The sequence below is a fragment of the Silurus meridionalis genome, chromosome 7, assembly GCF_014805685.1.
Source record: "Silurus meridionalis isolate SWU-2019-XX chromosome 7, ASM1480568v1, whole genome shotgun sequence".
In the NCBI taxonomy this organism is placed as follows: domain Eukaryota; kingdom Metazoa; phylum Chordata; class Actinopteri; order Siluriformes; family Siluridae; genus Silurus; species Silurus meridionalis.
In genome coordinates, this window is record NC_060890.1 from 7293903 (window position 1) to 7406104 (window position 112202).

The 112202-nt window shown below is 39.2% G+C and overlaps 1 protein-coding gene across 1 annotated transcript; it reads right to left on the reverse strand.

Moving 5' to 3' along the window:
- Nucleotides 1-4707: 4707 nt before the first annotated feature.
- On the reverse strand, nt 4708-103241 carry arid5b (AT-rich interaction domain 5B). The gene is made up of 10 exons (XM_046853367.1): nt 102501-103241; nt 101675-101929; nt 90660-90894; nt 67896-68126; nt 36751-36872; nt 33393-33591; nt 29219-29271; nt 27295-27392; nt 13985-14180; nt 4708-8328 (listed from the first exon to the last, which is right to left on the reverse strand). Exons 1-10 carry the CDS (start codon nt 102519-102521, stop codon nt 6193-6195), a joined length of 3546 nt encoding a protein of 1181 aa, XP_046709323.1. The 5' UTR covers nt 102522-103241; the 3' UTR covers nt 4708-6192.
- Between the last annotated feature and the right edge of the window lie 8961 nt (nt 103242-112202).

Genomic DNA, 112202 nt, shown 5'->3' on the forward strand with positions numbered 1-112202 from the left:
ACTCAATATCTCCGGCTAATTTGGTTTCAAATTGCCTACAGCGGTGTTGGACTAATTTTTATATTCAGCTTTCAAAATCCACAATTCTTATATTGATTAATAAGTAAAAATAGATTAAGCATTCACAGTATTTGCTATCCCTATAATACAATGACAACAACAACAACAATTATTAATATTATGATAATAATAATGATGATGATGATGATGATAATGATGATGATTATTATTATTATTATTATTATTATTATATAAAAATAATTAATTTTCAATTCAGTGGGTCTAAAAAATATCTAGTACTGTTCACAACAACTTTACTGCATATTTTTTATAATTTCCATTATTCTCTATTATTTCAATTGCTTTGAGATTTGAATGATTCATATAAAATGTTGTCCGTCCAAACCAACCTATATGTAATATATGACCTAATATAGTGAAGCTCTGAATATCTTATCCAAATGTGGAAAACTGATCTTCAAACTGTTGCCACAACGCTGAAACACAATCGTTTTTTATTAGCATTACAATTTAAGAGCATTACAATTTCCCCTTACTTAAACAAAAAAGCTCAAACATGTTACAGCATGACAATGCTCCTGTATGCAAAATGGGCCTCAGGAAGACAGAGTTTGCCCTGACATCAACCCCACACCTGTGCGATGAACTGGATCACCAACTGAACTATCAGCACCTGGCCTCACTAATGCTCTAATAGCCACACTCCAAAATCTAATGAATAACTTTAATGTTAAGTGGAGCTTATTATAACAGCAATAAAGAACTAATTCTGGAATGGGATGTTCAATAAACACATAAATGAATCAAGTGTCCACATATGTTTGACTATAAAGAACAGCAATGTGTTTGCATTGCAAAGTATCAACCGCAGTGCTACAGGGTGAACAGTTCTCTTAGAAAATATTTCAATTATGACAAGAGATACAGGTATAGGGAGAGAAAATGTGCTCAGCGATTGTCTAAAAGACCTACACCAAGTGCTTACAAAATGTATATTACAAGTAGGCCCTAGTGTGAGACAGAGATGTAAGCTGACCATGGCAACCTTGTTTCCACACAAACACAAACTGTGTCTCTTTTCTAATGCTTGAACTCTGCATACACACTCAAGCAAACACCTTCTCCTTTTTTCAAATTTTCTTCTTTGCACAGTTAGTTTGTGTTTGTGTGTGTGTGTGTGTGTGTGTGTGTGTGCATGCGCAGGCTTATGTCTGTGTAAGAGATATGCCTAGTGCAGTGGTTTGGAGAACAAGGACATTAATTTTTCTACATAAATGCATATAAGTGCATATGGTAAAGGACGAGTCCTCCCTGACTCTCATATTAAACTTCATAATTAACCAACTTTTGATATCTCTCTCTCTCTCTCTCTCTCTCTCTCTCTCTCTCTCTCTCTCTATATATATATATATATATATATATATATATATATATACACACACACACACATACATATACACACACACACACACACACACATATATATATATATATATATATATATATATATATATATATATATATATATATATATATATATATATATATATATATATATATATATATATATATATATATATATATATATATATATATATGTATACACAGTGCTTTAGTGCATTAGATTGGGTGTCTCTGCTGTGGCTTAGGGCACAAATTTATCATTCAAAATTCAGATTTTTGAAGTATGAATGTATTGAAAGTTTTTTCAGGCCATCTGGAAACCATTTATAAATTGTGTTCGTTTTATGTTTGTGTGCAAACGAAACAAATTCAGGGTATTGTTCATCAGTGTCTAGTTGACTATGAGTTAGCATGATTGATGGTTGACAATGCTAAGCCAGTTAGCTATCATTTCAGATTTCATGGTGGTTGGAAGTGTGGGTCAGCTGTAACAGTGCTTTCTAGTTATATAAAACACAAAAGTGATTCCACTTATTTGAAAAATGGCTTCCTTCCTGGAAATTCTTTGTGGCTCGAGCACGAGCTGCTATTCAAGGGAATGACATATTTGTGTGTCATGTGGTGCCTATTTATGTGCCTATTTAGAAGAAGCTTTAGCAAAGAAATTGCTTTCATCTGTCCTCAAACATATTGTTTCTTGGTACATTCTTTTGATTTAATTACATTTAATATATCTTCTGATATTAGCATGAAAATTGTACTGGATTTGAATGACTATTTAACAGGCAAATAAAACCTTTGTGTAAAATAAATAAATGTAATGCTAGCTCTTTGGAAATATTTCAGTTGGAGTTGAAGATCTTAAGTGGCCTGCTATAGAGCTCTGACCTCAACCCTACTAAACATCTTTCAGATGAATGGGAATGTTGACTGCCAGGCCTCCTCAGACTACATCAGTATCTGACTTTACTAACACCCTTGTGGCTGAATGAGCACAAATCTCCACAAGCACACTCCAAAATCTAGTAGAATATGACTGTTCCTCATATTTTATTTGGGGGATGTATATATAGTTTTTTGTTTTTCAAAAGATGCCAAAAAAAAGTGAAAAATGTGCCCACTCCCCCTCCTCATGATGCTTGGAGAAGATTTATAAAATCAACAGTATGATCGCTGATTTCAGTTTGTTTTTGCTTTGGCTGCTAATCGGTTTCTGTCAGCTAACTCAACACGTTATGGTCACATTTAGCCTAATTCTGAAACAAAGAAGCAGGGCCTCACACAGCACACAGACAGGCAAGCCTGTAATTAAGCATTTGAACCTTTGACTAAAATAATGCCAGCCACTAGGGGGTGCATTGAAAGCTAGAGAAACATTATTGTAGAGTGTTTTGCATTTTAATGAAGTGTCTCTGTTTCAAGGTTGGCATGCTCTCAAAATATTAAATGCATTATTAAGAGACCTTTACACTTAATTTGGCCACAAGCCTCTTATTAAAACATGCTGCATGTGACATTGTGAACCAGTTTGCCATGGTGTGATATAAACAAAATGCAATAAACAAAAATAGAAATAAAAACAAAAATAATAAAAAAAATAATAAAAGGCAGAAAAAATAACACTCAGCAAGACTATTACAATATTTACTGACCTGTGGTAACAAAGGTAAAAAATTGTGAACACAGTTAATATCTAGTAGTTAATCATTTACTCCTGGAATGAGCATTTCATAAGCGATAATAGGGACACTTTAGATAAGCATACTGTTTACCCAGTGTAGTGCACTAACACTGTACAAGCCCTGTAGCAATCAGGCAAACATTTATATAAAAGCACGGAGAAGCAGTTCACAAGGGAGGAGTTATTAGCAGCGCGTTTAGAAGAGTTCGAACCTGAACAAGCCAAGGTCTGAAGATGTCGACCCTCCAAAGTGCAGCTGGTTGTGACAATTTAACACTGAAAAGAGACACTTTAAGTGCTCCTGACAAACATTCTAATTACGGGGGCCTCGAAATTCCCAGCGCTCATTACAGTTATAATGAACATGGTAAACTAGAGCAGATGTGCTCTGGTACAGGGTTCTTCCAGTGTGTGGGTGAATATTCTGTAATAGAAAGCCAGAGGTGACTTTCTTTTTCAGTGAATGCTGCTAAAATAATACACTTTTAAACAGTCTTCCATGATTATGCCAAGGCTCTGACTTAAAAAGAAATCATGTGTAAAAAAAGAAAAAACAACACACTGATTTGTTACGACTCCTGTCTTCATTTGTTTTGCATGTTTGCCTTAATAAACGTGAAATTCATCGCATAGCTAAGGTGGTGTACACACAAATGGACTCATAGATGAATGTGTGCAAATGATTTCAACCAAAGAGCAGCTATTATATCTGCAGTGCCAACTTCAATTTCTCCAGTTTGAATAAAACAAATTATACATTATATATTCAATATTATATTATATATTACATTCAAAAGTATAGTAGAATAATCATGTAGTATAATAGTGTACAACAAAAGTATAATATAGTATAATAGTATAGAATAATTGTATTATATAAAATAAAAAAATATTTTATAATAGTATAGAATAATGTTATTCTTAATAGTTTATATAGTATAATGGTATTGTATATGTGGTATAGTATAATAGTATAGTATGATAGTATAATGAAGTATAACAGTATTGTAGTTTGGTATAATAGTATATTATAAAACTTTTTTATAAATTTTTGAGGTAAAAAAAAAATTTCACAATACAGTATATCAAAATGTTCAGAATGTATCTTACAGTTCTGGGTTTGAATATTATTGCAGCAAAGTGAATGGATTCATTTCAGTACATTTTAAATCACACCTTAGAAAACAAATTCAATCACATCTTGTCCAGAGTACATCCAATATTTTGAAACTGTTTTTGAAACTCCGCAAATCTTCCAGCTTTTGATTTGAGTTATGCTGAACACGCAATTATGTCGCGCCACAGGTTTAACTTTATTCCTCTGAGAAATCCTGCAAACAAACTATTATACCGATTGATTTGCAATTGTTCATTGTACCAAAGCAACAAGCCCACTTTTCGAGCGCTTTTATCCTGTCGCACACCCAAAATTAGAGTGCTTTATTTGGGATTGTAGTAAATCAGGCCATAGGTACTGATAAAAAGCAAGCTGTGGAAGGCAAAACAATCCCGGGTTGTTTTTTTAGACGTTTTGATTGCAACCGTGCTTGTAACAAGCACACCTTGTTCATTACACATAATTAGATAAAAGTGTAGACATCTTCAACTTATAAAATGGTTTATTTCTCATTAAAAATGTTACATAGCAACCTTGAGTGCTACTCCAAACAGCTGGAGTAAATACATTTCTTGAACATTTAAGTTTAATTTTCCCTACTAATACAGAAAGAAACAAAAACCCTAAGAAGATTGTGTCACTTTCAAATTGTATTGGTTCTTTTCCAAAATTCTTTGTGCAATTGTAATGTTTTTTTTTTTAAATGACAACCATTTTTGGTGTTACATGTTTTACACAGCTTTGAAGAACTTATCATTGCCATAACACGTCTTTGCAGAATATTTTAAGCAAATTTTGACATCCACTGCTATACATCTTTCAGCAGGGGCCTTTTGTGTGTGCTTCAGTAAGTGCTCCTAAAACTCCCCCACACCACCCCCACATCCCCGAGTGTAGCCTCGTATATCTCTGGTAAAACTCTTAAAAAGAATTGCTCTGAGTAAACTGTGATCACAAATGTGTGTCCGCAAAGACAAAAGCCACTTTCTGACACCAAAGTAGTCCTGAAGCTTCATCCCATCTTGAGCAAAGTGATCCGATCCCATTTTTCGAACATGTGGTTCAGCGCAGTCAGAAATTACTGTAGCCAGTGAACATAATACAAAGTGTTTTCAGTTAGCTAAGGTTATGTACAAGCACCTCGGTCCTACATTTGACAAACACATTCCACTTTGCCCTGGCAAATGGGTGGGAACTTTGCTAAATGTGAGAAAAACTCAAGGGGATGCCAGCAGATGGGTGGTCAGAAAAGCGTGTGAAACCTAACTCACATTTTATTGTTCAAGGTTAAGATTCTTTCAAGGAAAGCTTAGTTAATTTTATTTACATGTAGCTGTGTAATACAACCAACTGCAATGTTCAGATCATTTTGTGGTTCTTGTAAATGGAGCAATATTTAGATCTTAGTAGTTTAACCCCTGCAGGCTTGAAACACTAAGCTACCACACGGATACATAAAATAAAATAAAAAAAGATGCACAGTAAGGATTAATATGCAAACATACAATAGTTCACCAGGCAGCTTCTCCTGTAAATTTTCTGTCATCAATAGTGTTTCACATCAGAGTTCTACAGATTGATTGAAATAGCATTACTGTGATTGCACTGATTTGTCACTTGTTTAGATCCACTGGACGCTCAGATCTTTAGTGAGAGTTCCTGCTCTTCCATCCGGTACATACCTTTGCCAAAGCGACATTATTCAAACGAGACAACTGATACCAGCAAACAGCGCTTTGAGAACAAGACACAATCAGCTCAGCTGGCCCATGTTCAAAGAAATGTGCAAATCATAAACTTAAGTGGCAAAAAGACAAATAACAGAAACACTGCTCCTAAAATAAAAGCATCTAATGCCGCTAGCTGTGTAGTCGATGGCATAGCCATGCTTATTGGGAATAGGGACCATTTGGGTTTGAGTCAGGAGTGTGGGCAAGGCCACTCCAGCTAGCGGAATGTCTAGTTCTTTCTAAGAGAGTTTGGTACTAGGATGAACTGAGGAGAGCTGTGGGGGACTGAAAGCTGGCTGAGGATTGAGGGCTGTCATGGGGTAAAGGCCATGATGTAGAATGTCTCCATATGAAGTCCCCATTGGGTGCCTGTACAGGTGGGCTGGATTGGCCGCCTGGGCCAAGAACTGTCTCTGCATCATTATGGAATGAATAGCAAACTGGGGCATGAGTGGTGAAATGACAGCCTGGTTCTTCAAGTACTGCAGTGGATGTGAATAACTAGGGGGAGCATGAGGGCCCAGGCTGTCACACATTTCCTGAACCTGAGATACAAATGCCCCAGGATACAGTCCTGGAAAAATTGAGGAGTGCATTGGGAACTTGTGTCCCTCGGCAGCATAGCTGTTGATGTGCACCGCGTGTGCCGGCTCAGCCGGCTTCATGGATTCATTGTCAGGCTCTGGGGTCCGCACTTTCACTGGAATATCTCTAGGCGTGGAGCAGTGCATGGGGGTCACAGCTCGGATCTTCTTTTCTGTGGCTCCATTCTCCAACTCCTCTAGATTCCGTTTAAGTGGCCGTGCTGCACCAACATTTTGTGGGCTACATTTGGTGCTTAGAATAGGCCGAGCCAGTTCATCTATCTTGTAACTAACTGTCTCTTCTCCTCGACCACTGTGTGCTTTGAGCTGGGGTTCAACCACCTTTTTTGGAGTAGACACAGTCATAGGAGGAACACGGCAGGCTCTGGGGTGATAGTCCAGGCTTGAGCTTTGACTGTTACCTGCCTGAAAAAGAGGAGTGTTTTTAATGTCCTGCTGCATCATGGAATGTGAGAGGTTGCACAGAGATGAGGTGGAGTGGGGCAATTTATGTAAAGAGGGTTTTGGGAGGCTCAAATCTGTCGGTTGCTCCTCTGGCACCTTTTCACAAGAAGTACCTTTTTCTTTCTGATTCAGATGGGGTGAGTAAGTTAGACTTCCACTGTCTGGATGCTGACTCTGAGGAAACCCATGTGCAGTTTCACAGTCCCGTGGGTAAGCCTCTCTGTTTAGGTACTTGCTTAGCTGTTCCTTGCTTAGATGGTGCTCTGTCTGTCGGTAGAGGCTGTGCAGGTGCGGGGAGGAGCAGAAATCACCATGGAAATTTGGTGCCTGGCCGGGACGAGGTACCTCGCTGGATTTCTCCACACTGGAATGAAGATTGGTTCGCACAATGTAGGGCTCTCCTGTAGGACTGAGCTGTGGCTGGTGTAGAGTCTGACGCTGGGCTTGTTCAGAAGGATATATCTCCCTCTCACCACACACCTCTCTATGTGAGGTCTCACTAGCAGGTCTTCTGTCCTCACTGCTGCGAGGTTTAAAACTCTGTGCATGCTGGATGACAGATGGACGCTTGATAACTGCACTTGCCTCACCTATAGAGGGAGGGATCTGAGTGCCGGGTTGTTCAGAAGCTGTTTCTTCTGTACTACTGCTCGATGCCTTTTTGTTAACTAATGGGGGTGGTGGACCATAAGGGTAATTGTTGCCCAAACCAGTACCACTAACTTGTGAAAGCATCTTCTTCTTAGCTAGGGGAGACATAATGCCAGGGTTGCATCTAGGATACAAGAGTGGGTTGTGACAGAAGCTCTCCTCCTTGGTGGGGAGTTCAGCCCTCTCTGTTGGGATCCCTGGTACTGATAGAGGGTGTAGAGGTCTTTGCTTCAAGGTGGGTAATACCATTCCCACATGGTTCTGGCTGTCCTTTACACCAGCCTGTTCTGTCTTTCCAAGGGTGTATGGAGGTGCCTTGTATTCTGTTGTCCCATGCTGACATTGGTCCTGTATGTAACAGTTGGGAAGGGGGTGGGAGTGCCGTAGTGGCATAGACGCAGTGATGGGAAACACCTCAGAATCCTCAGACTTGAGTGGCATGCCATCCTGTGGAATCGAGGTGTGTTTGATAGCTTCATGTGGACCACCGTCCCAGGATTTCTTGAGCAATGGTTTCTTCTCCTCCTCCTTAAGAACCAACTGTATGTCTACATCCTCTGTGGTGGGAGTTCTTGCCTCGGCATCTATCTGGGATGAAACCTGGGACTGCTGTGCCTCTTGCTTCACCATCACCTCTTCCTGAAGCAGCTCTTTGTCCTTTACGTCCTCTGTACCCTACAGACACAAATGTAGATAGAGACAAAAGTAACAATTAATTACTAATTTGGGTATTACAGTAGCACATGCTCCAGCTACACTGTGCCCTTAATGCAAATGCCACTCAGACAAAGTCAGACAAACAATCTATTGAAAGCCCGCTATCAGGGGAACTTAAGTTCGACACATTTAACTTCTGTGTGCAGTGCCAAAAATAATGTACCAAGTTACAAATGGAGTGCATCAAATGCTTCTCAATAATATGAGTTGTATGAATTATTGAACGCTACTTGATGGTCTAATATAATCTACAACAGAACCGAAGCTTAATAACATTGACAATGCTTTACTAGCCCCTAAAGGATTCCCTTTCGAAATGGGGCAAATGAGTCAAGAGAACAAAGCAATCACCCACAAAAGGGTTTCACATTTAAACCAAATCAATCACAAAATCCTCTTATAAGAAGAGAAAATAAGAAGTCAACTCAGGGCTTTAAAAGCGACATATATGCAGCTAACTTTTAGATCCAATGGCAGTGTTACAACATCAGCTGTATTCCCCAGGCTAACATTTCTAATAAAGCCTGGGGAATACACACGATAAAGCACAAGCCCCACCCTTCCATTTCTTTCCGGTGTCAGTGGGGGAAAAGTCATAAATGCTTGAATTGAGTCAGGTAAAATCTTTGCTTATGCAATCATGCAACCAAGATAGATCATGTCAGATCTTTTCCACCTTATTGTGATACAGCAACCAACTAAATTCAAGTGTAAAACAAACAGAAATGCTTTAAGGGAAAAAACAAAACAAAAAACAAACTTACAATAGCCTGGTTGCATAAATTCGAACACACCTTAAGTAAGCTATAGCAGTAGCGATAAAGCATCTTTTGTTTGTAATGCAGCACTCAATAATTTGGGTAAAAGTTCACCATTCTTCACAATCACAATTTTTACACAATCAAGATGATTGTGTAAAAATCCCAAGAGAGCAGCAGTTTCTGAAACAGCAGTGCCACATAATATGTAGAGTATCCCACAAAAGTGAGTACACCCCTCACATTGCAACAACCATACCATATCTTAGCAAGGGACAATACTATCGAAATAAAACTTGTATATAGAGTAGTCAATGTGCAGTTTGTATAGCAGTGCAGATTTACTGTCCTCTGAAAATAACTCAACATAGAGCCATTATTCTCAAAATGGCTGGCAACAAAATTAAGTACACCCTAAGTGATATCACCTGTAAGTCGAGCAACCATGCAAAGACACATGTCCTATTCATCATGTTTATGTATTTGTCTGCCTGACAGGACCTTACAAATTTGTGTATCTTGTATTAGAGCAGGTAAAATTTGGTGCTTTAAGTACAGTTCTTTAATACTGACTACTGGATGTTCAACATGGCATCTCAAGAACTTTCTAATTTGAATATTAGAATTGTTGCTCTCCACAAAGATGGCCTAGGCCATGGGTGCACACACTTTTTCCTCAGAAGGAAGCCTCTTTTGATGCTGGCTCACAAGAAACCCCGCAAAAGGTTTGCTGGAGACAACTAGTCCATGAGCATGAATTAAAGAAATCATGTCCTGTGGTCTGATGAGACTAAGATAAACTTGTTTGGCTCAGATGGTGTCCAGCATGTGTGGCAACGACCTGGTGAGGAGTACCTAAAAAATTGTGTCTACAAAATTGCCTACAGCGGATGCATGGTGGTGCATTTCTGCTGGTACTGGGAAGCTGCTGTCCATTGAGGGAAACATGAATTCCAACATGTACTGTGACAATTTGAAGCAGAACATGATGCCCTCCCATCAGAAACTGGGCCGAAACGCTTTTCAAACATAAAAACAAGATGACAATGCTGAAGGTGAATGTGATGGAGGGGCCAAGTATGTCTCTAGACCTGAACCCTTTTAAGCACCTATGGGGCTCCCCAATAGGAAGGTGGAGAAGCACCATGTGCCTAACATCCAGCAGTTTGTGATGTCATTATGAGGAAGTGGAAGAGGATTCCAGCCACAACCTGTGTAGCTCTTTAGAATTCAATGCCAAGGAGGATTAAGGCAGTGCTAGATACATAAAATATTGACACTTTGGACACAGTTTTGACATGATATCACTTAGGGTATAACCAATAATAGCTGTATGTTGATTATTTTCAGAGGACAGTAAATCTATACTGCTATTTAAGTTGCACATTGACTACTCTAGTGCTTTATTGTAAGGGGTGTATTTACTTGTGAAATACTATATATATATATATATATATATATATATATATATATATATATATATATATATATATATATACAGTGATGAAAATAAGTATTTGAACACCCTGCTATTTTGCAAGTTCTCCCACTTAGAAATCATGGAGGGGTCTGAAAGGGGTCTGAAGTAGGTGCATGTCCACTGTGAGAGACATAATCTAAAAAAAGAAAATCCAGAAATCACAATGTATGATTTTTTAACTATTTATTTGTATGATACAGCTGCAAATAAGTATTTGAACACCTGAGAAAGTCAATGTTAATATTTGGTACAGTAGCCTTTGTTTGCAATTACAGAGGTCAAACGTTTCCGGTAGTTTTTCACCACGTTTGCACACACTGCAGGAGGGATTCTGGCCCACTCCTCCAGAAACACGGAGTTTGAGCTCCCTCCAAAGATTCTCTATTGGGATTAGGTCTGGAGACTGGCTAGGCCACGCCAGAACCTTGATATGCTTCTTACAGAGCCACTCCTTGGTTATCCTGGCTGTGTGCTTCGGGTCATTGTCATGTTGGAAGACCCAGCCTCGACCCATCTTCAATGCTCTAACTGAGGGAAGGAGGTTGTTCCCCAAAATCTCGCATTACATGGCCCCAGTCATCCTCTCCCTAATACAGTGCAGTCGCCCTGTCCCATGTGCAGAAAAACCCCCCCAAAGCATGATGCTACCACCCCCATGCTTCACAGTAGGGATGGTGTTCTTGGGATGGTACTCATCATTCTTCTTCCTCCAAACACGTTTAGTGGAATTATGACCCAAAAGTTATATTTTGGTCTCATCTGACCACACGACTTTCTCCCATGACTCCTCTGGATCATCCAAATGGTCATTGGCAAACTTAAGACGTGCCTGGACATGTGCTGGTTTAAGCAGGGGAACCTTCCGTGCCATGCATGATTTCAAACCATGACATCTTAGTGTATTACCAACAGTAACCTTGGAAACGGTGGTCCCAGCTCTTTTCAGGTCATTGACCAGCTCCTCCCGTGTAGTTCTGGGCTGATTTCTCACCTTCCTTAGGATCATTGAGACCCCACGAGGTGAGATCTTGCATGGAGCCCCAGTCCGAGGCTGATTGACAGTCATGTTTAGCTTCTTGCATTTTCTAAAGATTGCTTCAACAGTGGACCTTTTTTGACCAAGCTGCTTGGCAATTTCCCCGTAGCCCTTTCCAGCCTTGTGGAGGAGTACAATTTTGTCTCTAGTGTCTTTGGACAGCTCTTTGGTCTTGGCGATGTTAGTAATTGGATTCTTACTGATTGTATGGGGTGGACAGGTGTCTTTATGCAGCTAACGACCTCAAACAGGTGCATCTAATTTGGGATAATAAATGTAGTGGAGGTGGACATTTTAAAGGCAGACTAACAGGTCTTTGAGGGTCAGAATTCTATCTGATAGACAGGTGTTCAAATACTTATTTGCAGCTGTATCATACAAATAAATAGTTTAAAAATCATATATTGTGATTTCCGGATTTTCTTTTTTAGATTATGTCTCTCACAGTGGACATGCACCTACGATGACAATTTCAGACCCCTCCATGATTTCTAAGTGGGAGAACTTGCAAAATAGCAGGGTGTTCAAATACTTATTTTCCTCAATATATATATATATATATATATATATATATATATATATATATATATATATATATATATATATATATATATATATATAAGATGTTACGAAATAAGGATTACGCCATTTTGGTTGCTTAATAACTGATTTCACAGAGAACTACCGGTTTTCTCCCAATAGGTTCTTATACAACGCACAATGATAATGTTGTAAATAAAAATGTGAAAAGAAAGATGTTTTTAATACATTTTTTAAATTAAATTCTCGGGAGCAGGGATTAAAATATTTAACAATATATTCTGTTTTAATTCAATTCTATAATTCAATTTTTAATTGTTTTTCAGTACATCGATGCACTGTACTTAGAGTGATGAGTGAAGAGTGAACTTATGCTCTGCTGCCACATGATTGGACAGGTGTACCAGTGCTCCTTATAAAGCAGACACTGAGTGTATTGAGCATTTTAATGCTGAGGAACCGTGACCTGCAGGATCGTTGAGTCTCTTGCCCTGGAGGCTATGTTCTGACATGCACTTAATACAATGTCGAATGGGGGTCTTAGAGGCTAGTGACTAACAGCCAAGATTACACAGTCCTAATGGGGTGTGACTCCCTTTTGGCAGGGTATGTTTCAATCAAAAGCCCTGATTGTCTTTGGTGATGGTGGAAGTGCTGACTAACAGACTATGTTTGAATCGTACCAAAGCAGCATGCCTATATTTGTATTCAAATCAAATATGTGACAAGAAACAAATCCCAGCATCTGCCTCTGGAAATTTCTGCAACATTTTAGATGTGTAACTTTGGTGGGAAATATTAAAAATACTTCCACACCCCTCCTTGTGCTTTTTGAGCTGGCTTTGCCTCAAACATGGAATTCCATTTCATCTTCTCCCTTGTACAATGCACAATCAATTATCTGGAGAGGGCTTTTAAATTACACAACATTCCAGACAGATGAGCTAGGCATGCCACTGGAAAAGCAGTCAGCCCCTACAACAGCTCCCTTTGTTTCCACACCACAGCCGATTACTCATTTCATGCGCAGCAGAAATGAATATGTGGCGTGTAGCAGCTCTGAAATGTGTCGAAATATGACACTTCAAGAGAAAATTTCAAACAGCTCTTTCATCCCCTCTGTAATCATTTTGTTATCCGTGTGAAAATAGCAACACAATTTTTATTCTCCTTAGTGTTTCTTTCACTCCCCCACATTTTTCACTATTTTTTTTATTTTTTTATTCAGCAGGCATTTGCAAATGACCATGGATATTTTGGTTTCCAGGGATAAATATAAGCCTGCAGCTTATAAACGCACTCAAATATGGCATCTATTCACTTGGCAAGTAGGAGCCAATCAGGTCTGTTTAGGAGGCCGTCTCTTGTTTTAGTGCTGCTCTGAGCACAATAGGTCTTGTCAATAACAACATTATGGACGTGATCTTTTCTCCTTCATTTGATTTGTGATCCTGAGAGCAGGCGAGAGAGAAAGTCCAGTGTTCTTCAGCCCAGCAAACAGAGAATATAACCGAATCATAAAAATTGGCCTGTAGTCTGTGAGGCAGGGAAATACCATTTTCATTGACCATGTTGTAGCATAGTACTCAGTGCCTCTAATTCAGCTTAAATAATTATGTTTAAAGCAGATGCCCCTGGCAGAGCCATTCTTACAGGCCATTGACAACTTGTTTGTTAATGAGACATAGGGCAGTTAGCCAGAAATGCCTGGTCGTGTTTTCCCTCTAATTCTTCCTTTGTATAAAGGAAAGTGTTACTTTCAAGAAGCTCGGGGGTTAAATAAGAGAATTGGAGACTGACCGGCTCGGGGACTTTCGCCGAGGCTTCCTTTTCATTCCAGCCCTTTGGACTTTGTTCGTCTTTGTGGCGCTTTGTGGATGGCACCTTTGCCTTAGTGCCCCCCTCCTGGGTGCTGGCTTCTTGCTTTCGGGGCTTGATGGGGGGTAGTGGCTTGTCCTCCTCTCCTTTCGTATATCTTTCATAGGGCAAGATTAGCCTGCAGAGGGGGAAAGTGACACAGATCAGTACTCCATTCCTAATATTCCACTGAATGCTCGTTACAAAGGTATATTTCAAAGGTACTAACGTGGTTCATATATAATTCGAAAGTAACTTTGGATCGTGTTTTGCATAGCTGAGTATAAGCATGACGAACTTGCGTACTACAAAAATCTACGATATCATATAAAAAGTTTCGTTTCAGGAATGAGCTTGAAATTTCATACATGCTTTTCAGACGGATGAATTCCAAAGGAACTTTCACTATTAGAAAATCACTTAATGGATGCTAATAATCTGCTGACTTCACCCTGTAGTTAAAAAAGAAAATCGCATATTCATTACGGTAAACTCCTGACAAAGTGTGAGTGTATTTAGCTGATAGTGCAGGGCCAACACAATTCATTGCGCACTTCCTATTAGCAAATAAGCTGCCTATGATGTTGTTGATGTAATGTGAGCATACTGTGCTGATCCTGGCTAGATATATGTGTTTGTGCTATTTGAGCTCTTTTAGATACTTTTAAAAAAAGTATGCTGATCAAACAGAAGATAACACACACACACACACACACAACCCTAATTAAAAAACCTTTTTCGGTTGCAGGTGATGTTACATGGCCTGCTTGATCTGACCAAAACCCAAACATACACGACACAAGCATGATTAATGTTGCATGTGTAGCAGAATGACTTATTGCACTTTGTCTAAACATGAGTGTAACACATGGAGTTTTGCTGACTGATGAGGAAGCTTGATAAAGGGTCTGCAAATTGGATAGGGGGTATATACAGTAGGGCTGCAATCTGGCTCTCTGAAGATACAGCATTACACTTATTCACCCTGAACACGCCATCATAAATGCATGTTGTGAGCTAGAAATGCCTAAGGAAAGCCAGCAAATCCAATAATCTGGACGCTCTCCATATTAATAATTTCAAGTCTTTTCTCCTCCCCTCACCCGCCCTCTGTGATCACTCGCCCATTTTCTTTATCTCGTACTCTTTTCGCAGTTTAATAAAATCTGCAAGGCAACTCCGGAGGAATTTGTTTCCGCTATTTTGCTCGGCCGGGTGTTTACTCAACAGCGGGCTGTCCAGGCCTTTCAGAGCTGGAGCAGGGCCATACTGAGCATGCTCAGGCAGGGTCTGTATAGGGGAGGCATGCAGAAGAACTATGCAGGCTGGGGGTTTGGCTGCTGGCCAGCGGCAGAGCTAAGCAGGAGCCCAGAGGGAACATTAATCTTCAGATCCCATTACCAAAAGAGTTTAAACATGTTACAGCTGCTAAAACTGGAAAACGGCTCGCTCCACGTGGTCAAATCAAAATAGCGAGCAGCTGCCAAATACCTGATTCCCACTGTAATGTTTCGGTTCATGTTTATATAATAAGGGTATAATAATGCGCACAATGACTTATCTTGTTTGCAGCTAATCCTCTGAAATCTTCCATACCCCCTCCCATGCCCCCTAGCTCCCTGCGTGCTCTCTCCGAGCTGTAAGCAGGTCTTGTAATGGCCCATTTTAGTTTGTGTAAAACGGCTAAAATTAGGTTTGTGTTGAACTCATATTCCCCTGTTTTAAGGGTCCAGGGAATAATTGATATCAGATGTCACTGCTTCATTTGTGTATTTATATATGGTTGCTTTTTATGGTTGCCTGGTGAGATAAGAATGAAAAGGCCCCTGCTGTGAAGTCAGAAAAAAAAAATTTCGAATAAATTTCCTCACCGCAAAATCCTCCACTTGGCCATATATGGCTATTCCATGTTACTGTACCCTTCCTTTTTCATGTTGCCCAAAATAAAGAAGAAAGAAAGATCTTTCACTTTCAAGTTAAGCCGTGGTGTACTTCCCTTAGAGAAAGAAAAATGTTTTTAAGATGTCGACATGGTTTAATTGTTCTTTTATTTTCTTCACTGAGCTTTTATTGGCAGCTCGACAGCTACTTTTGATACAGTTAGTAACTTGTATCGTGCCAAAAACAGGAAATCTGCAATTAAATCGTCCTTTATAAGAATGAAGCGACGAGAAAAGCAAAGAAAAACAAAGAACATGGAGCACAGCGAACGGAAGGGGATTTACTAGAAAAAAAATGCAAACCCTTTATTGAAACGTTAAAAAAAAATTGAAATCATTTGTTCACTGTCAGAAAACGTCTCCTTTCTATCACAAAGCGTTCTACTGGAATGCTTTATACTGAGAACTTATGGAAATTGTTGTTCTTCTTAGGCGACATAAAAATATCTTGGGAAAAAAAAGTATTTAACTTACTTTCCTGAGAAACAGCAAAAGCAATAGTTCTTCCTCCTCCTCTTTCTCCTCCCCTAAGCTTTCAACAACCTCCACCATAACCGGAGTGACTGATTACATCTCCGAGCATGAGCTTAACCTAATGGGGATGCCAGAGCCCGCTAGCAGTGTTTGGACAGGGGAAGACATGCTGAGTGAGTCTTTTACATCAGCCTACGCTTGTCTGTCCATTACTATTAGCCTGCTACTTCAAAAAAAGGCCCTCTGATGCTGCAGAACTCCTTTCTGTATCGAAACAGGGCCTTGAAATTTCTTTTACTTTCCTATTCTCTACCCCTTTAATCAAATTATCCACTAGGAATGCACATGACAATTGAATAATTCTTAGTATAGTGTAGGGAATGGCTTTAGTAAAAAATGGTAACAGAAGATGAAGGTCAGCTGCAGCCGAGAAACCATCTGTAATCACACTGCGCAAAGTTATTTTAGAGCCTTCAATTTGGACACTCCGTCTGGCCAGGTTCATCTTCGGGCCAGATATACGTGCAGCGCTGCCTCGGGCCAGACTCAGGTGTTCCTGCAACCTGGGCCAAACAGCCACTCCTGTACTGCGATGCTTATTTAAGCAAGACTGCCTTTCTAATGTGCTCTGGCTTATCTGGGTTTCTCAATCTCCTCCTCTGTGAAATGAATACACTCAGGTGAAGCGAAAGAGAGGTTTTTTTTTTAGCTTGAAAACTGAGTTAGTGCTGATTAAATATGGCTTTAATAAGGTCAGCATGAGCAAAGCTTAGCAGTCCGTGGTAATGGTCAGCGGGCAGGGACGTGGCCATTCGTTTAAATAATTTGCTCCTTCACTTGGGTAAATGTACGAGCATTATCACACGAAAAATATCTCATCTGAAAATATAGACTACTGTACACCATATACACAGTCCTATTCTGCAATCAATGCATTAGCATAATAGAGAAATACACGCTTAAGCATAGAGATTATTTATTAGGCGGTGAAAGCAGCCATAAGGGTAAATAAATCAGTGTGAACAGAAGAGCATTTCGAGTCTGTTTGTGAATACATTTTATTTAGACAAGCAAATCGGCTGCATGCGCATATTTTAAAAACAAATAAATATATTCATGGTCCTTGAATGAATAGTTTGACGGCGTGAATTTGTCTAAATTTATTTCATTCTGCAAAGCGAACGATTTGCACAAAACAGCTCTCCGTCATTAATTCGACATGTAATTACTGTAGGAATCGTGGAGAGAATAAAGGCCTGTTCATAACACTGACAGATGAGGGCATTGCCACAGAGATGGCAGAAAACCATGAACAAGTGTGTGTGTGTGTGTGTGTGTGTGTGTGTGTGTGTGTGTGTGTGTGTGTGTGTGCCTATCTCTACTGGGAGTGCTGCCGAGTGAGTAATAAGATTCTGTTGCAGCATATCTCCTAGTGGCCTTTAATCTAGCCTCTTACATAACTCCCATTTCCATAGCAAGCAATCCAGGCTTTATTTTATTTTATTTTTTTTTTAATAATCATGCTTAAGGAACACAATAATTACACAAAGTGGCACATTTACCCTCACTGTCTCTGCTGCTGTTTACAGCCCCTGCTTTTTTGTCCCTGAGCCCAGCCATCCCCGAAAGCCTCCAAAGGCCTGTCTGAAACAAGGAGGCCATTGAGAATGTGCGACTTTAAGCAGAGATATGTTCAGTATGACTTCGGGTCCATTCAACAAATCCTTTGGTTTAGATTTTTTTGGACAATTTGCCATTTTTGCTATAGTTGTGTAGTTTGCTCATTTGCTTATTTGATTTATTTCCAATATCTTCTCCAAAGGAGAACGCAATCCAGCTCATTCTTAACTGTAAATACATCTGCAACTGTATTTCATGAGCACCTTCTGAACCACTGATTAAATATCCAGGTGCATCTCAATAAATTAGAATATCATTAAAAGTTGATTTATTTTAGTAATTCAATACAGAAAGTGAAACTCGTACATTATATAGATTCATCACACACTTGCTGATATATTTCAAGTATTTATTTCTTTTAATTATGGCTTACAGCTAATGAAAACCCAAAATTTAGTATCTCAGAAAATTAGAATCTTGTAAAAAAGTTAATATTGGGGACTTGTGGTGTCACACTCTAATCAGCTAATTAAGTCCAAACACCTGCAAAGGTTTCCTGAGCCTTCAAATGGTGTCTCAGTCTGGTTCAGGCTACACAATCATGGGGGAAGACTGCTGACTTGACAGTTGTCCAGAAGACGATCATTGACACCCTGCACATGGAGGGTTAAACACAAAAGGTCACCGCTAAAGAAGCTGCTGTTCACAGAGTGCTGTATCAAAGCACATTAATGGAAAGTTAAATAGAAGGAAAAAGGTGAAACAAAGCCCATTCAAGAATTTGGAGGAGATTCACAAAGAGTGGACTGCAGCTGGAGTCAGTGCTTCAAGAGCCACCACACACAGACGCATCCAGGGGCTACAACTGACCTGGGCAAAGGACAAAAAGGACTGGACTGTTGCTCAGTAGGCCAAAGTCATCTTTTCAGATGAAAGATGATTTCATTTGGAAATCAAGGTCCCAGAGTCTGGCAGAAGAGAGGAGAGGCACAGAATTCAAGTTGCTTAAGGTCTATTGTCAAGTTTGCACAGTCATTGGTGGTTTGGGGGGTCATGTCTTCTGCTGGTGTTGGTCCACTGTGTTTTATCAGGTCCAAGGTCAGCACAGTCGTCTACCAGGACGTCTTAGAGCACTTCATGCTTCCCTCTGCTGACCAGCTTTATGGAGATGCTGATTTCATTTTCCAGCAGGATTTGGCACCTGCCCACACTGCCAGAAGCACCAAAAGTTGGTTCAATGACAATGGTGTTGGTCTGCTTGACTAGCCAGCAAGTTCACCAGACCTGAACCCCATAGAGAATCTATGGGGTATTGTCAAGAGGGAAATGACAAACAAGAGACCAAAAAATGAGCTGAAGGCCACTGTCAAATGAACCTGGGCTTCCATACCACCTCAGCAGTGCCACAGACTGATCACCTTCATGCCATGCCCAATATTGGGGCAGTAATTTAAGCAAAAGGAGCCTCTACCATGTATTGAGTACAGTAAATGAACATACTTTCGAGAAGGCCAACAATTCACAATATATCAGTCTGTGTGTGATGAATCTATATAATTTACAGGTTTCACTTTTTTATATTGAATTACTAACATAAATCAACTTTTTAATGATATTCTAATGTATTGAGATGCACCTGTATTAGCAAAACACAACTAAACTACTTGTCATACTGTCTATTACTGCATGAATCTACAGTTTGGGCTGAAAGGAACCAGTACCACTATTCTGATACCAATCTGTGTTTTATTACTAAAAACTATTAGGGTGTTGTTTTGTTCTAGAAAAAATTTTAAAAAAAGGTCTAGCAAGTATAGAAATGGAAACTGAGTGCTCATGTATACCAGCATACAGTGACTTACAGTATGTGGTTAATGTTTTTTTTTATCTGTATAACTATACACTGCTTGTAATAAATAATACACAACAACCGCTATGCAATACGTAACAAAGACAATACTGATAAAACACTGTAGAAATATAGCCTTTTTCCAACACAGCGGTACTTATTAATAACTATGGCTACTAAAACTGGCAGGTGACCTCTGTGTTTTACTGGGTGCAAAAGCAGAGTTGAGTTTAGTTCAGTGTCCTCCTTCAGTGTTCCTGTACTTATTTATGAGCACCAGCCAACAGCACATGAGGCACTCAGGCAGAAGTGAAAAACCTCAACAGTGCCAGTTACCAGACACTGATAGTACACTTGAGGTCAGATTAAAAAAGAGGAAGCCCACGCCTGACCAAATTCAGTCTGAGAAATTCAGCCCGCATCAAAAACGCCATTGTTCAAAAATCCAAATAGATAATAATACAAAAAAGACTGCATCCTTTAATGTGTGGATGGGTGGCCTTTTTTTGGATTTACTCTATGCCTATATGTGGAATTGTAATGGGCGGTGAAGTCATTCAGGCCACGAGCCGTGTTTCACTTCTCCGCATTACAGCAAAGTGGCGCAGACTAAAGTTAAAAGCAATTCACAACATTATTGGAAACAACTTCTTTGCTGTTAGTGCAATCAATACTGCACAATGGCTGTATCTGAACCATTATGTAATCATATCTAGGGATATATATATATATATATATATATATATATATATATATATATATATATATATATATATATATATAAATGTTAAATACACTCACTTCATATACCCAAACAATTGAATGAATAGATTGTAATTAAAAATATGACTGATTCAGAACATCTCTAACTGAACTGCTAGCATTTCCTCTGAATTCTTTCTTTCTTTCTGTGCACTAATGGATATAAAAAAAAAAGAGCAAATATGATCAATACAAAATGCCAGCCTTTCTTATTCTTACTGCAATGCCTTGCTCATCCTGATGCTGTGATTCCGAGCCACGGGCACAAGATGGCACACTTTCCAGCTCCTTTAGCGCCTCGGAAATAAAAATTAAATATTACAACCTCTTATCCCGAGCTAATCAAACCTATTTTCAGCATCTCTATCTTTCATACTCGCACGGCGGCAGCGAGAGAGCACGTGAAAGAACCTCTTTGCGCTCTTCCTGCTGCGCTCGAAGTCCCGCTACAATAATATCTGAGACAAATGGATGTGACACCGACAATTTTATTTTCCCATCCATCTCACTGCGGGCCTTTTCAGCTCGGAAAGAGGGGGAAATGTGCTCGCGATCGGATGTAACTGCATAACAAAAGATGTCGTCGGATCAAGCCGAAAGTTCCATGCTGTAATGAGCGGCTACTAAAATGCCACAGCTTGTAAATCATGCAGCGAAGGAGGGACGGCGGTGCAGCAGGTTTGACTCGGATGCTAAATGAAAGTTAAACAAACAGCTGGAAGGCTGTAATTAAATGTAATGGAGAGAAGGGTTGAGTGCCAAGCCTGGGGTGATGCAGAGAAGTTTGGGGACGCTTTGTTATTGAGAGAGATCCCAAAGGCGGTGTTTCGGATCGAATCAGGCTGTCAAATTTCTCACTCATTCAAAATGAGTGTGAGAAGCGAGAAAAAAAGAAGAGGAGCGTGTTTCAATTAATAGCACAGAGAGATGAGAGAAAATGCTGCACTCTGTGCATACATGTGTGCGAAAACAGACATTGTTCAATCATTTCTGCTTGAAGCCTAAAAGGTTTTGTGAGAAAGTTGACCCTTGCACTAATCTACACCCACACAGTGGAACAGGCTGATGAAGGAATTGCCAAGACTGGCTTTTTTCTTATACCTGGTTTTAAACCAAAAATGAACTTATGAATCTCTCCCTTAAGGTCCAAAGTAATTACCTTCCAAAAAAAAGTCAACTTCTAGACAAATATTTCGCAACGCGCACTGACTTCTTATTCTGTACGCCCTGCATTTTCAGAAATTCTCAGCAGTGAAATATTTGCTTGGACAGCGTCCAAATGAGAGCCGGATTCTTCAGCGATGATTTGCAGGATAAAGTTTTTGTTTTACTTCGCTTCTTTTAAACGTATCGCTTCCACTCAGCCCAAAACAAACATGGGGCCTCTCTCCTGCTGTCTTGCTCCCTTTGTGTATCTCTGAGGACAATCCAAAGTGATAAATACGCATAAATAAGATGTGGGATGAATATGAAACTACATCAAGAGCACAGCTGCTGATGAAGGAGAGAAAAAAAAAACTCAAAAAAGCTTTGAAAGAAAAAAAAAAAAGCCAAGCTTTCTCATCTCATGCGCTTTATAAATAGCCGAGGAACCTGAGTGCGAGGCAGAGCACCTATGAAAGCAAAGGCTAACCTTTGTAAATGTTTAATATGGGTCAGTCACACATCCTTGGGCAGAGTGAACAAGGAAATCCATTACAGCTGCTACACAAACCTAGACGACACCTTGATGGAGCTCGCGGCCTGCAAACAGCTGAGTCTACAGATTTATGCCGATGATTGGCACGGATGTAACTCGTCTCCACACTGAGGGACGACATACAGCGCGACGTTATCTATGTTGAGAACCTGACGTAATTACTCAAACTCGAGCTGCTGCTATAAATCAGACACTTTTGTCTGGTGAAACAATAAACGTGATGGCATCTTACTAGGGCAAATGAGCCTGTAAATCTCCGTGCAAACTGCAACGTGAAAATAATTAGATCAATCAGGGATTTAATTAGGATTTGTCAGCTTCAAACACCCAGCGTGTCAACCAGACTCCTTTCCATTAGGTACATTTCATCAAGGGTGTAAATACAGATACAGAGATGAACGCAAACAGATGACTATTAATAGCCGTCGGCGCAAATCCTGTGGATTTCGACTACGAGGTGGGGGGATTATGCGCAGAAGATGTACGCTCCTCGCGACGACCGCGTCGGATAATCCGTTCAATATTGCGATTGTTTACTGCAGGCCCGCGGTCTCGAACAAAACGCCGACCTCTTCAGGGACACAAACAGCTGACGTAATGCCCGGAGGGAGATGGCGCTATTCCGAAGACACACCATTAAAATTTACTTAAAGGGCTTGCATTAAAAAACTGTCATCCTGCCTATAGTTTCAAGGAAGCGATCCGTGAAGCGTGGCTCATTCGAGCTGAGAGCAAACATTAATTCCAAAGAGGAAAGGAAAATCAATAAAGCGCTAGGAGGAACTGATGTGTTTCTTTTTGCACACCCCCTTCATACCCAATACCCCCTATTCCCCCTCCTGAGAAAGCCACACTGCACTTTAGCACGCACTTTAGCACACAACTTTTGTTTTTTTTTTTTTTCCCTGGTTGATCTTTCGAAACGAACAGCCAAATAATGTAACATCGTTATGTAAAGCTGTAATATTGATGCAAAGCGAAGAAGCAATCCTTCGCAGGCTAATTAGAAAACAGAGGATGCAAATACACAGCCTTTTAACAAGGGATTTACATGGTACAATATAAGCATCAAAGCCTCGAGATAAGGAGCAGGAGAATGCGGTTTATCTGCAGAGTGGAAGTCACGGGCGGCCCGATTCTGGAGCAGCGTTCTCCCTGGGAGGAGGAAGAGGATTAAATAAATAAGCGCGGCCTGATTGATCAGTGCCACTGACCTATATAATTAAAAAGCAGCAGGAAGGGAGGGAGGAATGCCGCAGTCTCTCTCAAGGTTATTCATGTCATTTTTATGACCTAATTTGCAATCTATGTTTCTTTCTTCCTCTTTAATCCTGCACTCCTCTTTTCTTCATTTGCCAAACAGTTAAAGAGATGATAGAGCTAAATAAATACCATTAGGACTAGTTCTGTACTCTGACTGAACAGGACATTATATATTGATCTGCAGCTTCCGTGCTTCGTTTTTTTCTTTTCTTTTTTTTCTTTTTGCACACGCTTTCATGGAAAATAGAAAAGCCTTCAACCAGGATCATGTGTGAAAAGACCAAACTTAATGTACCCTAGATTACATATAAACACACAGATCTCTTCTCCCCCTGACTTAGTTACTGTGTAACGTAACATAACGTAACGCAAGCTAAATACTGGACAACAGAACTTTCTGAACGAGATGGGAGTCAAAAATTTATATCCGACATCAAGGCCGACATCATTGTAATATCAGTGCCACATTAATATTAACGTGTTTTTTGGTATAAAGCAATTTTTTTTCATTTAGATTTGAATTAATCGCGGATACAAACATTTAAAAGCCACTTGCGTCACTTCTTTGCCAAACATTGCACTGTAAATGGACTAAAACGGCAGAAACGTCCGTTGTCCCTGAAACCTGTGTTTGTGGTGATAAACCAGGATATACACCTACGACTGCTATTAGTAAGCTTTAGAAATAGCTTTGGGGGCGTAATAATGATTATAGACATAGTCAGAAGAGGAGAAAAAAATAAAAAGCCATTTTCAGCAGAAATAAAAATAATATTCAGGCTATTTTATTTATTCGTTTTCCTGCTTTAGTCATGGCCAGTTCCCATCCATTGGGCATCTCTACTATAACACACCACAGCTAACAAGGAGATAAAGGCTGCAGCTCATGCAATATCAGGGGACGGCATAAGACACTCATAGGAATGGTCTATTCACAAATGAGCACACAGATGTCTGTGATTGGCGATTAGCAAGTGTCACTGCGATTTACACACCAGATTCTGCACTCTTGGACTCATAGAGACTCAACCAAGTAATCTCAAATGCCTTTGTTACTCTGCTTATGAGCGGTTGGGGTAATAAAAAAATTAAAATAAACATGATAAGGTGTGCAATCACAGGAACAAAAAATAAAATAGCTCCCTGTTGTGATTTTTATATATATATATATATATATATATATATATATATATATATATATATATATATAGTATTGTGTGATGTTGCACAGCACAACAGGGAACTGTAACATGCAATGTTTTATTCATATTAGACCACAGAAACTTTCCCACTGTTAGCTGTAACTGAAAAACCACGTCATACATTTTCTCATTTATTGTTCAATTCTGCGAGACTATCTGGTTCCTGTTATCATTATTCCTATTAACACATCATCCTCTCTTTCTTTTTTTTCTGTCAGTAAGTTTTACCAATGATTACCCACATTTTTTATCCAGTCAAGCTGAACTACATCTCAATGAGAGCATTAATATAAATCTGTGATAAATTTCGGACCAATCAGAACGGAGAATTCAACAATGCAGGGCTGATATCGCTGTTCAAAATGAATATAAATCATATTGTTATTTCACGAACAAATTCAATCTCTAATAATGCCTTCTGAATGAAATGAAACAGCGCCAGACAGTAAAGAACTAAATGAGCATAACAGCCTAAGAGCTGCTTTAGTTCGGCTGAAAAGCAGAGAGCATTCTGCAGAACAATGCACTCAGCCCACAATGAGAATCTGAAAACTTTCCTTAGGCGGAACGGCGTTTCAGTCTGCTACTACAGGATAGCACTGCTTAACAGCTGGGCAAATTAATCCGGTTAATTACACTCGCTCACAAGTGGACATATGAGCATGATGCCACGCATTTGGTCAAGGATGTTCCATAAGCTTTCGGCAGCCTGTTATTCACTCAGCATTATGATATTATACACACGTATTGATTGAGCACTAGGGTTGTGAGCGATGGGCCCGAGGTGAGAACCCACTCGTCTGACCTCGACTCTCAGCTCCCTCAAAGCACCAGCAGCAAACACAGACTTCTCACAAACATTAAAGGTCGCATTGGATTGCTTTTCAAATAAACTGAGAGAAGGCATTTTTTTCCCGTAGCTTGTGCAGTGATCCGTGCCAAAAGTGATTGCGAGTGTAGTACATGATACAAGTAAACAAAATATATGACACAACTCTGGGGAGTTACAAACACTCCTTTCTATATAATTAAAAGGGTTTATGTCTTCTTGCATCAACTTTTCTTAACCAATGTGTTTCTTCGATAATGTCTCCGATCTCCATTAAATCATTAACATAACATAACATAATTAAGGGTTTGTACTGACAAGCTAATGGCAAGACTGATTATCAGCTTTAAACAAGGCTATAATAATATCTTAGGTAAGTGAATCTATACTGAATAACAAATTTTTTTCTAATCTATTGGCATACCCTCTTTACACCCAAATATATACTCTACGGACAAAGATATTGGAACACCTGTCTTTTCCACCTATATGTGGTTCTTCATCCATCTTTTACCCCAAAGTTGAAGGCACCCAATTGTATAGGATTTATTTTGGATGCGGTATGTGAATGCGATGTGGCTGATGGAACAAAATCTCGAGCACACTCCAAAATCTTCCCAGAAGAGTGGAGGTTATTATAATAAAAAATAGGGACTAAATATGGAATGGGATGTTCACAAAAGCGAATACGAATCTCATGGTCAGGTGTCCACAAACTTTTGCCAATATAGTGAATATGGATAGTGCATTATGGGGCATCTTCCCCAATTTATACAAAATATCTTCTAATACTGTAGCATCAATTTTCCGTCACTAAAAATGACAATTTTCCTCCACCGGAACAAAAGAGAACTAGAACTGGAACCAAAGCGAGCTCCTGGATTTGCAAAGGTTGGGGATGAACTCGAGTGTCCTGCACAGAGTCCTGACCTCAACCCAAATGAATACATTTGGGAGAAACTCGAACATTAAATGAACCCCAGACCCCCTCATCCAACTCCAGTACCTGACTACACTAATGCTCCTATGGCTGAATAAGAACAACTCTGTACAGTCAAACTGCAAGATCTAATGTAAAAAACCTTCCTAGAAGAGTGAAGGTTATTATCACAGCATTGGCGGGGGAGTTGCATAATACAGGTACGCAGCAACGAAATGCAGTTTCGCATCAACCAGGAGTGCAAATAGTAGCAACTGTGCAAACTGACAAGTGCAGATAGATGTGTAAATACATGTTCAGCAGTTAACCTTTTTTTTAGCATAAAAAACGCTAATAAAAAATGCATGTCCTGTTGTATAAAAAAAAAAAACAGCAAAAATGAAGTGTTATTGATTTCTCAAGACATGGAAACAAACACACTCCTTTCAGCAGTCTTTGCCAATAGAGTTTTTAAAGAGAATCTTTTCATTAGGCACATTGAATACTATTAGGAAAAGTGGAAAGATAACGCTGCGAATACCGAACCTGATTTTCAGGATCGTATATTGCAAATTAAACTAAAAAGCCAGTCTAGGGCATGCATTTCCATAAACGTGTTTTGCATTTCTGTTTGTCAGAGCCGAAGTGGATCTTGTTAAAACGGCGAAGAGCTGTAAGTATGAACGGCGGCCGTACCTCTCGTAGTGTCTCCGTGTACACGTCGCTGCGCTGGTGCTGCCTGGGTTTCCACCCAGCTCGTCGTATACATTTTTCCACTGTCGGCGGGCTGTGATCTGCCGGAGAAGGAGCGAGACGGTGAACGTGATTACTCTACAATAACATTAGCACAAGGTCAATATGCTACTTGAAAACTAATACTTGGCCCAGTGATGCTACTGAGGATATATCAAGGTCCATTAAGTAGGTAATAAAGCACAATGGTGCATGCTGTTATATTAGACTGATTGATCCATCACCCATTGATTATTTTCCGATAACAGCACGTCGATGTGGAGGCGGGTCATTCCTCTGTTTTTTTTTTATGTTGTGAAACATCTGCAAAACATTAGTCCTTCTTGAGTTTTACATTGTAACAGATATAAGCAGCTGTTTCGTCAAGAACACTTTGGACAGATGTTGATTTTTTATTATTAAGGTTCTGCGGCCTCAAGTTAGTGGAACAGCTGTTGGAGTATGGATCAGGAGAACCAGTGTCTTATTAGTACTTCTATATTAAATGAATCGACTTTTTATCAAGTATCAAGGATTTAACATAGTGCTGGTTGTGCATCAGTTAATACTTTCGTTAATAATAATCTCCTCCTTCAAGCAGGTACCTGCCCTGGCTGACATATACTAACATCTAACAGCATGGTTCTACATAATCGTTGAAACTGCATTGCTAATTTGAGTCCAAAAAACCCATCATACACATGCACATGGCACTGATATTCATGAGAGATCTTCACTGCAAAGGGATTTCCAGTTGCTAATGGAAGCCCTTTAAATACAAGTACATGCTTACTGAAAATCAAAGGCAAGCTATTCAACAAATGTTTGCTATATTACAAACAATTTCACATATTTTGGCAGCTGTATACTCATTATGGCTATTTGCATCCATAATGGAATAAATATCTGCCTAGTATTTCAAAACAAGTCACGCAATTACAACATTAATGGCTCTTCACTTTATGGGGTAAAGTAATATACTGTACAAGTAGCATGCCTTTCTTGTAACAAGTAGCTCACAGTTACTACAGCAGGAAAGATCACTAGGCTAATATTCCTGAGGTAATATTCTAGACCCGTTCTGACGCATGGACATCAGTGCACTTGAGTACACTAATAGACTTGTGTTCCAGCTCAGACAGTATTCCTCAAAACTGACTCCGAAACCTCTGAGTCTCTCAAAACAAGCGCTTCCTCAAATTTACAATAACTTCATTATGGAACCTACGCAACCTACGTGTTTCCTGTCCCTCAAAGACAGGCAGCCTGTAGTATTGATAAGCAAAATAAAAAGCCTCCTGAGAGAACGAGAAGGACAGAAAGAGGGGAAAAAAAGAGGCCTTGAGTGGCTTCCTGTTCACTCCTTGTCCAAACAACATGCCGCCTTTCTTGCTCCTCTTTCCTCCGCACAGACAAACAAACAAAACAAAAGCAACAAAAAAAAATGGTACTGGGCATCAATGAGAATGTTGCGGAAACCATTTCTGACTGAATGTAAAAATGTTCTGGCCACGTTATTGCTGCACAAATGTTAGATGCACTGCCAAACAAATTCAGCTTTTGCTGGTCTTGGAATAATAACCCCCTTAAAAGGCTCAATATGTGCACTGAACAGGCCTGACCAATTTCCTCTCCGCCAAAAAAGGGTTACACATGTTTTTTTACTTGTACGTTTTTTGTTTTTTAGTTTTAGAGAGGCTTTAGTGAGTCACTTGGGCTGAACATGAAGCAGAATTGAAAACGGGGCTCAAACTTAGTAAAACGTGTTTTGTGGCAGGCTGAGAAATTAGCAAAAAAAAAAAAAAGAAGTCCTTCTGCCTGCTTCTTCTGCTGAAACATTGCTGCCAATGGGACTATAAACCTCAGAGCGGATGGTGTACATGCTTACCAGCTCGTATCCTCCCAGCTTCTGAGCAGCTTGAAACATCGTCCAAAGGTTTACTGTGAGAAGGACAATAAGAAACAATGATCAATACCACAGGAGAAGAAAAGAGGCACAGTAACCCACTCTCACCATCAAGCACAATAAGGATGGAAACATTACTCAAAGCACTTGCCGACAATCCATCGTCTGTTATTACATTTTTTTTAGCCTAGAGAGTCCTAAGCAGGAGCCTCTCAGGAAAACAGATGAAATGAAATAAATACATAGCGCTCGTACAAATGAAGTCGAGCAAAAAAATTAGCGAGAATATTGCTGCTGGGAGAATTAATCAATCAAGATTCAATCTACACACACACACACACACACACACACACACACACACAAAATCCCATTGCGTTCGTCAGAGCAAAGTTCTCCTACGCCCATATCTGGCAATATTGATTTTCACCTCCTCCCAAGCAGCTATTTCAGATGGACTGCAGGATTACGCCGCCTGTTCTTTTTTAGCCCTGTGAATGACAAGCCCACAGCTTAGAGAGCTGTAAACTGAGGCTTTTATGCATCAACAATATATCTTTCTCTGTCTCTCACACACACACACACACACACACACACACACACACACACACACACACACACACACACACACACACTTTTGCTGTGAGCTTTTTAATATTTGATCTGAACATGCAAGATAAAGCTTGTGTTTATATGAAAGCAGGTATTCGGTACGGTTAGGGGGGAAGAAATGAAAAAAAAAAATTGCTTGTCGTTTGTTATTAACACAGTTTAGTATTATTGACATTTGCAAACATTAACGGTTTATATATAATATATATATAATATTATATTATTAGGGCTGTTAAAATTAATGCCAATTCATTATATACATATACATATATATATATATATATATATATATATATATATATATATATATATATATATTTATATATATATGAATAATTAAAACCTACCTCCTACCTCCAAATATTTATTCATGAGGTTCTTTCTTTACTCTGATAATAATGCACACATCCGGCATTTAAATCTGTCCGTGTGGAAACATAGCCAAACTTCCGTTTGGTATCCTGATGATTTACGTAATTTAAACCACCGTAATTACTTTCATACATTAACAACAATATTTTGTCTTCATGCTCTATGTTGAGCCTAGTTTCACTAATAATAAGCATACATTTTTAGAATGCATCCATATTTGCCAATGCCTATGTTATCTGGAGTATTAAAAACTTGAAAAGTATTAATTCAAGGTACAATAAGAACAGATAAAAATATGCGAATAAGTTGCGATTAATTGTGAGTTAACTCATGACAATTATGCCATTAATCACGATTTCACAGTTTAATAGAATGACAATCCTATACACTAAAATGTCCTTATGAAATAATTTACTCATAACTGCATGCCCACAAATATTTGATTATTCTTATACAACAATAGATAAATGAGAATTTTGTTTGATACTTTTGTAATAAAAGAACGTATGATTTTTTTTGTCTACACTCATACACATACGCCATAGATATAAACAGTTATAAACATTTAAAAACATTTATACACAGTTGCTTCCTCATCAGTTTCTCTTTATCCTCTATCTCGATGTAAATAAGACATAATAAAAAAAAAATACAGCTTGTCAGCTTGTTACCGAGATACAGAATAATCCTGTAGATTGTAAAAACCGCATCCATTATGGTTTCAGAAAGTCATTAATTTATTACTGTATGTTGCAGATTATGTGGAGGTCTATGTATTTGTTGTTGCCATGGACACGATAGTGAATTAGAACGAGCGCATTGATATAAACCTTGCAGCATGTTCTAGTGTAAGAGCTGCTTTTAGAAAAAATGTAACAGACTGATATAACAACATGGACTGCTAGAATGGCTCTCCCTGTACTACCTACTTGCATTCTTTCTCACTTAAATCCTCACTAATAATAGCTCTTGGCAATTCACATATTAATATTTGAAATGAATTTTGTACACATCCTATATAATATCCTCAGTGAAGATCTCATTTCAGTTCTTAAGCTCTATGGGTTTATAGTTTGGAAATGCACACTGTTTATATGCCATGTTTGCTTACTTGTGTTCCTTCCAGGCAAAAAAAAAAAGAGAGAATGAAATCTAATTATAATCCTCATATTGGTTTAGGAGTGATAAGCAATACTTCCTAGAGTACAGGACGCTAATACATCTTCAAATACTCCATGTTCTCTGCGTGCTGTAATTGAACCAATCCCCATCTGAGATGTGATTCATCTATCTGAGTGTTTTTTTTTTTCTGTCCTGTATTAGTAAAGAAAAAAAAAAAAAAAAAAAGGAACATCTTATTCTCAAGCTCGTTTTTTCTTGGCTGGGAGGTAGCTGACATCCGTGCACAGAGTAGAGGAAAACAAACTGGGGCTTTTTTAGACGTTGCACTCAGGTGGAATTGTTCTCCAAGCCCCAGAGGCGAGAGGTTTGTGTGAAAAGAGAGAAAGAGAGTAAATAAAATATTTATAAAAATGGTGATTTGTGTCATTGGATTCTAATTCAGCAACGTTAACAATAAAAGGTGCATGATTTGGCAACCTGGTACACTGTGAATGAGTTATTGATGGCCATTTACAGCCTATAGCTAACCAGCAGGAGATCACTGCACCTCTATTTATTTGTGCAGGAGATAAAAATAGGCATTTGGCTCTGGGCCTTTCTATAGGAACGACTTGAAAACTCTTTCGGATTCGAGTCGCGTGTGGTACGCGCTTATACATATTTATACGCTGGAGCGTGGTGGCACTGATGACTGCGCTGAAATCAAGAGGGAAATTGAAGAAGAATATTAGCATTTTTTACTTTCAGCATTTAGATAGCGAGGGGTGTGTTCGGTTGTTGTTTAGGGTTCGGATTTGACACTGAACTACTTGTCTATTCGTGGCATGCGCACTGATCAGGGGAGCTGAAGGTAGCAAATTAGAAAGGGCACAGCTGACTAACATTAATTGTCTCTGCACTTTCTTGAGTTACAACGACCTACTTTTTTTTTAGTGGATCACAACTTTTCTATTTCTTCAAAAAGTCTAGCATGCGGTCTCTGGTGAGGGAAGGGATGGCCTGGGAATACTGCATCTGAGTGGATGGACATTTATAGTGTCTATATAAATATACACACACTTATACAGTATATATATACACACACACACACACACACACACACACACACACACACACACACACACACATACATTTGTATAATCGCGATCGAAACATTTGCGATTGATTGTACTTGATCCACCAAGGATTTTCAGTTCATGTCACGTGTCTGTCTCCTGATTGTGTCCAGCTGTTGTGTGTTTCTCTTGTGATTAGTGTGTTTATTTAGAATGCCTTTTATCTATTAAAGTCGATGCTTGGTCTTTGTTTTGGCGTTTCCTGATTTGGACCCTACTTGTGTTTTTAAGTTTCCAGTGAAGGATTATCCTGTTCTGACTTTACCTGCATGTGTGTCAACTAGGGGTCATGCAGAATTTAAACACTTGCCTTCTTTTGCCTTGAATAACAACACAATGCTCACTTTTATTAGCTGGATTAATTATGAAGCACGACTGAAAGACGATGAAACGTGCAGTTATGTGTAAATATAGACAACAATCCAGGCACAAATCCTGTTACAGAATTCTCCTGATATAATATCTTCAATATATAATGTGAAGACAAAACACTAAATCTCATTGCCAAAATGCTGTCTTGCTGACTTTTTCATGATGGCACAGACACAACATGCTTCTTCACCAACGCCTGTGTTAAAGCTCTTACCTAGCTAGCTAACATGCTATATATTCCATTCTATTCTATTACTCAAGTTATGACAACTAGTTTTCTGCACATTAAGGCCCTAAAAAGCTGGCTAACGATTTTATGATTTGTCTGCTCCAGTTGTTTATTCCTTAAGAATTTAATTACAGTGTGACCTTTTCGCTTATAATAATGAGTGGCCTTTGAGTTGTTACAGGCTACTGAGAGCCATCTGTCTGGACCATGTGAGAAGAAAAAAACTGCCATCGCTCTTGCTGTGTAAGGATATTATATAAACTGTTCATAGAAACCTTATACACAAGGACCCTCTGGGAAAAAGTGAAAGAGAGAGTGTGGGCATTAGGCAACTTACTCTGTTTGAACCCTAGATAGGGTATTCGCTCAATAGGGGTCTTCCTCTCTTTCATGTACTTGTAGAGAGCCACTAGAAAGGCCTGCTCTTCGGCACGACATTCCTCCCCTGTCTCCTCCTTGCTCTTCTCTTCGGCCAATACCTTTTTGCAGCTGCTGCTCTTAGGTTTGGACACCACTGCCTTTGTTTCTGCTTTCACCTGGATGACGATGAGTAGTCAGAAGAGGAAGGAGAAGAGAATAGGATGAACAAAGTGCTTGTGGGTTTTTTTTTCTTGGAACGACGTGAGCACATTTGCTAATTGACTAGGCACTGATAACACGAAATTAAACTACTTCACATAAAGTGCTCGACTGAACTATGAAGAACTGTATACCCTAGCCAAAACAGTAGTAGAGTTATGATACACTATATGGACAAAAGTATTGGGACACCTGCCTTTTCCAGCCATATGTGGTTCTTCCCCAAACTTTTACTGCAATTGCACAGGAAGTAATTTGAAACAGTAACACTTCACTTAAACTAGGAGACCCAAACCTGTTCCAGCATGACCATGCTCCTGTGCACAAAGCCAGTTCCATAATGATAGTTTTACACTGCCCATAGCCCTAATATTTATACGTTGTACTTATTGAACAGTCCATGCACATTTTTCACAGCCTTAATATTATATGCTGTACATATATCTGCACATTTATCTGCAATTGTCTGTCTATCTATCTATCTATCTATCTATCTATCTATCTATCTATCTATCTATCTATCTATCTATCTATCTATCTATCTAGCTAGCTAGCTATCTATCTATCTAGCTAGCTAGCTAGCTAGCTATTATAACAGCAAATTGGGACTCAATGTACAATGAAATGCCAACAAGCAAATATGAATCTTATGGTTAGATGTCCACAAACTTTTGTTCATATATTGTATACAGGCTGTAATGTACATGAATATGTACTGCATGAGATGAAAATAGATGCGTTGAAATTGTTCACAACCAGCTTTTTGGTTTCCAAGCACCGGCGTGCTGGAGGTGGGTGTGTTGTGCATTGAGCCCACAGTCAGATCCCTGAGTGCCGGCTTCAGTCATGCAGTCACACTCGACAGTCAGCGATGGCCCACACATGTCTGCTTAGCCATCTGCTCCCGACAATCACACGTTTATTTTCCAAAAAAGAGCTATCAAGGCTAGCTGGTTATGTGAATGAACAAACAAAAAAATAAACACAACAAAACAGTAGAAACTAGATCACCAGTGATACTAAATAAACACGGCCTGGAAAGCAAGGCCAACTGGAAAACAAAGGATTTTAAATGATCTGCTAGTGGAACTAAAAACTCTTCGGGGTGAATTATTTCAGATGTAAACTAGCTCATTTTGCCTTGGCTTATCTTGATCCTTACTTAATTCAAACAAATTGGAAAATCCCCTGTCTGGGCTGAATACTATAAAGAAATCAATATATATCTCTGCTGATGTTCAACACAGAGCACAGAGAAAAAAAATGATAAAACGCCGCAACGGATAATAACTCGTGTTTATTTACGCTCTTAATTTCAGTACTGAAAGCATCCCTGACATTGTTAACAAATAATTACACCATAAAAATATATACATCGACTACACAGCTACAACCGACTTATAATTCGTTTCCTTTATTTCTGCAACTTTAATTATGCAGTGTGTCCCTGACACAGATTACATATGATGTATACACCATGTAGATACATTTCTTATGAGATTTTTAAACATCTCATTACACAGCTAGTCTCTATTTCCTGTTACAATAATCTCCACTCTTCTGGGAAGATGTTCCACTAGATTTTGTTTGTAATATGTGCTCATTCATCCACTTAGTAAAGTCAGGAACTAGTGTAGGTGAGATGAGGAGGCCTGAAGTGCAGTCAACGTTCCAATTCATCCCAGATGTGTTTAATAGGGTTGAGGTCATAGCTCTGTAACAGACCACTCAAGATCAGCCTGTGTAAACCATATCTTTATGAAGCATTGTCAATCTTGGAACAGGTTCGGGTCTCCTCAGCCAAGTAAAGGGAACATTTTATGCGTTGGAAAACATCCTACAATGATGTGCCTCCAACATCATGCAAACAGTTTAGATATAGATGTGTGTCCATATAGATGGAAAAGTCAGGTGTCCCAATACTTTTTACATCAAAGCTACAGTTGATCATTAGAGGAATGACAGAATGATGGCACATTACACACGAATCCCACAAGCCAATTTTGTGCATTGATTTATTCATTGTCAGTGATCATTTCTAACAACACTGTATCCTAAATCAAACACAATAGCAGCAATATTAAAACCATCACCTTTACCAAACAGTGACTAACTATAAGAGAATGAACTCGACAAATGCAGGTTTTTCTTGTTTGAGTTTCACGATGACATTCTGGCGTCACACATCCCATAGGAAACTTTCCAGCATGCTTTCTTCACATCTGAATTTATATCTATTTTCCGATATCCCTGGCATGCGCTAACATACACGCAGTATAAAACTGAATACGAAAACATTACTTTTATTGAACGGATGTATCCTTAACCAATATAAATACTCATATAAACAGTTAGTGGAGTATTATTTGTCTGTTTGTTTGTTTGTTCGTTCGGCGGATGCATTAGGACTGGCTATTTGTGGGGTATTAATTTGAATGTGAAGCTCTATTGGACATTTCACTGAAACCTGTGATTGCCAGGTTTTAGCAAAAGACTTGGATCTAGCCCAGGGAATTTTCAGAGTGCAGTAGTGTGCATTTAAGGTTTACAACATCTGCAAGACTCAGATATTTTGCAATGTTGCTAGCAACCTTGCTGGTGGGACAAAGTTGATTAACATGAGCACACTACTGCTTCAAAATAAAAACGCATTTGTATTTTACTTCCTCACAAGAAATGTACTTTCAAATACTGAGCTAGACCGGAGCTCTCTTGGTGAGAAAAAACCCCAGAAAACTCATTTACAGACCACGCCGACTTTAAAACCAGATACAAATATATTGAGCAAAGAACGGAAACAGATACAGGTAATAGCATTGTGTTACATCCTTAGTATATACATGGGCCAAAAAAAGAAGAATGAAGTGATGTCTCCTGTACTGGCAGAGGAAATGTACAGGAAAAGGCATGTGGGAACAAAAGTCAACGAAATAACGAGAGGAAAACAATCATGGCTGCTTTCTGAAGACTACACAGTGTGCTTTCATAAAATATTATAGAGTTCTGAGGAAACAGGAAACTATGGGATGCCAACTATAAGACATGAGGCTGAGGAGGCAGAAAGACTGACAGATAAGCATATGTTGGTGCTCCTTATTGTTTAATGAGAGTGGTACCTTGCTGGGTGCCTTGGCCTCTACACTGGCAGGCTCTTTGGTGTTTCCACTCTGGGCTGGCGAATCTCTGCGCTGGCATATGGAGACTTTCTTCTTCCGGGGCCGGCCCTTTAAATTGGGTGCTATGAAAAGAGAGAGAGAGATGCTCAAAGTCCAGCAGCTCATGACAGTGATTAGTACAATCACTACAGGCGTCTGACACACCAGCCCTATAGTTACTATACAATCCTGACCAAAATAAAAATGTGATAAGGGTCCGAACAGCGTGGTGCTCCTGGAAACGGGTTTATCAGGTTTGATTTTGTCTCCCAAGTATGAATTGAAAACCCATTTTCGATTTTTTTTTTTTTACCACTGCATGTTCTTCATAATCTGTTGAAGTGTTATTATCGTTTTTGTCCCATGTCTTATTTCACGTACAAATATTCTAGCAATGTAAGCTGTGAAAGCAATACTAAGTTGTGATACAATAACTCTTGTAAGGCAGGTGAGAAAAATTCTTAACATGCCAGTTCTTAAAATAACACTGCAGAGTAATGTGAGTGCATGTTCACACAATTGTGTGTGTGTGTGTGTGTGTGTGTGCATGTGCGTTAGGGTTTGACAGCGTCTCAGACTGGATCTATTAAAGGCTTTACTTGCTAAGTGTTTTAGTCTATAGCCGAGTCTATAGCCGAAAGGATGCAGGCTTGGGAAAAAAAAAAAGAAAAAGAAAAAAGTAACAGTATTTTTAACAGGAAAAAATAAATGGTTGACGATTTCGTTTTTCTGCAACGACATGAAGATGATGTCGGATATCAAACATGACAGATTTTATTTTTCTTTCTTAAACACAAGCTCATACTCTCTCCTGAGCACTTCAATTCAGCTCGATGCAGCATTTAACATCTGATGATGATCAAATCCCAGCCAAGGTGTACGCCATGCCTAAGGCTATAGCCCTTTTGCCATTACAGAGAGGAGAGCTAAACAAATATCAGTCTAGAGAGAGAAAAACCAACCGCACTCCAATCAGCAAAGGGCAACTCTGTGTCTTTCTCTGTTTTATTTTTCTGGCCCCCCTATTCAAATCTCCATTCTGCACTTTTCCTGTATAATTTCTCAGCAGTGAGCAGCAGGGGGTGGAGGGATGGAGGGGGAAGAAAAACAGCAGCTGAAATTAAACCTTTTCTTACAAGAATAAACATTTATATAAGGGGCTTTTATTGTCACCTTGGCAACAGGCGAGACTGTTTCGCTTCAAGCAGTCCATGTGACAAACACATTTGCTCAGGCATCAAGTCCAGCTCCTGCTGAGCTCTCCGCTGAGGTAATGGGGACGTTTGGGAAAGCGCAGTGATTCGTTCCCGAATATCAAATATCACCCAATGTACATACGTCGTTATCCTTTGAGGTTGGGGTATTCTCAAGAGTTCGCAATTATTCTCGCCATTATTCGAATGCCAGTCCTGTTAGTAATGCGGTGCATTAGTGTTTTCTTTTTTTTGGAGCATGTTTTGTCTTTGAGAGTTACTCAGTACCTGTGTATACTTGAAAAAATGGGACAAATTATAATATTGTCTTTACAGTAGATAAGGGGTGGGGTGGGGTGGGGGGGGGGGCAGAAGGAGTGCCGGGTGGTCACAGAAAAGAGGCATGGAGGCATCCCATGATTGACTACAAACATCTGTCCCCTTTCCTCACTGCCTTATATCTGACTGTGACTGAGTAATGCAGACTCAGATAGAAAGAGGGTGAGAGAGAGAGGAAGAAAGAAAGAAAGAAAGAAAGAAAGAAAGAAAGAAAGAAAGAAAGAAAGAAAGAAAGAAAGAAGGAAAGAAAGAGAATATGTCGTTTTACATTTCCTCCTCTCCCAATGTTTCATTATTTACACATCAAAACACCGCTGGCTTCCCCACAACTGTTGCGTTCGTAGATGTTCCCTCGTTTTATTGACTTTCCTCTGGACCGACAAAACAGCTGTCCTCCTATTTTACTCCCTTGGGCACCCAACACTGGCTCTGTAGAACTGTGTCAGTGGGCTGCATTGAGAATGCGGAGAACAGTGATGCTGGCGATGAGGAAGGCACGACCTCGACACTCTCGGTTACGTCATGCTCCTCTCCTACTTGACAGATGTCAGAAACGTCACAGGCTCATTACTATGACTAGATTACCTGCCTGTGGCATTCAGACTGGGTAATATTATCCATTTGGAAGACTGCACGTCTTTGTTGCTTTCCGTACACAGATAGACGGACCTAAATATAGATAGCAATGGGAACAGACAGACACGCTGTAAATATACAGTGATAATGAAAAGCAGTACATCTCAGCTCTCAGTTTATTCTACAAGGACAAGCATCTAAAGAATTGAATGCAAAATGGTCGAATGATAGGCATGCAAATGACTGAATTATTCAAACAGGCTGTAGACATGAGCAAATCAGCAGTCTAAAACAAGACTGTAGTGGAGTGGATATAGTCACCTCGCTATTGGTGATTTTCACTCATTCTGTCTTCATTGATGTTCGTCATGTAACTGCTTCATTCTGATCAGTGTTGCGATAAATCCAGAAAAAGTTGAACTATTATTAACAGGAATGTAAAGACACCAAGACCACCACTATTACTTTTACCACCACTACTACTATTAATACTAATAATAATACTACTACCACTGTCAGTACTACTACTGCTACTAATTCTAAGAATAATACTACACAATCGTACTTACTTCACACACCCATATGCATATTATATCACTTCATTACTACCGTACAAACTATTTACATGCTGTTTTTGCACATCGTTTTTTGACTGCTGCTATTGCTTTTTTGCACAAACCATTTGGTTTACATTTTGTTTGATCACAACGTTCACTCCCGTACTCGGTTCTCTTTTACACACCGCACTGTGTAACATACAGCAGGTTAACTGGCGGCGCTATTTTGTCCTACACTGTCTTGTGTTGTCTTGCGCTGTCTTGTGTTGTCTGTCTTGTACTGTTTGCACCAGGTTGCACTCGATGCACTTTATGTGGGGAGGACCCACATAAACCCTAGTCCCTAGTGTTTTCTGTTATGTAGCTTTAAGTTGTCTATGTAGCACCAGGGTTCACCACGTTGTTTCATTTCACTGTGTACTGCGTCAGCTATATATGGTTGAATTGACCAAAATGAAATATAATAAAATAAAATAAAATAAAATAGAAATGAATAAAAGCTTCTTGACTTGACTGGACCACTACCAGTACTACTACAACTGCTATTAATACTAATAATAATACTGATACTAATAATTCTACCCCTACTACCACCACCAATACTATTATAACTACTACTACTAAAAAAACAATAATAATACCACTATTACTACCAATAATGTCCTGTTAATAATAACACTGATACTGCATGACAATAACAACAATCAAGATCAAGTGTTAGTAATATTATGAGTTGTGGGAGTAGGAACAATACCAATACATCTGTCTATTTACTGTTGTAATTACGATCGTCATTATATTGCAGTTTTAGGTTAATTTATTATGTTATTAATATATGAATGATTCTAATAGTCACAATTATTATTACAGTAATCATAAAAAAATTATTATAATAAGTGTTTCTTGGTTTATTTATTATAATAATAAAAATAATAATATTAATAAATAACAATAATTAGTAATACTATTATTATTATTATTAGTAGTAGTAATAGTAGTAATAGTAGTGATAGTAGTAGTAATACCAATAAATGCATTTTCAAAATGATTCAGTATTAAATTCGAATGTGATATTAATAATAATAATAATGATAATAATAATATATTGTATAATATATAATAATAATAGTTATTGTTAGTAGTAATCCTTTATATTATTACTCATTTTTCTTCTTATAGTCAATAATAAAAAGCACCCACTCAGCAATAGGATGTATTTTCAGGCCCGGACCTATTCGCACTAGAGTAATATGTTCACGGAGGATGCACGAAGAACTTCTGCAAGTCTCTCAGGATACAGGCATTTGCCAAACACTGGAAATATAAATGTCAGTGTAAATGTGTATGTATAACACGCATGTAACGTACAAGATATATATCGCACGTTTCCCATAGACTGCGATCCTGCCGAAATGCTTAAACGCTCCATATCCATCTGTTGCTCATTAGTCACTGAGGATTTACGGGTTTAGTCTACGAAAGGTTGTTTGAACATTGTTGCTTCAACAGGTTGTTTGAACGGTGTGCTGGGGTCGAGGCTGTAATCAAGGGACCGCTCTGCCTTTTCCTCCGAAATCCACTGAGGAGCACTACAAGGCTTTCCGCGGATCAAATATCTGTGCGTGCATGCCTGTGGCCGTGTTTGTTCCTTGAAATATGTTCGAAACGCATCTGTGGATTCTCCTGCCAAATATTTGGGACGAGCCTTTTGAAGCTTGAGGGAAGTCGCAGAGGGAACCGAATTAAATGCATCGCCTTACAATGTTACTCAACTATCCACCCCCCCACCCCTTTAAACACATTACCACAGAGTGAAAAAAAAAACCCTGTCATCTCCCCTTACTATGAGTCTAAACTCATCTTAATCCTTCACATTCACTACAGCCTTCTTGAATAGCAACCTGACCCATAATATCTTCATCTCAATACAATGTATTGCAAAGAACTGCTTTATTACCAACTTCCTGTCTGGCTTGTATTTCCATTTGGGTCTGGGGGAACATCTCACAGATTCGTTCTTAAAACGCAAGTCGCATACGAAAACGCTGCGTCTACAATCGATGCACGCCCGCTCTGACAACTTCATTTATATTGCGGCGAAGCATCGCTGTGTTTTTATTTTTCTATCCGCCAATTTGTCCTCATTATTCTGGAGGACAATTAATTAAAGAGCGCTGCCAAATGGCAATGCAAAATAGCCGATATTTCATTTTAATAACGAGCTTGAGGAGTCGTGTCAGGGCTGCGTCTCATTTGTGATCGTACACACTGTTAGTAACGAGAGAGCTGCAGACAGGCGATCTGATTTGATGCATGTGATCTTAAATCCTTTAAAGCCAAACCAAATGTGATCAGCTTTCTGCCGGGATTCTATGCCATTTTAGATAACAAACAAACAAACAAACAAACAAAACCATTACAAATATGGCTTCAACCAGTTCCACTAAAGAGCTTATACAGGATCCTTAGACATATTTCAGCTGACATGATTACCATACTTGATCTCTACCTAAAATAATCCAGTGTGACACTGCTTCTCTCTTTCACATCTTTTTTCTGTTCTCACTTTAGCACGAGCCTTGAGAATTAAAACTCTGAGTCTGGTTTCTATTTTAAAATGGGAATTACGCCTTTATGCCAAATGACAATTTGGACATACGAACCATATTTGATTTGGAAACAAACAGCTCTAAGCCTTCGCCCAAATCATCAGCCTCATCATCCTCATCACAGCCCATTGATTCGACTCGTAATACGGTGACTACGTTCTCTCAATCCCACACCGAGCGAGACGCATTAAACGTATATAAACATGACAGAAACATTCATATCAATGTGCTCGGGAAAGCGAGGAGTGGTCCGTCACTTCAGATCTATCCACATATCACACGGCTCGCCATCTGTAAGCGAAACAGGAGGAAATTAATCTCCACCTATTCCCTCCTTCTATCTCCCCCCCACCCGATTTAATTCTATCGTCTTCTTTTTAGCTCCCTCCTCCCTTATCTCTCTCTCTTTTTCTCTGTCTGATTTAATACGAAGCTATACAGCAGATGGCGGTGTGAGGCACAGAAGGAGCAAAAACACACACGATTAATAAATGATATCGACCTCGCTAAATAATGCCGTGCGCTGATAAATCCCCATCTGAAACGGCAACTGTTCCACCTTTTAATCTCGGAGGACGTCGAGGGGAGTCAGCATGAGTCCACCTCGCAACGTCTACTGCTTTGCAATGCAAACGTGAGGGGACGAGCAATATCAGCGTGCCAATGATGTGCTCGCCAAGGTCAGATACTTAGATGCTAATTTGAGAGACTATATATCCCACACACACTGTCTCTGAAATATATACATATATTTATATTTGTGTGATTATATATACAGTATATATATATATATATATATATATATATATATATATATATATATATATATATATATATATATATATATACACACACACACACACACACACACACACACACACACACACACACACACACACACACACACACACTAGGGGTGTTGATCGATTAAATTACATAATTGCGATTAAACACACAATCGTCATGAGTTAACTCGTGATTAATCGCAACTTAATCGCACATTTTCATCTGTTCTAAATGTACCTTGAATTAAAACTCTTACTTTTAAATACACTGATAAACATTAGCACGGACAAATATGGATACTTTATGTTTGTATGTTTATTATTAGTGAAACCAGACTCAGCACAAAGCATGAAGACACAGTGTTCTTGTTAATGTTTTAAAGTAATTATGTCATTTTAAATTACGTCTCATCAGGACACCAAACGGAATGTTTGCTATGTTTCCACACGGACGGTTTTAATTGCCAGATGTGTGCATCAGGTCGGATTTTGGCGCTAGATTTGACACTTGGCGTGTCAGTTAAACAAATGTTTAGTGATTCTAAATTATTATTTGGTGTATTTTTACTTTTTTTATTATATAAAAATTTTTTTGTTGCGTTGCAGGTTGTAATTTCACCTGTTTTATCTTTATTTTTTCATATTTTCAATAAAAAGGGTGAAACAGAAATGCACAGTGCATTAATTAGTGCAGTTAAAATGAATTTATTTTACTGCGTTAATTTGGGCATTAATGCGATACAAGTTTGTATTATATTGTTTTAATTGGCACAAATTACATTGAATAAATAAATGGAAAAATGTAATTAAATAGTTTATATTTGTTGGACCCCATTTGCGTAATACAGATGTTTATTTATAAGTGTGTATTTATGTGTGTGTGTTTTACATTTAATATAAAATTTTCTAAAGACATGTTCTACTTAACTGCTACTTATTTCAGCATACTTTAACAAATGTCTTCATTCCTTCCATCCTTCATTCATTTACTCCCCCGATATGAGAAATTGTCAGGATTTTCACCTTTAAAGAGAAATTCTTAAAGCTAGACATAAAATGCTAAAGAATCCATATCGCTAGTGTTAGCCGGTAGCCACTTCCTGGTTAGCAGCTAACGCTAGTTCTATGGATTCTTTAGCGTTTCCATGCATGAGCAAAGCAAATCATATTTCCGGTAGCCACAGTGACACTGCGCTAACTCTAGTTTCTTTTTACACCCCTGGCATTGTTGTGAATGTTTTCAAATGTAATATTAATAATAAAAAAAATGTGTTCAAAGTGCAAGGCGGAGACTAAACAAACATGCGGTCCGCCGCGTAATACGTTTCTGAAGGAACTATGTTCCGCACGTAAAACAAGGATTGCACAAGTGCACCGAACTGAACGCCCTGTACCGAAAAACTTCGGTACGAATTTGTGTACTGTTACATGTAGCCCCGATATATACAATACATTACACAGGAAACAGAAGTGAGAAGTTCATCTCATGAGTCCTCTGGTCCAATTTGTTCGTTCGTTAATCCCAAATCAGTTTTCTGGTCCAAATCTTGACATTATTGTTACAATCACTATAGGAGTCATGTGACAAAAGAACTAATGACACGAACAAGAAGATGAGAAATGATCTACTCATTCTGTTTATCATAATTTGTCCTCAGCCGCATTGTCACATTTTCATTATTGGAACTACAGTCAGAGTTGGTGTGTGTAGACGTGTTGGAGAATCTGCTTATTGAAAATGTACCATTTCATTTGATTTCTGATCAAAACAACGAAATAAACAAAATGAAAAAAAGGATTTGTTGTATTTTTTTGGGGGAAAATGATGCGTCAGCTGTAACTCACGCTGCAGCCTGCCTCAAATGCTGGGTGACAGATATCGTTTCCAAAATGGATACAAAAAAAAATGAATGCAACATGACTAATCCAATTATCAATATGGCTTCATCCTGTTCCATAAAAGCAGTCGGATTTATAGCCCGGATTTCAGATGCTGTTTACTCGTGTGTGATTGAATGCTGTATGATCAAGATAACACAATCTTGTGTGACTCATGTTCTCGCCTTTTCACATGTCCACATTTATTCTAGAAATCTACACTAGTAATGAAAAGGATAATTGCACGTTATATTAGGAAAATCAAAAACGTGGCTCATTTCAGGATTTTTACGAGCCTCGGCTCTGATATTAGAAAGAGGAGACATGGGAATAAGCAGCAGCCTTGCTGCGGACTTGCCTTGAATTATTTATAGCTGTCATGTTACAGAAGTTATCTCTTTGACAGCCAGTTGCCCTCTAGCGCCACTCAGAGGTATTACTCTCAGCAATATTGCCCACACACACAGACTGTCTCCACTGTATGACAAATAACCCAATATTTTAATGCCTAATAACTTCTGTATTCCTATACAAAGATAATTTATTAAATTGTTGATAGATAATTAATTATTTATTTGCGTATTTATTTATTTTTTACACAAAACATATACACTCACAGCCTTCTAAAAGAGCCCCGTGTCATTTTATTTCCCTCATGCACTTTCTCGCTTTCCCCTGATCGATCTATATGTGCTTTGTGCTGTAGTGTTTATGGGAAGGGGGAGGAGCTGAGTGCTTCTGTATACAAAAAAAAAAGAGAGAAAAAAAAAGGTCTGCCTCAAAAGCATAATAAATTAAAAAAAAATCCATTCTATTGCAATATTGCAGATCCGAGTTTATCTAAGGCAGCTGCGAAACCCTTGTACGATATTTAAAACTGACATTTTCTGGTGTTTAAAAATAAAATACTTCCATAGACATAAATATAGGAAGTGAGCTTATAATTATGGCTATGTGTTTGTGTGTCGGGGATTTTGTTTTTATATCCTCGCAGGGACCAGATGTACTCACAAGGACATTTTATTGGCTCTCATAACAACTTTTTTAAAAACTGTTTCCTATTGTTTAGGGTAGCGTTTGGTCTAGACGTAGCTTAATTATAAGTGATTATGAATGTGTGTGTATATGTGTGTGTATGTTGGGGAGGAGGAGGGTTTTAAATGAAACAATTCACACACACAGAACACACTAAGACGAATCCCCCATGAATCAGCCCTCGTTCAATAAGAACTAAGAGGCCTATCTGTCTTATCTAAAAGGCCAATGAGACTGAAGCCTTTAAAGTGTGCATTAACGTGAGGCATTGCGCTTGCCCCTGGCACACTGCGGGCTCCTGTGCGTTGGCACGGTGCCCGAGCGTGGGTTGGGCGCAATTTACAGATTTACCGAGCGGCGGATTAAGAAAATTTGTCGCGGAAGCTACACCACCTGATCTCGACATCCCGAGTTTGCATCATCCATAGGTGAGCTCTTTTGCCTGCTGGGGGCGTGTTCAAGGAGTGAGTGTAATAAGAACCAGGCCAGGTCCGCATTAATCTCTTTTACCGTCTTCACCCTCTTCTATCCTCTCTCTCTCAGCTATAATTCCAAATAAAGATGCTAATACACATCTTGCCATCTGTGTTGATGTTAAATGTCTCGGATGTTTAACACACGCTCGAATGTACAGCAGCGACGGAACACAGGATACGGTAATTATCCGGAGAGAGCTATTTACATCGAAACAAAGCGAAACCAAACGAATCAATTCTGATTAATAAAGGAACAGATATTAAAAAAAGGTGAACGTACAATTCGTAAGACACGCTCAATTAAAATCGAAACGAGGACCTGTGAGATATAAAGTGCTCGGTGTGGAATAACCTGCGCCGAGAACAATTGCTGTGTACTGCTGTAAATTCATCCGAATAAACTGTGCAGTATATATATGGGAAACGCCAAGCGCACGCTTGCATCAGATTTGCTGATGCAACCGTGTTAGCAACGGCCCGCGCCGTGGAGAGAAACGACAGCATATGCCACAGACAGCTAAGTAAACCTCGAGAGCTTGTGTTTTCATCTAGGATAATGTGTGGGCGGAAATATACATGCGCTGTATTTAAAATTTTTTCACTCGGAACAAATCTTGTGGCTTTTACAGCAAATCACTGCAATCGTTGCCGTTTGTTCGTTTTTGATAGTAGCGCATTTTGTCATATTGTTAGATTGGGAAGTAACATAACACTAAAAAAAATAAAAAATCACATTCCAATGTGGAAACGAGTGCATAATGACTTCTTCATAGGATATCCGTCAAGACTGATATTTTCCAGAGCTGACATGGAATTCATGGTTCTACCACAAGCTCCGGAATAACGCTGAACCGTGGGATTTCTCATTTGGATTTTGCTGATGATGCAAACAACGTTGTCTCTTTTTTATTTTATTTTTTTATAAATTGTAAAAAAGCCTCTTACAACTGACAATTGATATTACAAAAGTTGTGTACATATAAATATATATTTACATTTATATTATTATTTTTTGCTTTGAGCAAACAGAATTTCTGAGATACTCCACAGTGACCGATTGTCCTCTTAGAGTGGGGGTGGATGTGGACAGGTTACAGATGACATATAGAAAACTGAGCTGATTTTCATACACACATACATACACACACACACACACACACACACACACACATATGCAAGTCTGAGATTGTGAGACGAGTTAAACAGATGTAAAGCGTTTTCCGAAAAAGTCAATGAATATGTTCACATGTAATTCTGGATTTCTGATGAGACGTAATCATCAGAGTCTAATACGATGCTTAATAAGAGTTCATTAATACGAGATTAGGACACTTCGGATTGCTCTAATGTGTGCTTTTGTTAGCGTAAAAAATAGCAGGAGCACAAACGAGGCTATAAATGCCTTAGGCACCCAGCAGAGTGACCATGCAGACTGCATAAAAGCCTGACTTCTTCCACATGGAAGGAGTTTTTTTTCTCCCCATTTAACCATGAATAAGAACCTAAAGCCATTAACTATTCTGTTTACATCCATCCAATTTGGGTTGTCACTCTTAGAAGAATGGCAGGAGCAAAAGTGTGGGGGGGTGGGGGGTACGGGTGGGAGAAAGCTCGTGCAAGAGGGAGAGACAGCGAGAGAGAGAGAGAGAGAGAGAGAGAGAGAGAGAGAGAGAGAGAGAGAGAGCGCAAAAGAGAGGCTGAATATAACTAGGGCTGTTTGTTCACTCCTGCTGACATAATGTGAATTCCACGGTGACTATGATTACCAGGGAGATATAAAAGATCTTCTGCCTGCCCCTCAAACTTTTGATTTCTGCTGAATATAATTACGCGTCTCAGCATGTGATCTTTGTCACATGCGGCACAAAAGCAGGGCGATTCACAAACCTTCGGTTCTGGAGCGCCGATCGTTTTCATCGAGCCGTAAACAAGGGCAGTCTCCCTGTATAAATGCGCCGCGGCCATACGGGTGCAGAACGTCTCCTGTTTACGCGTCGCGCCGCCTACTCTGTGGTGACACGAATGTGCTAATCCTGACCTTTAAACCTTTTAGGCACTTCAAAGCCAGATGAAGCCGGAGGAAAAGGAAAGAAGGAGGGGGAGAGTATAAAAAGAGGAGGAGCCTGCTCTTATCTGCATGTATGATATGAGACGGTTGGCCTGAGGCCAGGTTCTAATCAACACGTAGCCGGCTGCACGCTCCGTTCCGCAGGATCCCCATGACAACCGGGCTACCGGCGGCGTGTGCATATTTACCAGAAACTTAATATAACTTTGAAGTCAGCGCCCCCTGTTAAAGGAACGCTGCTTGAAAAGGCTGAATGGGATCGTTCGGACCTACGAAATCATTTGTTCTCTCTGTGTGAGCTCTTATGAATGTTCTTCTCAGGAATGAAGGCATACTGATTTTTATTTTTTATTTTTTTAAGCACCATCTAAACCATGAGATAATTCCATTCACTTTGACTCCTGACCTTTTCAGGAATGGCAACACAGCCGTATTTAAAGTCTGGGGAAGGCACTTAAAAGCCTTTGGTATATAACTATATAAATAAATATATATTCCTTAAAGTCGAGGGCTCACACGCGCTCTTTTGTACAATGTTAGCATAGCACTAAGGCCCAGGCAGGGAGCCATGGCTACAAATCCTGCCCTAGTTTCTCGACAAGGCTTGCTGGTTGGAATCGTGCCCACTAATGCCATTCCACATCCTGGCTGATAATAAGCCAAGCAGTTCTGAATGCCAGCTCCGGCCCCTCCTCTCCCTGAACTGCGAACTGAATGATTCATGATTCATGACTCCTTTTCTTCGACCCACCCCTTTTTTTCTCCTCGTCTCCGGCTCCCCTCCCTTTTCTGCTCCAGCGCTCGCGTACAGGATCGTTTGCATATCACTGGCGAAATCTGAATCAGCGACTTTCACTCTCTGGCTGGATCGCTGGGTCAACAGCGTGGACCTGCCGTGGGCTCGCGAGGCACGGGAGACTCCGTTCGCCTCATAGGCAAAGCGACTAGGAACGGGTGGGCTGTGGCGGACGACGGGCGTATTTGCATCGCTCAGGGTTGTTTTTTTTTGCAGGCACAGAAATTAAACGCACCGAATTTGTCTAATGGTCTGCGAACGAACAATTGCAGTCAACGTCGAATATCCTTCGACTTCAAACAAGGGCATCGTTCGAACGCAACCCACTTCTTTTATATTCCTGTACTCGGCCTCCATTCACACAGCAGAGCTGCATCTTTTATTAATACTTACAAAGAAGGGAAATATGCTGTTCCAGGAAGAAGTAATTAAACAACTCAAAGAACTATTGTTCGCTTGCTGCTCATTCATTCCATTGGGGAATGAGAGAGAGAGAACGCACTCCACATTCTCACAACAAAAAAACGTGCACCATCTCAGTGGGTAGCAACCCCTGCTATATTAAAGCCATACATCAAAAGAGCATAATATAGCAGCCTGCACTTTAAGTTCGACATAAACTGCAAAACTGGTTTCTGTCTTTAAATTCAGATTTGGGAAAAAAAATTAAAATAAAGATCGGTGTTTCTGCTAGGAGCTGCCCTCCAAAGCCTCTCCTTAAAAGCCTCCAGGGATATGAACTCATCACTTATAATTATATGATTATGTGTAACAATGCAGAGATACAATATACAGCCTGGCTCACAACCCGATGGTGTGGCTTCTACACGGCTGCTGGAGATGAGCAGAGAAAAGACTGAGCGAAGAGAAGTCAGTGACAGGGAGACAAATCATTGGTATTCAGCTCACAGAGAATAATGTAGTTACTTGGCAGTGATAAACCAACTTGTAAAGTGTATTCTTGTGGAAAAAGCCTGCCGGAGTCTCAGAGAGAGGGAGGGAGGGAGGGAGGGAGAGTGAGACAGAGAAAGAGAGAGAGAAAAAAATATGTCACAAGGTCTTGGAAGTGACCTTTAAAAATGACTAAAGTATGGAAAGCTGTTAAATAATAGTTTGTCACAAAAGGAAAAAAAAAAGGGAGAGTATTTAATCGACGGAGCGGCAATGACGCCACTGTCACGGAAGGGTATTATCCCGAGGGGGTTAGTGATGGGGGTGGGGTGGTTAAAAACATATGAACAAGTTGAATCTTTAAACCAAAGAAAAACTTAACTAGGCAGCTACCGAGCATAGCGTTGTTTTCCACCACCTTGAGCTTGCTGTTCAGAAAACACAGCAGTTGGTTGATTCGCTGCTGTCTCTGTTACTATAATTTCTCAATGCCGTTCCACCTCGTTCTATTCGGAAAGCATATAAGCGGCATACTAAGGGAAAAAAAATGCCGGGGGAGAAAAAAAATAGAACGGGACGCGATTCAAGCGCTAATCGCTTCCATCAACGCCGTCTCATTTGGACCGTTCTTTCTCCACGCGAGCTTCTTGTGTTTGTAATTATTCTGTACATGCTTTTCAAATGACCTTGTTGAAATGGCAAGAGAGTCCCTGCACGCTTACATCCACAGGATGATGTATGATTCTGGCTCCTGCTCCTGTGCGCGTGATGGCTGGGGAGACACAATGCGGCATAATTGTTTAACTGAAGCGGCGTCTATTAACGCTGTGATTGTACGGTTGTTCATAAAAAGCCATTCTTCACGTCATGAATGGCAATGCCCCGAGTGGATCCGCTGCTTCTAATACGTATCTTTCTGATTGATATCAAATGCATACAATATACAATAGAAATATAAACACGTGAGAGCAAATTGCAAGGTTGGAGCACTGCTATTCAGAATAAACCCCCCCTCCACCCTTTTTTTTAATTTCCCAAGCAGCCAGAAGTGCTTGGCATAATGGCAGTTAATTACAGTGAAACACAACACGGCCTGAACGTGTCTCTTGGGTGACTGAGATGTCAATGTGGTATGCAAAGCGAAGCTCGTATGAAACCTAAAGCCTGAGAGAACGGAGAGAAGCCAGGTCTTTGGCAACCGTATCTGCACCTGGCGCAGCGTTGGCATCGAGAGTTTTTTCCGGCAGGACCAAACATGGCGTCCATCGCTTAGTGCGTGCGTAACGCTGGAGGTGCTCTCTTGTTTCCTATACTGCACATCTGTATAAGGAACCATAATTACTTTTTTTAGGAGACATACATCATGTGGCAGAGGGCATTGTCTCTCGATAATAATGGAAGGAGAATACAAATTATGTGTTATTTGTAACTCCAGACATCGACCTTTTCTCTCTCGAAAAAAAAATGTCTTTATTTGGAGAATCAAATGGGAGAAAGACAGAATTTGTACGAAAGACGGAGTGTAATCAATGTGACATATGAACTCATATTGACTTGCAAAGTGTCTCGTTGTCGGCGTGAGCTCGGTATCAGTGAGAGCATTTGCATAATGGTAATGCGAGCTTTCAAGGAGAATGTGCACCCATATATTTTAAATAGCAGGAGGCTGATGCACATAAAAACAAAGAAAGCACCATTAGTCATTGAGTTATATAGGTCAAAGATTTGTAGGCACCTGACTATTAGATTTGTATCCTTTTTTATCTCATTCCACATTTAGTTAAACAAAAAAACTTCCACTCTTCTGGGAAGATGTTCCACTAGATTTTGGAGTGTGCTTGTGGTGTACGTGAGGTGTGGAGGCCTGGGGTGCAGTGAACGTTCACATTTATCTTTAAGGCGCTCAATAGGGTTGAGGTAAGAACTCTAAAGCAGGCCACTCGAGAACTTTCACTCCAACGATATCTTGATGGAGCTGGCTTTGTGCACCGGAGCAGTGTCATGCTAGAACAGGTTTGGGTCTCGTATGTTGAAACGAATGGAAAATGTTATGCTTTACATCCAAACACATCCTGTATAATTTTATGCTTCTTTATGGTGACAATTAGGAGAAGAACCACATATAGCTGAAGATGTCAGATGTCCTAATACTTTTGTCTATGTAGTGTATTAGTAATTGTCCTGAGAGAATGATATTTGATCAGGAAAGTTAAATATAGACTTAATTGAGTCATTTAAATTAGATTTTCATTTGAGTGGTCATGTTTTATCTGTTATAGCTCAGTCAGTGGCCTTCACTGATATCGACACCCATTGTGATAAATGACTAAGGGAATTTGGCCTATGTGTTACCTCATATTTTTACCCCTGTGAACCAGGAAGTCATGGTTAAACAACTGATTGTTCCAAGTCACCCAGTAATAAAGTAATAAGATACATAAATGTGTAGAGTAATAAAATATGAATGGGAAAATTCTTCAAATATATTTTACACATATGAACTCATAGTGCTGCCTGTAATTGTATCACACAGAGTATTTTTGTGAATTGTACAAAACAAAATAGAAAAATTGTAAACAGTTTTTCACAGCCTTCTTCGCTCGTATTTACCAAGAATACCAATATCAGCGCAGGGCAATGTTTTCATTACCACGAAAAATGTCTTTAAATAACCCAAATATTACTCATCTTCTTAGTATCACGACACTTCTTGTTCCGAACCGTAAATGCGTTTTGTCAAAGCTCCACATGTGCACTTGCTTTCTTTTTTTTGTTCTTTAGTTTACACGAAGGAAAACGCTGTGTGTAACTGTAGCGCATAATAAAAGGCCTATAAACGGATAAACAGGCTAAATCAAAGAGCACTTTGCTGTGAGAAACATTTATACACCTGTATCAAGACTGTAAGAGATAAACAGAAGTGAGGCTGCTATAAACGCTAGGATGGAGGATGTGAGTTTGTGTGTCTGTGGGAGGAGTATTGCGTTACACCGCAACAGTGCACATAAAAGAGTAGAAAAAAAAATAAACTAGAAAGTGCTGTTAAACGATCTGGTCCGAAATGCTGACTCGGCTCTCCAGGCTCTGTATCTTACACAAGTCAGCTCACAGGTCATGGGGAATGTGGAAATGGTGAATGTCAATTTAGAGCACAAAGTACTCAAATAAGGAATGAACTGAAAAAGTGTAATATAATATCAGTAGACTAATAAACTTTGATTAGAAAACCAAAAGATGTTGGGATTTACAGTAACACAACTTTTATCCTTGTTGTTTTTCACTTGCCCTCTGACATTTTCTAAATGATTTTTTTGGGAGAGATTCCACAAAATATCAAGGAAATAGTCTAACTTAAAGCATCGTGACCTTGATCTGGATGACAAAGGACTGAATGAACGTCATCAAACAAACACATCGAAAATCCACAACTTTAACTTGGACCCCTATGAACAAATTGTTATTCTTGTCATTACTTTCTATTGGGAAGCAAGCTATTGAAACAAACTATTTTTACATTTATGGCATTTTAGTAGATGCTCTTATCACGAGCGACTTACAATTATCTCTCTTTACACCCATTGAGCAGGTGAGGGTTAAGGGCCTTGCTCATGGGCCCAGCACTGGCAGCTTTGTTTTGCTGAGATTTAAACTCATAACCTTCTAATCAGAAGTTTCATGTACAGTATTAACCACTGTGCTACCACTACTACTACTATAGCAGACATTTGACCTTGCTGTCACCTTGACCTATTTGGATCAATTCCAAGGACTCCGTTCATGGACTGGTTACACTGTGGAAATTCAACAAACAGACGGACATATTCTCAGGACGGACGACCCAAACAAACGCAGCCTTGCATCTGCTTTCTCTTCATTCCCAATCATGTATGTATTCGCATTCAGTTATAGCTCAAATGAAATATTACGCTGTAATAATGCATAGAATAATATACAGTATTCCAGACATTGACAGTGGCATAACAGATTGTAATAAAGCATGCTAGATAGACCTTTTGGTTCATTCATTTCAATATCAAACCAACTCCACTATTCGTATTATTACCTCAGTATTATTATTTATATTACCATATAAAAAAAAAATGACTTTTTTCTGTGAGTGTGTACTCAGGAAAAAATTAGCACGGGAACAGTTTGGTGTAAAATACCGCATACATAATAAATAAACAGGAATGCCACACAAGTTTTCCCACTAGCATGTACAGCCACTTTTAGAGCAAATTGACCTTCGTATTGATCTTTCGCGCTGAGCAGACAGAATTTTGAGTCGTGTGTTCGAAAACCGTATGAAAAGTAAATATAGCCTGGTCTGAATACTCAGAGGGTAAGAGTTTAAGCCTCGGTGGAAGGTTGGTATCGTGATTGTCCGTACCCGAATGTCTCTTTGACCTAGTTCGCTGAGGTGAAAGTGCTGGGAACACTAATGCGCTCGCTGTTCTTTGCCATGCATGGCTGAGCGAGTGTGCGCTCGGTGTGGGAACGAGAGGAAAAAAGGTGGTGAGCGTCCCTGCTGTTAGTTAATGCACACCACAGTCGAGAGATCACATGAGGGGCTTTGACCTGCATGAGAGTGCACTGACCGATAATCCGGCTCAAAAGCTCAGGGCGACCGATCTTCATCTTTCAAAACTCTGTCGGTCCGTTTCACACTGTACGCGCTTAAACGTGGAAATAAATTAGCATTCCAGATCGTCTTGAGTGTTTGTAGTAATGCTGCATTTCATGCTTTCTGACAAAGACAAGTACACAGAATCCCAATTGGCTGACAGTTGCTAACAACGCAGCTGTCTGTTAATTCCTGATGCACTGTCGTCTCAGCGACATAACGTCGCACCACACCAGCAACACGTATCCGGAAAAAAAGAAAACGATTCTTCGGAATCAAGGGCTGTAAATACAAGCGTGAGTGATGGCCACATGCTTCTGTTCCTCTTTAGGCTGTATGCTCGAAAAAAAAAAAAAACTTTTCAGAATTTAAGAATATTACATAACTTAAGTATGAGTTATGCAAACAGGAAATCAACCCATCATTGCACTGGGGATAACAATATACAGGACCAAGCCAAGAGCTTTCAACTGTAATTTCCTGCTCAACCGAAATCAAGCAAGACAGTACGCCGTTGTTCTCCTGCGAATTAAAATGCACCACCCGCGAATATCTGTCTTTCCCCTTTTGTTGCAATTTTACAGAGTGGCTATAAAAAAAGTCCCTCAGTAAACGAGTCGCAGGGTAAACATTCTGGAAATGACTCTTTACAGCCGCCGACACCTGAATCCGGTTACATGCGGCGTTTAAGACCAACTGGCCTGTAATTACTTGGGAACAAGAATAATGAGAAAAAAAAAAAAACAATTGAAGGGCAAAAATGAATAGAGAAACAGAAGAGATCAGATTGGGATCTGTTTTAACTGGTGAAGGTGCAGTTATACTGTAGGCTGGCTGTACAGTCTGAAGGCCAAAAGAAGAAAGAAAGAAGAAAAAAATAGGTCTGTGTTATCCCAAATATCAAATTACAATTTCAAACGACTTCACATGGCCTGTGGCAGCCTGGCATAATAACATCTTTAAACATGACACCATCTACCACCATCCTCTTGACTATTATGAGGCGGAAAATAAAAGCTTTTACTGGGGGCCAATTGTCTGACCAGCCCCCTGCATTCCTTTAGCAAAAGCCTATCTGTATGTATATGTGCATTTATTTCTCCTTTTATTTTTAAATCTTTTATCCCTGTATCGCTGTCATGCTGAATATATATCTATATAGAAAGATGGTTTTGGTATGGTTATGATGGTTCTATGTACAATGTTCAATCTTACAATAACAATAGCAATATGACAAAAATGTTAAGTATATTTAAAGTTTAATGTGATGTAATGTGACGAAGCACAGTGTACCAGCGCCTACTGCCACAGTACAGTACTCTATAAACTATACATATAAAAATGTGTGTATTTTATAGAGTGTATTACTGTAAATTGCTGTTTCGCTAAATTTTATTATTATACTACTCCATACTGATCACCATTCTTTAAGACTCCTGGGTAAGCTAAACCATATATATATATATATATATATATATATATATATATATATATATATATATATATATATATATTCTGTCTATAAAGCCCAAACCCACAGTAGTTCTGTATTACAGAACAGACTCTGTGTCCTGAAAGGTTCTATTTTTTTTTTTTTTTTTGGCATGAATTATTCATTTATCATGTAAGAAGTCAGTCGGGGATATGCTTGCTTAAAAACCGAGCTCAATATTTCCTTTTCCCTGCACGACGTTCCGAATGTGTGCGCGTCATGCCGAGGTTTGTGCGGTTGCTTAATGACACTGGTGATCCTTCACATTCAAGTGTGGAGAAGGAGAAGCAAAAAAAAAAAAAAAGAAGGTGACAAATTTGAGATGATGTGGTTCTGGAGCGAAAAAATGTCGACTCCCCTTGCTCTTCCTGAGGAGTTATTGCCAGAAATGAGCTTTTGTAACGAAAAAAAAAGGGAGCCAGCAGCGTAATTAGTCCAAATCGCAAAGGAGGACGCTAAAAATATCAGCGCAACCTCAAATGTCAAACCTGAGAGATAATCCATTCCAACAGGGCGGCCCTGAATTCATCTGCACGGCCCTGCTGGAACATTAAAACAACCAGTGGATTCATTATTAAGGTATCCTGGAGAAACAAATGGAAGCTGATGGCTCACGCTGGATGCTTGTTAGAGTTATTCAGCCTGACGTGATGCTCCTTTCTGTTTGGACGCTTCCGGACACGGGAGGCCGTTCTCTGCACGGCTGCTCGCTTTGACGTCCGCCTGATTGCGTTGATGTCACTCATAGCTTCGGGTTTTAATGGTAAATTAAGGAGGGCTGTTTAAGCGAGCAATATGTGTTTTCTTGTGCGTAGTTGTGCGTTCGTAGGGGAGGGGAGCGGGGGGATCTCGGCACTTTAATAAAATGCTCCGTAGAACTCGCAGCTGTTGGGCACGCAGACGTCCTCGCAGGCCTCCGAGCGGCGTCAGGAGAAAAAGAGCGGCAATTTGGTTTCAATTGGATGTGATGCATTGCACAACACTCGTGTGGAAAGTTCTAAAGAGGACTGTTTCACCATCAGGAGTCGGATCAGAATTTCTGAATGGGTTTTCTTTTTTTTTTTTTTACACAAGCTTCTAAATCAATCAGGCCCAACTGAGAGCAAAGGAAAAAATCCCCACCATAATATACGAGTCCAAGTGTCCAAATTCATTGCAAATCCCTGCCTGAAAACTGACTGAGAGCAGGATTTGATTAGGGGAGAGCATGACATGGGGTAGAGGTTGATTCAATTGAGGTCGCTGTGCCCATCAGTGTAGCGTCTGTCAGTCATATTAACTGAAATCATTTCGCAAGGTAACACTTAGCTGTAAACTGATAAAAAGGACTCAGTGCTGATAATAAAATAATAAAATTAAATATATTAACAAGTGTGTTGGATTATTTCAGATGGCTAAAAAAAACTGATCAAATTAAGGCTACAGCTATCGAATAATTTAGTAATTGAGTATTCTAACGATTATTCTTTTGAAGTAGTTTTTCTTAAATATGTACACGAGAAAATAAAACAGGTCTCTGAAAATGTTATTTGTTTCCTTTTTAGAAAAATTTTAACATTTTTAATCGCTAAAATTCCACACAGGAACATCTGTGAAAACTGAACCCATTTAGTGCATTTAATTGACACATTATATCGAAATGTAAATAAAAATATATAAATTAAAAAAATGATAATAATAATTAAAAAAAACTAGATTTTAAACGTAAAAAAGAAAAAGTTAACCGCACTGTACGTGTTTTCTTTATGTTTTAGTTTGAAATGATCCCAAACTTTGTAAACTTTTTGTCAATTTCTTTGGTCTGAATCTTCTCCTCGCCCCTCGCTGTTTTCTCCCTGTTCCGCCAGTTTAGCGCTCCACAGTTTAGCGGGTGGTGCGTCAGTATTAACGGTCCGTGGGGAAACACAGTGCTCCGTGTGTAGTTAAATAATTTGCTTCGATGCTTTTTTGAATTCGATTTACTTGAGTTACTCAAGGAATCGTTTTAGCTCTAGATCAGACATCAAACTAAGGGTGTGTGATGTGATAAAACTATCCTACTGAAATACCTAAACACATTTTTTCCATAGTGACATTGAAACCCTGAGTCAACACTGGGATGCCCACAGAAAAAAAAAAAAAAACAGGGCACAGAAGGAAAATAAAACATTTTATTATTTTTGAAGATCCATATCAGCTTAAGACCATTTTAAGGGAGAAAAATAGTAGTACACTAACATCCAATTCCTTGCCTTTAATCCAAATAATATAAAAATTATCTCACAATACCTGTAAATGATGGTATCAATAATTTATGTTTTTTATATGGTCAAATTGCCATCGATATTATATGACCACAACAGCATTATCAGTGAAATATCGCCTTATTGCCTATATATTATATTGTAATTTATGTCACTGTGAATGATGTGTAAGTAGCAGATTAAGGTGCAGATTTATGTATTAAAGTGCAAATACACACACACACACACACACACACACACACACACACACACACACACACACACACACACAAAATAAAATAAAAATAACAATAACCGAACCATGGAGCAAGTTAACGTGTGAGTGATTGGTGACATGTAACATGTAAGTCACAATATGTGACATGCATGAGCAAATGGGAGACGTCACCCTGTGGCTCTAGGCATGATTGTGATTATATTAATCTGTCATAAAGGGCAGTATCAGTATAGCATAACAAAATTAGCAGTATCATACCGTTATAAAGCTGTTACTGATATCACATCGTCATAACGTTGATGCTGATAATACATCATTGCTGACAGTGATATAACATCATTGCTATGATAACATTATATGGTCATTGATAATATTGATTTTATATTGTCATCACTGATATTCAAATTATATCATATTGATGATATAATTATATACCCATTGATATCGACCTTATATCATCATATCGTTGATATTATATCGCCATATCGCTAATATTATATTGTCATACGGCTGATATTATTTCGTCATTGCTGATATCGATATTATATTGTCATACCGCTATTATATCGTCATTGTTGATATCAATATTATATCGTCATATCGCTAATATTATTTCGTCATTGTTGATATCAATATTATATCGTCATACCGCTGATATTATATCGGCATTGTTGATATCAATATTATATCGTCATATCGCTGATATTATATCGTCATTGTTAATATCAATATTATATTGTCATACCGCTGATATTATATCGTCATTGTTAATATCAATATTATATCGTCATACCGCTGATATTATATCGTCATTGCTGATATCGATATTATATTGTCATATCGCTAATATTATTTCATCATTGTTGATATCAATATTATATTGTCATATCGCTGATATTTTATTATCATTGCTGATATCGATATATTGTCATATTGCTGATATTTTATCCGCATAGCTGATATCGATATATTGTCATATCGTCGATATTATATTGTCATTGCTGATATATAAATCTATCTATCTTGCCATTATATACTCATTGATAGCGATAGTTAACGATAAAATTATTGCATAATTTTTTTATATACTTTTTTGATCTCGAAAACTATTATATCTTCGCATATCACAGCGATGTAGGATGCCGGGATCAAAGAGCAGGGTTCGCCATGATACAGCACCCCTGATGCACAGGGGGTTATGGGTCTTGCTCAAGGGCCAAAGTGTGGCAGCTTGACAATACCGGGGCTTTAACTATCGTCATATCGCTGATATTATATCAGCATCGCTGTTATTGATATAATATTGACGTCAATAATATTGATATATCGCCATATCACTGATATCATTGCTGATATTGATATATCACTGATATTGCTATAATTGTATATTCATATCATTATATCACTAATACTGATATTATTTTGTTATATCACTTATATTGATATTATATCATCAATGATACTGATAATATCTGATATTAAATCATCCCTGAGATTTATATTAAATAATCAAAAAAAAAAACATCGCTAATTTGTGACACAATCAACAATGATATTGATATTATATCATAATTTTAATTCGATATCAATTGATATTGTCAATTATCCTCATCACTGATATTGATATTATATTGACATAATGTTAATTAATTTTCAGCATTATTAGTCTTACAGCCTCATCACTTATACCTGATACACTGAGATTGCATTGTGATATTGCTGATATCGGTGTCATATCAATATCATATCGTCATAACGGGTTACTGATATTACGTTGTCGACAATATTATATCGTCGTATTGCCGTGAACAACGGTATATAGTCAGATATCAATATTATAACGTTTCTATTGATATCAATATATCGCTGATGTCGATGAAATATCATCATAATCCATCAGCTTCATGTGAACCGGCTCACGATCCAAAATGCACGCAAATAGCAAGCTGTAAATCCCATTCAAACTAATAATACTGACCCCAGAGTCAAAGAAACAGAAAACCACAAAGTACATGAACAGACTCTGGCACACACACAAACACACCACATGCACACACACATACACACACACACACACACACACACACATATATACATGAAGCGTGCAATGTTTATCTGGATGACCCGTAAGTTATTTATTACCAAATTCGGAGAAATATTATAACTTTGTTGGACTATTATGCAAATTCCTCTGTGGGAGGGAAACTATTTTGGATTTTAAGAAATTGTAAGGTGGGGCGGTGGTGGTGGTGATGATGGTGTGTGTGTGTGTGTGTGTGTGTGTGTGTGTGTGTGTGTGTGTGTGTGTGTGTTTTATGTGGGTGGTTTTTAGGGGGAGGTTTCCGCCTGACCCTGACAAGGCCTGGAGTAGGATGGAAATAATAACAAGTATAACTTTGGATTGAAAACTAGGCAGCTCTTTGCTTTGGTCTTAAATTCTTAATATGACACATGGATGAGGCATGTGGGCTAATAAAAAATGCATGACCTTTTGTAATTCAATCTAGATTGTGGAATGGTCGGTGGACAAAAAAATCAACAAAAAAACAAAACAAAAACCTGAATCATCAAACCTAAAGTAGAAAACCGTGCACGTGGAATGAGAAACTATAGTCAGAGGTATGGAGAGGAAAAGAGAGGAAGAGAGAGGGAAAAAGAGATACATGAGAGTGATGTAAAGCTGAGATGTAAAGAGAGCTTATTTTTCCCGTGGTTCATGCAAACGACGAGTGTGAACGTTCGTGTTGGGGCTAATTGTATGCTTTTGCGCATGGAAAAACAGTAATCATTTTTACATACTGTTTACTTAACCGCTCATACAATCCTTCTCGAGTGTATTAAGTGATTAGTGTGGATGGAGCCTGCCTGAGCTTGTCTGTGCTTTCAACATGCAGCACCAAAATGGATCTGACTGCAACATCTGGATGGCATTAATTACCTGCATTAAATCTAGCAAAGCCAAAGTACAGCCGGAGCAGAAACAGAGAGAGGGAAAACATGTAAAGCGAAGAGAAAGAGAGAGAGAGAGAGAGAGAGAGAGAGAGAGAGAGAGAGAGAGAGAGTATGATCTCCAATGGAATTTGGGAAATTTGCCTGCTGCACTACTTCAACACATTACTTTATGTTCAGAGCAAACATCAGAGTTTTATTTCCAATGAAGACACAGGGAACGACAAAGAAAACTTCATATCCAATATAAATAGAAGCAAGGGAAATGGGGGGTGGGGGCAGAGGGGCAGGGTGGGGAGGGTAGGGGTGTCGATGTCTCTGGAAAGACTTAATGCTGAATCAAATTTGAGAGAAAGATTTGTTTATGTAAGCAGCAAAGCTCGAGACCCGGATCCGATTGCAAAAGAAAAAGAAACTGGGTTATAGGTAATTCTTACTTCATTTTAATTTTTTCCCCCCTTCCCTCCCCTTCTTTGATGAAAAGGCGAAGGGGATGAAGTGGGGAGGGGAGGGGGGGGCATACGATGTTCCTCAATATTCTTAAAAAAAAAAAAAAAAGAATCAAAAAGAAAGTTTTTCTTCCATATGCGTCTGGGATAATAAATCTTTTTCCCCTGCATCTAATTATTTAAATGCTCTGTGAGCCACATGGTCGAAGCGGAGAAGCCGGTGCCCCTTTGCGAGTCCCGAATCCGAGTCCCCGTACGTCCCCCTGCCTGGTACTTTAAAAAGCGATGTGAAGTATTAATATTCTCTTCAACAAGCTCTCGCACTCAGCACACAGATGTCCCCGTTTTTTCCCAAAATATGGTATCAATCAAAGTCGGTTCTCCGAATGCCTATTAAATTCTTCTCCAAGAGACACTTGGCCACATGGATGCAAAATTAACCAACACACACACAAACACACACACATTTGTTTCACTATCCTTATGAGGACCTTCAATTAAGACAATAAAATATCTCAAATTAAACCCCACCTTCAAACTCGGTCCCCAAAGTAATTTTTTCCTCTGCATTTTTTCCCCTCATGGATACCAACTAAATTCCCGTATAAAGTGAAAACTGTCTGATATCCGTCTTCTTGTGATGACATTTGGGTATAAAAACATGCCATGGTATATACACACACACACTTCATTTGCTAGGGCTTTTTTTTTTAAACAGGAGAAAAATAAATGACCCATTTTTACTGCCGTGTATGCGGTAAACACATCCTCTAAATGAGCCAGAGGATGAAATCGGAGAGTGCTTGCTCCGCACAAAAAAAATAAAAGAAAGGTGAAACCGTTGGCCTGCAATTTGATTTACTTAAGTACAAATTATTAGCACTTCTCAACAATGGCTGCAACACGAGAGGGTCCTTGATGATAAACAACAATGGGCTGCTTTGTCAGTTGCCTCTTCTCTTTCCCGAACGACGGGCTATCGTTAATTGTCATCCTCATCGCTATGCACCAATCATGCTCTAATCAGCTACACTACATTCCTGTCACACACACACAAAAATTAAAAAAAACAGTCATGCTGACTAAAGCCTGGCAACCCTGTAGATAAAGATACAGCCATAGCGTACATCTGCCACATAACACGTTCCTCATGACTAGAGAACATTGTCTTCTTTCTCTCTGACATGCCGTGGTGAGGGAAAAAAAAAACCCTCTTCATTCCATAATGCATCTTTTATGCCTGTGCTTCACACTGCAATCATTAAGCATATGCCCACATAATAATACTGACTTCCTAAAAATAAACGTCCTCAGAGACAGGAAATGAATCAGGAGAGGGGGGAATAACAGCACAACCATTACAGAGCTTCCATGGTACAAAAAAAACCCCTCTTGAATAGTCCTTCCATTAACATTACCTATCTAAAGAGACACTTCAATCCTTTCTCTCGCGCTTTTCAAAGACAGTGTCCTTCATGGAAGAGGAACACTTATGTGTGGGTTTTATTTTTTGGGGGGGGTTTGTTATTTCTAAGCAGGGCGGTGTTGTCTCGATCACCAGGAGGCACGGCTGTTAGAGTTGGGTTTTCTGTAGCACGCCACAGCCCGAGAGAAGAATGTGGCAGGCGTAATTGTTCAGGCTGTCGTCGGGAGTCATGTGACCCGCCGGGGTCAGGGTGAAACCCTGCGGAGTAGTGTCGAAACCAAATTGGCCTCTGTTTGCCTATGGGGCGCCTTCGCCCCCCGCTGACACTTTGCGCACAATATAATGCATTGTAATGGCGAAAGAATGGGGTTCCGGGGTTCTAATTACGTTCCTATAACAGGGTGAGAAGAAAACGTTTCACCAAGCTCGTATTTGGGACCCAATCACGTCCGAGGGAGACCTTTTAGTCAATTAAGCAGCCTTTGTTTCCTTAAGGGAGAGAGCACGCGAGAGAGATTGACGTGTGGCCAGAAGAGCAGGCGGGCGAGGCAAGCCCTGTGGACATTTCCATTAAAAGACGGAGCAGATGAAACTGCAATTGGCAGGAGACTTCGGATCAACTTACTAAAAATATGTGTGAGCAAGACAGTGGGCGAGCTACACCATTCCTGCCACATTTTCCTGAAATGGACCCCTCTATGCTGGCCGCTACTCGCTAATGCACTGGAATCGTCTCAAAACCACTGGACAGCCCTTTCAAAATGCCAAGGATCTGGAAGGCACGTTACTTTCTCAGTAAAGTTAATGGTTAGGCTAAACGCGGGAGATTTTCCACCAAGTAACCTTTACTCTGGGCACACTAAAAGCTCCATGTTTTTCACTTCTTATTTGTCACCTTTGATTTTTTCTCATTTCTTTCTCTTTCTCCAATGTGCCTCACAACAAGCCAAACGTCGAAATCTACTGCTTTAACATGAGCGATGACTTCACGCATGAGTTCAGAGCGTAATAAATAGCGCACCCTTTTCGTAGAAGTTGTGAAAATGATGGCTTGTTTCAATGTGGTTTCAATGAGTTCTGTTTTCAAAGAATAGGTGTTTGGTCCAGAATTGTGCTAGGGTTATCTACAAGCTCTCAGAGTATCTACAACAATCTCAGAGTGCATGCTTTACTAAAAGGTGCTGTTTCTTACAAAAACCCAGACTGCGTATCTGATATTTTTTCCAGTAATTCAGAGCCAAATCATGTGTCCTCTATATACAAGAGATAAACCATTAAGTACATTGGCAGCCATTTTCAAAACTGCAAAGCTGCTGCTACTTTAAGTTATTACATAAACGGCCCTGGAGCGAATAGGGGGAAAAAAAAACTGCTTGCCTCGTCACCCACGAGTTAATCTTTTGGCAGAGTCACAGAATTGAAAGCCTCGACATAAATCCAAGGAACAATCGCATACAGTATCCTTTCCGAGGACAGAGAATGCAGTACCAGGAAAACGAAATGTTGATGGTGTAATCATGTAGATTCAGGAATCTTTAATGCTGCCAGCCGAGGCGAAAGCTATCAATTAATATTAACCACATTGTTGTTGAGTCGCAAAAGGAATACTTCCTCCTTACTTGTAGAAAAAAAAAATGGGTGTAGGAATGAAACCAGTTATTATGGAACCCACACTAAAAGATTATGCGCTATTGGCAGACTCAAGAGTCGCATTAATCATTAGCATTCGGGATTTTTTGAATAAGAAATAAAACATGACATGGTGTGCTGTTATAGGAAAATAATTCATAATGGGGTGGATGATTTTCCTATTTTCCAATAACAGGATGTCCTAAAACCTTTTTCTCCTCTTATACTCCAGCGTTTTGCCAACAAATGCAATTTTTCTATTATTAACTAATAACACATGCTTTTTTTTTTTTTTTTTTACTATTTTCAGTTGCAATAAATGTAGCTGAGCAGCCACAACACAAGCCTTTTATCACTGACATTTCAACACTTTTCAGCTTTTTTCTATCTTTAAAAAAAAAAAAAAAAAATGCTTTCTAGCTTACTAAAAAAAAATCTACAGAATATGTGCAAAGTCCAGAAAAATCCTAGCACTGGAAACTTCCATGGTGAATGTTAAATAAAAATCTCCTCACAGGTAATGTAACTATGACAATGATAAACCCTTATTCAAACAAAACGTTTTCTTAATCTGTTTATTTAGACTTACATTATGTGGAGCATCTGCCAAGCAAGTCCCTGTGAATGAGTTGTTACTATAGTAACAATAACACTTTAATATAAACCTGTGATTTGAATACCAGCCGGCACTATTGGCACAGCTGCTAACACAGAAAATGAATCAAAAGCTTTCAGAATCACTGTGTTTTAACTGATGCTTCGTCGCATTGGATTTACGTTCGTGTTAAGTGGAGACATGAGACACTACTGGTTCGTGTACAGAGACGTTTTTTTTTTTCTTCACTACTTCCTGCTCGAGCAACCCTTGTAACCAGCTGTTACACAATAACAGCAAAACGCAATGCTAGCAAGTCTAGCTTGGCACGTAAAAGTGTTTTGAGAACCACTTCAAGCTGCAAACAAGATCTCTCCTTTAGTGTGCCAGTGGCTGTATCACTTTTAAAAGGAGCGCTGACAGCAAGCAACAACACGCCACTCGAACGATCAAACCAACAGGAGGATAGACGTCACTTCTTCTTTATAGCTGCAGCACAGATTGGCAGACTGTAGTCTGGTTCTGACCTCAGAGAGAAAACGGTGAAGGTAAAAGATCACTGCTGCTGCTCTCTATCATGAGAAATGGTCTTCTTATCCATCTATCTTTCTATTGTTCTAGCTGAAGCTGGAAGGCTGGGCAGCCTCAGCTTAAACAATAAAAAACAACAGTTTGCCTGCTTTAATTAGAACTTGTGTGATCAAACTGGCTACCAGGCATTTATGCCTGCTGATGTGCCAGCGCCAGTACCAGCTGCCTTGCCCAAGCCTCCCCTGAGACACTTTACCAGTCATCATGGGATTCAAATCAAATGGCAGAACTTTCAGTGAAGATGCCGGATTGTTTAGAGCATAGAGGTTTATTTGTTATGTAGGTGGTAACTTTCATTATGACACCAACCCACTATCGATCTACTCATCTGTTTAACCATCCATCTATCCACTCATGCACCATATCAACAATCCTTTAAGTCATCTGTCCATCAGGCTATTTATCTAACCCTCCATCAATTCATTCCATGCACCATACCCATCAATCCTTATACTCATCCATGCAGCCAGCTATCATTTCATTCCATCACTCATTTCACTCTTTTAACCATCAATCTAGCCACACATCTCCATAGTTCAACTGTTCATAAATCTATATTTACACGTACTTGTTTTTTCATTTTTCGGTGCATTAATTTTAACATCTATCCTTTGTATTTATCCATCCATCCATCCATCATCCAATTATTTATTCATCAATTGAATACCCTCTATCTATTCTATTCAGGCACAATATCAGTCAGCATCTGTCCAACAAGCTAAATACCCATTCATCTATGCATTCCTCCATTCACCCATCCATCCTTTAATTCTTCAGAAATTCATAATTTTTCCATTCATCTAACTATCTGTCTAAATGTTTATCCCCCTATTAAACTATCCCTCCAATTATTATTAGATCGATGCAGCCCTCTATCCAACCATGACTCCATTTATTTATTCATCATTTATCAATGGCATCCATCCATCCATCCATCCATCCATCCATCCATCCATCCATCCATCCATCCATCCATCCACTCATTCTTAGAATAATTCATTTTTTTATTTATCATACTATCAGTCTATGTATTTATCTTTTTATTACACCATTCCTCTATTTATTATTAGATCATACATCCTTCTATCCACCCATGTCTTCATTTATTCATGCATCATTCATCAATGGCACCCATCCATCCATCCATCCATCCATCCATCCATCCATCCATCATCCATTTGAGTCAACTGGAATTGAATTTTCTTTTTTTCAGTTTAACATAACATCTTGGAACCACCCATCTGTTTCATTATCTCTATATTATGAGCTTTTTTCACACATGCACCCATTTCAAACATAGTCATTTATTCATCGGTTCATCCAACTGTTCATTCCTCCATCCATCCATCCATCCATCCATCCATCCATCCATCCATCCATCCATCAATTTATGCCTTAATCCTGTTTGACTGAACATCTCAGAGCCATCCATCGCTTCCCTTATCTATCAATACATTCATCTTATCATCTACCCACCTTAATCTATCCAACTACTTACAATCCACTCATCTAGGCAGCAATTCAACTATCATTTTAATCACTCATTCATTTGGCCCAGTTCACACTTTCTTAGCAACCATTTGAGCAGCCAACATTTATTCTGAAAGAAGATGCACACACCAATGGATAATGTCAATTTCCAGTCAGGGAGAAGTTTCAATCGACGTCTGAGCATAAATGCTGCTTACCAAATTCGTCGCAGATGCTGTCGTTCTCCAGCAGTGTGGGGTGCTCGAATGTGTCCCTGCAGTAGAGAATCTGAGTGTTGCTTGTGAGCGTAGCAATACCCCCCAGAGCTAGTACCACCTGGTCCGTCAGGAGTGAAGCAGGCCGCTCACGGATCCGTGCAATGATGGAGCGGTAACGACAGTACTGTGGATAGCTTAGCACCAGGACCCTCTTATCCTCTGCATCATCACCTGCAGCCACACAGAAAGAAAAGAAAGGTCATCAGAAATGTACTTTCTGTTGCTGACTAGGCCAGCGTGCCAAAGAGGCATTCTACAATTCCATTTGTTCAAGGGTTGTGTGATAATATTTTTGTGTTGCTTCTTACAACTAGCGTGTGAATTAACTGCAAGCTGCTAAGTCAGCTTGCGCAGTGCAAAAAAGGTCACTGCTGATTCTTGCCTTCCTCCTCCTACAGCCTCCGTATATCTTTACCAGGCCTGAGGTACTGTATTCCAGAAGCATGGGGATACAGAACCTGAAGTCATTTAGCTTATCTAACAAGATAGTGATGGGTGAAGGTCTACTTGGGTTTAAGCACAGACATGCTAGATGCAACATTTTACAACTCAAACTGCTGTTTTACCATGTCAGCCGTCTGTAAGGATTGGACATTGAAAAAAAAAAAAAAAAACCCAGCAAGACAGCTGGCAGGGGGCCACATCATTCAGTCCTGCATGATCACAGCTCTGGCAAGTTCTTCTATCTATCAGCCCTTCGGTTGTGTCTAAAAAACCAAGTTAAAAAAAACAAGCTCAAAATATAAGCTCTTAATATATAATATGCCACTAAAAACTCCGATGCATGCGGTTCTTAATAGACTGGAGCGCTTCAGACTTGTCAGCAGCTTAGGAGGAGCTGCCAAGGAGCTGTAAAACACAAGCCACTGGACACAGACAAAGTGAGTTTACATCTGTCACCATAGTCAAAAGACACATTTTCCTGGGAAGGATTCAGAATTCAGAAAAAAAAACAGCCAGGTACATGGAGGACGGTTCAGTTTCGAGGGTTACGAGTTCATTAGCAAATACCGAAGCTTTTTCGAAAGAATGCTTTATGGTTTCTCGTAATGTTTGTGTAGTCCATCGACAAGCAGGCTTTTGTGCTTGAGCCCCTGGCTAGAGAAACTCGGATAACTTTAAATGAACTCGAGAGGCTCTGGACAGAAAAAGCGACATGACGTGCTTTGATTTACCCTGTTTATCTTTTTATAGGACTTTTATTGCATGTCTTAGAACCACTTAAGGCAGATGTGGTGCACATATTCCCTTCCTCTGAGGGATGAGTGAAATTGGTGCATTCGCTCGCTCTCTATAGTCTAGTGGCTTTCACTTTGTAGAGATTGTCCCCTCGCACTAAGCGTAGACCTCAATGCATCAAAGAATTACAAGACAGATTTGGTACGCGTCTGCCGCTTGTGCGCGTCTTTAGAGATCGATAGTACAGTAATCCTCGCTTTACAGCGGTTTGAATCTCGCGAACCGGTTTATCGCGGAATTGCGTTTGCCACATAACCAATTTGTTTGGCTGATTTTTAGCACGATAGAACCAAAAACTTAGAGGGAATTGTTTTTTTATGGAGTTTTATGTTGGAATAATGAAATGTATTAAGAAAAATATAATGATTCATTGTAAAATGAAGTAAAATGTTAATACAGTACAGTACTGTATACATACAGGGGAATACTGTAAATGCCTGAGTGGTGCAATACCAATGTGAAACAGTTGGGGGCGAAGCACATTCCTAGCTTTTTGCTTCGAGTAACAAGCAAAAATCACGAGGATAAATGTGAAATCGCTGTCTATTTTAATGGTCAGGGAAATGTGTGCTATAGACATTTTGGAGATTTGAATCTCAAAGATGTACGTGAAGCACACAGACGAGCAAAGGATGATGCGCGTTCTGTATTCGTGTGCCAAGTATGAAGCGAGTCAAACTGCGATTTCTATTCACAAATTGGTCTCAGAGTTCTGTGTTAATCGTCTGGCAGTCAGCATACATCTTCCTGATTAGATTTTGCCTCAGGCCTGAGAGGATGGTTCAGGGTGATCGGAGGGGGGCGGGTTGTTGGTTTAAAAAAAGAAGCCACAGTGATTTTATTCCTTAAATCAAACCTTTCCCAAAGAAAGCCATTCTTATCTCTTTGGTATTTAATTGGGGAGGACTGCACTATCATTAGAGGCCACTGGAAATTGCATTATGCAATTTTCCTTTAATAGCCTTGACAAGAGGCCCTTGTCACAAGAAGAGCAGAAGGCGCTGTCTGGTCGCGAAAATCAACCGTCTAAGCTTTGCACGTCTTGTCGTATCCCTGGAAAGGGACTCTGTTTCTTTAAATATAGCAGTGTTCTTCTCATTTACAGCGCAAGTGCTCCACAAAATGTCAAATGACCCTCTGTGGGAATATATTTACATAACACCTCTCTACTCGGCGCCCCTGCCAAAGAGGGCCAATTAAACATAAAATGCAGGACGTATGTGGTAAAGCACGTCCGAATGTAATAATCATTAGTTATTTAATCGTTTAAAAAATTTTTTAGAAGGAAGGCCTGAGGGGTCTAAGTGTTGAGTCACGACCAGCGAAGAAAAAAATGCTCGTTTGTAAGAAAGCTTTTGTTTTTGTAGGTTGTTAAGGAAGTGGAAAATATATGACTCGCTTATTTCCCAATGGGACAGAATGTCAAGTTATAAAATTGTCGGCGAAAAAGAAAACAGCCGCGGGCGGAGAAAGCAATTATAAACCACGCCACCACCCCCAGCCCCCACCACCAAGAAGAAATATATTATATATATTTTTTATATATAAATATTTATTATATCTGAATTTTTTTTATTAGAACTACATTCTAATTATAATGTTTGGCTCATGGAAGACAGCGTGACCTAGATAAACATCTTATAATGGCTGTGTACAGCTGGCTGCGCTACCTGCCCGAGCTTGTTATGGAAGTTTACAGAGCCGTATCTCCAAATCACCTGTCAGCTTGTTAACTTTCTCGAAATGTGTCTGCTTGAGCTTGCTTTCTTTTTTATCCTGCAAATACAAATCCTTTGATTCTTTTTTTTTGCTCAATATTTTCTCTCACAAGTCCTGGCGCAGTGACTGGGCTATGAGAAAGATTAACTCCCAGTTTGTTTGTTGGCCACTTCACGTTTTTTTACACGTGTTTTATAGCCGACCTGGTCGATTACCAGCACCTGAAACAGAGGCGTCTGTATCTCCACGTGACACATTCCAGGGCTGTCCCACCCTCATCGCCGAACCGTATCCAACGAGTCAATCAGGCTTGACAGAAGAGCTTCAATAACTACATTTCTTTCTTTCTCTCTCTTTTTTTTTTTCAAAGCATAGGTCAACACTTGATTAATTTAAACACAGAGATCTCAGGCTCGAGACTGAGAGATAGAGCGAAAGATAGAGGCTCGGGAATATTCTTGGCAGAAGCTGCTTATTATATGTCCTCATTACTGCAGCCTATTAAAACAGATGAGTATTGAAGCTAAGGTTATTGGCATGCATTATTATTGATACTAACACACCGCACGCTGAGCAACTCGGCAGCGGGAATGGGGGTTGGGGGAGAAAATGTGTCATCTCCACGGCAACAGTTTTTTTAATGAAATATTTCTCGTCAATAATGGCTAACACAATTACACTTCGCTCACAAAGCCATGAATCAAACCGATGTGTTATTGTTATCTCAAACGTCTGTGCGTATGAGTGTGCGTTATTACATCGTTATAATGACGCTGTGAGGCAGAAAAGGGAGGGAGGGGAAAAAAAAACTGCAGTTTTCCTGCTAAACAGAATGTGGAAACACAAGATTTTAGATGGGGCTGGTGTTATCGTGTAATTAATTTCCAATTATTATTAAACCGTGAATCAACCACAGGGTAAACCGAAGCAAATAACATCAGACTATTTAATTTGCTTAGTGTAACCCTTCGGAGTCATTGACAGGACGTAATTGTTTTTATGCACCGCTGGCTGGAATGCAAAAAAAAAAGCAAGTTCGTAGATGAGCTAATGTGTTGTGCAGGGTTAGGGGGGGAGTGGGGAGGGGAGACGACACAATACAGGCCTGGATATAGCTTTGGACATTAACTAGGACGAATGTATTTATGCCGAACAAATATAGTAATGCAACGCAGTGCAGCGCTATTATTAATGTGCTGGTTTATGATTTAGCTTTGCAGACTGTTCAGATTCCATGCTGCTCCTGCTGGAGCTCCTTTGTGAATTGTCCTCTGGGTGTGCAACCTCTATAAAAAAAAAAACCACAAAAAACAAAAAAAAAAGCTAGGACGCAGCAGGACATCGGTCTGTCTTCACTGTCCCCAGGATGAAGCAGACAGTTAATCATGTGTGTAAGATACATGCAGAAAACCGATCGCTTGCCAGCCGTCTCTCGATACTAAATATATCGAGCTTTTTATATTTAAATGTCTCTAATTCACCTTCCAGTGGATTCGTCTGTCCCGATGGACAAGGCTGGCCTATTTAGAGTGCCGTGTCTGTCTTACTCTCGATAGCACCAGGCTCGTGCAGTTATTCTCACCCGAACTGGGAGGAAACTTTCAATTCAAAGCGGGTTCCTGGAAAAATCCATCGTGAGTTTGTGCCTGAGCTCAATTATTGAGAAACGCTCTTAGTGGCTTGTTAAATTTGGGTGATTGTGTTTCACGAGCCAAGAGCAACAGCCGGAGATCTAAGCGTAATGGATCGCAGGTTGCTCAAGACTTGCATGCTTCCTGGGTATCTATAATACTGCTCTTTATTCACCTACGTTTAGACTGCCTTCCGAGTCGTGCTGTCCCGGAACATTCCCCCCTTCATATATAAAAAAAACCACTCATTGATTTATGTTATGTGGTGAATTTTTACTGGTATGGTGAGTCCCACGTGAGTCCCGTACGAGCCCAAGGCATTCTGTATCGCTCCGTATGAATGCGTTTAAGCGCCAGGTTTCCTAAAAACGATCCCAACACCTGTGTCGCCGATGACGCAATTAAACAGCAATAGGTCTTAGAACGTATCTGGTACAACAAATAATTCCCGGGACTTCAAAAAGGCATTTCATAAAATCCTAATTTACAACTCTGTCTTGTGTAACTCATTAAATCTCTTGGAAAAAAAGACAGCTACGTGTTTGCCAACGGAATTTCTGTTCCCAGGAGAGCAAGCAGAGAAAGGTTCGAATTAGAGAGCTGATGATGCACAGTGATAAGCAAAGCTGAAACAGTCATACAGTTAACCTGATGCTATATTGGTATTCCCAGGTGCAGCACAAAACAGCGTAGCCCACAATACCGAATTAAGTCTACGAGATAACCATGTTTGATACCTATTTTTTGCTCTAAATGTAAAATATTTAAAATTGCACCTCATTTATAGTTTCTTGACACCTTCATTTTCAGTGCTTCTAAACAACCCAGATATAAAATGAAAGATCAATCTATAGTTCATAATCCAGGGACTTCATCCAACATTGTGGTTTCGCTCCAAGAGGTTAATATGGATCGCTTCTGTATGTGAATTTCAAAAGCAACAAGAATGTGGCAGCAAACAGGAATCTGGCGGTTCTCCTCTCATATGGTATTCCATAAAGGAAAGGTTCGCTTACTGTAAAACAGCCCCACCCTGCCACAACCTGCATCCTGTTCACCGTCTGTAATCTGTGAATATATTGGTCTAGTTTGTATCATATAATATATAATTTGAGCAAATGACCCCGGAGTGGACATTTCTTTCTAAGAAACGCCTGCCGTTGAAATTGAGTTCCAGGTTAGGATTGGAAATATTGGGCACTTTTGCTCCTATATAGTATTGTCAGAATTTGATTACAACGCTTGTGTGATTAAACAAATAAGAACAAATAAGTCATATTCCCTTTTTGTTTGAGCTCAGAAACAATAAAACGCAATTTTCTCCTTCCTCTGCTTTCAATATTAAATCAAAAAAGGAATGAAGGCATCGTAACACGAACGCAACACATCCTGACCTTTAAATCCTAAACGACTAAACACTTATACTGCACTGTAATATCGCTCTAAAAAAGATAGATATATATATATTTGAACTCAGACATCAAGAAATTCGAAACGCATGTGTATTGAGTACAGGATATTACATCATGGCTGTAATTATCCCAATCACAAAGTCGAGGAGCATATGGGTGAAGCGCCGTAACAGATTAATAACAGATGGATTTGTTTTTTCAGAGCTCAAGTGGGAGAAGTTAAGTTTACTCAAATGTTTCATGGAAATGGACTGCCTCAGGTGATCCTGTTGTTCAAGCAACAGTAACTCGATCTGTAACTGCAGAAACTTAAGGCAGTCTGATGTTAGATCAGTAAACTTGGGTTTTGTGTTTTACAATGTATTGAGCGTTTTTGTGTGCGTGTGAGTCTGTGTGTGTGTGTGTGCGTGCGTGCGTGCGTGCGTGTGTGTGTGTGTGTGTTTTACTGTTTATTGTGTGTTCAGCACAAACTTAAAGTTCTCCAGCACAGTGCTATAGAGATAAAATCAAAATAAAGCTAGAGTTTCATCAGTTAAGCCATTTTCATTCGTTTACATAATTTGACACTATTTCCTTGCTCTAGATTATTAAATACTAAATCAAATCAATTATCTAGCACATCTCAGTGACATGCAGGGTTACCGGGAAACCTAATTGGTTAGCCAAAATATATATCGTAGCTGATTTAAAGTGCATGCGTAATATATGGCCAGCTAGTTAGATAAGTGTGCTGGCACAGACAGAGATATAAAGCCGTGCGTAGGAAGCGACTCATTATCACACAGTCATTATGCTTTTCTAAGAAAACTGTCTGAGTAAGGGCAATGTGTTTGCAGCAAATTGTTGACAACATGTAAATTCAACTGAAAATCGGTAACCTCTATAAAATACACACCATCAACTGCCTGGCAGCAGCATATGGCGGCGAATCAACGTGGCTGCTCACAGATCAACGGTAAACAAAATGCCAGTCTCAGATCCAGTATACACTAAATGGACAGAAGTATTGGGACACCAGACTTTCCAGCCATATGTGTTTTTTTACCAAACTGTTCCCACAAAGTTGAAGGCACCCAATTGTACAGGATGTCTTTGGATGCCATCAAACTTAAACTAGGAGACCCAAACGTGTTCAAGCATGACGATGCTTTTGTACACAAAGCCAGCTCCACGAACATATGCTTTACATTGTTTGAAGTGGAAGATCTTCAGTAGACTGCTATAGAGCTCTAACATCTTGAAAACCTCTGAAAACTGGCTACACCCCAGGCTTCCTCACCTCCCCTACATCAGAACCTGACTTTACAAACAACCTAGTGGTTAAATGAGAACTAATTTCCACGCACTCCGAAATCTAGTGGAACATCTTACCAGAGGAGCGGAGGTTATTATAACGGCGTATGAGGACTAAATGTGGAAACGGATGTTCATGTACAGGTACATACAAACCTTATGGTCAGGTGTCCACAAACTTTTGTCCGTGTAGTGTATGTTACCTTTGTCATACTCCTCGTTTCTAGCTTTAGTCTTGCTTTAGCTTTTGTTGACTCCTCACTAATACTCACTTGTGTCTTTGCCCCCATTACATGATACAAATTAGTTTTTTAACTTAATGCATACAAGCTATTATTCAGTACTGGTTAGTGTCTATATTGTATTTTGATATTTTGAAATATGAAGAGATTTTGTGTGTGTGGGTGTGTGTGTGTGTGTGTGTGTGTGTGTGTGTGTGTGTGTGTGTGTCTGTTTTGCTAGCATGAGATGTCTGAACACTTTGCAGTGCGTTGCTCGGTTTGATCAGTGTTCCCACATTATCTGCATGCTCCTGATTCTGACTAGTAACTGTTCTCCTGTAAGCCAAATCTCACCTCTGAGGATGTGTGTAGTACAGCAGCTGGTACGATTCGGTTCAGTAGCCTCACGCTGTAGATACAGGATCTGTAAAGTGTATTTTTGTTTAAATAAACATACCAAATGGATTTACTTTAAAAAAAAAAAGGATCTTGTCTTTCTCTGACTTTTAAATAAAGAATAGAACTGAACAAAAAAAAAAAAAGCAATGATGACTGCTTACATAATGAACCTACTTGCCCATGTGTATGTATGAATGAAAGAAAAAAAGAAGAAACTAATAGCCTAATAGTTGACACATAATCCTCTTGTTCCGGGCACCCGAGCCACTGATTTCTCCATCCATGAAATGTATCTTTCATGACACACAATGAGCACATTTACTCTGGACATGGACTGTGAAGACCAAGAGCTTTAGATGATAAGAATCATAGGAGTTGGCACAGATTTTCTTTTTTTTTTTTTGGATCGCGCCAGAATTCCAAGTTTTAAAAAACCTGCCGGTTTTGTGAGGAAACTCATGAGACTTTCTGAACATCTGATTCCACATTTAGTTCCCGTTTGCTGTTATAATAACCTCCACTCTCCTGGGAGGATGTTCCACTAGATTTTGGAGTGTGCTTGTGGAGATTTGTGACATAGCCGCAAGAGATTTACTGAAGTCAGTTACTGATGTAGGAGGACTGTGGTGCAGTCAGCTTTCCAGTTCATCCCAAAGGTGTTCACAGGTCAGATATTCATAGCAGGCCACTTAAGATCTTCCACTCCAACCCATGTAAAGCATATCTTATGTAAAGCTTATTTGTTCACAGGAGCATTGTCATGTAACAGGTTTGGGTCTTCTACTTCAAATGAAGGGACAATTTCATGCTACTGCATCCAAAGACATCTTATGTGTGCGTCCAACTAGAACCACAAAGGGCTGGAAAACGTCCACTGTCCCAATACTTTTGTCCGTATGTTCTATATTGTACTTCCAATTTCCTAGCAAGATACCCCCCAGATTCACATAATGTGCACTTCGTATGGATTTCATAAAGATTACTAATGTACAATTGGAACGAATATAATCCAACGTCCCATTACACCATTGCACGGAATATTACATGTCAGCTGTTGTGTTCATCGATGCAGGCGTGTTGAACTGCATAAATCCGATAATATCTGGTAATCCGGAGCTAAACACAAAAGCTAAACGTTCCGCTAACCTCTGTTCCGCTCCACCTCGTGGATGATATTTGAAATTAAACATTTATTCTTGGGTCCTGCTTTTAATAAGCAATTTAAATATGTATTGACTCGACTCTCAGTTGTCCGCAAAAACAAACAAACAAGCAAACAAAAAACCCTACGAAGACGACCGACTTCGATGTCGATACGATTGGACGAAAGCTGTTTTTTTTTCCAAAAATGGCGCATTATATTCTCACACACTAGCCTTTGCTTGAACAATGACAGCTCTCTGTTTTAGCATGTGAGTCGGAGAGAGACGATTACACCGAGCTTTGGAGAATAGCGCGAGAGAATAGCATTTTACTCAAACGAAGCCAATTAAAAAGTATTTAGGATGTGACACAAAGGAGTGGATTAGATGCCAGGAGGGGATAAGAAGATACCATGCTATCAATGTGCCATTGTGATGATTTCTTCATCCACAGATGCTAGAAGACAAGGCCTTTTCAATTACTGCCCGTAGAAGAAATCGTTCATAATTATAGGAGCTGTCTCACACACACCCCCTCCCACACCCATACACCCACACACACACACACACACAGAGAAAATAAAACGTGCTTAGAAAAAGGACTTTAAATTTTGTATGGATCACTGCTGCTTCCTATTTGTAGTGGGGAGAAAAAAAGCCAGGCCTTGCTTTACTCACAAGCCAGGCCTGATTACAGTTGATAAAGTAATGGCACCCGCTTTTTTATTTTATATTAAAAGAGCCCAGTGTTATATTTTGGGGTAAAGCTGCACGTATTTATACGTACAGAATAAAAGGGCACTGTCGCTGACAAATAGCTTTGACTACAACAATTCATACGAAATTGAATTGACTTTATGAACGCGATAAACAATTACCTGCTTCTAACATTCGAGACGCTATTTTTACCTCTGACCCATTTACATGCTATAGAAGGTTACTGAGTTGCTTAAATGAATAGGATGCACTGATTTCGGTGGCTTGCACAGTATTAAAGGTCAAAACTGTCAAAGGGTTGGTCACTGATTCATGGCTGACAAGCGGATAAATGTGGAACGGGCGGTGTGACGTCAGGTGGCGGACGAAGGGGAATGGTGGGGAATTTGTCATGTGCATTGCTCATTGGAAAAAAAAAAAAAGAATTTTAGCCATGCAACAGGCTACGAATCAAACAGGTTGCATGGAATGCATGCACCCTTTTTGTCTCATCCATTGCTATAATAATTGATGCCATTCATTTATCACTCTAACCAAACAATAACTACACCTTAACACGCCTTGAATGCGCTTTAGATATTAATCAGAAATAAACAAGATAGGAATCGAGCATTATTAAACCCTTTGCATGCACAATATCTGTGCTGCGTAGAGAGCTTTATGGCTTCGATGAAAAGTTAACCAGTGTGTGCAATGCTGTGAGGAATCCTCTGGCAAATAAGAGGATTAATTAGACTCGAGATATAGAGTGTGTGTAAAAAAAAAAAAAAAAAAAGCCCAGTGTGTTTAATATTTAAGAAAGGAAGCCTTCTTGAGTTTCGCAACCCCTCCACCCCTGCTGCTTTACCCGATGTGAAATGATTGGGTGGCGATAATAACAGATTAGTCATCCTGACTGAATGGGGCTTGGCACTGCACAGGCCATAAAAAGCCACATTGTGCTTTTCTGACACACTCAGCCTCCTCAGGTATAAAAGCGTGATTCCACAATGCTTGCCTCGAGCTGGAGGGCTTACGAATGTAGCAGGACAATGATTTTGAATTGAATTTCTCCTAGTTAAGAATGTAGCCGAGTTTCCAGGTTAATAAATCGCCCTTTGGTTCGGCCGTACGCTAAATACACTGCTATAAATGAGAAATGTTTTAGAGACAAAAGCGATTCACTTCCTGAAAAGGTCAGGCCCGGGAGACATGCGTGTTCGTTGCCCTCCGTTGCCACTATCTCCCTGCGCTCGTCCACATAATCTGCTGGTAGCAACGGAAATAGAGCAAAGCGACCAAAAACAAACAGGACTGAAAAAAAGTTGACTGCGCATACTATTTGGACTTAACCCACCCTCCCCCTCTAGTAGTCTTTTTTTTTTCTCTCTTGTACAAGAAAAACACCCCGCAGAAAACCTGCGTCACTGTTATTAACAAACTAACAGACTTTTTCCACATCAATACCCAGCTTGTGGATTTAGAAAAAAGAAGAAAAGAAAAAAAAAACGCTGGCACAGCTCCATGCTTTAGTCATAGGGGGAATAATGATATGAGCAGATTAGTGGACAATAAGCCCTGTAAACTTCCAGATGGGCCTGCCAATAATCAAAACATGATGACTATTAAAAAAAATAAATAGGCACAGCCACAGAGCTCCAGTGTATGGGCAGACAGAGCCTTGTGCCTTTTTTTTTTTGAAGGAAAATGAAATGATCGTTCTGCAAAATAATCGCTGTTTGGGTTGGTAACTCAGAGTAAACACACGTCTCCAAGTGTCTCGTTCGTATGCTTTTAATGAGCTCTATAAATTGAATACAGATTCTGAAATATGATCATTTAAAACAAGGAAATGCTTAAAGGGTCTGAATAATGTTGTTGTTCTAAGCAGAAGCCACTATTTGCCACTTGCGATCCGGGTGTAGCAACACGATTTATATTTATTGTTGAATTTGTTGCCTTGCCTAAGAAAACTAGCGTATCATCTGTTTTTTCCCTTTTCACCCTAATTCTGTTTTGCCTGTGTCAGCACAAACGCTTCGCCATTTCCACGACATATGAAAATGAATCTTGGTTGCCAGATCAAATGGCACACTCAGGCCTTTGCACGTGGAACGGCAATAACTTCCGGTGACTCCGCACTGAATTCGGTCGGCTCGGGTGATTTACCGCCGTCTGTTTAGCAGCTGACGAGAGACCGGCTAGCTGAAAGCAAATCAAGTTTTTTTTCTGCAACTCAGAGAAGGATGAAGAGAAAACAGAATGGAATGCATGTATTGGGTCGTGCATGCCCAGCTGTATAGATTCAGGAGTTACAAAAAACGCCTGTTTGCTGTTGCAGGTCCGAGCTGAAGCATGTAAATTCAAATGAGTACGTCAAGAATATTCAAATAAATGATTACTGTATTACTACCATATAATGTAAGTGCTACAAGTTTATCTGTTCCTTTATGTTCTGCACGAGCGTATCCAAGAGTCGGACAAGAGCAGACCATGCAAATGGTCACAAATGTTGAGCTATTTTATGAGTTGCTCAGTAGCTCCTGGTTCCATAACCTCAAATGACTGTATAAGACTGTAGAATGGCAGTACTTATAATCTTACACTCCAGCGCTCATGTTAGTTCTCACTCTCCAGTGTTCTGTATTGTTTAAAGACTATAATCACACTCTTGATGTCACACAATTGAAAATGGTTTCCCTTTTTGAGTCTGGTTCCTCTCAAGGTTTCTTCCTCCTAACATCTAAGGGAGTTTTTCCTTGCCACAGTCGCCATGGCTGCTCATCAGGGATAAACACACACCATTCACCTTGACTGTTGATTTCTGTGAAGCTGCTTTGAGACAATGTCTGTTGTGAAAAGCGCTATACAAATAAATTTGACTTGACTTGACTTGACTTGACTTGACTTGACTTGACTTGACCATGCATGCACCATCAGGATACCTGACTTTTCCAGTCATATGTGGTTCTTCCCCAAACTGTGACTAAATTCTTTGAGACATACAATTCTATTACATGTCTTTGGATGCGATGGCATTGATTTTTCCCTCCTCTTGAAGTAGGAAAACCAAACCTGTTCAATCATAACAATGCCCCTGTGCACAAAGCCAGCTCCAGGAAAATATGCTTTACCAGGGTTTTGGAGTGGAAGATCTTGAGCCTCCTTCTAGATCTCGAGCTCTGACCTCAACCCTTCCAAACACCATTCCTCGCCCCTACATCAATACAAGATTTGTGAATGAGCACAAATCTCTATTAGCAAGCTCCAAAATCTAGTGGGACATCTTCCCAGAAGAGTGGAGGTTAATAAAACAGCAAATAAGGAATGAGAGTGTCAAAGAGCGCATGCAAAATCACTGTGTGCACACAGTGTATACACATAGAGACAATTTATTTTAGACATTACACCCCCTGGATTTGGAGGTAATCTATAACCACAAAATGCTCAGGAAACCCATGGGCAGAACCCAATAAGAATCATCATATAAAAGACTCAATATGCTCAATGTGGCCAATACATTTCTATGTCAGCCTAACAAAAAAGGAAACAAAAAGCATTCAGTACTACAATTTCAGATCCAATGAATTATTTTAGTAAGATAATGTAATTATTTTGCCAGAAAACAACATGAAAAATCTCACATACTCTACACTGAGTGCGCAAACACCAGTTATATTTCACTTCAGTATTCCCGGATAACTATATAACTATAGCAGGGTTTACTCGGTTCGATTTCTAACGATTTGTCCGTTGCAGATAATGAGACACATTTACCACACAATATATTTCTTTTAACTTTCATATTAGCATTTACACAACGACTTTGGTATACATGAAAGTTCTTTACATTTCTAATAAAAAGATTGTCCTACTCGTGCTCAAATTTCCCATAAGACTAACTATTATAAAACTCAACTTTAAATCAGACTGTATCATGAATTCCTGCACTTTTATGTAGAATATAATCCGGAGATTAGCTTTATTTGATTATATTTTCAGACCCCCTTATTCAGAGCTACACATGGATGTGAGTCTTTATTGTTGCATTACTAATTGTATTAAGAGAACAATTTTAGACTAATCTATTTCTAATTTTGTTAGTCAGTCGTTTTCATTTTTATTCGCAGAACATAAGAAAGAAAGAAAGAAAGAAAGAAAGAAAGAAAGAAAGAAAGAAAGAAAGAAAGAAAGAAAGAAAGAAAGAAAGAAAGAAAGAAAGAAACCATAAGGCCAAAACTAAGGCAATAACTATTTAATGAAGGCAAAAGAAATGTTGCTGTATAAACAGAAGATGAGCCGGTTTATCTTTGCACTATTGTAGGCCATAAACAAATGCATCAGCAGATGAAGGATATAGTTCTTATTCATTATTACCAATATAAATATTTGTCATGGCATAGAAGTGAAAACATAGAACTTTCAGCCTTTGCCCTTATTGCTCATTTCATGCAACCAGTAATCATCATGTTTGACCTTATATGGAGTTTTGTGGTCATCACAAAATGCAAATTATTGGCTTTATTTTTTTATTTCCATTTTATTTTAACTGTACACACTGATACAGTGGGGAGTGGTAGCTTAGTGGTTAAGGTGCTGGGTTGCTGAACGGAAGGTTGGGGGTTCAAGCCCCGGTATCGCCAAGCTGCAAATTTGGGCCCTTGACCAAGGCCCTTAACCCTCTATGCTCCAGGGGCTGTATCATGGCTGACCCCATCTTCTGAGCAGTCTGGGATATGCAAATATTCACTGTGCTCTAATGTATATGTGACAAATAAAGTCTATTCTATTCTTTTATGATATCACAAAAATTAATAAATGTGAACCAAATCATCGCACATTGTAATTAGAATTCTCTCTGATTAATTGGCATGATGACCAGGGGTCCATGTGAATGTTTAATTGGAATCACAGCTTGTCGTCGCTGCTACGACTCGCATTCAAGAGCCACCAATAGGAGGACGGCATGTGGTTATGCAAAACACGCTAACAGGTAGAAACAAATATTCTTATTACCTCACAGTCACGTGATGTCTCCGAGAATGTCTCAAATTTCTATCGTAAGTTGATCTTCAAAATCTTACAATCCCATCACACCTTCTGTTAGAGAATTCGGCAGGCATTTTATTGGGATCATCTCATACAGTGCGACAAGTAATAATCTTTAAGGATAGACAATAAAGTGATATTGTTCGGCTGCTGGAGTAATTATGTCCAAACAAAAAAAGAGGAACTAAGGAAGATATACGGCAACGCTGCTTTCCTTAAAGACTTCCATAAACCATGTAAACGACGCTACTACTTCATCAAACAACCCTTAATAAGCTCTAAAAATCCCTCGCTCAGCGTTAGATTCCACCCCGGGCATCTTTCTCTGACTGTTTGAAGTTGAAGTTCATCTGTACACAAGACAATATAAATGTATTGTCCACATCTATAACCTCCTTTCATAAGTCATGTGAGAGCAAACAACCCAGACGTGAGGATGATATTAATGCAGGAGTGTGTTTTTTTTTTCTTTTTTCATTCCAAAGCACCCTCAGACATCCAGGCAGATGCTGTTAGAATTGTGACCTGAATCCCATGCCGACGTGCAATAATGAGCTGAACGAATCTGTTATCGTCTGGGGATTTAATGAGAAAAAAAAATATATCCTTAAGACACTAAATCAGACTTCGTCGGAATATAACGAGGCCGGAAGCGAGATACATTAATTACAAGATCAGGAATGCATCAATTTTCCAAATCCACACAAACACACACACAAACGCAGCCTTTGTGTTCCACCTCAGTAAAAGTCATTAAAGATTTTTTTTTTCCGGGTGATCTCTTTCCTGTCAGTAAAGATACTGCTAAATATTTGTACTAGGGCACCACTTGAAAGCACTGGAGATGTACAGTTGGGGGTAAAAATTGTTTTTTTTCCGAAAGTCTTAAAATAACACCGGTTTGAAACCGGACATCTTTAATGAGACATCCAAGGACGGTCTTTGGGCACTTATCACAAAGTGTGCTGATGCTGTGGCCAAATCTGTTTAGTCGTCCTTCTGTCTCTCATTAAGATAAGGCCCAATTCATCTTCTTCAGAAAAAAAAAAAGCAGTGTTGCTGCTGTCTAATTTTCGCTCTGTTATAGGATGGACACGTGGAATCCTGATAGATCCTGATTTTAAAATAAAATAAGGAATAACACACAGCATTATGTGATATTATGCCAAGCCGAGTTACATCCTTAAATATTTTATTCCTCTGTCCTCATGCCAATAAAGTAATTTGCCAACACGAATCATTTCTATGTTATCATAAAATGACACATCGTTGGGTGTAATTACGCATAGCAAGTTCCTGTAATTGCATCTATACGTGCTCATTCTCTTCTTAACTTCCCTTTTGTTGTCTCTTGAAGTGAATAAATATAACTCAGCTTGCTACAGCCATGGTATTGTGCAATCTGCAAAACAGCCCTTTGCCCTAAAGATTTTACAGGAAAGGAAAACTTGAGACACCACCGAAAAACTGAACATTAAATTAAAAAAATAAACATCTCACCACAGAGATCAGCACATCTATCGATCTGAAATCTGTGTATATTGGGGGTCTCTGCTCATTCAATTAATTTCAATTTATTCTTATTTGTATAGCGCTTTTAACAATGGGCAAAGCAGATTTACAGACGTAAAAGAACGTATAAGTTTGTACCTACTGCTAATAAGTGAGACAGTGGCATCTCTGGCAGGGAAAGATTCCTGAGATGAGGTAAGGAAGAAACCTTGAGATCAACCAGACTCAAAAGGGAACCCATCCTCATGCGGGCGGCACTAAATGCCCATTCACAATTACAATTTCTTGTTAGCTGTAACTAGAGCTACCAACAACACACACACACACACACACACACACACACACACACACACACACACACACACACACATATATATGTATATGTACCATAAAACACAAGAAAGCTCCACAGAAAGCGAGGTGAGCAAATTAATATTTCTGTTTATTCCTCTGCAGTATTGTAAAAATACAAAATGTGTGTGAGCAGAAGGCAGGAAAAAAAGATGACTTGTCCCCTCAGGAGTCTTACAGTTGTCTTGCTGCCATGAGATCGGGGCATTTTCTGAATAATTGAATGCGAGTTGGCAACCACTAAACTGCAGCAAAACAATGCACAACGAAATAAGAATAGTGAGGCAGGATATAAACCAAACCTGATTATTATATAAGGAAACTACATTGAATTTGAGTATCTATAAGACGACTGAGCAAAACCCGCACGCAGACAATAACTGTGGTTTTTGTGGCTGCGAACGCAAATGAGCTCTCTCGCCAAATATTACAGCATTTTCCTTAATAGAGCACTTTCTCACATTCACCTTCTGGCACGGACTTCCGCTGGCTGTCATCCGTGTACGAGGCTGTGCGCTGAGGGGGTTTAGGAGGCCTCTCCTTTAATTATTTAAACACTCCCCATTTCTTTGGGACACAATTGCTTTTTTATTCCAGACCTTCAATTATAGTCAAAAGTATTATTATTTTTTTTATTATTATTATCGCTTCTTTTTTTTTTCTCCTTCTGTGCCTATGCATGCGCCGCGCTATTTCGCTTATGATCGAGGCAATTTCCACATCAATTGACGACAGCTCCCTTTCTTCCTTTACCTGCGTTAAGCGCCATTAACAGGCTCCGGCCAAGAAAACAGATGGAAGAGCCATCTTCTTGAAGGCGCCTCTTTGCTGCCTGCTATTTCCGAATTAAAAGGCGAACAGGTTTATTCTTGCAATTTGTTGCTAATTCGATACGGCCCTTCAAAAAAAAAAAAAAAAAAAAAAGATAAACGTTTTTATTTTCTATTATTAAAAAGAAAGTACTTAATTTGAGTTAACAGGACCTGGTACCTTGTTCTAGAAGATCTGGCACCGTGTGCAGCACAATAAAAAAAAACTAATTAAAGTATATTATTAAGTGAACAAATCTACCAAAAAGAATCTAATTAATAATGCAGTGACAGTACTTTCAGTGCCTGCTCCTTTTCAAAAAGTAGCCATGATGCAACAGTAGGTTCAGATGGTTCAAATAGTAATGCTGGCGTAATTAAGCTGTCAGTCTCATGATGCATGTTGTCACACATCCGCATTTTCAATTTAATTGCTAGCTTGGCGTCAGTTGGGTAAATATACAGCTAAATTAAGAAAGAGAAAAGGAAGAAAAGATCCAGAATGTATTAGATGTGTGAGATTGCGTACTGCAAAAATAAGCATGTGCACTATATGACGTTTGTGGACACCTGACCATCAGATTGTTATGTCCATCTGATTTCAACATTTCGTCACCATTTGCCACTATAACAATCTCCAATCTTCTGGGGAGATGTTCCACTAGATTTTGGAGCATGGCTGTAAAGATTCAGTCATTAATAAAGTCAGGTGACTGATGAACTTCCACTCCAAACCATGTAAACTATAATCCTCATGGAGTCAAGTCAAGTCAAGTTTATTTCTATTGCGCTTTTCACAACAGACACTGTCTCAAAGCAGCTTTACAGAATTTAAGAGTTCAGGTGAACAATGTGTTTTTATCCCTGATGAGCAGCCATGGCGACTGTGGCAAGGAGAAACTCCCTGAGATGATATGAGGAAGAAACCTTGAGAGGAACCAGACTCAAAAGGGGAACCCATCCTCATTTGGGTGATATCAAGAGTGTGATTATAATCTTTAAACAATACAGAACACTGGAGAGTGAGAACTAACATGAGCACTGGAGTGTGAGATTATGAGTACTGCCATTCTACAGTCTTATACAGTCATTTGAGGTTATGGAACAAGGAGCTACTGAGCAACTCTGAGCAAAATATATACTTATTTAAATCTTCAATCTTCATAAGGTGGGACGTGACTGGTGCTGGTGCAACCTCAGGATGCCTGGGGCTGGATTTGAATTTGTTCACAGGGGCATTGTCATGCTGGAACAGGTTTGGGTCTAGTTCAAATGAAGATGGTCATCTTACTAAATATATATGCCTTTACTGTACACGCTTTCCCGAAACTGTTTGTGTATAATGAGAATAAAATATTTTTATAGCAAAATGTTTTAATGATTCATATTAAGTTTATTTAGTAAATTAATTTACTGCATCAGATAGCATTTAAGAATCAGTAAAAGAAAAGCGTATTGAATTCATTCACAAGACTGTATCGGGAAGCTGTCACGAGGGTACGATGAATCTTCTCTGTTCTGGCACCTAGGTGTTGGAATGGACTTCCACTTAATGTCCGAACAGCTGAGTGTGACACAGCTCTTCCAGCGGTTCTTAAATTAGCACTTCTTCAATTTAAAAAAAACGCTCTAACTAAATTCTCTCCCAACAGATCATTAGACTGATGGTATTCTTAGTCTGTGTCCTAATGGACCAGTATCAGAATGTATTTATTGAAAGAGAATTTTTTTTTGCTCTGGTAGCCACGCTTGCCAAACGTCATAAATGTACAACGCACACACAACTGTTGCCAAACTTATTAACGAATTAAAAAAGACTGGAAGTGCTGGAGACCAACTGAAATCTCGATGTCTAAAACCATCAACTGATAAAGGTATATCAAGGGGACTAAAAAAAAAAAAAAAAAGATCATTTTATATTAATTATACGATTCTTATATATTAATTAAAAAGGCAATTGTGGGAAATTTCATCTCAGTGTTTCAAAATGTACTTCTGATTGGAAGGTCATAAGTTCAAATCCCAGCACCACCTATCTGCAACTACTGGGCCTTTAAACCAGGCACTGAACTTTCAACTGCTCAGGTGTATAAATGAGATGAAAGTTGGTCTGGATAAGGTCATCTTTCATATATATATAAATTTCAAATATATATACAAATTTCATATATATATATATATATATATATATATATATATATATATATATATATATATATATATATATATATATATCTCCACCAGAAATTTAAATAATAGTATTTATTTAAATATATGTATAAATATATACATATATAATTGAATAAATACCATTATTCTGGTGGTTGTATTATTTTATAATGGTGGGTTGCAACTTCTCATTGAGGCTGAAAAAAGTAACAAACAAATGCTCAAATAAACACACTTCTCTGTGTTCCTTCTTTTCCACCTGTTTTCTTTAAAAACCATTTGCTCAAATCAGAGATGCATAAGAATAAAACGAAAACATGTGTGAAATCTAGCCCTATAGCTAATCTTTCTTCCACGAGCTGCCACCTGCTACGGTTTAGCGCTTGAGTTTACATGATTACTTGAGTAATCTACAGAACATTTTACTTCATTTATCTGCTTTGCTGTTCTATGTTTTCTTGATTCCATGATCCTTTTCATCCATCCTTCATGACCCAGTGCATCAGTGTCCCCTTTTTGGCTCCTGTTCCTCGTGATATACAAAAATCACGACGAGCAAACCCGCTACAGTGATAAATCTGCGAGTCCCTGTTTTTGCGCGTCAATCTCGGTGACAGGTTTATTTCCCATAAGCGGTGGTGCTTTTTAAGGCTGCGTTCTGCAAATGAAAAGAGGTTGCCCTGCTGAATGATCCCTTTCTTTCTGTGGGTAACAAAGAAAAGTGAGCGAAAGAGTGAGAGAGCGAGAGAGAGAGAGAGAGAGAGAGAGAAAGAGATGGCCCCTGGACGGCCGCCAGAATATTCTGCTTACCAAGCAAATCTGGAGGCGTTCTGACTAACTGCATTTCGAATTCTGACAACATAAACAGGCTAATATAGTCATTAAAAAGCCGCTTATGTGCGCTCGGGAAGGCGCATGAAGTAATAAGGTTAGACGAGTGACAGTAAATAAATCACAAGATCTTTTTTGTTGCCCTCCTATTGATTCACGTTCGCAGCTGTAGCCTTCGTGTAAGCTTAAGCGACAAAGCGTCCATTATTGATTCTCCTATCTAATCTCGGCGCAGGCATCTAATATATCAAGCGGTTCAAGGGCAATTTAACGTTCGCCTGCATGGACTGGGAGGAAAAAAAAAAGGCTAAATGTATGCAAATTCCTGCAACTGGCAACAACAAAAAAACACAACGTCTGCTGTCTAATTACCCCCTCTGCTAAATAAAGAAATATGTAAGTATAGCTCTCTTTGATGAATCTGCCTGAAACCTAAAAGTTCTGGATCAAATGGACATTTCTCTTTACCAGACCCTGAGTTAAAATAAGAAGAAGAAGAAAAAAAAGATCTGGATATTCATGTTAAGCTGTTTCTTTGCTTCCAGCAGGTATCTGCTGCCCAGGAATGCAGCCAAAATGACATATTTATATGGCCATAAAGCTTGCGCTGCGGCATTTATACTCGGCAGCCGAGGACTGTGAGATAACTGAAGCGTGTTACAAATGTATAAATGCATGTCAAAGCAGTTACAATAATATAAATACAGCTTTCGTTTGGGATTTATTCTTTTTTTTGCTTTTGTTTTTTCGCTCCTCTGAACGATTACTCTGGGAATAGTGCGCTCCTAAATTAATTAACACTTCGGATATTGTTCAGACAGAATGAAAGCACAAATGGAGGGAATGCTAATGAGATGGTGGCATTGTGACTCATTTATAAAGGCAAATACGAATTAAATGCTAAACCCCCCCCAACAACCCCACCCCCCCTCGAAGGTATCTACTAGTACAGCGTTTTGATTGGAGAAAATCCTCACTGCAATCTAACGTCACTTATATCACTAGCGATTGTGCTTGAATTTGATTCGATTTCAATTGATTTGTTTTTGCCTTCAACAATAGATACAATAGACACAAAGCAGATTTACGGAAATCTGCAGAGAGCCAGAGGCGACAGGGGAAAGAACAAGAAGAAGGGGGAAAAAAAAATCCCTGAGACGACATAAGGAATAAACTTTGAGAGAAGCCAGGCTCACGAGAGAGCCTGTCCTTTTCTTTCTGACAAATCATTACAGCTGTAAAAGACTAAACGCTAACAGCATCGTGTGCTAAAAGGTTGTTTGGTATGAGCGTATTGTGAATCAGAGTCTTCGCATGAGCACAGGAAACTCTTTATGATAACAGCAGCAGTTCTAAAACACAAAACCACTTAATCCAGATTAGCCACTGAACTAAGGGTGAGACTTGGTTATAACCTGGTTGGGAAGTGAAAATCCAGTAAACCAAAGTTGCACAGGAAAGAACTCTAATATACCAGTTAAAAAAAATCCCATTAAGCCGAACAACTCCAGAAGAAACTAATTCTAAGGTGTGGATTTTCTCTCTGTTTCAAAAGAATTCAAACGTAGGAAAATTAGTTCGCTAGGTTTTGCTAGTGTAGCATGAGCATGGGCTAGCAACCTTTCTAAAACCTAGTGTCTTTTTTACACAACTTTGAAAGACTCTTGTGTCAAGGCTGCAAGGGGACATGATTACAAAAAAACCCCCAAAAAACAATACCACCACCACTCGCAGGTGTTTTCTTGCTACCGTTTACATGAAAAAGCGCTCCTTTTCAACCGAGCTCCTAATCTCCCAAGACATCCTGTTCCTCGGCTGACTACAAACACAACTTCTTGGGTTAAAAGCCCACTTGAAACAGGCTGCAAATATTTGAGGGATTTAGAGATCCCTGTCTACTCTATAGATCCTGATTACTGTGTCATTTTTCCACAGTTGAAAAGTAAACAGTGACTGCAGCCGGCCCTTCCTTTGAATCCCTGCCGCGCTTATGGACGAAAATCGTGGTTGTAAAAAAACCGACATAGCCGAGTCTCCTTTTTTAGAAAAGAGCCTTGAGGGGAAAGGAGATAAAATAACTCAATAACCGACAGGGCCATAATCGTCATCCGACAAAACATGATACCAGGCTTTTTGTGCTTTACGGATCACGTTATACGACACACAATAAGCCAACGTCACCATGTGTACAAGCACGTAAAAAAAATAAATAAATAGCAAAAAAGACATACCCAGTTCTGCCTTCTCTCTTAGGACGTCCTTGAAGTTGAGGCCACTGTTGAGCGTGGACTCTCGGAAGCGGTAGAGGCTTTCCCTCTGGCCGTTCTTGCCCAGCTCTTTGAGCATTGAGGGCTTTAGAGGCAGTGCTTGCAGGCCCTTGTTCCAGCATGATGAATCCCACACTGTCCATTTCACCAAGTCTTCCAACTTCACTATGACCTTCTCTGACACGGCGATCACTTCGTCCTGCCCGGACACAGAGACAGAGTTAAACAGGAAATAGCCACAGGGGGTAAGATATGGGGTAAGTTTGCTTCTGTACACCAAAGAAACCTTTTTTAATGAATTTTGATTCAAACGAAAACTTTGCTAGGAAAACAGAGTGTGTAAATTGTTCAGCTGGGGAGAACACTGCAGGCAGCCAGGCTGAGCACACAACGTGATGTAATTACAAGAGCAGAACAACATGCAACTGTTTAATTGAAAAAAAGGCTGAGGCAGAGAAACAAACAGATCACAATAATGAAAAAAGAAAGGGTCAGAAACACTAGAACATTGCTAATTGCTCACTACATTGATGGACTGACTGGAAAATTATTATAATTATTATAATAATTTATTTCTTTTTATAAATAGATGTCTCGGCTATAGAACATATGCAATATACAGGGTTTCCGCAGGTTTTAACAAGTCAAATTTAAGACTTTTTCAAGACCTTTTTACAACCATTAAGAATGAAATTTAAGACCTATATCACAACATCAAAAACACACACAAAAATACGTTGTTAGCATCCGGCCGTAACCGACCAATAAAAAATTGGATTTTTTTTAACCAAGTATCGCTAAACTTGCACTTCCTCGTAGCTGAAAAACAAAATTCGTTTTACGCCTGTGGTCCAGTCCAGGAGAGATTTGCGCCAATAACAGAAAGCTAATTGGCTGTTGCATGTTGGTCTCATTTGTAGTCCTAATTCAACAAATTATATTTGAACTGGCAAAAGAAAGAAGTAAAACACAACGCAAACTAACAAACAAAAACATTCTAAAGTGCTGCAGGGAGCATTTGAAGAATCGTTAAAGGTAGCGTTAATGGATGTCGGAAAATTACGACGTGTTTACAATTATTTAAGACCTGGAACAGTGAACTTTTTAAGGCATACAATTATTTAAATGTAAGACTTTTTTTTGACTTTTTAAAACTCGTGCAGAAACCCTGTGTAAATGACATAATACACATAATAGGCATACTCTAAAATACATAACCCGCCAACTTATCAAATCCGATTGGTCACCAGATGTTGATGAAACTATGGCTAATAATATTTGTTTTTATTTAATGGGTTTGTTGTCAGCATTATTATCTTCATTATCACATTATCTTATAGAAAACACAAGGAGTGACTCTTTACAGCTGCTATAATATAAGCAGTAATGGTATCTTGACTGGCTGATGTTCCTCATTATAATTTAATTGTATTTTTTAGACAGAAATCCTTCTGAGTTCCCCTGAAGGAACATCATGCTGATCCTTCTTGGCTTACACAGTCCTGTCATTCTGTTTATGCCACTTTAAATCATCAACAAGACATTTTAGGACAACCGTATCTTCGAAAGATGACATCGTAAACCGTAATTAAGACAAAAATCCTTGTGCTATATAAAACTTTAACATCTGTATGTGTCTGCTCTGAGGAACAGTTATGTCTATATTTTGCTTAGGCGTGATCTTTTCTCATTGTATTCTCTTATGAAAAAGTAGCGCTAAGCAGTCTCTCGCTTCTTCCTACCCGTGTGACATTTTCGAGCCGTGACCCAATAAAAAAGCAGGCGCACATCATAGAGAATGCCTGCTTTCTAGTCTAGTTTTCTCTTGGCAGTAACATCTGATTAAACCGTATGCGCTTAGTGAAGCTTGAATCATTGCGCCGGTGCAACATCTTTGTCTCCTCTGACAGTGGAGCCCATTGTCCTGGTCAAGTGAATAAAACACTTCTGAATAAAGCTGAGTCATATAGATATTCTGGCTGTCGTTGTATAAAGTGCCCTATAAAACAATGCAATCAGTGAATGAATTGTTACATAACTTACATTACACCTAGCGTGCTATTGCAACGCCACGCGTGTATTCTGTGCAGAATCCTGAAAGAACTATGCTTACTATATGGACATAAGTATTGCGACACCTGACATCTCCAGCCATATGTGGCTCTACTCTGAACTGTTGCCACAATGTTGGAGGCACACTTTATAGAATGTCAATTGATGCGTTAGCATTACATTTTCCCTTCACTTGAACTAGGAGACCCAAACCAGTTTTTACATAACAATGCCACTGTGCACAGTGCCAGCTCCATGAAGATATGTTTTACATGGTTTGGCCTGATATACAGCTCTGAACTTAACCTATTGAACACATTATGGATGTACTGGAACACTGACTGCACCCTACATAAGTACCTGACTTTACTAACAGCCTTGTGGATGAATGAGCACAAATCTCCGCAAACACACTCCTAAATCTAGTGGAACATCTTCCCAATAGAGTGGTGGTTATTGTCTATCTATCTATCTATCTATCTATCTATCTATCTATCTATCTATCTATCTATCTATCTATCTATCTATCTATCTATCTATCTATCTATCTATCTATCTAAACCTTCACACGCAACACACATCAATTCACAACGTCCTTTCTTTACTCGGATATCTAAAAAAAAAATCATTTGCGTCAAATCAAGCACCCAAATTGTCTTTTTCATATGAACCACGAAACAAGGTCCAACCATTAGCTAAAGAGGATAACATACACCCATGACCTGATTAGGTTCTGTATAGAAGAACAGCCTCGGATCCATTCCGTGTTTATAATATACATATATAAATGTGTTTGCAATTGTGTGATATCTCTAAGTTTTTAATTTGGTCACATTTCTCAAATATCACATCATATGTCTAATATTATCAAACAAAAAGGTTACGCCATTTTCTATCTGTTGGGTTTCATTTGTTTAACCTCCTACGACCTGGGTGTCCACATACGTGGACATTGTGCACAATGTCTTTATTGTTTTCTGTAGATACAGACCAAGTGTCCACATAAGTGACATCATTTTTTTCCAAGAAGAGCTTCATGTTTAAAGAAAATATATGGTTATTATAATTATTGGTTCTTCCTAACCCCAAATAACTGGAAGAAATCTAAAATGCAAGCCAAACCAAAGCTCAGGTCTTAGGAGGTTAAAGAACACAAAGTAGATTGAACATTTTGTATTTAGTGTAAATGCAATTACTATTATTATTTCTTATAGAGCACCAAACAGTTCCAAACAGCACAGAAGAAGATTTTTAATAAAAGCAGCCCGGCTATGATGTGACTTCTTGAATTTTCCATGCAGAAAGACATACTGTATATACACGCATTCCAAGAGGTTCAGACAGCGTTCCACTTGACGTCTGAATGTTGCTGCAGTCTAAGCAACGTTTTTTTGCTGCTTCCTGCAAACACAATCGGTGGCTCTTAAAGTTAACGCACCTTAAAGTTATTGCGGCGCGGCCGAGAGACTCCCAGGCTTCTGTGCACAATAACCACTTAAGCGCAAAGGCATCTGTTTCCATGGCACTATAAAGCTAAGTGGGTCAAACGCTGTTAATCCTAATGGCGACGCAGCAAACTTTACTATGAGATCATGTGTTCGTGCACAATGCTTTGAAGATCAGACTCTGAGATCTGGCTTCGACTGCAAATCTTATTTAAGACATTTCGCAACATTTCGCAATTATGAGTTCGAGAAGAAGAATATATGAATAATCTACTGAGCGGAGGACTAAACGGGTTTTTATATACCTTTTGTTTTGTTTGTTCAGTTTGAATCTGATTTTATTTTATCATCATTACTGTGTTATTATTAAAAAGCCCATTTCAGGTTTTCAATTTTTATTCTACTGAGTGTTACTGAGAAAATTTTAAGGAATATAAAGAAGAATATATATAATATAAAGAATATAATATAAAGAACCAATTGTGGATTATTTGTTTATTATTATGCATGTATTGTTCAGATGTTTGCTTACATGTTCTGCTTATAGAGCCCAGACAGACAAACAGACAGAAAGATGTAAATTTTTTTAGAATACATTGAACTCTCTGTCCTGCTATAATATGTGTATTTCCCTATTGGAATAATAAAGTGATCTATCTATCTATCTATCTATCTATCTATCTATCTATCTATCTATCTGTCTATCTGTCTGTCTGTCTGTCTGTCTGTCTGTCTGTCTGTCTGTCTGTCTGTCTGTCTGTCTGTCTACTGTCTGTCTAATTACCTAGATAAATAGATGGATGGATAGATAGATAGATAGATAGATAGATAGATAGATAGATAGATAGATAGATAGATAGATAGATAGATAGATAGATAGATAGATAGATTGATTGATTGATTGATTGATTTTTGTTCATTGATCCCCTAACTTAAAAAGAACAACTCAAACACTGACATTACAGTATAGATTTTGGAGACTGGTACTTCATCAGCAGTCTAGGTGAAGTGCTTCTGACGCTGTAGGAGGGCAAATTGGTCCTCGCTCAAAATTCTTCAAGGTTTAAAGTCAGACGCTCGATCCAGAGGGGTTCTGAAACCCGGGGAATGCCGATGAGCTTTGTTCAACTTAACTTCATTACTGCCATAGCAGTGACTAGCAATATTGACACTGATACCGTTAATAACATAACGTACCTGCGCAGTGGAAAGAGACATACGGCTTTGTTTACCTATAAGGATGATTCATTTTGTTCATTAAACAGCCGCCATGTTTTAGGTCGGACTTGTGGCTTATAACAATCGGGTCCTTGTAATTAGACTTTAACGGTGGGGGGACTGGGGGCTGACAAAAAGCCTTCGGACAGCGTCACACTGAGTGTGTCTCACTCCGCTGAGCCGTCGGGTCACGCCAGGAATTCCCCAGGTCATTGCAGATTTGTCCACCTGCTTGCGTGTCTATTGAATTATTGACCTAGGAACATGAAAAATGTGCCTTGTGGATTCAGGAGCTGTGTATTATTTTTTTATTTTGTGAAGCTGAAAGTTAAATTAACTTCCTTTTCTCCCTGATTAATCAATTTCAACCTTCAAGTAAATCAATTCGTGTGAACGATGTAACAAAAAAGCTAATATAGCGAGCGAGCAGCCTGTGCATTAAATACTATTATAGAGTGCTTCTGCAGGATAATAATTCATGACTATATGAATAAAACACAACCCAATACGAAGCAATTTTACTCTTTTCACTGTTTGTCCAGTAACAACATGCATTATAGCACGTTTCATGCATCCGACACCAATTTTCTAGCAATTAAATGCTTATTTTATTCATTTGAGAACGGCGCATCGTACTTTTTAACAATTTATAGTCTAATTTAATGTTAATGACAAACATCTGCAAAACAAGTTCCTGTATCACAGCAATACACAATTATAGCACCTAGAAATAGTTTTCTTTTGAGCTTTGCTTTTTTTCATTCTTTCTTGAATTTAATGGGAAACAAATACACACAATATACCATATAATGTAGCTGGGAAATTAGAAAGCAAAGCGCTGACGATGTTAAATAACCGATTCGTTATAGCAAACATCAATGATTCAAAGTTTTCTATTTTTTTAAATGCCAACATATGCTTATAATTAGCATATTATTAGTGTGTACACTTCTGGGCGAGAAAAGAAATGAGGCCAAGCCCTAAATATCGAGCTTTTAATAATCTTAATAATAAATCATCGGGCAGAAAATTATAAAAAAAAATCCTAAGTCGTCATGAAAGCACCCTTTGCTCAGTTACTTCTGCCCTGGTTGGGAAAAAAATAAATAAGCAACAGGGAAATTCGCTTCAGTAGTCTTGCACAAAATAAAAAAAAATGATATGATGTAAATTTCAAAATGTGTCTAGTTTCACATCAGCTCATCATCAGCTGGTTGAAGCCCTGTATCTACATCGAATGGCCTAAAGTTGGCTCTTTTTCAATCCAGTTTTATTTGTATAAAGCTTAAAAAACTGAGACTGTCACAAAGAATGTTCACAGAAATAAAATCTGATGTAAGCATTTACCATAAGAGCTGCAATAGTCCCTGGGCTCGCCTCAATGACTAGCTGACTACCTCACGATACGTTTGCTACCCGTTTATGGCTTTCAATCAGGTTTCCAGGCTACCAAACCACACTAGCCGAAATTGCACCTAAACACCTTTCACATCAGATCAGTCACTTTATAAATAATCCAGAACTCTGCTGTGCGACGAAAAAAAAGGCCAATTTCCACACCACAAGTTCACCCACAAGATTTTGAAAGACATTGAAAGAAATCCAAGGAAACACCTCATACCATGTAGCTTGTTTCATTCTTGCTAATTACCTCATCAGTCATTTGTTCTTAAGCTCATAACAAGCTTCATATTTTCCCATTAGGTTCTTGGCCCACCTTCTTTGCCCGGGAATTCTTCATCACGCATCATACGAATCCCAGCGAACGGGTTGTTGAAACATAAACGATGACGTGTTACCAGTAACGCAGCTGGCAATATTGTCAGAACTAGTGTTATAGAAAATTCATTGGTGCTCGGGTTTTAAAACAGTTGTAAAACATCTATAAAAGCAGCCTGGCCCTTTCCAAACCCTTCAGCTTACAACAAAAGTGGTTTATATGAAATTCCGCTCAATATGATACTCGACTGGAAAGCGTAATTCCTGTGAATTTCGATGAAAGTCATCATAATGGCTGGCGATGAAATATGATGACACCAAACAAACAAATGAAATCTCTTGGTTTGGGGTGGGGGATGTTTGAGGCAAGTAAAGACTTGATAGCTAAAATGTTTTCTTTTACAGTCAATTTACGGTTAATGCACAAGCACCATTACAGGAAGGCTACACTGAGGAAGTCTGTAACTCAGCCGGTTTGACTGTGACATGCCATTTAACAAGTGAACACGGGTTCATCGGTGTAAACCTCGTGTTGAAGAATGTTACCTTCTGAAAGCGAGAGAGAGAGAATGAGAGACAGAGAGAAAGGGGGGACTGAGAGGAGGGAGGGAGGGAGGGAGGAAGGAAACAAAAAAAGAAAGAGACTGATGATCTCATTTGAACTATAAATATGTCCCAGGCATCCAAAACAGAAATGCTGGACTGCAGCCAGGCGCAAAAGTTGGATTTGGATGTGGGCCACGGAGCACCTCTGCAGCAGCCCCCGCTCACAAGCCCGACTGTTTTGTCATCCAAATAACAGTGGGGAGAAGTAACTCTATTGGATATGAACACCGTTCCCTAGATCCAGTCCCTGTACAAGACGGAGATTATATGCAAATCCAAGTGCGCTCTTTCCATCTGTAGTGTCCGTGTGTCTCCGCGCGTGCGGTTATGCAAACTACAGAGGCGTTTGCTGGAATCTGATAGGGAACCTATTTATAATGCGCAAACCCTATTTAGATCTGCCCTTATGTCACATAAGTGCTATTCGAGCCAATTGCAGCGACGATGCTGCTTTTTCTCTTGCCAAAACACAGATATTATGGACGACGGAGCAACAAAGCTGCAGAACAACTGGGTCCAATTAAATACTAGGGGGGGCTGCTGTGGGAGTAGGCTTGTGCACTCTACCAAAAAAAAAAAAAAAAAATCCTCTTTTGAAATTAGAAGTATTCTCCTCCAGAGCGTAATCAGAAACACAAAGTAGAAGAAGAAGAAATAGAAAAGAAACACACATACACACACGCCTCATTTCAAAAACAACAACAAAAAGCCACAAACTTGCACTTTAAGAGAGCTCCAATTCAGATAGATGAAAAGACACAGAGGAAAATAATGAGAGAACCGAAAACAGCTCGTGAATAAGCCGCAGCAGTCGCATCCACAACGCAAGAACTGCACATGGCTGAACCGGAGTGTAATGTTGCCCTCTCTAGGCCCAAGGCCTAAGTGTTAAATTCTGTAGGCTCAATGCCAGGCAGTCAGATAAATAGCAAGACAGAGTGAGAGAGAGTGTCTGTATATACTGCAGACTTTGAGCTCGCAGCCACCACTGGTGTCCTTTAATGAATGACTAACTCCAATCAGAGAGGAAATGACATCACCTGGGTGTAGAAGCAAAGCTGCATCTGGAAGTATATTGTCACAGCAAAGCATACATGTGTCACTAATCTCCCTCTTACACACACAATGAACATTAGACTGTCATTTCAGGGGGGGGAAGCTGCTTATCTGCCAATGGGGCAGCATGGAATTGAGTTAAATGTCGCTGTTTGTCCTTCGTTTCCAGGACGAGACGTTCCTGGGCCGGCGCAACAAAACAAAAAAAAAACAATAAGGAAAGGGATTGTTCCGTTGCAGTGCTGTTCCTGTTTTCCACAAACAATTACAATTTGACCTTATGTAAAGGAGTATGGGTTATTTTGTGTGAATGCAAATGCAATTTAATTGGACACTAGGCTGAGCATGTTGGCCTTGGGAAGGTGCAGGCGTTAGCAGGCTCATCTTACTGCAGGTGGTTGGGCTGACACTGCGCCTCATTGTTATTTAAATGTTGCACGTCTCATTTAACAACTACATAAAGGACAACGAGCACAAAAGCAGTATCCTTTAACTTGTTTTTTTTTGTTTTTTTTGCCTCCCTCCCTCCCTCGCTCCCCTTGCACAATCGACACTGAATGCTCAAACTTAAACAAACAGGCCACGCCAGGCACATGACTTAACACGACTGATTTCTCTTCGAAAAAACAAGCAGATAGAATTCTCCGGTCGGTATTCCTGTGCTGTAAAAAAAAATATATAAAAAATAAAAAGTCAAGCAGTTGTCCTTGGGCTCGTAATTCTATCTGGCCTGCTGTCTCAAGATCAGTGGGCAGTCATGTATGAGTAATAAATTTGAAAAGCAAATAGTTCACCTTGCTGTGAGTGAATGAATAAGTGAAGGAGAGCGAGTCGGAGTTGCCAGATTTTCGGGGGGGGGCCTCTCTCCTGTTAATTTTAAGTGAGTATATTTCGACTGTAAAAAAAATATACATATATAATTTGGCATATCCTTTGCGCTGATTTACCGAGAATTAGGTCGGTATGTTTTTTGCCGGGAGGTGGTCAAGCCAAACCTGGTGACCCTGCTTAGGCTAATTTCTGTGGGCCATAACTACAATGTGTCCATAGTTTAACATTTATTTGGCACAGCTACAGTTGGACTGGTTTACATAGTTGGCTGAGTTTTAAAGTGGGTATTGAGCTGGAAATAGTCTCTCCAATCTGGCAACCTAGGCAGACAGACAACAGTGTGTGTGTTGTGTTCGTGTGTCTATATATATATATATATATATATATATATATATATATATATATATATATATATATATATATATATATAGTCAGTGTGTGTGTGTGTGTGTGTGTGTGTGTGTGTGTGTGTGTGTGTGTGTGTGTGTGTGTGTGTTGGGGGGCAACTGGTAGTGTCTGTTTGGAAAGAGGACAGGGTCCCTGATCAACTGAACAAACAGAACGTTAAGTCAAATTGTGGTGTGTGTGTGTGTGTGTGTATATTTCTTTCACCTTCATTCCGCCTCGTTACGTTGCGTAAACAGCGCGCGCTCAAGGTCGCCGCAGCGCGTCGTTTGCGCAGCCTGCGCATTCACTAATGCGTCCGCGCCGCAACCTTGACGTTTAACTAGTATACAGGCTTCACGTTAAAAAAAAAAAATTAATTAATTAATTTAAAAAAAAAAAAAAAAAGAGGGGGGACCTGTTGCTTATTATGAAACAGGGGATTATGATGACCTGCCCCTCTGGGCGGTTTTGTACAGCGCGCAATGAAAGTTTTTTCCTTTGTATATAAATGTTTACACAGAAACATTTTGCACAAACACAAATGCAGGCTAGACCTTGATTATGCAAGCGATATTAGCTGTGCAAACCTTCACCTCTTTAAACACCAGCATCACCAATAAATACCAGTTGCATACAGCAAGTCGCGCGCAGAGCCTCAACGACACGTGAGCCATTAAAATCCCAATCTGTTTAAAGCACGAAGCCTTCAAATATACATCTCTCTCTTCATCTCGCCCTCCCTCCCTCCATCCCTCCATCATCTCAGATCCGTCCAGGAAAAGCATGCACCATTCTGGACAAACAATAACCTTCATAAATGTCATCTCTCGCTCCGCTGCTGCTTTTTATCAGTCTGCCATTATTAATCAATTCCCACCGCGATCACGTGCACAAAAAAAACATCTTACTCTCCTATTATTTTCTTCTTTTACACATTATTTATTCATGCACATTACAGTGTACAAAGCCTAAAAAGCTGGCACGTCGTTCTTTCTTTCTTTTGCACAACACATTATGCTCCCTCTGTCTCTCTTTCTGCCAGATCGACAATATGTGTAGGCTATGAGAGCACTGGAAATACTGTATTACCTCATCGACACACACACACACTCACAGAAAGAGAGAGAGAGAGAGAGAGAGAGAGAGAGAGAACAGCACAACCTAGCATGGGCTTTCGCAATTTCCGCACTGGTCTATTTATCTGATGAGGCATGCAAAAAAAAAAAAAAAAAAAAAATTATGGTGACAACTTTCCTTTCACACTAACACCAGAAGTCCTCTAAGATCTCTTTACAAATGCATTTGCAATTTTGCAAAATGTTCTCTGATTGCCTGATAGGGTTATGATATCGCTAATAATCTAATAATAACAATCAACAGAAGTCAAGGTGGTTATGAAGCGCCAGTGTGCCCTGTATATGCGCGATCCGATCTGATCAGAATGACATTAGAAGATCAGATCAGATCAGATCAGATCAGCTCAATGACATGAAGAAAAGGAAATCAGCTCGCGACCAAACGGACACAAATAATAGCATGCATATATAATATATAATATAATATACACCAACATGAAAGCAAGCAGGAAAATAAAGAAAAGCAAGAAGGCGAATATAAAACATATACATGCATATACACATATATAAAATCTTGTGTAATAATTACCTCTCCGTGAGCGACCGTCCTTCCCTGGGGAGTATCTTCTGGCAGAAAATAAAGTTTGGAGCTGGATAAAAGTTGCTTGGTTGTCCTTTCTTCCCAAAGCAGCTGCAGCTCGGCTATACACACCGGGTCCTCCGGTTTACAGCGCGCGAAGAAAAAATCGCCGAGAGACAATATTCGGGTTTGGGCTTCAGACTTGAACCGAAACGCCTTGTAGAAAATGTAGGGTCCGTGCAAGCCACAAGGTGAGCCGACCCACTGCGGAAACAGCAAGACAAGTCATGAATTTCTCCTTGTCCTTCTCCTTCTTCTCCTTTCTTTTTCTTCTTCTTCTTCTTCTTCTTATTCCTCCTTTTCTTTCCCCCCTCATTCCCCCTTTCTTCCACCATTCATTTCCATTCAACACATTATCTAGACTTATCTATCTAATTCAAGCACAACAACAGCAACATGAGCAGCGACGCGACCCAATCCGGAATACAACACAATATCATAGAATATAATACAATATAACACGATATAATATTATATTCTAAAATATAATCTAAAACCAGCAAATCCAAATATTATTATTATTATGATTATGATTGATGTTTGTTTTTGTTTTGTTTTTTCTTTCTTCTTGTGATCCAAGTTTCCTTTAAACGACTCGAGATCAAAAGAAAATAACGGCTCAAAGAGAAACATTCGCTACAATGTATATACATTGTATGTTTGTATGGTGTGTGTGATGTAAATGTGTGTGTGTGTGTGTGTGTGTATGTGTGTGTGTGTGTGTGTGTGGTGTGTGAGTGTGTAATGTGTAAAGGGAAATAAAAGCGGATGATACCGTGAGTGAGTTGGGCTCCATCTCGACGCTCTGAATTGATTAAACTCAACATTCTCTCCAAACTTGTTGGCTTGAATGGATTGCCGCAGGTCCTGGAAGGGGAAAGCGGTCCGCGCGCGGAACGCCGCGGCCGAGCCTCAATATGGGAACGGCGCCGCGGTCGGAAACGCGCGCTCCCGCCGCGCGATTTTTTTTTTTGCGCCCAGCGCCCGTCTTTCGGGTCGCGCGCCCCTCGGGAGGTTTCTCGCGCGAAAGGCGCGCGTGAAATTCGCCGCGCGGGCCGGACGCGCCGCGTCGCGCCGCGCTGCTCCTCCGCGACGCGGGGGAAAATAAAAAAAAACACTCGGCGTCCCCCTCGCCAAAGCACCTCGCACGGGTCCGGTCGCACGGGACGGCAGGCGCCCACCTAACCCGCGAGCGTAATTTTGAGGCGCCCGGAGAGCCCCGAGATCAGCCGAAATGTCACGCCGGGGTTTTATGTCTCTACAAGGACCTGGCGCTGAGGTCGTTCGGATGTGTAATAGAAAGAGCATTTCCTGCAGAGCTGCAGAGATTCGGCGGCGCACTTCTGCTTTCTGCGCTCATGGTTTTTTTTTTCACCCCTCCTCCTTCCTATCTGTAGCATGCCCGTAATTATTTCATCGGAAGAATGAGTTATTTTATTATTACAATGTCAAAAATGTTTTCTCCTTTATTTCATGGAGAGAGAGAGAAAGAGAGGCAGCCGCTCAGGGCGCGTTCATGAGCCGCCAAACGCGTGCGCGTTCCCGTTGTCCAACAGCGGCATGTATTAGGATCATACAAACTATATATATATATATAAATATAAATATATATGTATATATAAGCATTCCATATTTATAAAATTGCATCAAAACGTGCATTTGTTTAGACACTTTTTTCATAAAAAAAGGAGAGCATTTTCAGTTGATTTTAGTATTTCATTCCGAGCGAAAGTCTGAGAAAGAAGAAGGAGGGGGAAAAAAAAACCACAATGAAGAACAAGTTTTATATCGTTACATGATGTGACATGTACGTCAGCTGTTTTTTTTATGCCCTTGTAATTATGGACTGCACGCCGGTCACGGGATATTTTGAGTCCCGGATTTGATCTAAACCACATTTAGGAACCAAAAAAAAAGAGAAGAAAAAAAAGGACAAAAAAAGTGATAAATGATGGCCACCAAGCAGCAAAAAAAAAAAAAAAACTGCACACTCCACTCCACTGCTGGGTCAAAATAATCCGCCATGTGTATATAAATAGCGCGTCGCCATGGCAACGGCCAAACCCCGCATACTCCATACTAGTGTACTAAACAGTATGGAGCAGGAGGGTGTTGATGAATTAAAAAAAAATCATATTAAAAAGGACGGAAATAAGACCAAGACAAACTTTATACACATCATCAGCAAGTGTATTTCTATAGTTGAAGTTTATATAGAGTGGATCATTCATGTTATTACAGTAATGCATAGTATATATTTATTCTAGGTGATTTATTATACATATTTTGTATATATATATATATATACACACAAAACTTTAAGCATGAGAATGTTTAGATCATGATAGTAAGCCATTACAACAGTACTATTGTCATTAATAATGATAATCACTGGTGTGTTAGTGAACTCCAGACAAAGTGATTCAAGTCGCAAGAACAAATAAACAAAGAAAGACTATTCGATCTTCAATGGCCTGTGTCTATATTCAGTTTTTGGCAATGAGACAATAGCCTAGAAATAAGTCCAATCGGTGTAAAATGATCCCTATGAGCAGTGGATAGAAGAGCCCAGGCAGGCCTGTGATTGGTGGATGGCATGGTGCAGTCCGTGTGTCAAGCAATGATTAAGCTCCTTTATTGGAGACAGTGAGCGGTAATAGCAAGAGTGTTCAACGACACCATCAATCATCCTGCACGGGCGAAAGCCATTGCTCTGTCACACACACACACTTTCATACACACACTCTGACGCTAGAGGTTAAGCCCATCCCCTGCCCTCTCTTGCTTTCCCTTTGCATCCTCGGCCTGACTTTCTCATGCATTTAGCATATACGACTCAGTGACTGTTTGCACAAAGTGACAGCCGGGAAAAAAAACCTGAACAAATATTAAGAGTCATTTTTTGCAGATGGGAAAACAAATGGAGACGTATATCAGATGGATGTAGACTATATTTATACATTTGATCGAGTGCGTAGGGTCATGTCAGATTGTAAACTCGACCGCTTAATCCCGTGACGCATATCAATTATCCTCTTCATGGCTCCATGCAGGTCACCGATGTTAAATTCCACTATGTGGCCCGTGGAAGTCGAGCTTCTGCGAGCTCTATTTATGGCACACACTCAAACACACACAAAAAAAGCTGAGATGCCATCTTTTACGATCGGCTCTAAATATTGTTCTCCCTCCTGATTGCTTGGCCTGTCGATATAATAAATGAGGATGACAACAACGTTAAGAAGAATTCGCCTTACAGACCATGCGCTCTGGTATGTGCCGTGCCACATGGGTCTCTCCTGCCTGGTGACAATATGAGTGGAGTAGATTGATGGCCTAATCCTTCTTTCTGAGCTGTGAGGCATATTTGCAGTTTGAGAGCTGGTAGAGGAGAAAAAGAAAACTGATTTTTTTGTTCACTGTATATATATATATATATATATATATATATATATATATATATATATATATATATATATATATATAGTATGCTGGATGGATGTACTCTACATCTCTACATTTATAATTACATCTAAATAGAAGAGAAATGTATGATGGTTGTTTTCCTGCATTTCGAGTTTGTTAAAGTCCTCAACTGCATCTTTCTCTAAATCAAACGCCGCCTCGACACACTAGACATAATAAAAAGTCGCTTTATTTTTATTTCTCATGCAGAAGTGATTGCTGCAGGGCATTCAAATGCTGCTCACCTAACCGTTAGTAATTTACGGTTAGGAGCAAAAAGCATGTCAGCAGTTTTTTTTCCTCTATTTTTTCCCTCTTCCCCTCCTCCCCCCTTTTGGAGATAACATAAATTAATGACAAATCACTCCGTGCTCCACAGTGCCACCAGTGGCAGGAATCGCGCAATGCAATCCCCAAACCCATACCCACCAAGTTCCACCTATAAGACACTTCTGATCTCTGAACATGTGCACTCACACTGACTTACATCTTCCTTATCACTATTTACTGCAGGTGAAGCTGCCTCAGAGAGCAACAGCTTGCTTCCTGCAAGGAAGGGAAAAATATCCATGGCATTAAAAAAAAAAAAATGTTACAGAATAAATATCTAAATAATTTAATAGCTGTGGGTTCTGATAATGTCGTCTGCTATTATTATTAGTGGCTTATATGCCTGAGCGCATTGATAATTCGAAATGAATAGAGCCTATTTTCGCTTGCTCGCCCACAAACAATTGGTTATAGAAATGGGGCCACTGAGCAGTCTTTAGGGGGAAAAAAAGGGAAGCAAAAAAAAAAGAATAATAATAATTGAGAGAAAGGCTGCCAGATCTGAGGAACAGATGAATATATGTTTAAAGCACATGTGCAGAGCAGCGTTGCCAGACCACAGAAAAGCCATATAAGGGAAAGATCAGATGAGAACAGCTTGCGCGTTCTGCATTCATCCTCATCTTGTTTATTTATTTATTAGCTATGGGAACCAAATATTCCTAATCTCTCGCTGCACCAATTTACTGTTAAAAGACAGCACGGGAAGCTAACAGCATTTATCAATCATGCTTATAAGCACCATCTGTTCCCTTTTTTTGGGGGGTATGTGTTTGGACGCATCGACACACGTAAACAAGATGATCTATGGATGTAATGATAATACGCAGTAAATGCAATAGATCAGTTGGGTTTTTTTTTTTTTAAAAAACCCAACAAAAAATAAATAAATAATACAAAAACATTACATTCCTCACAGCCATAAGTAACTCTTATCTTTCTAGTTATATTGAACATAAACTGAAGCACAAATGAAAGCGTGCAATTAAAATAAAATAAAAAGAAATAAAAAAAAGACAATCTTCTACAGCAAAAAACAGAGGTACTTCTTTCATGTCAAAAGAGGACACACGTGGGTTGGTTTAATTTTCTTCTTCTCATTCTTTGGTCATTAACTAGAAAGACTAATTTCTGCTCTCAAGATAATTGAAATGATTCTATGTCACCATTTGGCACTTGGCGCTATTCTCTGTACAATAATGATGAAAACCACATGCCCTGCTCGCACTTCATCTTTTCCCAGAGAAGCAAGAGGCAGGATATTAGAACCAGCAACTCCTCTGTATAAGCATTCTCTCTCTCTCTCTCTCTCTCTCTCTCTCTCTCTCCCTCTCTAAAATCATTTGCCTTGCAGGTTTCTCCTAAAATCAATCGCAGGTTGCTGCCTGCTCCTGAGGAACACCTTCGGCTCGAGACAATATGGCCGTCGAACACAAACACATGCATAAGTAGATCATAAATACTCTCACTAATGGGGCTTAGTCTATCGGCAAGGCTCTGCGAAACCAATAGTCATCAGCTCGACTTGACGGAGGGCTATCATTAACACATGGATGGATGGCTTTAATTTGTGGAACGACGGATGAGTTTGTGGAGGAAAAAATCACGCCTGGGCGCAACACAATGTTTCAAGCTTTCTTTACAGCACTTTCCTTGATGATATTGTTATTAAATTGACACCACATATGAACAACAGGGGCAACGACGTGTGCCGAGAGCTATTTTAATTTCCTACTTGGAAAATAATATCATGAGAATTTATAGAATCACTGAATTATTTCTCTTAGGTTATTAGATTATATTTGGGAGTTAATTTATTATTAATTTATTTGAAATGTTTATGTGTAGAAAAGTCGATTTGTCCCTACACACACTTATAGGCAATTACTTGCTCATCGAGTCACAAAAGCAGTAGTGAAGTCAGGTACTGATGTAGTATGAGGTCTGGGTTGCCATCAGCGCTCCAATTCATCCCAAAGGTGTTCAGTAGGTTTGAGTTCAGAGCTCTATAGCAGGCCACTCAAGATCTTCCACTCCAACCCATGCAAACCATATAATCCTGGAGTCTTTCTTTTGCACCTTGATCTTTGTGCACAAGGGCAATGTCCTGCTGGAGCAGCTTTGGGTCTCCAAGCTGTAATGAAGGGAATATTTTCTTGCTACCGCATCCAAAAACATCCTATAAAGCTGGAAAAGTCAGATGTCCCAATACTTTTGTCTATATAGTGTAATATTACAGCTGTATAGTAATAATACAGCTGTTATAAATTCTGATGAACCCTAAATAAAGATCAGCTGTTTCCTCAGGATTTTCCCCTTTATTTTTATCCGACTGCTAAAAACATGTTTTGCAAATAGCTTACAAAGCATGCATGGTCTCTCTCTCTCGTTGACAGGTATTTGATCAGAAAAGGGGTAGAATGTTCCAAAACATTAGACGTTCCATGGAACACTGTACAGGTCACCATCAACAAATAGAGAAAATGGAGCACCACAGGGACATCTCCAAGAACATGATACCCCCCAAAATTATTAAAAGGACAAAAATCACCAGAGAGGCTTCCAAGAGACCTACAGCAACGAAGGGAGCTGAAGGAACATCTGACAAGTACTGAAAGCAATTCTCTGCATGTGACAACAATATATATTCGTCACATGACTGGGCTGTGGTGTAGGGTGCCTAGATAGATAACTACCCTGAAAAGGGCAAAAATCCAAAAGGTATATTTGAGAAAAAAAAAAAAAAAAAGGTTTGGTGCATAAATAACTTTTGTAGACTGGAATTGAATTATAGTGAAATAAATCTTAAATAGCTACAAATACTACAAATGCCAGTTAATTTTGATTTGAATCCAACACAAAAATCTGTGGGTTGATCTGAAAAAGGGATGTGCACAGGAGATACGCTGTAATTTCAAACTGAGAGTGGAAAAAAGTTCTGAAATAATTTGTCTTGGTTTCATTTTTCACATCACAAAAAACTTTTAACAGGGCTGTGTCGACTTTATAGCGATTGCATGTCTGTCTGTCTGTCTGTCTGTCTGTCTGTCTGTCTGTCTGTCTGTCTATCTATCTATCTATCTATCTATCTATCTATCTATCTATCTATCTATCTATCTATCTATACATACACTTTTTGTGCAGATAAATAAGTTATATTAGTTAATCATAGTGCACAAAATTTCCACAGAAAGAGGAAGCACTTTGCTTGCATAAGTGACAAAAGACATTTATTTGAAATGTCTTGTTTCTCTGAAAAGTGTGTATTATGCTTATCCTCCAGGGTGAATTTACCTCAGCTCACCTAGGCCTTATAACAAGCTCATAAATACAACCTGTTAGATCTCAAGTATTTGTTTAATTCTTGCTCATTTCCCGACTAATATTTTGGTATTAAGAACACTGGAAGCTAATTGGCCCATGGCCTGGCCCATTTACACTGACCAGACATAACATTATGACATTAAAACATTATGACTGGTGAAGTAAATAACACTGATTATCTCTTTATCATGGCACCTGTTAGCGGGTGGGATATATTACGCAGCAAGTAAACATTTTGTCCTCAAAGTTGATGTTGTAGAAGCAGGAAAAATGGGTAAACGTATGGGTTTTAAGCGAGTTTGACAAGAGCCATATTGTGATGGCTAGACGACTGGGTCAGAGCATCTCCATTTACAGCATCTGCAGTAGTTAGTATCTATAAAAAGTGGTTCAAGGTAGAAACGGTGGTGAACCGGTGACACTGTTGCATCGAAGGCCCCTGCCAACAGACGAGGTTCTGTAGCTCAAATTGCTAAAGAAGTTAATGCTTGTTTTGGCAGCAAAATGGGACCAACACAATATTAAGCAGGTGGTCATAATGTTATGCATGATCAGTAGCTATAAAGATATTCTGGGTTGGTGTATATATTTGCCCAGTAGAATACTGTATATACTGTATGTACAAAAGTTTCTTCATTATATTATAAAGGAACATTTTATTAGTATATCTAGTTTAATTTTTATTAGTTGTACTGTATATAAATTGAGGAGGGGACTGAGGAGATCAGTTGCTCAAGTTTAGGAATAGGAATGTTGTCCCATTCTTGTCTAATACAGGCTTGCTCAACTGCCTTAGGTCTTCTTTGTGCATCTTCCTCTTTATGATGCGCCAAATGTTTTTTATGGGTGAAAGATCTGGACTGCAGGCTGGCCATTTCAGTACCCGGATCCAAAATGTTGCCAATTGACCTAATAAGTTGCAAATTGGTCCTCCAGCTGTTCCTTAAATGTACATTTAACTTTTCTGGCCTCTTATTGCTACCTGTCCCAACTTTTTTGGAATGTGTAGCTCTCATGAAATCCAAAATGAGCCAATATTTGGCATGACATTTCAAAATGTCTCACTTTCAACATTTGATATGTTATCTATATTCTATTGTGAATAAAATATAAGTTCATGAGATTTGTAATTTATTGCATTCCTTTTTATTCACAATTTTTACAGTGTCCCAACTTTTTTGGAATCGGGTTTGTAAATGTATGATGTATTCTGAGATACTTTTCAGCTCACCATGATTACAAAGAGTGGTGAGTTATTTGAGTATTCCTGTTCACTCAATCCAGCATCACATTAGACCTCTCTTATTATCATGACCAGACATTTTTGCTCTTCGGATGTTTTCTTTTCCTCTCCCCACACATCATTCTGTGTAAACACCAGAACTGTTGCGTGATAAGATATACATTTTCTCCCTTTTGTTTTGATGTGAGCTATAAACCTGTATCTGCATGACTGAATGTACTGCACAGCTTGTACATGACTGACTGATTGAAAAATGTAATTAATAAACAGATGTACAGGTGTTTTTTTTTTTATTTTAGTTTAAAAAAAAAGTGCATGGTGAGGGAATACGTACAGTAAATAGAGTAGGGTCCAGATATCTAAGACTACACTGAAAATTTCTTTTCTTTTTAATATATATATATACAGAATGCTTGAAATTGTTTTACATTGAAATGAACAATAAATCAATAAACCTCGCAAATCGAGAGCAAGCGATCACTGAGAACCACTAAGAAATCCTGAAATTTAACTATGTAAATACTTTTAAGATTCACTCAAATTATTGCTGATATAATTCATATTCTACTAAATATCATTTATAATTGAAGAAATTGATGCCATACTAGAAATGAATGCAAAAATATTCACTAGTATTTTTTATAGTATTTACTGAGGACTTAGACTTCAGCTCGAAATCTATTGACACCAAATCAGCAAAACTGTTCAAGATAAATAGCGCCCCCTTTGTTCTTTCTCCCTCACTGTATTCAACTATATCTATTTGCTGACAAACATCAGTGCGCTTAGAGAATATGACACCGGCCTGATAATATTAGATCGATATCTACGTCTACTCTTACGGTTGCACTCGCTCTCCATCATCCAGGCACATATTGGATTTTATCCTATTACTGCTTAAAGGCCCTTCCTTTGAAACGGAGCTAATTGGAGCCATTGTTTTATTTTTTTATGATATGGCCAAGATTGATTGTCCTCAGCACACGGGGATGAATATGCTAAGTGAGCAGGCGGTGGATAAAGTCATTACCATACAGCGCGAGGCTGACTCGAGCCTCTGCATTATTCAAACTCCTGCATGTAATAATGCAATTCATTAAAGAGGAGGCCCTGTGCTTTAAGGATTGAGATTAAAAATGCATTATTTGGCTTGTTATACAACGCACGATTCAGTGAGCTAAGTGCAGAGTCAGGGCTTGCTTATTGTGGTCTAAAATTTCTCAATCATTTATCTGTGTTATCTATGCTACCTGCTCCTGTTTCATGTTACTTCCTCCCAGGCCTTTTTGATGTGCACCTCTGACGCTCTGCTTTCCATGAAAGCAAACACCCCTCTCTAGTGCCTCGGGATATAACTTGAACAAACACATACACGGATTTCACAATGCTTTGAACAGTCTTGTAAGTGCGTGCTGACAAGCCCCAGTGTCACTGTGCAACTGAATAGAACAGACAACCTCACATACAAGGCACATTCATGGAAGGTGAATTCTGGAATTTCGGGAAATCCGGCAAACCGGGAAAGTGGCAGGTCTTTTCTGGCCTCATGTCAATCTATGTTACTAACCTCTCAAACTGTTTTAAGTTTGAATGGAAAGTTGCTAACTCATGCTCAAAACAGGCTCTAGGTGATGTCATGGGCAAATTTGCATATACGTTGATTCGTTTGTGATTATTTGCATATTAAATTCCAGATTAGGTGATTTACTGGAGACATATAAGTGACGGGTGAAGACTAAACTCTTCCTGAAACACTTAAACTAACACTTTCCAGGTTTACTTTGTTTATAAAAAAAAAATAAAAATGAAAAATCAATAGAGTTGTAGATTGATTTATCTTAAGTTTGTAGTCCAGCATTTCCAGTGTAGATTTATTTATTGATAGAGACTGAAAGCACTTTTGTACATTGCTATGGACAGAGATGTCTACTAAATGCTACAAATGTGAATTTAAATATAGAACAGGATTGCAATAGGAATAGGAATTTTAGTAGAATTAGAAATTCTATCATTTCTATAAAAGAACCTAGAAAAAACAAGACAGAAGTGGAGTGTTTACAAAAAATATTTAAGATGATTGGTCATGTGAAAAATTGATTATCAGTGATTGGCTGA

What these genes read in the sequence shown, in the direction of transcription:
- arid5b (XM_046853367.1), bottom strand. Translation starts at nt 102,521, where the DNA reads ATGGAGCCCAACTCACTCACG. An exon ending in AAGAGAGAAGGCAGAACTGG is followed by an intron (nt 68,127 to 90,659) that starts GTATGTCTTTTT and finishes GTGTGGCTGCAG; the next exon opens with GTGATGATGCAGAGGATAAG. An exon ending in CAGCATCTGCGACGAATTTG is followed by an intron (nt 36,873 to 67,895) that starts GTAAGCAGCATT and finishes CTCTTTTCATAG; the next exon opens with CACCCAATTTAAAGGGCCGG.